Genomic DNA, 109,292 nt, shown 5'->3' with positions numbered 1-109,292 from the left:
CTCTTATGGTGTAGGACAGGGGAAATGTCTCTCTATATTAATTCCATTCAATTCATGGGGCTTTATTGGCATGGGAAACGTGTTAACATTGCCAAAGCAAGTATATATATCTCTCTCTCTCCATTTTTCTGTGGTATAACAAGAGATAGATTCTTTGGAAAAAATAAAATGTGATTTTTGAATAATTCTGCTCTACACTGGTAGTCAATGCCCCTTACTGTTAGACATGATATAGCACGCTCTTAGAAGAAAAGGTGCTATATAGAACCTAAAAGGGTTTATCAGGTGTCCCAATAGGAGAACCATTTGAAGAACCCTTTTGGGTTCCAGATATAAGCCTTTTGGGTTTCTTGTACAACCCTTTCTACAGATAGTTCTACATGGAACGCAAAATGGTTCTCCCGAGAACCAAAAAGGGTTCTACCTGGAACCAAAAATAGTTTCCCCATGGGGAGGCTGAAGAACCCTTTTGGAAACCCTTTTTCTAAGAATGTAGACCTGTGTCATTTTACAACGTCATCATTTATTTGTCATTTCTCTTCTTTTCTTTATTTACTATGACTAAAAAAACACCTATTCATTATTAAATTCATTCAATAAAATCCAAAAGATTCATCAATTCAGTAGATTCTGTTCCACTGAAAGAAGAAAGCATATTCATGTTTAAATTTTTAATCTCTGTCTACCCCCCTCATCTCTCTCTGTCTTTCTCTGCTTTTCTGCAGTAGCCTATAGCTGGGGGAATCTATTTTACATTGCCAGAAATTATCCTGTTTCATAGTGACCCAGGTGTGTTAAACCCCTAGAACTCCCTACACCATCAATGTCACAGTTTCCAGCTAAATGATACAGTCAGAGTTACGTTACATATGGATTTTGATGGAGTCATTTTGCTGACAAGATAAAACTCATCAAACCTTTTCCTGTTTAACGATACATTGTATTAATAAATGGTATCCTCAGAATCTCCCAACCAAAACCTCACACCAAACTGCACTTATTAACATGAACCTATAATGGGGCAACTCTTCCATCTGTGCAAATCTCTTTTGAGTATGTGAATGATTGGGCAAATAAATGATGCCTAGTGTGTGAGTTAGTGCACAGCAGTACGATAGAGTTATATTATCGACATGAGGAGAGTAAGGATGGGAAGATGGAGGACAGAGAGAGAGAGAGAGAGAGAGAGATAAAGAGGGGAGGGGAGAAAGAGAGAGACAGAGAGAGAGAGAAAGAGAGAGAGACCGGGGGGGCGAGAGCGAGAGTGAGAGATAGAGAGGGGAGAGAGCGAGACAGAGAGAGAGAAAGAGAAAGAGAGAGAGAGAGAGAGAAGGAGAGGGAGAGAGAAAGAGAGGGAGAGAGAGAGAGAGAGAGAGAGAGAGAGAGAGAGAGAGAGAGAGAGAGAGAGAGAGGGGAGGGGAACGTGTGTGATTTCAAAGTGTTGTTCCTTTGTACGGCTCACAGATACGGTACTGAGGGAGCCAGCCTGTACCTCTTTTACACACGTTGCCATGGAAACCAGCCCAGCAGCCAACCAGCAGCTGTAAGAATCCCAAGAAATTCCTCCACACATTCTCCCCCATACTACCCCACCCCCATGCACACATACTACACACACACAAACACACACACGCAAGCATGCACACACACATACATACCCACACACACACACATTCCTCACCACATACACACATGTAATACACACATTAACATCTCCCCCACAATTAGGGTTTCACTAATCCGATAACTTTCCCCAAACCTGGTAAATATCCCCAAATTCCCTGGTTTTTCAGAAAACATGGTTGGAAACATTCCGGAATCTGGAGGAAATAAGCCGGAAATCCGGAATCCTCCAAGTAGGTTTCTGGAAGACCTGGGAATTTTGTGAAACCCTATCCCTATCCCTATTTGTAACCCTATCCACAATGCATGAAATTACCTAATTTAATAGTAAGCCCTCTATAGCAGAACCCCTGTAAAGGCTCTAGTAACCAGGGGCACACTTCTAGTAACCAGGGGTACTCCTCTAGTAACCAGGGGTGTTCCTCTAGTAACAAGGGGTACTCTTCTAGTAACCTGGGGCTACCAGGGGTACTCCTCTAGTAACCAGGGGTACTCCTCTAGTAACCAGGGGCACTCCTCTAGTAACCAGTGGTACTCCTCTAGTAACCAGGGGTACTCCTCTAGTAACCAGGGCACTCCTCTAGTAACCTGGGGTACTCTTCTAGTAACCTGGGACGCTCCTCTAGTAACCAGGGGTACTCCTCTAGTAACCAGGGCACTCCTCTAGTAACCAGGGGTACTCCTCTAGTAACCAGGGGCTACCAGGGACACTCCTCCAGTAACCTGGGGTACTCCTCTAGTAACCTGGGGCTACCAGGGACACTCCTCTAGTAACCAGGGGTACTCCTCTAGTAACCAGGGCACTCCTCTAGTAACCAGGGGCACTCCTCTAGTAACCAGGGGTACTCTTCTAGTAACCTGGGACGCTCCTCCAGTAACCTGGGGTACTCCTCTAGTAACCTGGGGCTACCAGGGACACTCCTCTAGTAACCTGGGATGCTCCTCTAGTAACCAGGGGCACTCCTCTAGTAACCAGGGGCACTCCTCTAGTAACCAGTGGTACTCCTCTAGTAACCAGGGGCTACCAGGGACACTCCTCCAGTAACCTGGGGTACTCCTCTAGTAACCTGGGGCTACCAGGGACACTCCTCTCGTAACCTGGGATACTCCTCCTTTAACCAGGGGTACTCCTCTAGTAACCAGGGGTACTCCTCTAGTAACCTGGGGCACTCCTCTAGTAACCAGGGGCACTCCTCTAGTAACCAGTGGTACTCCTCTAGTAACCAGGGGTACTCCTCTAGTAACCAGGGCACTCCTCTAGTAACCTGGGGTACTCTTCTAGTAACCTGGGACGCTCCTCTAGTAACCAGGGGTACTCCTCTAGTAACCAGGGCACTCCTCTAGTAACCAGGGGCACTCCTCTAGTAACCAGGGGTACTCTTCTAGTAACCTGGGACGCTCCTCCAGTAACCTGCGGTACTCCTCTAGTAACCTGGGGCTACCAGGGACACTCCTCTAGTAACCTGGGATGCTCCTCTAGTAACCAGGGCACTCCTCTAGTAACCAGGGACACTCCTCCAGTAACCTGGGGTACTCCTCTAGTAACCTGGGGCTACCAGGGACACTCCTCTAGTAACCAGGGGTAATCCTCTAGTAACCAGGGCACTCCTCTAGTAACCAGGGGCACTCCTCTAGTAACCAGGGGTACTCTTCTAGTAACCTGGGACGCTCCTCCAGTAACCTGGGGTACTCCTCTAGTAACCTGGGGCTACCAGGGACACTCCTCTAGTAACCTGGGATGCTCCTCTAGTAACCAGGGGCACTCCTCTAGTAACCTGGGGCACTCCTCTAGTAACCAGGGGCACTCCTCTAGTAACCAGTGGTACTCCTCTAGTAACCAGGGGCTACCAGGGACACTCCTCCAGTAACCTGGGGTACTCCTCTAGTAACCTGGGGCTACCAGGGACACTCCTCTAGTAACCTGGGATACTCCTCCTTTAACCAGGGGTACTCCTCTAGTAACCAGGGGTACTCCTCTAGTAACCTGGGACGCTCCTCTAGTAACCAGGGGTACTCCTCTAGTAACCTGGGGCACTCCTCTAGTAACCAGGGGCACTCCTCTAGTAACCAGTGGTACTCCTCTAGTAACCAGGGGTACTCCTCTAGTAACCAGGGCACTCCTCTAGTAACCAGGGGTACTCTTCTAGTAACCTGGGACGCTCCTCTAGTAACCAGGGGCACTCTTCTAGTAACCAGTGGTACTCCTCTAGTAACCAGGGGCTACCAGGGACACTCCTCCAGTAACCTGGGGTACTCCTCTAGTAACCTGGGGCTACCAGGGACACTCCTCTAGTAACCTGGGATGCTCCTCTAGTAACCAGGGGCACTCCTCTAGTAACCTGGGGCACTCCTCTAGTAACCATGGGCACTCCTCTTGTAACCAGGGGTACTCCTCTTGTAACCAGGGGTACTCCTCTAGTAACCTGTGACGCTCCTCTAGTAACCAGGGATACTCCTCTTGTAACCAGGGGTACTCCTCTAGTAACCAGGGGCACTCCTCTAGTAACCTGGGGCACTCCTCTAGTAACATGTGACGCTCCTCTAGTAACCTGGGATGCTCCTCTTGTAACCTGGGGCGCTCCTCTAGTAACCTGGGGAACTCCTCTTGTAACCTAGGGCGCTCCTCTAGTAACCAGGGGCTACCAGGGGTACTCCTCTAGTAACCAGGGGTACTCCTCTAGTAACCAGGGGTACTCCTCTAGTAACCAGGGGTACTCCTCTAGTAACCAGGGGTACTCCTCTAGTAACCAGGGGTACTCCTTTTGTAACCTGGGGCGCTCCTCTAGTAACCAGGGGAACTCCTCTAGTAACCAGGGATACTCCTCTTGTAACCAGGGGTACTCCTCTAGTAACCAGGGGTACTCCTCTTGTAACCTGGGGCGCTCCTCTAGTAACCAGGGGTACTCCTCTAGTAACCTGGGGCGCTCTTCTAATAACCAGGGGCTACCAGGGGCACTCCTATAGTAACCAGGGGCACTCCTCTAGTAACCAGGGGTACTCCTCTTGTAACCTGGGGCACTCCTCTAGTAAACAGGGGCACTCCTCTTGTAACCTGGGGCGATCCTCTAGTAACCAGGGGCACTCCTCTTGTAACCAGGGGCACTCCTCTAGTAACCAGGGGCACTCCTCTAGTAACCAGGGGTACTCCTCTAGTAACCAGGGGTACTCCTCTAGTAACCAGGGGTACTCCTCTAGAGCCCAGGGGCACTCCTCTAGTAACCAGGGGTACTCCTCTAGAGACCAGGGGCACTCCTCTAGTAACCAGGGGCACTCCTCCAGTAACCTGGGGTACTCCTCTAGTAACCTGGGGCTACCAGGGACACTCCTCTAGTAACCTGGGATGCTCCTCTAGTAACCAGGGCACTCCTCTAGTAACCAGGGGCACTCCTCTAGTAACCAGGGGTACTCTTCTAGTAACCTGGGACGCTCCTCCAGTAACCTGGGGTACTCCTCTAGTAACCTGGGGCTACCAGGGACACTCCTCTAGTAACCTGGGATGCTCCTCTAGTAACCAGGGGCACTCCTCTAGTAACCTGGGGCACTCCTCTAGTAACCAGGGGCACTCCTCTAGTAACCAGTGGTACTCCTCTAGTAACCAGGGGCTACCAGGGACACTCCTCCAGTAACCTGGGGTACTCCTCTAGTAACCTGGGGCTACCAGGGACACTCCTCTAGTAACCTGGGATACTCCTCCTTTAACCAGGGGTACTCCTCTAGTAACCAGGGGTACTCCTCTAGTAACCTGGGACGCTCCTCTAGTAACCAGGGGTACTCCTCTAGTAACCTGGGGCACTCCTCTAGTAACCAGGGGCACTCCTCTAGTAACCAGTGGTACTCCTCTAGTAACCAGGGGTACTCCTCTAGTAACCAGGGCACTCCTCTAGTAACCAGGGGTACTCTTCTAGTAACCTGGGACGCTCCTCTAGTAACCAGGGGTACTCCTCTAGTAACCTGGGGCACTCCTCTAGTAACCAGGGGCACTCTTCTAGTAACCAGTGGTACTCCTCTAGTAACCAGGGGCTACCAGGGACACTCCTCCAGTAACCTGGGGTACTCCTCTAGTAACCTGGGGCTACCAGGGACACTCCTCTAGTAACCTGGGATGCTCCTCTAGTAACCAGGGGCACTCCTCTAGTAACCTGGGGCACTCCTCTAGTAACCATGGGCACTCCTCTTGTAACCAGGGGTACTCCTCTTGTAACCAGGGGTACTCCTCTAGTAACCTGTGACGCTCCTCTAGTAACCAGGGATACTCCTCTTGTAACCAGGGGTACTCCTCTAGTAACCAGGGGCACTCCTCTAGTAACCTGGGGCACTCCTCTAGTAACATGTGACGCTCCTCTAGTAACCTGGGATGCTCCTCTTGTAACCTGGGGCGCTCCTCTAGTAACCTGGGGAACTCCTCTTGTAACCTGGGGCGCTCCTCTAGTAACCAGGGGCTACCAGGGGTACTCCTCTAGTAACCAGGGGTACTCCTCTAGTAACCAGGGGTACTCCTCTAGTAACCAGGGGTACTCCTCTAGTAACCAGGGGTACTCCTTTTGTAACCTGGGGCGCTCCTCTAGTAACCAGGGGAACTCCTCTAGTAACCAGGGATACTCCTCTTGTAACCAGGGGTACTCCTCTAGTAACCAGGGGTACTCCTCTTGTAACCTGGGGCGCTCCTCTAGTAACCAGGGGTACTCCTCTAGTAACCTGGGGCGCTCTTCTAATAACCAGGGGCTACCAGGGGCACTCCTATAGTAACCAGGGGCACTCCTCTAGTAACCAGGGGTACTCCTCTTGTAACCTGGGGCACTCCTCTAGTAAACAGGGGCACTCCTCTTGTAACCTGGGGCGATCCTCTAGTAACCAGGGGCACTCCTCTTGTAACCAGGGGCACTCCTCTAGTAACCAGGGGCACTCCTCTAGTAACCAGGGGTACTCCTCTAGTAACCAGGGGTACTCCTCTAGTAACCAGGGGTACTCCTCTAGAGCCCAGGGGCACTCCTCTAGTAACCAGGGGTACTCCTCTAGAGACCAGGGGCACTCCTCTAGTAACCAGGGGTACTCCTCTAGTAACCAGGGGCACTCCTCTAGTAACCAGGGGGGCTCCTCTAGTAACCAGGGGCACTCCTCTTGTAACCAGGGGCACTCCTCTAGTAACCAGAGGCACTCCTATAGTAACCAGAGGTACTCCTCTAGTAACCAGGGGTACTCCTCTAGTAACCAGCGGCACTGCTCTAGTAAACAGGAGCACTCCTCTTGTAACCAGGGGCACTCCTCTTGTAACCAGGGGCACCCCTCTAGTAACCAGGGGCACTCCTCTTGTAACCAGGGGTACTCCTCTTGTAACCAGGGGCACCCCTCTAGTAACCAGGGGCACTTCTATAGTTACCAGGGGTTCTCCTCTTGTAACCTGGGGCGCTCCTCTAGTAACCAGGGGCACTCCTATAGTAACCAGGGGTACTTCTCTTGTAACCTGGGGCGCTCCTCTAGTAACCAGGGGCACTCCTCTTGTAACCAGGAGCACTCCTCTATTAACCAGGGACACTCCTATAGTAACCAGGGGTACTCGGTCACACCTCTATCTGAGTTTGTATTTCAAGGGTATGTGGTTGACCTGCTGCTGCGTGCTGTGCTCATACACACACACACACGCACGCACGCACGCACGCACGCACGCACGCACGCACGCACGCACGCACGCACGCACGCACGCACGCACGCACGCACGCACGCACGCACGCAGGCAGGCAGGCAGGCAGGCAGGCAGGCAGGCAGGCACGCACGCACGCACGCAGGCAGGCAGGCACAAACACACACACGCAGGCACACACCCTTAAGGTGCATAGGGAGCAGCAGATGCTTGCACTGTGACCATAGTTCTGTGCAAGGCCGTAGACAAGGTCATTTACTGCATTTCTATACAATTTTAGAACACTAACATGCTTTTTGGAGAAGAACAAAAACAAGCATAAATGACCCCAGCCATTATGACCTTGGCTGCTGTTGCTTCATTTTTCTTCAGTCCATCTACAGACACATAGCCTATATGCTATACAATTAGCCACTACACATTTCCTCAACACAGGGACTAAAATCTATAATTCAACACGTACAGCGCAATCTGTTAGCAGAAATTAGCAGTTTTACAGCTAATTTACAGCAATTCTACCTATTTTGCGGTGGAAAGACATTTTTGCAGTTTTAAAAGATAGTTTCCTGCAATTCTACACATTTTGCCATGACTTACGCCATGTTAATATGATATCTGAGTGAGAGTGACTAACAAAATCAGTGGGGGACCCCTGGAGGTCAAGGCCCCTTGGCACATGCGCTGTGTGCCCGGTAGGTAATTCGGCCATAATTACTATGTTTAGTTAGCTGGTTAGACTAACTACACTAATGAATCCAATTGTAACCGTTTTAACGGATGGTACTAAATGAGAGACTGTCAGTGAGTGGCGCATAACGAGGAAAACTGCCGATGCACAACCACATTTTGAAATTACACCTAGTGTATTCAACTATTCTAACTCTCAATATTAAGATGAGACCCGACTGAGGTCCCCCCCCAAAATGCAAAAAAATAAAACTGAAAGCTGCGACCCACAGGCCTACAATGAGATGCACAGCGAGAACAGAGATAGGTAGACAAGCAAGGAAGCAACTACAGAGAAAACAAACCGCAAACTTTGACTTCGGGGGAAACCACTACCATCTAACCATGTTGCCTATGAGCAAAGACAGACAAATTAAGTACTTTCATTACTGTCATTTTCCACATGGAATGAAAAGTTACACATGCACTTACAGTACCAGTCAAAAGTGTGGGACACACCTACTCATTCAAGGGTTTTTCTTTATTTGTACTATTTTCAACATTGTAGAATAATAGTGAAGACATCAAAACTCTGAAATAACACATATGGAATCATGTAGTAACCAAAATATGTTTTATATTTCAGATTCTTCAAAGTAGCCACCCTTTGCCTTGATGACAGCTTTGCACACTCTTGGCATTCTCTCAACCACCTTCATGAGGTATGCTTTTCCAACAGTCTTGAAGGAGTTCCCACATATGCTGAGCACTGCTTTTCCTTCACTCTGTGGTCCAACTCATCCCAAACCATCTCAATTGGGTTGAGGTCAGTTGATTGTGGAGGCCAGGTCACCTGATGCAGCACTCCATCACTCTCCTTGGTCAAAAAGCCCTTATACAGCCTGGAGGTGTGTTTTGGGTCATTGTCCTGTTGAAAAACAAATGATTGTCCCACTAAGCGCGAACCAGATGGGATGGCATATCGCTGCAGAATGCTGTGGTTGTCATGCTGGTTAAGTGTGCCTTGAATTCTAAATAAATCACTGACAGGGTCACCAGCAAAGCACCCCCACACCATAACACCACCTCCTCCATGCTTCACGGTGGGAACCGCACATGTGGACATCATCTGTTCACCTACTCTGCGTCTCTCAAAGACACAGCGGTTGAAACCAAAAATCTCAAATTTGGACTCATCAGACCAAAGGACAGATTTCCACCGTCTAATGTCCATTGCTCGTGTTTCTTGGCCCAAGCAAGTCTCTTCTTATTATTGGTGTCCTTTAGTAGTGGTTTCTTTGCAGCAAGTCTCCTCTGAACAGTTGATGTTGAGATGTGTCTGTTACTTGAACTCTGTGAAGCATTTACTTGGGCTGCAATCTGAGGTGCAGTTAACTCTATTGAACTTAGGGTCTTCCTTTCCTCTGGGTCTTCCTTTCCTGTGGCAGTCTTCATGAGAGCCAGTTTCATCATAGCGGTTGATGGTTTTTGCAACTGCACTTGAAGAAACTTTCAATGTTCTTGGAATTTCCCGCATTGACTGACCTTTATGTCTTAAAGTAATGATGGACTGTCATTTCTCTTTGCTTATTTGAGCTGTTCTTGCCATAATATGGACTTGGTATTTTACCAAATAGGGCTATCTTTTGTATACCACCCTTACCTTGTCACAACACAACTGATTGTCTCAAACGCATTAAGAAGGAAAGAAAGTCCACAAATGAACCTTTAACAAGGCACACCTGTTCGTTGAAATGAAGCTGGTTGAGAGAATGCCAAGCGTGTGCAAAGCTATCATCAAGGCAAAGGGTGGCTACTTTGAAGAATCTCAAATAGAAAATATATTTTGATTTGTTGAACACTTTTTTGGTTGCTACATGATTCCATGTGTGTTTTTTTCATAGTTTTGATTTCTTCACTATTATTCTACAATGAACAAAATAGTAAAAATAAAGAAGAACCCTGGAATGAGTAGGTGTGTCCAAACTTTTGACTGGTACTGTATGTCCTGTACGTACGCACCGACACACACAGAAATGGAGCATGATAATTGGAATATGTCTTGTGTTAAACATCTGGGCTGATTACTCCAATAGGGTACAATACTGAGCAGCATGAGAGGGAAATGGGTTCAAAATGGAACGTGGGAGAGGGGGATGAGATAGAGTAGAGGAAGAGAGGAGAAAAGATGAGTAGACGCTCTGTGATGTCCTGTCAGCTCTCAGTCTTGCAGGCTTTGAATTTCACTGACGCAGCGTGAAGCCTTAGTGATCACCATGAACACTATGACCTTAGAGAGATGGACAAAAAACCTTCAACAGACCCCCTCCATCTCACATTAGGCCAACTACTGACAGATAGTCCTCTTAGGGAGGTTTAAACAGACCACACAACAACATCCCTTTCTCAGAACAACAGGGAATAAATCCCACTCGTCTGTCTGAAATGGCACCCTATTCCCTATATAGTTCACTACTTGATAATGCACTACCCATGGCTCTGGTAAAAAATAAGTGCCCTATGTAGGGAATGGGGTGCCATTTCAGAGGCACGCATTGTCTTGAATTGGATCTCTGTGACGGGTAGTTAAAGAGAATCCACAATAGTTGAAGTTGACCTACTAGTGGAGCTGTAGTTTAGTTGTGTTCATTACTTGTAGCTTTAGCTAGCTGTCCTGTATGTCGTGCAGATATAAGATCTGCTTACTCTTCCTGGTTCTGCCTGTATGAAGAGTTTGCCCTCCACTGTCCTTCTCCACTGGGTTCCATTGTATTGAGTTTGAAGCCTCCTTGACCTCTCTCTGTGTATGATTTGGTTCGGACTCACATTCAATTTTATTGTTAGAGCAGAGGAAAGATGTGTTTGATATTTCTCATAATGGAGTGATGTATTTTTTGCCTCGAGAGGCTCACGACTCGTCTCTTTTCTCTGCTTGGCTGGTTGGCAGTCAGCGGCGCATTAATAAATGATAAAGGAAATCAAAGGCTTACCAACAGCATGATTGGATACAAAATCTTGAATAATCAGTATATGTAGACAGTGCATATCATTTGAGAATCATGTTATTTTTGATTCTACTATTTTAAAGCATTTCATGAAAATGTTATTTGGTATGAGCCTAAAGACAAGCAGTGAAATTGAAATCCTTCTGACACTTCCTTTTATTTTTCACCTTTCCTACACTTCCCCCTTACACACACACACACACACACACACACACACACACACACACACACACCTCCCTCCCCCTCTAACAGACTTCTGTTGTGCTTCTCTGCTAATTATTTTTCAAAGGAGCAATTTATTTCAATGTTTATCATTTCATCCATTCCCCCAAAGATAACATCAGTGAATTTATTATCTTTGAGAGAGAGAGACGAGGGGGTCCAGAAAAATATTCATATTGCATCTCTCTCTCTTTCTGTTTTTCCCATTTCAGATGCATCCTTCACTTTGTAAAGGCATATGGAAATGGGAGAGGAGCAGATGGTGATTTGGTCCCACGGGCAGTACAGATGACTTATGAATAATGAAGAATAGAGAGGAAATTGTTTGGCTGGTTACACAGAGGTGTGATGCTATAGATACACAGTCGCTCCACACAGATAAACCTTAATCAATAGTGAATCATTTCTGAATGATGATGCACCCACAGCGCCACTTCATATCTGTCTGCTTGAACTACTTGTTTATCAAATGGCTTCGTGACAATTAACGGAAGACAAGGTTAATTTGAATTGCGCTGTTTTAAAAAAAATCAACTACTGTAATGTACAACGTCTATTCCCTTTGGAAAAGTCTGTTACTTCCGCTTTATTGCGGGTGTATTTGACTAAATACTTACGTTTATTCAATCAAAACAAATCAAAATTGTATTTGGCACGTGCGCCGCATTCAACTGGTGTAGACTTTACTGTGAAATGCTTGCTTGCTTCCCAATGACGCAGAGTTTAAAAATAAAATAAAATGATAACACAAGAAGAATAAAATACATGAGTATGGAGCGATATCCAGCACCAGATCAATATGCAGAGGTACGAGGTATTTGAGGTAGATACACTATATGGCCATAAGTATGTGGACACCTGCTCGTCGAACATCTCATTCCAAAATCATAGACCCTTTGCTGCCATTCCCTCTTCTGGGAAGGCTTTCTACTAGATGTTGGAGCATTGCTTCGGGCACTTGCTTCTATTCGGCCACAACAGCATTAGTGAGGTCGGGCACTGATGTTGGGCGATAGGCCTGGCTCGCAGTCGGCGTTCCAATTCATCCCAAAGGTGTTTGATGGGGTTGAGGTCAGGGCGCTGAGCAAGCCAGTCAAGTTCTTCCACACCGATCTTGACAAACCATTTCTGTATGGACCTTGCTTTGTGCATGGGTGCATTGTCATGCTAAAACAGGAAAGGGACTTCCCCAAACCGTTGCCACAAAGTTGGAAGCACAGAATCGTCTAGAATGTCATTGTATGCTGTAGCATTAAGATTTCGCTTCACTGGAACGAAGGGGCCAGGCCGAACCATGAAAAACAGCCCCAGACCATTATTCCTCCTCCACCAAACTTTACAGCTGGGACTATGCATTTGGGCAGGTAGTGCCCTCCTGGCATCCGCCAAACAGATGGTAAAGCGTGATTCATCTTAGTGTTGAAGCTCCCAACTTAGTTCTTGTGCTGACGTTGCTTCCAGAGGCAGTGTAGAACTCATGCTGTGTTGCAACCGAGAACAGACATTTTTTTCAGCACTTGGCCGTCCAGTTCTGTGTTCTTTTCTGGCCCACCACTTCACGGCTGAGCCATTGTTGCCCCTAGACGTTTCCACTTCACAGTAATAGCACTTACAGTTGACCGGGGCATCTCTAGCAAGGGCAGAAATTCGAGAAACTCACTTGTTGGAAAGATGGCATCCTATGACAGTGCCACATTGAAAGCCACTGAGCTCTTCAGTACGGCCATTCTACTGTCAATGTTTGTCTATGGAGATTGCATGGCTATGTTCTGAATTTTATACACCTGTCAGCAACTGGTGTGGCTGAAATAGCCAAATCCACTAATTTGAAGGGGTGTCCACATACAGTACACTATATAAACATAAGTATGTACATAAAGGTAGGGTAAAGTGACTAGGCATCAGGATAGATAAGAGTAAAATAGAGTAGCAGCAGCAAATTGTGTGTAAAACTGTGTGTGTGAGCGCGAGAGTGCGTGTGAGTGTAATGTGGATGTTGTGTCGTCCTGCGTGTGTGGGGGCATATGTAGTTTACGTGAATGTGCGTGGGTTTTGTGTACAAGTGTCAATGTAGTGTGTGTGAGTGAGTGTGTATACTAACCAAGACGTTTACTGAAAACGGTATAGCCTAATAATTCTCTCATTTGATTGTCGTCTTTCTCTCTGAACGACCAGACCAGTGCTGTCGTGACCCAGATATAGGCCTGCTGCAATGGGAGTGCTGTAGTGTGAGAGCACAGAGAGGTGGTTAACCACAACACACACATGGTTAACTCTTCTTCCTCTACATGTTCTTTCCCAGGCCTGTACAGTCGATCACAGCTGAGTCCTGACACACAATACTACTGCTCTATATGAATGGAGTTATGTAGGTCAAGACATGGAAATGATCAAAGCCATTTAGAAGATGACAAAATACTGTAGTTGCCAACTCTCACTCTTAATATTGGGCTGTTGTGTCCTCAAAAGATTTACTATTGCATTCACTGTTAAAATACATTCAAATCATGGACTGACTTCAGAAGTTCGCCTGAAATTGCCACTTGTACATGAGTTTAAACAATTCTGCATTTTTTATTTATTTAAACCAGTTAAATAGTTGTTTACTCCTCTGCAATCAAAATGTATCCAGTTTGTTTTCAGATACAGCTGCGAAAAGGGAAAATCATGCAAAACAGACGTTAGAAATTGGGTTGCCAAGCAACCCTTTGAGGTAGCAGTTGATTAAACTGCTTTTCAGACTGGCTCAATGGAAAGTGTCAGAGTTGGTGTGTGTATGTGCTATTAAATGAATTCAACTGTGCAGTAACAGAACATTGGTGAAGCACGACTCTTACTGCTGTGAAATAGTCTCATCTGAATATGTACTGCCTGTATTCAATTCTATGTATATTACATTAATAACATGCTACAGTCTTGGAAATACAACAGGCAAATCCAATCAGTGATGGAATGGTTATTACTACCTATGTACAGTACTTCCTGTGAGTTTATACATGCTTTAAAACATTGTAAAAAAACACCTTTGATGAATTCTTAATCTCTATAAACACTAGGAAACAAAGCGTCATTACAAAAATTCTGTAGAAATTTATTTTCTTATCAACACTTATCAAAAATATCTGCACCGCATTTTGCATAGATGGATACAATATATTTGACACATCTGTTTACATGATTGTTAGAACAACTTATTAAAAAGTGAAAAGGAAAAAAAAAAAAAAAAACTATTTCAGGACTTTGGTCACATTGTAGATACTACCAACAAACGATCTATTTCTAAGCAACAGACTATCTGTTGATAAGCAACTGCTTGCTAAGATTAGGGTAAGGTTTAGAATAAGGGTTAGTAGTTAGTTGAAATGTTACTGATAGCCTGTAGAGCATCTACAGACGGACTATTCAAATAAAGTGTAACCAGGCTTTTCTACAACAACAGACACTGCAGCAGAAAAAGGGATGATTTAATAACAGGACTCAATTACTATTGACTGGAATAACTCATGAACATCCTTAAATACATATTTGGAACCAAAGACTTGGACATTTCAATAGCCTATCAACTCTAAATATATTTGTCTTACATCCAAATAAGATATCTATTCAATAAGGAATACAATAAATATTGCAAATATATTATTGTAGGTTACTAACCAATTTTCGTTAATCAAATATATTAACCTAATTTACTTAAATATAACAAAGAGAGAAAACATTGAACACATATTTAATAACATTTGTTCATAACTTAAAACGCTGTCAGGGCCATTAGTCTCAAACAGCATGTAAAAAAAATACGATTTCCCCCCCAAAATAATCCTTGATTTCAAAATGTTCCATGAAAATAATCCTCAATTTCGATCAGCTTCTTCACAGATCTGTATTCCATATGGATTGACTCATATGTATCGTACTCAACTATTCACAGTTGACTGATCCTTCCACACAGTACTATGGAAATCTGAACCTTCAAGCCAATCTCTGCCTGTTGTCGCAGATGATGGTGACGTCCTGAGCTCCGTATGTGGGTAGCTCCTCTTCTGCTTCCTCTGACATCACTTCCTTCTCTATGTGACATCAGTAATCCACGGAAAAGTGACCAGGTAATCCTTGTCCAGAATTTAAGAATTCCTAAGCGACAGCATTACCAGTTTTCCCACTTTCTTCCCAGCCTTCCAGACCAGGTAATCCCAGACTTGGCATTAATCGAAATCATCTCTCCTCCTCTTCCTCAGATGAAGGTGTACTGGGTCATCTCCAGACAGCCTGTGCCCTACAGGGTAAAGGTGCCAGGTGAGATACCCAGGATCAATTGGCGTACTGGGCATAGAAGGCCACCTTGACCCTCTCTATCTGGTGACACAGCTTGATGGCTGGACCCAACTTCAGCTCCATACACTCCTGGACTGTAGGCAGGGTCAGCAACAACAACGCCTGGCCATCTATGTCCTGCAGAGAGAATGTGAGAATAAGATAAGAAAGAGATAATATGGACAGAGACAGAGAATAAGGACAGACACAGAGAGAGATAATATGGACAGAGAGACAGAGAATAAGGACAGAGACAGAGAGAGATAATATGGACAGAGACAGAGAATAAGGACAGAGACAGAGAGAGATAATATGGACAGAGAGACAGAGAATAAGGACAGAGACAGAGAGAGATAATATGGACAGAGAGACAGAGAATAAGGACAGAGACAGAGAGAGATAATATGGACAGAGAGACAGAGAATAAGGACAGAGACAGAGAGAGATAATATGGACAGAGAGACAGAGAATAAGGACAGACACAGAGAGAGATAATATGGACAGAGAGACAGAGAATAAGGACAGAGAGACAGAGAATAAGGACAGACAGAGAGAGATAATATGGACAGAGAGACAGAGAATAAGGACAGACACAGAGAGAGATAATATGGACAGAGAGACAGAGAATAAGGACAGAGAGACAGAGAATAAGGACAGACACAGAGAGAGATAATATGGACAGAGAGACAGAGAATAAGGACAGAGAGACAGAGAATAAGGACAGACACAGAGAGAGATAATATGGACAGAGAGACAGAGAATAAGGACAGACACAGAGAGAGATAATATGGACAGAGAGACAGAGAATAAGGACAGACACAGAGAGAGATAATATGGACAGAGAGACAGAGAATAAGGACAGACACAGAGAGAGATAATAAGGAGAGAGACAGAGAATAAGGACAGACACAGAGAGAGATAATAAGGAGAGAGACAGAGAATAAGGACAGACACAGAGAGAGATAATATGGACAGAGAGACAGAGAATAAGGACAGAGAGACAGAGAATAAGGACAGAGACAGATAATACGGACAGAGAGACAGAGAATAAGGACAGAGAGACAGAGAATAAGGACAGACACAGAGAGAGATAATATGGACAGAGAGACAGAGAATAAGGACAGAGAGACAGAGAATAAGGACAGAGACAGAGAGAGATAATATGGACAGAGACAGAGAATAAGGACAGAGACAGAAAGAGATAATATGGAGAGAGACAGAGAATAAGGACAGACACAGAGAGAGATAATATGGACAGAGAGACAGAGAATAAGGACAGAGAGACAGAGAATAAGGACAGAGACAGAGAGAGATAATATGGACAGAGACAGAGAATAAGGACAGACACAGAGAGAGATAATATGGACAGAGAGACAGAGAATAAGGACAGAGAGACAGAGAATAAGGACAGAGAGACAGAGAATAAGGACAGACACAGAGAGAGATAATATGGACAGAGAGACAGAGAATAAGGACAGAGAGACAGAGAATAAGGACAGAGACAGAGAATAAGGACAGAGACAGAGAATAAGGACAGAGACAGATAATACGGACAGAGAGACAGAGAATAAGGACAGAGAGACAGAGAATAAGGACAGACACAGAGAGAGATAATATGGACAGAGAGACAGAGAATAAGGACAGAGAGACAGAGAGAGATAATATGGACAGAGACAGAGAATAAGGACAGACACAGAGAGATAATATGGACAGAGAGAGAGAGAATAAGGACAGAGAGACAGAGAATAAGGACAGACACAGAGAGAGATAATATGGACAGAGAGACAGAGAATAAGGACAGAGAGACAGAGAATAAGGACAGAGACAGAGAGAGATAATATGGACAGAGACAGAGAATAAGGACAGAGACAGAAAGAGATAATAAGGAGAGAGACAGAGAATAAGGACAGACACAGAGAGAGATAATATGGACAGAGAGACAGAGAATAAGGACAGAGAGACAGAGAATAAGGACAGACACAGAGAGAGATAATATGGACAGAGAGACAGAGAATAAGGACAGAGAGACAGAGAGAGATAATATGGACAGAGACAGAGAATAAGGACAGAGACAGAGAGAGATAATATGGACAGAGAGACAGAGAATAAGGACAGACACAGAGAGAGATAATATGGACAGAGAGACAGAGAATAAGGACAGAGAGACAGAGAATAAGGACAGAGAGAGATAATATGGACAGAGACAGAGAATAAGGACAGAGACAGAAAGAGATAATAAGGAGAGAGACAGAGAATAAGGACAGACACAGAGAGAGATAATATGGACAGAGAGACAGAGAATAAGGACAGAGAGACAGAGAATAAGGACAGAGAGAGATAATATGGACAGAGACAGAGAATAAGGACAGAGACAGAAAGAGATAATAAGGAGAGAGACAGAGAATAAGGACAGACACAGAGAGAGATAATATGGACAGAGAGACAGAGAATAAGGACAGAGAGACAGAGAATAAGGACAGACACAGAGAGAGATAATATGGACAGAGAGACAGAGAATAAGGACAGAGAGACAGAGAATAAGGACAGAGACAGAGAGAGATAATATGGACAGAGACAGAGAATAAGGACAGAGACAGAAAGAGATAATAAGGAGAGAGACAGAGAATAAGGACAGACACAGAGAGAGATAATATGGACAGAGAGACAGAGAATAAGGACAGAGAGACAGAGAGAGATAATATGGACAGAGACAGAGAATAAGGACAGAGACAGAGAGAGATAATATGGACAGAGACAGAGAATAAGGACAGACACAGAGAGAGATAATATGGACAGAGAGACAGAGAATAAGGACAGAGAGACAGAGAATAAGGACAGAGACAGAGAGAGATAATATGGACAGAGACAGAGAATAAGGACAGACACAGAGAGATAATATGGACAGAGAGAGAGAGAATAAGGACAGAGAGACAGAGAATAAGGACAGAGACAGATAATACAGACAGAGAGACAGAGAATAAGGACAGAGACAGAGAGATAATATGGACAGAGAGACAGAGACAGAGAATAAGGACAGAGACAGAGAATAAGGACAGAGACAGAGAATAAGGACAGAGAGACAGAGAATAAGGACAGAGACAGATAATACGGACAGAGACAGAGAATAAGGACAGAGAGACAGAGAATAAGGACAGAGACAGATAATACGACAGAGAGACAGAGAATACGGACAGAGAGACAGAGAATAAGGACAGAGAGACAGAGAATAAGGACAGAGACAGAGAATAAGGACAGAGAGACAGAGAATAAGGACAGAGAGACAGAGAATAAGGACAGAGACAGATAATACAGACAGAGAGACAGAGAATAAGGACAGAGACAGAGAGATAATATGGACAGAGAGACAGAGACAGAGAATAAGGACAGAGACAGATAATACGGACAGAAAGACAGAGAATAAGGACAGAGACAGATAATACGGACAGAGACAGATAATACGACAGAGAGACAGAGAATAAGGACAGAGAGACAGAGAATAAGGACAGAGACAGATAATACGGACAGAGAGACAGAGAATAAGGACAGAGAGACAGAGAATAAGGACAGAGACAGATAATACGGACAGAAAGACAGAGAATAAGGACAGAGAGACAGAGAATAAGGACATAGAGACAGAGAATAAGGACAGAGAGACAGAGAATAAGGACAGAGACAGATAATAAGGACAGAGAGACAGAGAATAAGGACAGAGACAGATAATACGGACAGAAAGACAGAGAATAAGGACAGAGAGACAGAGAATAAGGACAGAGACAGATAATACGGACAGAAAGACAGAGAATAAGGACAGAGAGACAGATAATACGGACAGAGAGACAGAGAATAAGGACAGAGACAGATAATACGGACAGAAAGACAGAGAATAAGGACAGAGAGACAGAGAATACGGACAGAGAGACAGAGAATAAGGACAGAGACAGAGAGAGATAATATGGACAGAGACAGAGAATAAGGACAGACACAGAGAGATAATATGGACAGAGAGAGAGAGAGAATAAGGACAGAGAGACAGAGAATAAGGACAGACACAGAGAGAGATAATATGGACAGAGAGACAGAGAATAAGAGAATAAGGACAGAGACAGAGAGAGATAATATGGACAGAGACAGAGAATAAGGACAGAGACAGAAAGAGATAATAAGGAGAGAGACAGAGAATAAGGACAGACACAGAGAGAGATAATATGGACAGAGAGACAGAGAATAAGGACAGAGAGACAGAGAATAAGGACAGACACAGAGAGATAATATGGACAGAGAGACAGAGAATAAGGACAGAGAGACAGAGAATAAGGACAGACACAGAGAGAGATAATATGGACAGAGAGACAGAGAATAAGGACAGAGAGACAGAGAATAAGGACAGAGACAGAGAGAGATAATATGGACAGAGACAGAGAATAAGGACAGAGACAGAAAGAGATAATATGGAGAGAGACAGAGAATAAGGACAGACACAGAGAGAGATAATATGGACAGAGAATAAGGACAGAGAGACAGAGAATAAGGACAGAGACAGAGAGAGATAATATGGACAGAGAGACAGAGAATAAGGACAGACACAGAGAGAGATAATATGGACAGAGAGACAGAGAATAAGGACAGAGAGACAGAGAATAAGGACAGAGAGAGATAATATGGACAGAGACAGAGAATAAGGACAGAGACAGAAAGAGATAATAAGGAGAGAGACAGAGAATAAGGACAGACACAGAGAGAGATAATATGGACAGAGAGACAGAGAATAAGGACAGAGAGACAGAGAATAAGGACAGAGAGAGATAATATGGACAGAGACAGAGAATAAGGACAGAGACAGAAAGAGATAATAAGGAGAGAGACAGAGAATAAGGACAGACACAGAGAGAGATAATATGGACAGAGAGACAGAGAATAAGGACAGAGAGACAGAGAATAAGGACAGACACAGAGAGAGATAATATGGACAGAGAGACAGAGAATAAGGACAGAGAGACAGAGAATAAGGACAGAGACAGAGAGAGATAATATGGACAGAGACAGAGAATAAGGACAGAGACAGAAAGAGATAATAAGGAGAGAGACAGAGAATAAGGACAGACACAGAGAGAGATAATATGGACAGAGAGACAGAGAATAAGGACAGAGAGACAGAGAGAGATAATATGGACAGAGACAGAGAATAAGGACAGAGACAGAGAGAGATAATATGGACAGAGACAGAGAATAAGGACAGACACAGAGAGAGATAATATGGACAGAGAGACAGAGAATAAGGACAGAGAGACAGAGAATAAGGACAGAGACAGAGATAGATAATATGGACAGAGACAGAGAATAAGGACAGACACAGAGAGATAATATGGACAGAGAGAGAGAGAATAAGGACAGAGAGACAGAGAATAAGGACAGAGACAGATAATACAGACAGAGAGACAGAGAATAAGGACAGAGACAGAGAGATAATATGGACAGAGAGACAGAGACAGAGAATAAGGACAGAGACAGAGAATAAGGACAGAGACAGAGAATAAGGACAGAGAGACAGAGAATAAGGACAGAGACAGATAATACGGACAGAGACAGAGAATAAGGACAGAGAGACAGAGAATAAGGACAGAGACAGATAATACGACAGAGAGACAGAGAATACGGACAGAGAGACAGAGAATAAGGACAGAGAGACAGAGAATAAGGACAGAGACAGAGAATAAGGACAGAGAGACAGAGAATAAGGACAGAGAGACAGAGAATAAGGACAGAGACAGATAATACAGACAGAGAGACAGAGAATAAGGACAGAGACAGAGAGATAATATGGACAGAGAGACAGAGACAGAGAATAAGGACAGAGAGACAGATAATACGGACAGAAAGACAGAGAATAAGGACAGAGACAGATAATACGGACAGAGACAGATAATACGACAGAGAGACAGAGAATAAGGACAGAGAGACAGAGAATAAGGACAGAGACAGATAATACGGACAGAGAGACAGAGAATAAGGACAGAGAGACAGAGAATAAGGACAGAGACAGATAATACGGACAGAAAGACAGAGAATAAGGACAGAGAGACAGAGAATAAGGACATAGAGACAGAGAATAAGGACAGAGAGACAGAGAATAAGGACAGAGACAGATAATAAGGACAGAGAGACAGATAATACGGACAGAGACAGATAATACGGACAGAAAGACAGAGAATAAGGACAGAGAGACAGAGAATAAGGACAGAGACAGATAATACGGACAGAAAGACAGAGAATAAGGACAGAGAGACAGATAATACGGACAGAGAGACAGAGAATAAGGACAGAGACAGATAATACGGACAGAAAGACAGAGAATAAGGACAGAGAGACAGAGAATACGGACAGAGAGACAGAGAATAAGGACAGAGACAGAGAGAGATAATATGGACAGAGACAGAGAATAAGGACAGACACAGAGAGATAATATGGACAGAGAGAGAGAGAGAATAAGGACAGAGAGACAGAGAATAAGGACAGACACAGAGAGAGATAATATGGACAGAGAGACAGAGAATAAGGACAGAGAGACAGAGAATAAGGACAGAGACAGAGAGAGATAATATGGACAGAGACAGAGAATAAGGACAGAGACAGAAAGAGATAATAAGGAGAGAGACAGAGAATAAGGACAGACACAGAGAGAGATAATATGGACAGAGAGACAGAGAATAAGGACAGAGAGACAGAGAATAAGGACAGACACAGAGAGAGATAATATGGACAGAGAGACAGAGAATAAGGACAGAGAGACAGAGAATAAGGACAGACACAGAGAGATAATATGGACAGAGAGACAGAGAATAAGGACAGAGAGACAGAGAATAAGGACAGACACAGAGAGATAATATGGACAGAGAGACAGAGAATAAGGACAGAGAGACAGAGAATAAGGACAGACACAGAGAGATAATATGGACAGAGAGACAGAGAATAAGGACAGAGAGACAGAGAATAAGGACAGACACAGAGAGATAATATGGACAGAGAGACAGAGAATAAGGACAGAGAGACAGAGAATAAGGACAGACACAGAGAGATAATATGGACAGAGAGACAGAGAATAAGGACAGAGAGACAGAGAATAAGGACAGACACAGAGAGATAATATGGACAGAGAGACAGAGAATAAGGACAGAGAGACAGAGAATAAGGACAGAGACAGAGAGAGATAATATGGACAGAGACAGAGAATAAGGACAGAGACAGAGAGAGATAATATGGACAGAGACAGAGAATAAGGACAGAGACAGAGAGAGATAATATGGACAGAGACAGAGAATAAGGACAGACACAGAGAGAGATAATATGGACAGAGAGACAGAGAATAAGGACAGAGAGACAGAGAATAAGGACAGAGACAGAGAGAGATAATATGGACAGAGACAGAGAATAAGGACAGACACAGAGAGATAATATGGACAGAGAGAGAATAAGGACAGAGAGACAGAGAATAAGGACAGAGACAGATAATACAGACAGAGAGACAGAGAATAAGGACAGAGACAGAGAGATAATATGGACAGAGAGACAGAGACAGAGAATAAGGACAGAGACAGATAATACGGACAGAAAGACAGAGAATAAGGATAGAGAGACAGAGAATAAGGACAGAGAGACAGAGAATAAGGACAGAGACAGATAATACGGACAGAGACAGAGAATAAGGACAGAGAGACAGAGAATAAGGACAGAGACAGATAATACGACAGAGACAGAGAATACGGACAGAGAGACAGAGAATAAGGACAGAGAGACAGAGAATAAGGACAGAGACAGAGAATAAGGACAGAGAGACAGAGAATAAGGACAGAGAGACAGAGAATAAGGACAGAGAGACAGAGAATAAGGACAGAGACAGATAATACAGACAGAGAGACAGAGAATAAGGACAGAGACAGAGAGATAATATGGACAGAGAGACAGAGACAGAGAATAAGGACAGAGACAGATAATACGGACAGAGAGACAGAGAATAAGGACAGAGAGACAGAGAATAAGGACAGAGACAGATAATATGAACAGAGAGACAGAGAATAAGGACAGAGACAGATAATACGGACAGAGAGACAGAGAATAAGGACAGAGAGACAGAGAATAAGGACAGAGACAGATAATACGACAGAGAGACAGAGAATAAGGACAGAGAGACAGAGAATAAGGACAGAGACAGAGAATAAGGACATAGAGACAGAGAATAAGGACAGAGACAGATAATAAGGACAGAGAGACAGAGAATAAGGACAGAGACAGATAATACGGACAGAAAGACAGAGAATAAGGACAGAGAGACAGAGAATAAGGACAGAGACAGATAATACGGACAGAAAGACAGAGAATAAGGACAGAGAGACAGATAATACGGACAGAGAGACAGAGAATAAGGACAGAGACAGATAATACGGACAGAGAGACAGAGAATAAGGACAGAGACAGATAATACGGACAGAAAGACAGAGAATAAGGACAGAGAGACAGATAATACGGACAGAGAGACAGAGAATAAGGACAGAGACAGATAATACAGACAGAGAGACAGAGAATAAGGACAGAGACAGAGAGATAATATGGACAGAGAGACAGAGACAGAGAATAAGGACAGAGACAGATAATACGGACAGAAAGACAGAGAATAAGGATAGAGAGACAGAGAATAAGGACAGAGAGACAGAGAATAAGGACAGAGACAGATAATACGGACAGAGACAGAGAATAAGGACAGAGAGACAGAGAATAAGGACAGAGACAGATAATACGACAGAGACAGAGAATACGGACAGAGAGACAGAGAATAAGGACAGAGAGACAGAGAATAAGGACAGAGACAGAGAATAAGGACAGAGAGACAGAGAGACAGAGAATAAGGACAGAGAGACAGAGAATAAGGACAGAGACAGATAATACAGACAGAGAGACAGAGAATAAGGACAGAGACAGAGAGATAATATGGACAGAGAGACAGAGACAGAGAATAAGGACAGAGACAGATAATACGGACAGAGAGACAGAGAATAAGGACAGAGAGACAGAGAATAAGGACAGAGACAGATAATATGAACAGAGAGACAGAGAATAAGGACAGAGACAGATAATACGGACAGAGAGACAGAGAATAAGGACAGAGAGACAGAGAATAAGGACAGAGACAGATAATACGACAGAGAGACAGAGAATAAGGACAGAGAGACAGAGAATAAGGACAGAGACAGAGAATAAGGACATAGAGACAGAGAATAAGGACAGAGACAGATAATAAGGACAGAGAGACAGAGAATAAGGACAGAGACAGATAATACGGACAGAAAGACAGAGAATAAGGACAGAGAGACAGAGAATAAGGACAGAGACAGATAATACGGACAGAAAGACAGAGAATAAGGACAGAGAGACAGATAATACGGACAGAGAGACAGAGAATAAGGACAGAGACAGATAATACGGACAGAGAGACAGAGAATAAGGACAGAGACAGATAATACGGACAGAAAGACAGAGAATAAGGACAGAGAGACAGATAATACGGACAGAGAGACAGAGAATAAGGACAGAGACAGATAATACGGACAGAAAGACAGAGAATAAGGACAGAGACAGAGAATAAGGACAGAGACAGAGAATATGGACAGAGACAGAGAATAAGGACAGAGACAGATAATATGGACAGAGACAGATAATATGAACAGAGAGACATAGAATAAGGACAGAGACAGAGAATATGGACAGAGACAGAGAATAAGGACAGAGACAGAGAATATGGACAGAGACAGAGAATAAGGACAGAGACAGATAATATGGACAGAGACAGATAATATGAACAGAGAGACATAGAATAAGGACAGAGACAGAGAATATGGACAGAGACAGAGAATAAGGACAGAGACAGAGAATATGGACAGAGACAGAGAATAAGGACAGAGACAGAGAATATGGACAGAGACAGAGAATATGGACAGAGAGACAGAGAATAAGGACAGAGACAGAGAATATGGACAGAGACAGAGAATATGGACAGAGACAGAGAATATGGACAGAGAGACAGAGAATAAGGACAGAGAGACAGAGAATAAGGACAGAGACAGAGAATATGGACAGAGACAGAGAATATGGACAGAGACAGAGAATAAGGACAGAGAGACAGATAATACAAACAGAGAGACAGAGAATAAGGACAGAGACAGGGGCAGATAATACAGACAGAGAGACAGAGAATAAGGACAGAGACAGATAATACGAACAGAGAGAAAGAGAATAAGGACAGAGAGACAGAGAGAGGAAAGGATGACATTGGTAATGATAACGTGAAGAGAGAGTCTGTATATCAAACAAGAAAGTGTGTTGTTTTGGGGACGTGTGTGTGTCTGCATGTATTTCAGAGTGTGTGCAAGCCTGGCCTGCTGAGGAGTGATGGACTCCATCCTAAGCTGGAGGAGTGCCCTCATCATATCTATGAACATAGACAAGACTCGAACTCCTCTAGCTCCACAATGATATAGGGTGCAGGCCAGGCAGCAGCCTGTTAGCCAGCTTAGTGGAGTCTGTGGAGTCGCCTTAGCAATCTCACTAGAATAAAGACCTCCTCCATTCCTGTCATTATTGAAAGAGATTGTGATACCTCACATCTCAAAATAGGGCTACTTAATGTTAGATCCCTCACTTCCAAGGCAGTTAGTCAATGAACTAATCACTGATCATAATCTTGATGTGATTGGACTGAAATATGGCTTAAGCCTGATGAATTTACTGTGTTAAATGAGACCTCTCCTCCTGGTTACACTAGTGACCATATGCCCCGTGCATCCCGCAAAGTGGTGTTGCTACCATTTACGATAGCAAATCTCAATTTATCCCACAACAATGACTGAGTTTTCATCTTTTGAGCTTCTAGTCATGAAATCTATGCAGTCTACTAAATCACTTTTTATAGTTACTGTTTACAGGCCTCCTGAGCCGTATACAGCATTACTCACTGAGTTCCCTGAATTCCTATCGGACCTTGTAGTCATGGCAGAAAATATTCACATTTTTTGTGACTTTGATATGGAAAAGTCCACAGACCCAATCCAAAAGGCTTTCGGAGCCATCATCGACTCAGTGGGTTTTGTCCAACATGTCTCCGGAACTACTCACTGCCACAGTCATACTCTGGAACTAGTTTTGTCCCATGGAATAAATGTTGTGGATCTTAATGTTTTTCCTCATAATCCTGGACTATTGGACCACATTTTATTACGTTTGCAATCGCAACAAATAATCTGCTTAGACCCCAACCAAGGATTATCAAAAGCCGAGCTTTAATTTTCTCGGACAACCCAAAGATTCTTAGATGACCTTCCAGACTCCCTCCACCTACACAAGGATGTCAGAGTACAAAAATCAGTTAACCACCTAACCGAGGAACTAAATTTAACTTTGCGTAATACCCTAGATGCAGTCACACCCCTAAAAACAAAAAACATTTGCCATAAGAAACTTCCTCCCTGGTATACAGAAAACACCCGAACCCTGAAGCAAGCTTCCAGAAAATTGGAACGGAAATGGCTCTACACCAAACTGGGAGCCTTCCGACTAGCTTGGAAAGACAGTACCGTGCGATATCGAAGAGCCCTCACTGCAGCTCGATCATCCTATTTTCCAGCTAAATTGAAGAGTCTAAAATGTATTTTTGATACTGTTGCAAAGCTAACTAAGAAGCAGCATTCCCCAAGAGAGGATGGCTGTCACTTCAGCAGTGATAAATTCATGAACTTCTTCGACGAAAAGATCATGATCATTAGAAAGAAAATGATGGACTCCTCTTTAAATCTGCGTATTTCTCCAAAGCTCAGTTGTCCAGTGTCTGCACAACACTGCCAGGACCTATGATCAAGGGAGACACTCAAGTTTTTTAATACTATATCTCTTGACACATTGATGAAAATAGTCATGGCCTCTAAACCATCAAGCTGCCTACTGGACCCTATTCCAACTAAACTACTGAAAGAGACGTTTCCTGTGCTTGGCCCTCCTATGTTGAACATAATAAACTGCTCCCTACCCACCGGATGTGTAGCAAACTCACTAAAAGTGGTAATAATAAAGCCTCTTGACCCAGAAAATGTTAAAAAAAAAAATAAAAAAAAAACTTCCTATATCGAATCTCCCATTCCTCTCAAAAGTGTTTGAAAAAGCTGTTGCGCAGTAACTCATTGCATTTCTGAAGACAAACAATGCATACAAAACGCTTCAGTCTGGTATTAGACTACATCATAGCACACTGAGTCTGCACTCGTGAAGGTGGTAAATTACCTTTTAAATTGCGTCAGACCAAGGCTCTGCATCTGTCCTCGTTCTCCTAGACCTTAGTGCTGCTTTTGATACCACAACATTCTTTTGGAGAGATTGGAAACCCAAATTGGTCGACACGGACAGGTTCTGGCCTGGTTTAGATATTATCTGTCAGAAAGATATCAGCTTGTGTCTCTGGATGGTTTGTCCTCGACAAAAAAATGTCGGTGTACCTCAAGGTTCTGTTTTAGGACCACTATTGTTTGTTTTCACTATATACTTTACCTCTTGGTGATGTGATTTGGAAACGCCATGTTAACTTTCACTGCTTTGCGGACGATACACAGCTGTACATTTCAATGAAACATGATGAAGCCCCAAAATTGCCCTCCCTCAGACATAAGGAAGTGAATGGCGGTAAATGTTTTACTTTTAAACTTGGACAAAACAGGGATGCTAGTTCTAGGTCCCAAGAAACAAAAATATCTTCTGTTGGATCTGACAATTCATCTTGATGGTTGTACAGTCGTCTCAAATAAAACTGAAGGACCTCGGCGTTACTCTGGACCCTGATCTCTCTTTTGATGAACATATCAAGACTGTTTCAAGGACAACTTTTTTCCATCTTCGTAACATGGCAAAAATCTGAAACTTTGTCCGAAAACGATGCAGAAAAATTCATCCGTGCTTTTGTCACTTCTACAGTAGATTAGACTACTGCAATGCTCTACTTTCTGGCTACCCAGATAAAGCACTAAATAAAATTCAGTTAGTGCTAAATACGGCTGCTAGAATCTTGACTAGAACCAAAAAATGTGATCATGTTACTCCAGTGCTAGCCTCCCTACACTCGACCTTTAAGTCTTTATTGAAGACTTATCTCTTCAGTAGGTCAGATGATTGAGTGTAGTCTTGCCCAGGGGTGTGAAGATCAACGGAAAGGCACTGTTGCGATGAACCGCCCTTGCTGTCTCTGCCTGGCCGGTTCCCCTCTCTCCACTGGGATTCTCTGCCTCTAACCCTATTACAGGGGGCTGAGTCACTGGCTTACTGGTGCTCTTCCATTCCGTCCCTAGGAGGGGTGCGTCACACGAGTGGGATGAGTCACTGACGTGATCTTCCCGTCCGGGTTGGCGCCCTCCTCGGGTTCGTGCCTTGAGGGAGATCTTCGTGGGCTATTCTCGGCCTTGTCTCAGGGTAGTACGTTGGTGGTTGAAGATATCCCTCTAGTGGTGTGGGGGCTGTTCTTTGGCAAAGTGGTGGGGTTATATCCTTCCTGTTTGGCCCTGTCCGGGGGTATCATAGGATGGGGTCACGGTGTCTCAGCCTCCAGTATTTATGCTGTAGTAGTTTATGTGTCGGGGGGCTAGGGTCAGTCTGTTATATCTGGTGTATTTCTCCTGTCTTATCCAGTGTCCTGTGTGAATTTAAGTATGCTCTCTCTAATTCTCTCTCCCCCTCTTCTCTCGGAGGACCTGAGCCCTAGGACCATGCCTCAGGACTACCTGGCCTGATGACTCCTTGCTGCTAGTTCCTGCCTTTCTAGGGAGTTTTTCCTAGCCACCGTGCTTCTACACCTGCATTGCTTGCTGTTTGGGGTTTTAGGCCAGGTTTCTGTACAGCACTTTGTGACATCGGCTGATGTAAAAAGGGCTTTATAAATACATTTGACTGGTTGTGTGTACCTGCTCCTGGAAGATGTTGGCGAGAGCAGCACAGTCGGTGGAGGTGATGAAGGTGACCACGTCTTCTACGGACCACTCCAGAGGGTTCCTCTCCAACACCAGCTGGCACTCCGCCTCACTACACTCCACCTGGAGGGCCACAGGACACAAAGATTAATCTACATACAGGACCTTTATCGACTGGATATGACAGCCGGACGCCATTCACTGACCATATCTGGGCCACCCGGCCACCAGGGAGCCAAAGAACCCATCAAATACTAAATCACATCTTCATTATTGTGGGTCTGTGTATGTGTGTGTCTCTGCGTGTAGCATTCTCTCTCTCACCTGCATCTCCTGTCTCTTGGGTGGGTGGTACTTGCTCTCCTGGTTATATGACAGGGACCGAGTGCTCCGCCTCCTGCTTTCAGGACCCTCACGGCTGCTCGAAGCTACGCCGGTATGGGTGGCCCTGCGTAGCGTCACGGCGCGCCGCGGCCGGCTGTTAGCCACCTCCACAGAGGACGTGTCTGTGTGGTCCTCGCGCGGCTCAGAGCTGGTGCCTTCTTCACTGCCCGACTGCAACATAAGATAATCTTCGTCCTCGTCTTCATCACTGTCCTGAAGGGAGTTATAGGGTCAATCTTAGTGCAGTGACAATCAAGTCCATATATATATATATATATATATATATATATATATATATATATATATATATATATATATATATATATATATATATAGAGAGAGAGAGAGAGAGAGAGAGAGAGAGAGAGAGAGAGAGAGAGAGAGAGAGAGAGAGAGGGGAGGGGAACGTGTGTGATTTCAAAGTGTTGAGAGAAAGACACACAGAGAGAGCAAGAATGAAAATGAAAAAGAGAGGGGGAGGGGAACACAGCCTTCACTCTTACACAGGAGAGAAAGAGACACGGAGAGAGCGACAGACAGACCGACATAGATGGAGAGCTCTGTCAGACCTGTGGTGACCCTGCAGGAGTGTAGTCCACTGCAGACGAGCGCCGTTTCTTCTGGACAAAGATGGCCTTCCTCTTCTTCCTGCGTCGTGTGGGTTTGGCCTCCAGACTCTCCTCTCCTCCAAACGACTTAGACAGCTTCTTCTTCTTACCGTAGTAATAAGCTGGGGACACAACACTCAACACAGTTCATATGGGCTCAATTCTGATGCAGGTTAGCTATTCATTTAAAAGGGGGTTTAATCAAACAAATGGCTGTGTGTATTTTCGTGTGTGTGTGTTTTTTTGTGACAGACACACAAACTCACACTTGTAGAAAATTACTGTATTTGTTCGCGCACGCACACACCAACCTACAAACATATATGAAGTTGATCTTAGTTCCCATTAACAGAAACCCACACATGAACACACAAGTAGAGTAACCACACCTGCACACACACTCACTATATTTGGTCTTGGTCTGCATGGAGCAGCTCTCAGGACACTGGTCTGTGACTTGGACGGGGCTGAAGAGGTTGGGACAGCACTGCAGCTTCCCACACACTTTACGACAGAAGTCTGGGATCTGCTCTGCCAGACGCACGATACGGATGGACGATCGATACGTCTTCCCTTTGTATCTAAGGAGCGGAGAGAAACCGTGTCAGCTCGGGCCAATGGTATTGTTCATACAGGACCGTAAACTCAGGACGTTCACCAGGAGCGTGTTCTGGTCTGATGTGGCTTGTCTTGTGTCTTAAGTTAAAAATGGGTCCTAAATTGTCGCGCCAATCCTGGTCGAGCTCCTCCAGGTGGGACTCACTTGGCTTTGAGGGTCTCCTCGTGGCAGTCCCAGTGCTGGTCTTCCACATCCTGTAGTTCTCTCAGGACACGCCCAGGCTTGTAGGCCGCATTGATCAACATGCTCAGCACCTGCACGGGGACACACAGGAGAACACACTTTCTTTAAAAAAAATACTTTTTTTCTCCCTAGTTTTTTTTCTCCCTAGTTGTGAAGTGAAGTTTTTTAACTAGGCAAGTCAGTTAAGAACAAAAGCCAGTAGAACACAAACACACGAACCCTCAAACACACTCAAATGAGCAAGGACACACATTCACACACTCTCACTAGGGGGTATCTAGGGAAATTAAAGGCTGTTTTTGCTGAGTTACTGTGTGTGTGTGTGTGTGTGTGTGTGTGTGTGTGTGTGTAAACAGAAATGACTGACAGCTCACATTAAACTGAAGCTGCTGCTGAGAGACCGCAGGTGGTTAACAAGACATTTCCTTCTCTCCTCCCTCCCTTCCTCCCTCTCCAGTCCTTTAATTAGGCATATGCCTCACCACCTCCTCCAGAGTCTGTTGTTAGTTTTTCTGATCCCATAGGACTCTGGTCAAAAGTAGTGGGAATAGATGCAACCAGTATGTTGATGTTCCTCTACCTACCTCTTTGAGGACCAGAGTGCATTTCCCCGGCCCTACAGCCTGTGGCAGCTCAGCGATGCGCCCCTTGTTCAGATAAGGGCCAGAGAAACAGCGGTGGTTCACGTAGATCCTGGAGCAACAGTATCTCCCATTGGCTGAGCCTGAGGAGGAGAGAGAGAAGCATCATGGGACATCTGACAATCCTCCAATGACAGACAGGTAGAAGATTGTCAGGCAGCCTATTAAGTTCAATCTCTTGATAGACTATATAGAAGTCCAATTATTTTTTTTCACTATCAGAATTGGGCTGTGTTTAGATAGGCAGTCCAATTCTGATAGATGTTCTTACTAATTGGCCTTTTGACCGATCAGATCTGAAAAAGATCTGATGTAAAAAGATCTGATGTGACTGTTCAAAAGACAAATGAGTGGAAAAAAAGATCAGAATTGGGCTGGCTGTGTAAAAGCAGCCTAACACTTACATTATGAATGAGCTGTTCTAAAAATCCAATGGCTTGTTAACGAGGCTTGTATTAGAGGTGTGCTGCACATAATGTAGTGTGATGCCACACCTCAGTTTACACTTTGTTACTCATACACATGGAATTGCACAGCTCCGGTTGAATAGTAATTAGACAAATGATAAATATGCATGAGCGGAATTTAGAAGGACATGCGTCTCTTATGGACATCATACTGATGCACCTCCCCACACACACAATAAACAGAGCATTGGCACACACACACCCTTAAAACATAACATTGGCCGTATAAAATGTTGAGAGGAGTGCTAACAGAAGTGTTATATTGATCAATATGTAGCAGTTTGTCAGAACGCAACACTTCTCTGAGAGCTGTGAGGTACCAATCAGCGATTGTGAAGAGCAACTGTTAGACGAATGTTGTTTGCTCATCAATATGAATCTGCTTTGAAACAGGTGTGGCTAGCGCGCGCACACACACACACACACACACAACAGGGCTTTTCCATGTTCATCATTAATTCTCATTTTCATTAATAGCTGTAAATAAATCATCACATACAGTTGATGTCGGAAGTTTACATACACCTTAGCCAAATACATTTAAACTCAGTTTTTCACAATTCCTGACATTTAATCCAAGTAAATATTACCTGTCTTAGGTCAGTTAGGATCACCGCTTTATTTTAAGAATGTGAAATGTCAGAATAATAATAGAGATAATTATTTATTTCAGCTTTTATTTCTTTCATCACATTCCCAGTGGGTCAGAAGTTTACATACACTCAATTAGTATTTGGTAGCATTGCCTTTAAATTGTTTAATTTGGGTCAAACGTTTCAGGTAGCCTTCAACAAGCTTCCCACAATAAATTGGGTGAATTTTGGCCCATTCCTTCTGACAGATCTGGTGTAACTGAGTCAGGTTTGTAGACCTCCTTGCTCACACACACTTTATCAGTTCTGCCCACAAACTTTCTATAGAATTGAGGTCAGGGCTTTGTGATGGCCACTCCCAATACCTTAAGTTTGTTGTCCTTAAGCCATTTTGCCACAACTTTGGAAGTATGCTTGGGGTCATTGTCCATTTGGAAGTATGCTTGGGGTCATTGTCCATTTGGAAGTATGCTTGGGGTCATTGTCCATTTGGAAGTATGCTTGGGGTCATTGTCCATTTGGAAGTATGCTTGGGGTCATTGTCCACTTGGAAGTATGCTTGGGGTCATTGTCCACTTGGAAGTATGCTTGGGGTCATTGTCCATTTGGAAGTATGCTTGGGGTCATTGTCCATTTGGAAGTATGCTTGGGGTCATTGTCCATTTGGAAGTATGCTTGGGGTCATTGTCCATTTGGAAGTATGCTTGGGGTCATTGTCCATTTGGAAGTATGCTTGGGGTCATTGTCCATTTGGAAGTATATGCTTGGGGTCATTGTCCATTTGGAAGTATGCTTGGGGTCATTGTCCATTTGGAAGTATGCTTGGGGTCATTGTCCATTTGGAAGTATGCTTGGGGTCATTGTCCACTTGGAAGTATGCTTGGGGTCATTGTCCATTTGGAAGTATGCATGGGGTCATTGTCCACTTGGAAGTATGCTTGGGGTCATTGTCCATTTGGAAGTATGCTTGGGGTCATTGTCCACTTGGAAGTATGCTTGGGGTCATTGTCCATTTGGAAGTATGCTTGGGGTCATTGTCCACTTGGAAGTATGCTTGGGGTCATTGTCCATTTGGAAGTATGCTTGGGGTCATTGTCCACTTGGAAGTATGCTTGGGGTCATTGTCCATTTGGAAGTATGCTTGGGGTCATTGTCCATTTGGAAGTATGCTTGGGGTCATTGTCCATTTGGAAGTATGCTTGGGGTCATTGTCCATTTGGAAGTATGCTTGGGGTCATTGTCCACTTGGAAGTATGCTTGGGGTCATTGTCCATTTGGAAGTATGCTTGGGGTCATTGTCCACTTGGAAGTATGCTTGGGGTCATTGTCCATTTGGAAGTATGCTTGGGGTCATTGTCCACTTGGAAGTATGCTTGGGGTCATTGTCCATTTGGAAGTATGCTTGGGGTCATTGTCCACTTGGAAGTATGCTTGGGGTCATTGTCCATTTGGAAGTATGCTTGGGGTCATTGTCCATTTGGAAGTATGCTTGGGGTCATTGTCCACTTGGAAGTATGCTTGGGGTCATTGTCCATTTGGAAGTATGCTTGGGGTCATTGTCCACTTGGAAGTATGCTTGGGGTCATTGTCCATTTGGAAGTATGCTTGGGGTCATTGTCCACTTGGAAGTATGCTTGGGGTCATTGTCCATTTGGAAGTATGCTTGGGGTCATTGTCCACTTGGAAGTATGCTTGGGGTCATTGTCCACTTGGAAGTATGCTTGGGGTCATTGTCCACTTGGAAGTATGCTTGGGGTCATTGTCCATTTGGAAGTATGCTTGGGGTCATTGTCCATTTGGAAGTATGCTTGGGGTCATTGTCCACTTGGAAGTATGCTTGGGGTCATTGTCCACTTGGAAGTATGCTTGGGGTCATTGTCCACTTGGAAGTATGCTTGGGGTCATTGTCCACTTGGAAGTATGCTTGGGTTCATTGTCCATTTGGAAGTATGCTTGGGGTCATTGTCCACTTGGAAGTATGCTTGGGGTCATTGTCCATTTGGAAGTATGCTTGGGGTCATTGTCCACTTGGAAGTATGCTTGGGGTCATTGTCCACTTGGAAGTATGCTTGGGGTCATTGTCCATTTGGAAGTATGCTTGGGGTCATTGTCCACTTGGAAGTATGCTTGGGGTCATTGTCCACTTGGAAGTATGCTTGGGGTCATTGTCCACTTGGAAGTATGCTTGGGGTCATTGTCCACTTGGAAGTATGCTTGGGGTCATTGTCCACTTGGAAGTATGCTTGGGGTCATTGTCCACTTGGAAGACCCATTTACGACCAAGCTTTAACTTCCTGACTGACGTCTTGAGATGTTGTTTCAACATGATGAATTTTTTCCTGAGGTGTTGCCTGATTTATTTTGATGTCAAGCAAAGAAGCACTGAGTTTGAAGGTAGGCCTTGAAATACATCCACAGGTACACCTCCAAATTACTCAAATTATGTCAATTAGCCTTTCAGAAGCTTCTAAAGCCATGACATCATTTTCTGGAATTTTCCAAGCTGTTTAAAGGCACAGTCAATTTAGTGTATGTAAACTTCTGACACACTGGAATTGTGATACAGTGAATTATAAGTGAAATAATCTGTCTGTAAACAAGTACTTGTGTCATGCACCAAGTAGATGTCCTAACCGACTTGCCAAAACTATAGTTTCTTAACAAGAAATTTGTGTTTCTTGTTTTAATGACTCCAACCTAAGTGTATGTAAACTTCCGACTTCAACTGTATTTGAATTATGAGTCGTGTTTACCTGTATCCATGGCAATGGGCTCACAGAGGTTGAGAGGGATTGTCTCCACTGGTTGTGGCGGAGCCAACCTACAGACGGAACCAATCAATCAATCAATCAATCAATCAATCAAGTGAACAGCCAAGCCATTCAATCAACGATACAGCTATTTAAGACCCAGTCAGATTTAGCTTAGTGTGATACATGTCCTTCCCTCAACACAACTGAACAACAGTGGAATGAGGGATTATTGATGAATGAGTCCCTTGGGTGAGAGATATGGTAAAAGAGGTTAGATGAGAGAGGTTGACAAAGTGTTACTGAAAGCCTCATATGTCGTCTCTGAACGACCACTACCCTGATCCTTCAGAGCTGCGTTTCCCAGCCGCGACTGAAACATGTCATTTGTCAATATAATAAATCTGTCCTCTGAAAAAAATAAAAGGCCATTTCCAAGTGAACAGCTAGCTACTGTTTCGGGGGGGGGGGGGGGGGGGCTATGGTCTGAGAGAGAGGGGCCTCGAGGCTTTTTAAGGGTATCTACTTGAGTGTGTTCTCCATCTAGGAAGTTGTATTGTAAAGTATAGGCCATGCATTTCTGTGGCTGCTGAAATGGCTTGGCAATGCATTGATTTGTTTTTAGAGTGGAATAGCAATCTGTGTGATGGAACTGTTAAAGTGCTGGATGGGGCTTTTCAAGAAGGGAATGGAACAGTGAGGGTTTTAAATTGGAGTGGTTCTCTGTAGTTTTGGAGCATCAGCGAACTTACTGCTTCTCTGGCTGGACGACGGCTATCTTCTTCTGCTGCTGGCCTGCAATCAACACAAAATAATAGGGTTTGCACTGTGTGCTCGTGTGTGCGTGTGTGTGTGCGTGTGTGAGAGAGAGATGCGGGGATACTTACAGACAGGCTTCAGTGGTGGAGTCAAGAGGTAAGCATTGGTCTCACACCATCCTACAGGAAAGATGTCCATGGACTCCACATCCACAATACATTCAGGGACGGACTTAGGCAGGCCTGGAGAGGGACAAAAGAGCATGGGGTAAGACAGCTGTCCCCCCCCACCCACACACACACACACACCTCACCTTCCAGTCTGAGCCACAGCAGGCGACCCCTGACCTGTGTGATCTGAGCCACACACACCTCGGTGGGCCTGACAGGGTTAACGGCCTCCAGCCACATGTCTTTAGCGAAGCCTCGGCTCTGCCACGCCTACACACACAGACAGACAGCCAATGGGATAAAGGGCAGACATAACAATGGATCCTTCTGACAAGACTTAAGCCACACACATTGTCTGTATAAGCATTCATTTAAAAAGATGCAATATGCAGAAATCGCTCAACCATTCCCTGGTTGCTAAAATTCTAATAGTTCACCTCATTTCATTTTGTGACAAAACAAGCAGTCATTGTGTACAGAATCATTGTACCATCTAAACCGTTGTGAAATATATTTTCCATAACCCAAAATATTGTCTTTTCAGCTGTTTGAATCTGGTATAAAAAAACGAAATCTGTGAACACCAGTGCACATAGAACAGACCCAGGGCTTCTTAGACTTGCTTTCAATGATAATGACAGATCTATGACTGACATTTCTATGTGAATTTGGTCGGGTCGTCCAAAAAGTGACATAATGCAGCTTTAAGGGGGGTGGGCAAAGGGACGACAAGAGGGAGGAAGAGAAAGGGGAGGAGAGGGATGGAGAGAGAAGGATGAGGACAGTGAAGAGAAGATGCATGGAGAGAGGGATGAGGACAGTGGGGAGAAGATGCATGGAGAGAGGGAAGAGGAGAGGGATGGAGAGAGAAGGATGAGGACAGTGAGGAGAAGATGCATGGAGAGAGGGAAGAGGACAGTGAGGAGAAGATGCATGGAGAGAGGGAAGAGGAGAGGGATGGAGAGAGAAGGATGAGGACAGTGAGGAGAAGATGCATGGAGAGAGGGAAGAGGACAGTGAGGAGAAGATGCATGGAGAGAGGGAAGAGGACAGTGAGGAGAATATGCATGGAGAGAGGGAAGAGGAGAGGGATGGAGAGAGAAGGATGAGGACAGTGAGGAGAAGATGCATGGCGAGAGGGAAGAGGACAGTGAGGAGAAGATGCATGGAGAGAGGGAAGAGGAGAGGGATGGAGAGAGAAGGATGAGGACAGTGAGGAGAAATGCATGGAGAGAGGGAAGAGGAAAGTGAGGAGAAGATGCATGGAGAGAGGGAAGAGGAGAGGGATGGAGAGAGAAGGATGAGGTGAGGAACTGAAGGAGGAAGGAAGCGAAAGTATCTTACGTCGGGGAAGCATGCGTCCGGGGCGGTCTCAGTCCCGCTCTGTTTCAGGTAGTCCGCCCAATCAAAGTCCTGGCTCAGGTAGCCCCTAGGCCGCTCTAGACCAATCCCGTTCTTCAGACACCACTGGACGGGGAGGATGCCCGGCGACTCAGAATGGCACACCAGGGACAGGGGTGTGGCCTCTGGAGTGAGGTCATCCACTGTGACCTGGAAGTAGTGCTCATTGTAGACCTAGAGAGAGCCATTATTACCATGGCTGCATTAACACATCGAAACACTTTTAAGGGTATGACTAGATTTGATACTGTTTGGTGGGGTGTGATACTGTTTGGTGGGGTGTGATACTGTTTGGTGGGGTTTGATACTGTTTAGTGGGGGTTGATACTGTTTAGTGGGGTTTGATACTGTTTGGTGGGGTTTGATACTTTTTGGTGGAGTGTGATACTGTTTGGTGGGGTGTGATACTGTTTGGTGGGGTGTGATACTGTTTGGTGGGGTGTGATACTGTTTGGTGGGGTGTGATACTGTTTGGTGGGGTGTGATACTGTTTGGTGGGGTGTGATACTGTTTGGTGGGGTGTGATACTGTTTGGTGGGGTGTGATACTGTTTGGTGGGGTGTGATACTGTTTGGTGGGGTGTGATACTGTTTGGTGGGGTTTGATACTGTTTGGTGGGGTGTGATACTGTTTAGTGGTGTTTGATATTGTTTGGTGGGGTGTGATACTGTTTGGTGGGGTGTGATACTGTTTGGTGGGGTGTGATACTGTTTGGTGGGGTGTGATACTGTTTGGTGGGGTTTGATACTGTTTGGTGGGGTGTGATACTGTTTGATAGAGTTGGTCAGGTAGGCCCACCTGTGTGACAGATACAGGGCAGATGTGGAACGGTTCCGACGGCGACACCATCTCCAGCTTCATCCCCGTCCGGAAGGAGTGTTTGGTCACGTCTGCATGGTCCTGAAACCACCGGGTCACCGTGGAAAACACACACCTCTTTTAACAGTCACTGCAAACAGGCTTTGTCAACAAACACTAAGCAGTGGGACTAGGCTATACAATTAAAATGTTATTACTTTGATATTACTGACTCGTCTGCTCAACCGCCCAAATATGCTCGGAGTTAGAGCAAATAATAGCTATGTGAGTCTGACTAATTGTCTGTGACAGGTGTGTTTGACCTATAGGGACAGATAGAGCTAGCCAGCGTGGCCCTTTGAAACCCCACTGACACCGAGGCCATCAGACAGGTCCCGTCAGATCACTGTCGTCTGTACGACAGGTACACACCCAGACTTAAGAGGGGCGTGGGAAAGGCAGCAGCTTATCACCACACACATACACACACCATAAAACACCCACACAATAAACACAACCACACAATAAAACACACCCACAGATAGGAGGAGAGGTGTCTGAGCCACGTAGCATAAACATTTTACAGTGACATTTGAGTAATTTAGCAGACGCTCTTATCCAGAGTGACTTACAGTTGGTGCATTCATCTTAAGATAGCTCGGTGAGACAACACAGTCGTAGCAAGTACATTTTCCCTCAACAGAGTAGTCAGTGCTTTTGTTAACCATGGGATTTATTTATGATACTCTTTAAAGTATCAGACTTTTTTTTATTTTGTGTGATTTTTTTCCGGGAGATGGGCAGTGACTCCGCTGTCCTGACATTAGGGGGAAGCTTGTTCGGCCATTGTGGAGCCAGGACAGAGAAGAGTTTTGACTGGGTTGAGTGGAATCTGATAACAACATGATATTGTCTGTTAAAATGACTGATTGGAACTCAGGGGTTTGACTACATTGATTAAGTGAGTATTTAATTAGTGTAACTGTTAAACCAGCCGCCCCACATGTCCTGATAGCACACGCAGTAAGAATGGTCATGGGAACTAACGAACCTGCACAAGAGTACACATGAAGTCGGTTGTGTGTAGAAGCACTTCCTGTGTCACAGGGCTACTTCCTGTGTGGCTGACCCTCACCTTAAACACCTCCAGGGGCAGTGGGTTCTTCTGGGCCTCGCTCCGCGCCGCCTCCAGGGCCTCCTGCCACTCGAGGGCGCTCTTCAGGCCACGCATCTCTGAGACGGGAGAGAGATGACAGTCAGAATGTGACTCTGAAACTCAGCATCAAATTAAAAGACCTTACAAATCTCTCCCAACTGTTTATTTAAAGGGATATATTCAGCAATGGCTCACAAAACTACCTTTAACTTCCTTCAAACTGCATGCAGACATACAAATGGTGTCCATGGGTTCATCTGACTCTGGGTTAGTAGAAAGGGCTTCATTGCCAACATCTCACACTATCCCTTTAAGAAAACCTCTCCCAGTGTTTCCCAAATGTCTTTTTGTTTTTTTAATCAGATGCCATTTCAAGGAATAGATCTTACAACCAGATGACCCTCCCCCTCCCACTCTTGACAAACTGGCTTAACTAGAGCTACAGCTGAGACTGGATACACTCATTTGGATTTCTATCGATCATTTGGAGAGGAGATATCTAAAGTTTGGTTCCATTTTATGTTAAAACAGTCGGAACGGTATATGTATGTCTGAAGGAACATGTTTGCGTGCCATTACAAGTGTGAGTGTGTTGCTATGATTGGGATATTGCGTGTTCTGTGGAAAGGTGTTTTTTGACAAAGTCATCAGTTCTGTAGAAGTTGAAACTGAAAGATATCGATTATGAACAGAGGCTAACATGTTGAGTCATTCAGAGACACAGAGAGAGAGAGACACGGAGAGAGAGAGACACAGAGAGAGACACAGAGAGAGAGAGACACAGAGAGAGACACAGAGAGAGAGAGACACAGAGAGAGAGAGACACAGAGACAGACCGAGAGAGAGAGACACAGAGAGAGAGACACAGAGACAGACCGAGAGACAGACCGAGAGACAGACCCGAGAGACGGTGGTTTATGATATTGAACAGAGAGAAGGGAAACTCCCAACTACTCTGAACGGTGTAAAACAGTCATAAAAACGTTGACACACGATAGATGATTATGTGTGGGTGTAACATTGATCCTCACTACATCAAGGTTACCATTTGATCCTAATCTATGGCTCTCATGGGATATGATTCTTAACCAACCCTTAATAATCCGTAAATCCAATAGAGTTGGAGAGTCCTGGAAAGTTGCAGGTTTTTGTTTCAGCCCAGCATTTAAAACTACCACTATTACAGCTGAATGTGACCCAGAGCCCATACCTCCATGCAGCTATGACCCCTAACCCTTACCTGCTGGGGGCTCCAGTGACAGACAGTTCTCCTGAGCCCAGCCTAGTGGGCGGAGCCTCACGTCGAGGTAGAACAGCCAGGTGTCGTGGGCATCGTCTTGGAGACCCACATGGTGCAGGCGGAGCCTCCCACCAACGTTCTGGGCGACGCGGGCAGCCCAGTAGAGTGAGGGGTCAGTGAGGTCCCGTACCTCAATCACCGAACCCTCCACAATCAGATCCACTGTGTTCTTCCCCCTCAGAGGCTAGAGAGAAGGATGGGAAGAGGGAGAGGAGAAGACATAATTGATGGAAAGTATTCAAATCTGTGTGTACAGTGCCTTCAGAAAGTATTCACACGCCTTGACTTTTTCCACATTTTGTTGTGTTGTAGCCTGAATTTAAAATGGATGGTGTCCCCCAGGGCTCAGTTCTTGACCCTCTCCTCTTCTCTCTATACACCAAGCCACTGGGCTCTGTCATATCCTCACATGGTCTCTCTTATCATTGCTATGCGGATGACACTCAACTACTTTTCTCCTCCCCCCCTTCTGACACCCAGGTGGCAACATGCATCTCTGCGTGCCTGGCAGATATCTTAGCTTGGATTTCGGCCCACCACCTCAAGCTCAACCTCAACAAGATGGAGCTGCTCTTCCTACCGGGGAAGGCCTGCCGGCTGAAAGACCTCTCCATCAAAATTCACAACTCCAGTGTCGCCCTCCCAGATTACAAAGAACCTTGGCGTGACCCTGGACAACACCCTGTCGTTCTCTGCAAACATTAAAGCAATGACTCCATCCTGCAGGTACATGCTCTACAATATCCGTAAAGTATGACCCTACCACACGCAGGAAGCTGCGCAGGTCCTAATCTAGGCACTTGTCATCTTCCGTCTGGACTCCTGCATCTCCCCAAACTCTCCCATCCCGCTCCTTCGCACACTCCATTGGCTTCAGGTCAAAGCTAGCATCGACTACAAGACCACGGTGCTTACCTACGGAGCAGCAAGATGAACTACCCCTCCCTACCGTCAGGCTATGCTCAAACCCTACACACCCCAACCCGAGCACTCCTTTCTGCCACCTCTGGTCTCTTGGCCCTCCCACCCCTACGGGAGGGCAGCTCCCACTCAGTCCAGTCCAAGTTCTTCCAGAGCCAGCATCCCCCTAAAGTTAGGACAGCTGAAACTGAAAGTCCCTGCCCATCTTCGGAAAGCACCTGAAACCCTACCTCTTCAAAGAATATCTTAAAAGATAAAAGGAATAGAGCTAAGCACAGGCAAAATCCTAGAGGAAAACCTGGTTCAGTCTGCTTTCCAACAGAAACTGGGAGACAAATTCACCTTTCAGCAGGACAATAACCTAAAACACAAGGCCAAATATACATTGGAGTTTCTTACCAAGACGACATTGAATGTTCCTGAGTTGCCTAGTTACAGTTTTGTCTTAAAATCGTCTTGAAAATCTAAGGCAAGACTTGAAAGTGGCTGTCTAGCAATGATCAACAACCAACTTGACAGAGCTTGAAGAATTTTTTAAAGAATAATGTGCAACATTTGTCAAATCCAGGTGTGTAAAGCGCTTAGAGACTTACCCAGAAAGGCTCGCAGCTGTAATCACTGCCAAAGGTTATTCTAACATGTATTGACTCGTGAATAATTATGCGAATGAGATATTTCTGTATTTCATTTTCAATACATTTGCTAACATTTCTGAAATCCTATTTTCCCCTAGTCATTGTGGGGGTAGTGTGTGTAGATGGTTGAGAACAAAAATAAATGTAATCCATTTTGAATTCAGGCTGTAAAGACAACACAACATGGAATAAGTCAAGGGGTATGAATTCTTAGACTGCACTTCATGTGCCTCTTTGAGAGGGAACTGGTATTATCTGGGGTGAAACTTCAATCTTGACATACAGAGCTCAACAGATCAGCTAAAGCTCGAAACGTGTTGATGGTTAATACACTGGGTGTCACCTACGCATACACAGTCTCATTATCTCTCTCCCTCAATCTCTCCGTCTCGTTCTCCCTGTCACACTCCCACCGAGACAGTACTCACCCCTTCCAGTAGGTTTGCTGGTGCGGTCCGTGAGCCAGTCAAGTCCTGGATGAGAAAATCTGTCCAGTCACTGTACTTCTCCTTGATGGCTACGAGACAGAACAGAGGGAGAGAGAGACGGTCAAACATACTGTGCTGTGCTAGCAAAATTATACATGACAATGCACTTACATATATTAGCACCAGGCTAAGCAATGAACAACAGCGGAAAACAGTTAGATACGGCACTACAGTACAGAGCAGTCCACATAAACAGGTGTTGAGAGATACAATGGGAGCATGGTAGAAAAAGGCAGGCATGAACGAACACACGCACACACACACACACACACACACACACGTATCACCCTCTCCAGAGCCATTTAAACGGTTGGCTCCCACTCATTTGCATAGGACATGTTTGTTTACTCCACTTTCTGTTTCCCACAGTGCAACAGTAGTGATGTTTAATTCATGGTGCATCGTGGGTCTTGATTTTACTTTGACTCCACGCTGACTAGTGGCTTCCCACAGGCATACACAGGTCTACTTTGGCCAGCACAGTATGAAGATGGGCAGAAACTGCTACTCCAATAGAAATCCCCGAAACACACTTGTCGGCGATGTCATGGCGACATTAGCTAGCTAAACTCGCGCGTGGAAACACTTCGTCGGTTTTAACGGTCGTCTCACACCGGACTGCGTATGTGTTGGCCGTCGATATAAAGTTGTTTTTGACTCAAATTAAAACGTTTCAGTTTGTCACTTTCACGAGGTTGGAGTAATAACATGTTAAACTACTGAAGACATTGGCTCGAATCGAGGTTTTGTGCTTTTAGATTTCAAGAAAATTAACAGGGGGTGTCAAACTCAAATCAGCACAATGGCCATATTGAAAAAAAACTCCCAATGATTTTGCAGGCCAGACACTGCCAGTTGGCATGCAGCATGTTGGCAGTGCTTGCTGCGACTTGTAGTGCAGCGCATCGCAGGCGGTATGGAAGCAGGCCAAAATGAATTGACAACCCAAGTCATTACACAGGCCTCGTGTTTGACACATCATTTTTCACTTCACTCATTGACTTCTCAAACCCCAAAAACCGGCCTGGTCTGCTTGGTCGGTTTCGCAATTGTTGTCCGGAAGTCTCGCGATGTTTAGAGGCTCTGTGGTTTGCAAACTCTGTGGTCCTACTAAATCATACACACAAATAGAGTAATGTATTTTTAAGTGATGAGTTATCCACCCCTCTCCAAAGACCTCTACATCTAATGCTCTAGGTTTACAGTCACCAATTGGACGCAAAGATTCAGAGAATATCTGACTCAATGGGGCATGGTGACATGAGTCACAGTAGAACGACTAGTGGCCAGTAGCCTAGATCATGGAGGATTACACCGCTACCTGTCATTAAGCCACGCCACACTTAGAAAACAAATCGAATCATTCATTCCTATGGGAGAGAACAGAGGTATTTTCGCCTCATTTTATATTCTCTCATTAGTATATTCTTCTGAAGCCAGATGAGTCAGATTTAGAGAAACAGTCAATTAATTTTCCTAAAAACAAAATCACTCTGTCTCGGCACATGGCCGATCCTTTTTTCCATACATGGTGCAAATACGGTTGCAAATAATGTCCCTCTGCCCCAGTGCATCTCTCCACACCACCCCAGGTTAATAATAGTGTTTTTTCCACACCCACACACACACACACACACACACACACACACACTCACAGTGCTCCTGTTGATCTTCGGTGTGCAGAAATAGATCAACTATTTTTACAGATCCTCCTAGATTAGTCATCAAGCCATTTAGAATAGGCCACAGAGCAGAATGCAGGCTGCTGCTTCGGCATCTGAACTTCTGCCCCTCCCCCTCCCTCTTTCTGTTCTACCTCCTCGGCTCCCTCCGGCCCAGGGTGTAGTTACAGTACTAGTTTGCATGTAAATGATCATTATTTACTTCCTTTTTCTTGCCCATCCTCCAGGCGATAGACACTGAGGCAAATCCTGACTTCCACAAAACAATAACTGCATAATTTACTTTGAAGAGAGAACCCCCTCTCCCCTTTTCTATCTTTCGTCTTCTCCCCTCCCCCAATCCTCTCCTCTCTTTTGCTATACTGGTAGACATCCAAACAAATATCCAACATACAAAAAAAAACCATCTGATTTGCATATCCAACAACAAGCCATTGTGTAAACAGACAGGGAAGGCCAATTCAAAAGCGTATTTAAGAGAATCAAAGCCATTATTAAAAGAACAAGTCTGGCCTGTATCATGGCAGGGAGGGATGTTTTCATCTGTGATCACAGCAGTACAGCAGATTCTAATCAGGGCTAATGGGAACAAATTAGACGATTTATTCTCAGTCTCACAAAGTGCTTATCTAGTCATTAGTATTACAGTGGCATGGTAAACCACACTGAGATACAATGTCTATCTACCAAGTCTTCTGGGGGTTCTGTAAGACTGAATTAATAGTATAACCACAGACCCTAGATCAGGATTTAATATATACCAGTAACAATCTAGTAATCTACTGCTAGTAAATACCCCATTGTTTCACCAGGTGGGTTGGCGACAACAAACTACTTTTTAGAAAAATGCCAAAATACTCAAAGTAGAAAGACAAAAATCAACAACAGAGATACAGGTGAATGTTATTTATAGTCAGAACTGTAGCTCAATAGTCACTGAATGACAGCCAACAGGATAGATAAACACCTCTCTGCTGTGGTAGGCTAAATCATGTGTAGGTGGGGGGTTTTATGACGAGGGAGACGCCCTAGCTAGTGATGTTAACCGTTAATGTAAAGCCATGTTTACTGCCCCGGGACGTAAGGGGTTAAGAGTGTGTGTAGGTGGGGCGGGGCGTTTGTAAATGGCTATAATGACATGCATGGCTAAACCTAATATCACCTGGGCTAGGTAGAGAACAAGACTGGCCCACACTAAACACATCCAGCACTAGTTATATAATCATTATGAAAATGGACAAAAGCAAATGAGATTGGGATATGGGACTACACCCATCCACACTACACTACACTACACTAAGTAAATACAAAGCGGTTGCAAATCAGGTGGTGGAGATGGGGAGGATGCGTCATTTGGGTATCAAATCAGTCCTGGCCTGCTCTTTCTGAGTGCCTTGTGTTAGTTGGCTTGTCTTTGACCAGGTTGATGCGTGTGCAGTCCTTCTTGCCAACTAAGGATTCATTCATGCACTATTAAGGACAGACGCAGGTCAAGAGTGTTCACACACACATACAGCTGTCAAGTAGGCCTGAGCCTCATTTCAGCGCCTCCTCTCTAGCAGGTCCTGGCAGGAAGTTGTGAGTCTGGTGAATGCATTATGCAAATGACCTCTGTGGGGTTCTGAGAGCAGCGCTGCTATCACATGACTAAACTTGTGATACCTTCGAAGCTCCTGACACACACCCACACAGGAACGCAAACACACACACACACACACAAATATTTTGCTACGGGAAACTTGAAATATTGTTACACTTCACATTCTTTCGCTGCAATACTAATCTCTGTTTATTATCTATGCAGTCACTTTACCTCTACCTACATGTACATATTACCTCAATTACCTGGACTAACCGGTGCCCCCGCACACTGACTCTGTACCGGTACCCCCTGTTGATGGCCTCATTACTGTTCTTTTAGTGCTGCTCTTTAATTATTTCACTTATTTCTCTGAAAACAGCATTGCTGATTAAGGGCTTGTAAGTAAGCATTTCACCGTTGTGTTCGGCGCGTGTGACAAATCAAATTAGACTTGAAACAAGACAGGCTGAAGCCCCACTCTGTCACTCAACAGGGAGGCAGCACACAGACAGGTTCTCCACGCCGTGACTGCTTCTCTCAGCATGTCACTCAACAGATTGTTCCAAAACAACAACGATGCTGCTTTCCACATTGCTTCGAAAATTGAATTCTCTCTATTATTTTCTCTATTATAATAATAGTTTGTGAATCTTGCTCCTTGCAAAACGCCAGTTAGACTGAAGGAAACTCATCACTAATGCTACCTTTACTTAAAATGCAAACATTAGCTTTAATACAGGTTGCTACCAGTGTTGGTATAGATCAGCATGTTGATCAGCATGTTCTGAATCAGATAGCCTATTCTAAAATCTGTGTCTAAATATAACTATGCATCTATTCAAATGCTATTAGGGTCCCCTGGGAAACACTGACCAGCACTTTGGTTCCTACCCTATCATAAATCCTACCTAATGTGTTGTCATGCCAAACACCAACCATACAATTACAATCATCTATTCTGTTTCTATGTTTCCAGCAGTTCCCCAAAGCGTTTTAATCTACACTGAACAAAAATAGAAACGCAAAATGCAACAATTTCAAAGATTTTACTGAGTTACAGTTCATATAAGGAAATCAGTCAATTTAAATAAATTCATGAGGCCCTAATCTATGGATTTCACATGACTGAGGAATACAGATCTGCATCTGTTGTTCACAGATACCTTTTAAAATAAAGGTAGGAGCGTGGATCAGAAAACCAGTCAGTATCTGCTGTGACCAACATTTGCCTCATGCAGCGCAAAACATCTCCTTCACATAGAGTTGAGTTGATCAGGCTGTTGAATGTTGTCCCACTCCTCTTCAAGGACAGAAGTTGCTGGATATTGTCGGGAACTGAAACACGCTGTCGTACGCGTTGATCGAGAGCATCCCAAACATGCTCAATGGGTGACATGTCTGTTGAGTATGCAGGCCATGGAAGAACTGGGACATTTTCAGCTTCCAGGAATTGTGTACAGATCCTTGCGACATGGGGCCGTGCATTATGTTGAAACATGAGGTGATGGCGGCGGATGAATGGCTAGACAATGGGCCTCAGGATCCCGTCACGGTATCGCTGTGCATTCAAATTGCCATAATGCCATCGATAAAATGTCCGTAGCTTATGCCTTCCCATACCATGACCCTACCGCCACCATGGACCACTCTGTTCACATCGTTGACGTCAGCAAACCGCTCGCCCAGCTGAAACCAGTGGCCATCGAAGGTGAGCCGACTGAAGTAGATTACGACACCAAACTGCAGTCAGGTCAAGAGGATGACGAGCATTTAGATTAGCTCCCCTGAGACAGTTTGACAGTTTGTGCAGAAATTCTTCGGTTGTGCAAACCCACAGTTTCATCAGCTGCCTGGGTGGCTGGTCTCAGACGATACCACAGGTGAAGAAGCCGGATGGGGAGGTCCGAGGCTTGCATGGTCACACGTGGTCTGCGGTTGTGAGACCGGTTGGACGTTTCTCTAAAAAGACGGAGTCAGCTTATAGTAGAGAAATTAACATTATATTCTCTGGCAACAGCTCTGGTGGGCATTCCTGCAGTCAGCAGGTCAATTGCACGCTCCCTCAAAACTTGAGACATCTGTGGCATTGTGTGCACACTTAAGAGTGGTGCTTCTAACTTTCAGTTAGGCGCACCAGTGCAACCAATTCAAAATATAAAATGTAGAGCCCCGCACGCACGCACACACACACACACACGCGCACATGCACACACACACGCACGCACGCACACAGGTAATTCTGGAGTAGGAATCCTCGTGAATTTTGAGAATGTGTCGTAGAATGTGCCGAGCAGGCAGTGTCAGCAGTGTCTAGACAAGCTAAGATTCTAGGCTGAGACACCTGCTGTCTAGTGGAAGATTGTCTGAGAGAGTTTAATTCTGGTAATACACACTTGTGGAACGGGAAGGTGATATGCACATCCTAAACTTGAGAATACCGTTGCTAGGATAAAAATAAATAAATGGGTCATTCTTGAATTGTGGTGGTAAATGCTGTCGCTTGACTTTGGCACCATTTTAAAATGATTTAACATGACAAATAATGCTTTTGATGTTTTATTTAACTGTTATTTATTAGAGAAAACACACTCAGTGGCCAGTCTTTTTAGGTACACAACCCCATTCACAAAAAGGGTTTGCTCCTACAGACAGTGAGTCAGGGTGGATGTGACTTGCTATATAAAGCAGGCAGACAGGCATCGAGGCATCCATTTACTGTTCGATTGAACGTTAGAATGGGAATAACTAGTGACCTAAGCGACTGAGCGTGGTATGATCGTCTGTGCCAAGCACACCGGTTCTAGGCTCTCAGAAACGGCCGGCCTCCTGGGCTTTTCACGCACAACTTTGTCTAAGGTTTACAGAGAATGGTGCGACAAACCAAAAACATCCAGTCAGGGGCAGTCCCTGTGGGCATCAGCTCGCTGATCAGAGAGGTCAAAGGAGAACGGCAAGAATCGCGCAAGCTAACAGTCAGACCACAAACAGGCAAATAACGGCGTAGTACAGCAGTGGTGTGCAGAATGGAATGCACAACTCGCCGGTGTCTCGTCACGGATGGGCTATTGCAGCAGACCACACCGGGTTCCACTCCTCTCAGCTAAAAACAAGAAGCAGCTTCAGTGGGCACGCAATCCAGGTCCCTGTTGCGTCATGCTGATGGCAGAGTCAGGATTTGGCGTAAGCAGCGTGAGTAAAAGTAAAGATACCTTAATAGAAAATGACTCAGGTAAAAGTCACCCAGTAAAATCCTACTTGAGTAAAAGTATAAAAGTATTTGGTTTTAAATATACTTAAGTATCAAAAGTAAATGTAATGGCTAAAATATATACTAAGTAAAAGTATAAATCATTTCATATGCCTTATATTAAGTAAACCAGAAATGACATCATTTTCTTTAGAAATGTAGTAATGTAAAAGTTGTCAAAAATATAAATAGCAAAGTAATGTACAGACACAAAAAAAAACTACTGAAGTAGTACTTTAAAGTATTTTTACTTAAAGTACTTTACACCACTGACAGATACACACGTTCTAAAGTTGTATTCTGAACTCCACCCCCTCATCTCTCTCTTCTCCTCCCCAGTTAAAACAGAGCCTATAAACAACAGCGAGATTGACTACCACAGAATGTGTGTATGTAGGTATTTTATACTGCAACATCTATTTTTATGCATTGTGGGAAACTACTGGGAGCAAGCAAATGTGTTTGTCCCACTGGTGATGTGTAGAGGTGTAGTGACATGGTTTGGCGATTTAGATAGATAAGCCTATTCATTTTGAATAATGAACAAAAGTATTTAGAATAGTGTATAGATCAACAAAAACAAGGAAGGCTATTAAAATAGATTATTTTATTTTTTTACTAGTATAATGTCCATGAGCATTCTCTCCAGTGGCAAACTGTTATCGGAGGACAGGTATATATTAAAGAAACTTAAGCATATCACACTGTTAGAATGTCATACATTTGAGGATTCCATTAATACTTTGGGGTGTCTAAATCCAAAGTGTCACTTGGTGTTAGTTCATTTAAATGAAGGGAAATAACACAAGTAAAATGATTAATCATATCACAGTAAATTATGTTTTAAGGGTTGATGACCTTAGATTTGAGAATTTGTGGCCTCCATTTAAAAAAGAAAATCCTAATTTACCTAAGGTATATTTGATGTTACCAAAATGTCATTCCCAACTGCCACTGTAATTCAAGAACCTCCCTAATACAGATAGAAGTGACATCTTTCCCTCCAAAATAATGGGTGGGGGGGAGGTGCAGAAATGGGGAAATACAGAGGGGCATGCAGAAAGACAGAGGGTGGGGGGTTTAAGAGTCAAACAAACTCTGAGGCAACTTCCTGTAAGTTGACAGGAAGGAGGAGAAGGAAGCACACATGCAATGCTGAGAAAGTTAGTGATATGCAGAATCCTTGGGACGTCCCTACCCTAAACCTAACACCTAACCTAACCATAACCAAAACCCTAGCTAACCCTAACAACCGCTTTAAATGTCAACTTCAATTGGGTGACGGAGTTGGACGCCCCAAGGATCCCATTTAGACTTTTCTTTGCTGAGAAGAGCCAGCAGGCAGGCAGGCAGGCGAGTTAGTCAGGAAGACTGATAGGGCTGCTTACCTTTTCTTAGGTAAACGTTATCTGAGAAACAAAAAGAAATAAAGGTAACTGTAACATAGAAACACACACACACACCACACCACACACACACGCAGGAATGCATATACGCATACACACACTTTGCTTGGCGTGATGCAAGATGCTTGATAAATAGAAATGAAGGGGAGAATCACTCATTTGAATCACTAAGTATCAAGGAGAAAACAAGAGGAAATGTTGCCTAAATCTAACCTAATATTACCTTCTCAGCTTAGTGAAAGACACTACAGCCTTCCACTCCCCACCTGATCCTGTTCTGCAAATACATGAGGTCTACCAGCTCTATTCACCGCACACAGTAGCTAGCAAACACACATACACTCACACCAACAGTCTGTGTCCACCTCTCATGCAAACCCTTATTATAGACAAACCCATAAACGCAAAATCTCTGGAGTCAAATCAAAACGGGAGTGTTTGTGTGCGTGCCATGGTGTGTGTCAACTACCCAGTCCCTTGGGTGTCATCTAACCCACTAAACATGCATGGTTATTACATGCATGGTCCATTTCATTGCCATTCAGTCCCCTCAACCCATCAGCTCTCTGCCAACACGGAGACCCCCTATGTGTCTCTTGTGGCCACTCACGCTCCAGTGTGTGTGTTAAAAGGTCAATTAAAGCTACAGAAAAATCACATTATATCTCCCACTGCTGCAGTTTCTATAGGTCTTTTATTATTATTATTATTATTATTATATATATATTTTTTACACAGTCTTATTTTTACCCCGGAGCACGATTTGCCACCAGGTAAAGATTGAGGTGTGAAAAAAGTCAGGTAGAAGCAAATTCAGCTATAGTCTCCTTAACAAACAAAAAACCACTCCCAAAAATCAGCATAAATACATCAAAGCTCTGTTATGGAGGGTGAGTCATGTGGATGAGAAGATCCGGTGTGAAAATGCCTCTTCTAGAACGGCCGCTTAAAGGAGGATCGGATGATAAATTACCGATGCTAAATTATAGATGGGATTTCTTTTTGACAAGCTTTGGAAGGGTTGAAACATAAGGATCAGGGGGTGGAAGGGAGAACGTCAGGTTAGCTAGAGCACTAGAGGTGGAGAAAGGGTGACTTTCAGTGTTTAGCGTGGCAAATATTGCATCAGGTTAAATTGAGTGTGTGTGTGTATGTGATCAACAAACCAATCAAGCTAAATAAACAATCACTTTATGAGCAACCTTCGTGTTCATCCGAGTCTACCTTGAATTAAAGTTGCTGAATGTATTTGGGTGTTAGTTGTGTGTTTCTGTGGGCAGGTTTGACTGGACAGTGTAGTCAGCTGTTGTGTGTTGGCTGACTAGGCAGAATGAGCTCACTCTCTTATTGACACATGGGCTGGGCCAGGGCAGGGCAGGGTGGAGTGTCATAACAGGCTGAGACTGTGTGTGTGTGTGTGTGTATCTTGGGACAGGGTGCACTGGCAGTCTGTGAGAACAGGTTTTATTGGGGTCTCTACAAGCTACAGGTGTAGTACTATACTAGGAGGTCAGGTAAAGTCCAGCTACAGGTGTTGTATTATACTAGGAGGTCAGGTAAAGTCCAGCTACAGGTGTTGTACTATACTAGGAGGTCAGGTAAAGTCCAGCTACAGGTGTTGTATTATACTAGGAGGTCAGGTAAAGTCCAGCTACAGGTGTTGTATTATATTAGGAGGTCAGGTAATGTCCAGCTACAGGTGTAGTATTATACTAGGAGGTCAGGTAAAGTCCAGCTACAGGTGTTGTATTATACTAGGAGGTCAGGTAAAGTCCAGCTACAGGTGTTGTATTATACTAGGAGGTCAGGTAAAGTCCAGCTACAGGTGTAGTATTATACTAGGAGGTCAGGTAAAGTCCAGCTACAGGTGTTGTATTATACTAGGAGGTCAGGTAAAGTCCAGCTACAGGTGTAGTATTATACTAGGAGGTCAGGTAAAGTCCAGCTACAGGTGTTGTATTATACTAGGAGGTCAGGTAAAGTCCAGCTACAGGTGTAGTATTATACTAGGAGGTCAGGTAAAGTCCAGCTACAGGTGTTGTATTATACTAGGAGGTCAGGTAAAGTCCAGCTACAGGTGTAGTATTATACTAGGAGGTCAGGTAAAGTCCAGCTACGGGTGTGAGTTCAGTATATGAGCTATAAAGCCACAGTTGAAGAGGGTGTGTTTATTCACTCTTGGCTAAGATGTGCGTATTCAAGTGTAAAACGCAAATAATCTCAGCAAAAAAAAGAATTGTCCCTTTTGCAGGACCCTGTCTTTCAAAGATAATTCTTAAAAATCCAAATAACTTCATGGATCTTCATTGTAAAGGGTTTAAACACCATTTCCTGTGCTTGTTCAATGAACCATAAACAATTAATGAACATGCACCTGTGGAACGGTCGTTAAGACTAACAGCTTACAGACGGTCGGCAATTAAGGTCAGTTATGAAAACTTAGGACACTAAAGAGGCCTTTCTACTGATTCTGAAAAACACCAAACGAAAGATGCCCAGGATCCCTGCTCAGCTGCGTGAAGATGCCCTAGGCATGCTGAAAGGAGGCATGAGAACTGCAGATGTGGCCAGGGCAATAAATTGCAATGTCTGTACTGTGAGACGCCTAAGACAGCGCTACAGGGAGACAGGACAGACAGCTGATTGTCCTCGCAGTGGCAGACCACGTGTAACAATACCTGCACAGGATCGGTACATCCAAACATCACACCTGGGGGGAGAGGTACAGGATGGCAACAACAACAGCAGCGAGAGTTTCACCAGAAACGCACAATCCCTCCATCAGTGCTTAGACTGTCTGCAATAGGCTGAGCGAGGCTGGACTGAGGGCTTGTAGGCCGGTTGTAAGGCAGGTCCTCACCAGACATCACCGGCAACAACGTCGCCTATGGGCACAAACCCACCATCGCTGGACCAGACAGGACTGGCAAAAAGTGCTCTTCACTGACGAGTTGCGGTTTTGTCTCTCCAGGGGTGATGGTCGGATTCGTGTTTATTGTCGAAGTTACACCGAGGCCTGTACTCTGGAGCGGGATCGATTTGGAGGTGGTCCGTCATGTTCTGGGGCGGTGTGTCACAGCATCATCGGACTGAGCTTGTTATTGCAGGCAATCTCAACGCTGTGTGTTACAGGCAATACATTCTCCTCCCTCATGTGGTACCCTTCCTGCAGGCTCATCCTGACATGACTCCCCAGCATGACAATGCCACCAGCCATACTGCTCGTTCTGTGCTTGATTTCCTGCAAGACAGGAATGTCAGTGTTCTGCTATGGCCAGCGAAGAGACCGGATTTCAATCCCATTGAGCACATATAGGACCTGTTGGATCGGAGGGTGAGGGCTAGGCCATTCCCCCCCAGAAATGTCCGGGAACTTCTAGGTGCCTTGGTGGAAGAGTGGGTCTGTGGAACTTGTTCAGTTTTTGTCTCAGTTGTTGAATCTTGTTATGTTCATACAAATATTTACACATGTTAAGTTTGCTGAAAATAAACGCAGTTGACAGTGAGAGGACATTTATTTTTTTGCTGAGTTTATAAAAGTGTGTGTGATCAAATATCAACTCACCGCTCTGTGTCTGTGTGTGTGTGTGTGTGTGTGTGTGTGTGTGTTTCCAGGTGGTGTCCCTACCTTCAGGGGGTTGGAGGGTCTTGTTGTTCTGGGAGCACCAGCCTACTGGGTGGAGTTCGGCGGTCATGACATCACACCAGAAGTCGGCCTTGCGGTCATCTCCGTAGCCACTGAAGCGCAGCAGCAGCAGCTGGCCACAGGTGGTGACGATGGTGGCCACCCAGTAGGTGTCTGGGCTGCTCTTATTGGCCACCTCCAGCTTCATCCCCGGCTGGAAGCTGCTCTGTAGGCTGATGTCCACCTGCGAGAACCAATCAGAGAGCACCATGTCACACAAGAGCCTGCCCTCACTGACAGGTGAGCTTGATTTAATGGGCTTGCACTTAAGTGGTAAATGACGTGCATTGGGCGAGATATAGCACATCTATACACTGACATTCTAAAGTGAATGACATCACAGGTCTACATGCAGAATGAGGGACGTCTGACTGGCTCGCTGAGCCATGATTGACAGAGTAAAACACAGGTGGGCCACAAGTACTGAACAGGTATGACACAGGTGATTCCCAAAAGCTCCCCACCCACACTATCTGTTTAGGAATCTGTTTGTTCACAAGGGTCAAGGGTCCTTTAACGTTCCACTGAACTAGCAACCACTTTGAATATCCTAAACAATCTGGCCTTGCGGACAGTGACTCACAGAGAGAACATGAGAGAGAGAGAGAGAGAGAGAGAGAGAGAGAGAGAGAGAGAGAGAGCGAGAGAGAGAGAGAGAGGGCGAGTGAGAGGGAGGGCGAAAGAGAGGGAGGGCGAGAGAGAGAGAGAGAGACAGACAGAGACAAAGAGAGAGAGAGAGAGAGAGAGAACATATATAAAGGGCTACTACCAGGAAATGGATAATGTAATGTTTCAACCATAGCCCCAGGCTGCACTCACACATATCTAAAACCCATTATATAAAACACAACACACAAATGCACGCACGTGCACACACGGCCTGTGTTACTGGAGAAAAGCCAACATCTTAGAACTAAAAACAATGCAAATGGCCTCATGACTTCCTGAGAAAAACAAATCAAATATGCTGTATCACACTGGATGGCTTATGTAAGTGAGGCAGAGGCGGAGAGAGAGACAGAGACAAAGAGAGAGCGAGAGACAAAGAAAGAAAAACAGCGAGAGAGAAAGACAGCGAGAGAGAGAGAGAGAGACCGCAAGAGAGAGACAGCGAGCCCACAAGGAATCACTGTTTCAATTGGCACTAGGTCTGTTGAGAGCATGAGAGTTATTTCACTATTTCACAGAATCACATTTTCAGGGCAAATCATGCTCTTTTTCCTGTGACTCAATCCACTTACCAACAACACTCCCATTCAAATATGATCATCTTTCATGTGTCCAACCGGGCAATCACATCAGAGCACACCTCACAGACTTCAGTTCACACACAGAGCTTGAGCCCGCTTGAACTGACATCTATGAAATCAGTCAACGCCATTAAACCCACTGAAAGTCTACTTCCATACTGTACACTCCTTTCTTTCCGCTACATTATGTAGGATTACTTATGCATTCTCTTTTCCCATCGTCCCCTGCAGCTGTGTGGCAGGCCTCCTTAAGATAGCTGTTCCATCAGGCTTCACTACTACTACTAGTGGCAGTCTGACACTACACCAGGCAAGACTGGGGAGTACTGTAACATACAAGGCAGGGTTATTCAACTCTTACCCGACGAAGTCCAGATCCTGCTGGTTTTCTGTTCGACCTGATCATTAAATTGCACCCACCTGGTGTCCCAGGTCTAAATCAGTCCCTTAGAGGGGAACAATGAACACCCGCTGTGGTACGTACTGGTTACCAGGTCCAGAGTCGAGTTTGAGGGATACGTGCCTTTTTCCGTCCTTTTACAACTTCCATGGAGCTTGAGTCAATCTCTGAGTAATTGTGTGGGTTGTGTTCAATGCTAAATGTCACATGAATTTAAGTGTGTATGACGCCAAAATACACATGCACTGTGTACAGCACATTGGGAAAGTGTTCAGACTCTGTTTCTACAACTTGGAGTCCACCTGTGGTAAATTCAATTGATTGGACATGATTTGGAAAGGCACACACCTGTCCACAGTTGACAGTGCATATCAGAGCAAAAGAAAAAAGCCATGAGGTTGAAGGAATTGTCCGTAGAGCTCCGAGACAGGATTGTGTCGAGGCACAGATCTGGGGAAGGGTACCAAAAAAGGTCTGCAGCATTGAAGTTCCCCAAGAACACAGTGTCCGCCATCATTCTTAAATGGAAGAAGTTTGGAACCACCAAGACTCTTCCTAGAGCTGGCCTCCTGGCCAAACTGAGCAATCAGTAGAGAAGGGCCTTGGTCAAGGAGGTGACCAAGAAACCGATGTTCACTCTGACAGAGCGCATAAGTTCCTCTGTGGGGATGGGAGAACCTTCCAGAAGGACAATCTTCTCTGCAGCACTCCACCAATCAGGCCTTTATGGTAGTGACCAGACGGAAGTCACTCCTCAGTAAAAGGCACATGACAGCCGGCTTTTAGTTTGCCAAAAGGCACCTAAAGGACTTTCAGACCATGAGAAACAAGATTCTCTGGTCTGATGAAACCAAGATTGAACTCTTTGGCCTGAATGCCAAGTGTCACGTCTGGAGGAAACCTGGCACCATCCCTACGGTGAAGCATGGTGGTGGCAGCATCATGCTGTGGGGATGTTAATCAGCGGTAGGGACTGGGAGACTAGTCAGGATCGAGGAAAAGATGAACGGAGCAAAGTACAGAGAGATCCTTGATAAAAACCTGCTCCAGAGCGCTCAGGACCTCAGACTGGGGCAAAGGTTAATCTTCCAACAGGACAACAACCCTAAGCACACAGTCAAGACAACGCAGGAGTGGCTTCGGGACAAGTCTCTGAATGTCCTTGAGTGCCCAGCCAGAGCTCGCACTTGAACCCGATCGAACATCTCTGGAGAGAGCAGAAAATAGCTGTGCAGCAACGCTCCCCATCCAACCTGACAGAGTTTGAGAGGATCTGCAGAGAAGACTGGGAGAAACTCCCCAAACACAAGTGTGCCAAGCTTGTAGTGTCATATCCATGACGCGAGGCTGTAACCCCTGCCAAAGGTGCTTCAACAAAGGACTGAGTAAAGGGTCTGAATACTTATGTAAATGTGATATTTCCATTTTTTCTTTGTCATTATGGGGTATTGTGAGTAGATTGATGAGGGGGAAAAAACTACTTAATCAATTTTACAATAAGGCTGTAACGTAACAAAACGTGGAAAAAGTCAAGGGGTCTGAATACTTTCTGAACGCACAGATGCAACAATGAGGATGCAGGGTATGTCATCTTTGGTATGCGAGTCTCGGTGAACAGCAGTGACTATGAATATGTAACTATTTGAGTGTGGTCTTCAAGCAGGTAAGTCATGCCTGAGCCTATGAGCCTAACTACACTGCTTAACATCATTAGCTAAAGTACATTCTCACTCAAACACAAGTTTAAAGGGATTTGGGTTATGGAAATGTAAACGTGTGTTTCTCACTCACATGTTTGAAAGCGGTGTGGGGGGCAGCGGTCTCCCCCGTCTCCTCTAGGTACTCCTCCCAATTAAAGTCGGCCTCTTCCTCCATGGAGTCTGCGTCTGATAGGAAGAAAGCCCGTCAATCATTTTGACCGCCACCAACCCAGTCACAAAACATTAAAAATCACCATAAATACCAGCATAACATCGTCACACTCTATAACGACATGTTTTATTTCATTATCTAGCAGAAACAAAATCATTCAGTCGACATTCATACCGGTTATTAGACTAGGGTGATATCGTCTATATGAATGCAGCTGCAACTGTATCGAAGCCAATTGGATGCAGTTTTCATCATTAATCGCAGGCGATAGGTGCAATACACATCCCTGCATTCTGAATTAAAGTTCGGTTCTCACTGTGAACCCGAATGAATACATCCAATAAAATAAACACTAGCCCTATAGGCTTTGAGAGGTCCCGTGTGGCTCAGTAGGTAGAGCATGGCGCTGGCAATGCCAGGGTTGTGGGTTTGAATCCCACGGGGGGACCAGTACGGGGAAAGATTTATGCACTCACTACTGTAAATTGCTCTGGATAACAGAGTCTGGTAAATGAATAAAATGTCCAATTCAAATGCCTACGCTGCGTTGTAGGCTCATGTCTCTTCAGTAAATCCGAGCTGGATTTTCTTCTCCAGTCTATCCCATTCAAACAACTCGAGCCTATGTGCACGTTGTAAATTTAAATCTTAATTGGCTCATTTCAAACTGTCGTTGATGAGGCGCCATCAACCTGAATTGGGGGATCCTCCAGCATCGTTTAAATCTCCAGTTTGCGAACAGTTTGGCTTCCCAGTAGATTACAACGCCGATGGACAGAGAGTTGTGGATAAAACCGTATGTAGCCACTGCTCAACGAGAATAGTCTCTGCAGGTGCCAACACCTCAAATACGCTGACATCACCCCAGTATACCGACGGAAACGCAAAGAAACATAACATCGTCTCACCTCTGCATTCAAGCATTCCTTGGCAGCTGATTCTGACTGGGCCAAAGAAATGACAGGAGTGATATAGGTAGACTTTGTTTATATTTTTTGAGTCTTTGGTTAACAGCCGCAGATATGCGCCCATTCTCGGTGGTTGAGAACAAGAGGGATTCAGCACCTCGTGACAATGCTCGAGCCACGTTACAAACTTCCCTCTTGCACTCATTTCAGCAAACAGGTCTCTGCTCTATGTAAGCAAGCCAAAGCTCTCAATGAATTGGCCAATGCACACTGTGAAGGCACTTAACAGTGACAGCCCATTACATTACCCCGGGAATGGTTGATGTCCCATGCTACAGACAAGCCCTCTTCATCAGAGTCACAACTGTGCATCTGGCACTTAAGGAGGCAGTGTCATGGTGCGTTCGTAACCAAGTGGGAAGTGTTAATTACTAGTGGGGAAACGCGTCTATCATCCTGAGCACCCACTTCTCCGACATGGTGACCTCTGACGTCACCTAGTAAGGAAATGGCCTTTAAAACAGTATTTTCTGCAGTTAAAATATATCCATTACGGTGGTTTTTGAACTCTATAATTTGTTTAACAAGCATGATGGTTGTACTTTCAGTTTATAGTTGACGCAGCTTGTTGGCCATTAGCCAATCTGCATTTATCAGCGAGTTGAAATAACATGAACGCATCCAACTGGTATTTACGACTTCACAACTGGTACATTTCCACCTCCCACATGGATACAAACGCAGCATCAGAGTGGAAAACCGACAGGCCCAACATAACAATCCTGTCACAACAGACAACGCCAGGAACATTGTGAATGCTGAACATTGAGAATGGCATTTCATTTTCCGCTGTACTGAAACTGAACCGTGACCCCAAATCCGCAATACGTACCCAACTGTGGGTTTGGTGAACCGTTACACCGTTACTTATAGAAGTATGAGATACCAGACCCGGTCTCAGGGATGGCGAACTCTGGAGAGCCCTTCGATCCCCACTGAGTTGGGTAGATCTGATCCCCAATGTACTTTAAAACTGGAGGAATTTTTGCCTCTAGGGCACACCAGACAGCTTTTAGGGGACCTGTTTTTCTGGATAATGTGTTTTTTTATGATTGTGTTTTGCTTTTCATGTATTGTTGTGTAATAACGTATATTTTAATGTGTATATTGATGTGTAGTTTAATGTGTATATTGTAATTTTACGTGTATTCTTGTGCTAAACAGGGCTCATCTGGAAAAGAGACCTTGGTCTTAGCATGGATTCCCTGTCAAAATAAAGGTGAAATAAAATGAGAATAAATTACAATGCAGTGGAGAAAAGACAATAGGAATAATGTTGTAAATAAAACAGTATATGTCCTCAGTCGCGAGCGAAAGAGTCGAGTGGAATACAGTATGCGTGGAGTGGGGAAAAAATGTGTACGCCTTCATTCTGCAACGATCAAAGTCACTGTGTAAACTGATACGTCGTAATAAGCATAAACAAAACATACAGATTTAACGAGACAAGCGGGGTGAGATCTGATCACACACACACCAATGTCATTTCTCTAAATCTATGGGGAAGGACATTTATAAAGAACACAGCAGGAACCAGCTGAAACTAAGTTTAGTCTCTTGTCAAGCATTCAAAATTAGGTCACTTGAAAATGTATCTGATCTTTAATGAGTTTTATGTGTGTGTGTGGGTGTATGTGTTCCAGGTCTTACGTAATGCCACTAATGTTTCTCCTCAAGGTGAGAACGGTTTAATTTGCCCGTGGGAGACTGTTACTTGGACAAGGTATAATGTGTCTTGTGTTTGTGTGTGTGTGTGTGTCTGTGTGTGTGTGTGTGCGTGTGAGAGAGAGAGAGAGAATCTGCATCTCTTGTTCCTGCTGTGTGGTTTCTCCTCTCTAGGCTGTGTCTCATGGGACTTAGTGTGTGGGACTTAACCTGCACTAATGAGAGAGAAGAAACTACCGGTTGTTGTAGTCGGGGGGCTTTCTGAAAAGAATCTGCTAGGCTTGCTCTTCTCCCTTACACATAGCAGTGTGTGTGTGTTTGTGTGTTCACACTCCCCATCCCCAGACCTTTACAAAGGCTATGACGTCATACCTTCCACTGTCCATCTCAACCTGATTCAAAGGGGTCACGTTACGAACGCTGCTTTTAACAAAAAGTAACCTTGTCATTCAAGCGTATTTGAGATTTAGAAAATCACTTTAAAAATCCTTTAAAATATGTTTTATAATTACAAAATATGTTAGATCAACCGTGGTGTTGAGAAAACGCTCCTAGGCGAGTTGTATTTCCTCTTTCCTGTCCGCCCAACAAAACTTTCCGGTTTTCTATTTCTTTTAATCCAAGTTCCACTTTTCAAGTCTGTTTATCTGATAAGAAGCACCTTGTAGGGCTGAACAGAACAAGGAAGTGAACACAGGAAAACCATGACATAGAAACTAACTATGACTCCACAGTCAGCTCATACTTCCCCACACCAATGACCAGGTAAACTGGACCAGATTCTCTCACAGCTGGACACAGTGGCTACTGCAGATTCATGCTGAATAATCCAAACCCCCCAAAATAGCCCTGCACTACACGCATTCTGAGACCTCGATGAAGGTCAATAATGGTGTGGCATGTAAAAAGGAATGGGAAAAATTGGAAATTGGCTGCTTATCACAACCCGCTGTTGTGATTGTGAAACAATGGAGATTAATGGTTGGGCCCTTCATGTGTCATCAAAACAATGGAAGACAAAAAAATGAGGAAGAGATAGAAGATTAAAAAGTGTAGGTAAAATCCCTCACCTGAGTGCACCCGTTCATCTCTCCCATTGGCCGGGCTGTGGGATTTCCCCACGGAGTGGGCCAACGGCCTGTCCTGTGGGCGGGACTGCATCCTGCTCTCTCTTCCTGGTGACCTTTACCCTTTTACCCTTTTGTCCGTCTGTCTTCAGACTCCCCAGTCTTCACTGCATCTCCCTCATTCCTCCACTGTGTCACACAAAGGAGGAGTTAAGTAGGAATGGAGCATTAAAATCCATACCATGTCCATCTAAACAATGACCACTATAACGAAAGATAATACAGGCATTTATTCCAGACCATACAGATGAGAAAAATGAAGAAACCCGCACACTGCTCTTGCTAGCATCACTGCTCGTTATTAAGCTTTACGTATCGGCCTCATGACCTTCGTCAGGGCTTGTGAGTTTAAAAAAAATAATTTATGAGCACTTGTGTAGACATAGCTCCACCCACATTCGTTCCAGGCATCGAATGGGGTTGGAGTCGAACAATGTGCATTTCATAAATAGTGTACATAAAACACATTTAACACATCTGTAAAGCCACAATGAGCACATCGACTCACCGAGCAAGTTTTCATAAATCATTGGGTACAGTGCAAGAAAAACGTCAGAGTAATCTGAAATAGGGGACATTAATTCATGTTTACATTTACAACATGTATTTCATCATTAAGACCTTTTGGGAAATGTCTGGAGGGTGAACATCCAAAGACATTCTATTTTGCTCAGAGTATTATTCACATCACCTCCCCTGTCTGATATCTTAACTTTCATTATGCCACAAAATCTAAAAAAGGGTAGAAATATATTTTTTTAGGTCATTAAAAATGTACCGTGACTGGATAGTCCCTGTCGTTTCTCCTGATTGAACTTGTTCACTAATTCTCTGTTGGAGAAAACGAGATGTTTTGCCTACAGACCAGCCCACCGTGCAGACGGAACAGCCTCTGTTCTACTCATTATACTTGTACAGCATAGAATACCTGCTCAGCACAGTGCATTTCTACTGTGTGCCTCTGCTTGGTTCAGTCTACGAGAGCAATGTGCAGTTTCTGCTGTCGTGGATTTGCATACCTCAGCACAGCTCTTCAGCCACAAGAGATAACCAATCACAGTTGAAATAAGGTTGAAGAACAGGACTGACACAGCAGAACCTCATAAAACCATGCCACAAAGCTCAGCGTTACATAAACCATTACGGAAGAAGAGGTGTTTTAAAATGGCTTAAAAATCGCTCGCATAGGAATCGTAGCGCTTAGTCATAATTTACTCATACTTTTGCTTTATCTTAAAGGTCTTAGAGGAAAACAAACTAAATAGGTTCCTATTGTTTTCCCACTCTGTCTCTTTCCCAGATCACATGGTTACATTTGGGATATTTTGGGATAACTGCCATTTCACTCAGCCTCCGCAATGACTCACTGTAACTGCACACACTTCCATCAAATGTTCAATTAACACTGATTCATAGAGCAGATTCATACCAATTCCCTTCAATCAAACTAATACACAAAAACAACTCTCTGCAGACTTCGCAAATTTGCCTAAGCATTCAAATCCCCATTCAAAAGAGCAATAGGCAATGTTATGTGCTTGTCATCATGCGTTTTTAGAACAGGAGGAACATAATTGGCAATGCATTGAAATCAACTCGTTGCTTCATTGCATAGCTGTGTCCTTTCACGACATGTAAATCCTTCTGAACGTGTCCTCCGTCACGCAGGGATCCAAACACACATCTATCCATAGCGTAAACAACAAGCTGGTCTAATTGGACTCACATGACGCTGCCCCCTGTCCCTCTCCACTCTGTCTGATAGTCCACATCCTCCGGGACGCAAACATAGGATCCATCTGACTACAGACCATAAACTATCAGAGATCACAGGCAACAAGGTCCATTAAATAACTCAAATGTAGTATAAACCACAATGTCTAGGACACAATCAGAGAAAATCACAGATTTAGAGAACCGAGCAACTTGTCTCACAGAGGGTCACTTATCCCAGAAATGATCTCACTGATTTAAATTGAAAATGTTCACTATTATAGCATTCAGTCAGGAGGATCTAAGGCTGCGTTTACACAGGCAGTACAATTCGGATTTAAAAACTAATTCTACTAATAGTTAAAAATATAAAACAATCGGCCTAACTAAACCACTAAATTAAAACATATTGGTCCATACTGGTCCCCAGCATCCCAGTGAGCAGCCCAGATTGGATCCTGTGGATTAGGCTGATCTGTGTGTTAATCTGAGACGCAGGTCTTTCCTGGTTAAAGCCTCATCAGATTGAGATGGTGGGGGGGGGTGTAATGGGTTGGCCCTGATGAGTCCAGTAGACACCACACGCCGTCCCTTAGCTGCCTTTCTCTAAAACCCCAACCAGGACAATAGAAAGACATAGTGGGGAATTAACAGATTAACTAACACTATTTGGGCTGGGTGTGTCCTTCCTCATCTCCCGTCATGTTTTTGTTTGTAGGTATCAACATTTGACCATTTATCCTGCGAAGAGTAACGATATCTCTCAATGATTTCTACACTTCTGTTTGATCACTCACTATGTAATCCACAATATCACATCCAATGAAATATTTCATGATTTTTCAGTATCTATGATGTATATGTATAATATATCAGTATAATATAGTGTCTGGTCTCTATGGCTCATCTAGCCTTGGTGTGTTCCTTATTACACAGCCTGTGATGCTGTGTGAGATCAGCTGACTGAGATATTTAAAAGACTGAAGAGCAAACAACTGCCCCAGGCAGACAGGCCACAATGCACAGTGGCAATGAGAAAACATACTAATGGGCAGCCTACTGCCTACAACAGCAGCTTCAGGCAACTTCTCCAGCATCAAGCTATTGTCTGAGTAACATCACATCAGAAGGTCTATATAATTACATTTTCCATAAACTCAAAAATAATCGAAAATAGATGGAAATGGATCTTGTTTGATCTTAATCCAAATGTCATGTTGTATAATATATCTTTATCTTCTTTGAAGAAAAAACGTCCGATGTAGGCCAATCACTGGACAGCTTTTTTGCACATTGTGTCTGTTATGCTGACTTATTTCCTCTCCTCCAGACATTGAGTTGCTCATGATCTGGTCAAAAAAAAGAAAAACATTTTTTTTGAAACTCCTGTGATTCATTCAGCCACACAACTCACTGAACTCATAGTGGAGAAAACGAAATGTGGCTTTCTTTACGTTGCAGTGAATCTAGTCAGCCATGCACAATTAGCCTGGGGATGTTGTTACATTGTCATTATTTCACCTGAAACTACAGCAGACACCTTTGAACTGACTCACAATCTTGGCCTGATGACTTAATACATCCGTTTTCCATATCACGTTGTTATGTAAATCACCTTGAAAGATGTGTTAATAATGTAAGTTGTTCTTGGCTAATCAAATTCTCTGTCTTCACTCACAAAGCAGAGCCAATCCATCAATATTTTATCTGTTCTTCCTTTAGAACCTTATCAGGGACATTTACATACAATGGCAAGTGCTTTCAAAAGATCGATTATGAACGGCGCTGAGGAGCACATGAATAAAACCATCAATAACCATGCATCCTTGATCATCTTTACCCCTATACCAGATCCCTGGACACTTCATAGGGTTTTACTGTAAAGAGGCGAGATCTTCTCCGTGATGTTGCTTACTTCCATTCCATCTAGGCTACACCAGTACCAAGGCAAAACGAGCTCACATGAGAGCCTCCGACCTGCCGTATGTTTTAGGGTTTTATAGCAATAGGCAGCCTGAATACGCATGAGAGTGCAAATGCACATCACTGTTCATTCGGTAACGTGGTTTTATTTTTATATTCATTATGGAGCCGAATGTAATCCCGAAGAGGGATCATCAGAATAATGCGCAGCTAAACTCCGGATTTGCTGACCGCCCGCAATAAAAAATAAATAATTAAATGGATATATGCGCGGTTTAACCCAATTAGCAACTTCATCATACACATTTGGCATAACGTCGGATTGGGAGAATTACCTCGTGCAAATTTTACAATCATCAAGATTGGATGTTAAAACCTTGATGGATGATTAAAAAGACAAACGGAACCGCTCATCAGACCATTATTCTATGTCTACTAAATAACGATAAAAATGTTTGATTGTAACTGCTAATGCTGATAAAGTGAAACAGGAAATGTAGCTAGGCGTACTGTGCATTTGTGGGATACGGGTGTCGCCGACGTCCTCTCAGTGCGTTACACAGTCAGTCATTTGTATATGGCACTTCGCTAATGTACTTTGTACACAAAGTATTGCAGCGGAAAAAAACTCTAACAGTATTGCTAAACGTCTACTTCCAATTTAATTCATTAGAGCTTGTTAATGCGCACCAAAAGAAACTGAAACTGGACGGTTAACTGCAGTAATTTTATTTTTTCCTCATTCAAAGATTTTACATGCAGTTTTTTACACACCAAAACCCGCCATGTTGAAAGTGGTTTGACATATTGGCAATGTCCGGTATTTTCCGATGCCTTTGCGCACCTATGTGTGGGGGAAAATGTGACACACCTACACGTTTAAACTGTAAATATGAACATTTAAAATGAAGTCAGGGGTGTGAATTTATGAGTATTTCACTATTTTATCGTTTTTAGTGGAAAGCAGACCGTTAGATGGAAATTCATTTATCAGGCTTATTGAAATGTGTTTTTCCTACGCACGGCAAGCATTAAAATAAATGTTTATGTAACCAATTTATTTTCGCATCAAGGTTTATATTAAATAAAGAAAAACAATCATACTAACTAAATTGAAAGTGCCACGAAGCGACGTTCTAACCGCATATGAAAGCTATAATTACGCACGTAAAAACACTTTGAACAACTTGGCTCCTGAATGCGCCAGTATTTATGTTTCTAGAGAAACAGCCTCGAGTAGGAATGGTTAAAGGTTTTAGCCAGGAAAAACCTTTCACGGTAGATATTTCGTCGAGAAAACGACGGCTCTGGATTAGTAACCTACATAAATATTTAAAGAAGCGTCAACCTGTCACCTGTCTTACCTTAATGATGTTTTTTTCGCGTCTAATTTGCGAGCCTTTTTCGTTCGGTGGAAGCCAGCGAGCGACGTCTTCCAACTGCACAGCACAGAGATCGTTCCAATATGGCATCCCACATCTGCGCATGTCCAAAAAATCTTCAGATTATTTTCAAGCCAACTCCTTCAATGACCTTTAGTGCAGTTACGAATTTTTTTCTGCCAATTATAAATAGAATGTCGAAGTAGACTACCCACCCCCATATTTTAACCCCTCGGTCTTTCATAGCTGAAATACACAACACATAGATAATGTTACCAGTGTGTTTACACAATGATGAAGCCACTATTTTTACACTTCTGAACCAATTTTTGTATTGTATCTTTATTTAACTAGGCAAGTCAGTTAAGAACAAAATCGTAATTACAATGACGGCCTACCACGGCCAAAACCTAACCAGGAAGACGCTGGGCCAATTGTGCGCCTCCCTATGGGAATCCCAATCACGGCCGGTTGTGATACAGCTTGGAATCGAACCAGGGTCTGTAGTGACCCTTCTAGCACTGAGATGCAGTGCCTTCATCTGCGCCACTCGGGAGCCCAATTCATGATAGATGTAATGACATTTCCGAATACGTTTTTTATTGTCGAGACTAATTGTTTCATTGTTTTAAAAATGGGAATATAGGCTATATTATATTAAGGTTGTTTTTACATGTGAAATATAAGTGTCCAATACACAAATCCCAACAGAAGTCAATAGGCATACTGTATAGTCAAAGATAAAAACCTGTTTAAGCCTGGAGACAAAAATGCTTGTCTAAACAACTATTTGACTTTCAAATAAATGAACGAACGTGTAGGTCTATGCATGTACTACCCCCTTCTTTGAGAATTCCATTGGCACTGTTTCTGACTGTTACAGTCGTGTCTTGACATACTAACCTTTCCTTTCGGTTAATTGTGTGTTTTTATTAAAAATTATACTATTCAACAGATAATGAAACGTAACTCAAAGTTTAGTGTGCACGAGAGACATAATGTCTTACTGATTACAAGGGAATTCAGTGTCACATACTGCACAGAAGTAGTATTTATTTCATGGTATTCATTTAAAAGATAAGTCAAAAAGGTATCGTTTTTTAACAGCTCGGTTTGTGTTGTTTTTGTCATGTTAGTGCATAAAGTCGAAACTTTTTCCGCTTGACTGAAAACTGAAAACGTTTATGCACTTGATTAAAACACTTAGAGTAGCCCACATGAGATAAAACCATTGATATTCATTGATAAGTATCTCATGATCATTCTGTCAGTCAACCAAACCCTTGTATTCATGTGGTCCAGAAGCAAATTGGGGTACAAGGGCTTCATATGGTCCCAGTTCGGCCCATGTGTCCAAAGTCCCGATTTGAAGGCAACTCAGCAAGGCATGAACATTTTAAGTTTCCATGAATTGAATTGTATTATCAACCATAATATGACCAGGGTTTCTTCATGACTATGTAACAAAAGCATTGCATTCAATGGATATTGCATTAGAAGCAGGCCTATTGTCCTGTTAGATTTTTTGGAATGCCTGATGTACTGAAGTGACTCGTTTTATTGCTCTCACTTATTGACACATATTTGCCATGGCTACTCTATTCGGAAGATGAACCATTTCATCAAATAATTGTTATAGCGTTCAAGCATTACTGTAGTCAATACTATCCTCTAGTGGTAGAGCGTGTGTAGGCCCACTCGCCAACTGAATGGGAATAGACAGACATGATAAGGGTATAAAATAGAACACATTTTAAACTGTCTTGAACTGGGTATCATATCTTGTGAGGATATTCTTTTGACTAAATAAATGTACATTAAAACTATGTATGATTGTTTGAAAACTATAGCTTCAACAGTGTATGGTGGAGGTTTTAGGCCAGACTGTGAGTAAATCAATTGTTTTAAATTGCGGAACAACAATGCAAAATCTAAATTGCGCAATATAGACCTACTTGTTGGATCATGATTTTGGGAAATCCTGCAACCTCCTTCGGCTGTCATCATCCCATAACAGTGCTAGAATGAATGAGCATCATCTTCCACTTGCAACTCAAACAAAAAAATAGGCCTACCGAATAGTCTGAGTTGCCTAGCCACCACCGGCCTCATCCGCACCCCTCTGGTGAAGCGAATGCCTCTCCGCGGCTTCGCGCCTCCGGGTCCATCCCCGTGGAGGGAAGTGTGCGTGTGCACGTGGTGGTGAGGTGCTGGTGACAGATGGTTGGTTTGTAGCGCGCGGTTTAATCTGCCAGAGAAGAGATTTTAACAAGTGCGCGGGGGAACGGATTATCCCCCACGTGCGACGCATGCATTGCACGGGCCACTGCCCTTTGTCTGTGTGCCAATCAGAAGAAAAGTGATGGTTTGTCTCTATATCTCAATAACTCCCAAATTCATCTAGCCTGCCTTGACAATGACCATGGAGTAGGCCTATCATAAACCATTGGATTGAATGAAATGCCATAGGCCTATTGCAAACCCACAGGCTATGGCTATTGATTGAATAAGTAATTAATCAGTAATTAATTAGATGCCAACTTCCTCATCATTCCATAACTGGACAATAATGGCTTCATGACAAGGCACTAATGCACACAGCCCCTTAATCTCCAACTAAAGGCCATTCAAAATCCGTGTTGTTTATTAACACTTGAAAGGCTTTGAGGGATTCCACTTTGAGCCAATGAGTAGTTATTCTGACTGCAAAATAACAGTCTTATAAATACATTTCATATACTATTGCACAAATAATCATTTGGTTGTGTGTTATGAAGGTTTGGGTAACATTAGAATATGTTACCCAATAAAACAAATCAAAGATCATTTTCATTGGTTTATGTTAGTGTAGGCTATCTGTGGTGCACATGGAACAGTTATTCTTGGAAAAGGTGACATTTTGAAATTGAGATAATCTCTTATATTTTTTTTATTATTTGGCAAAGGTACGTGTTTTGGAAACCTCAGAATCTGCTCTTTCTGATAGTATATAGAAGTCAAAGGGTCTTACCTGCATGTAACTCTGTATGAGCCTCAGAGGATTTTAAAAAGTCACTTTTTGGTGCTCTGATTCCCTGCCTCTGTGTCAATTCCAACTAAACTGCAATGTCTCTTCATATTCAATTTGACAATTGACAATATTGTCACCCATCAGATTATTGCCAATTTAATTTTGTATTTAGACCAACTCTATTATTTAGGTGTAGTTTAGATGGGCCATCATCAACTGTGCAGGCTGACTGCTGGTGAATGAGAAGAAGAAAGAAATACATGTCCGTTAAAAACTGGATATGACACAAATTCTGTTTCTGATCTCGAAATTCTAAAAACAAATGCATGTGATAAATATAGGTACGAAGGAAAAGTAAATGACGGAGGGTGGCATTAGTTTAAAAACCGCAGAGATATTTAAATATAATTAACTTGCACTCAAAATGACTACCTCAACGCTTAAGTGTTAAATCCACTATTGTTGTCTCTCATCGTGTGTAGGACACATCATCTGACTGCTGTATTATAGATAATTTATATTACAAAGGTTGTCCATTTAGATTAAATTATAGCCCAAAACTATATAGCCTACATGTGATTAGAACGTGGTAACTGATAAAGAGTATTTCAAATGGGGCTTGGGGCATTGGATGGCCCCCTACTGCGGAGACAGGGGCGTGTGACTGCATTAACAAAAGGAACAAAGACCGCCTGCGCTCGCAGAGAGATCCAAGGAATTCAACAGCAGGAGGTGACGTCAGAATCACTCGTTTTGCGGTGTTGTCGCTCTCAAAAACATTTGATATGGAGTAGAACAATTACCCATGTTCCGAAGTTTAGTTTTCGCATTTTCGGGGACTTTTTCAGTTCGCAAAATACTTTTGTATTAACTTCACAAGAGCGACATTGAGCAGTGATAGCATGGCAAATTCGTTGTTTTGTTTTTCTTGAGGATATACGGAATTTCTCCTCGCAAACAACAGGGGAAGTGCCCCCTGTCCTTTGTCTGACACGGGTGTTTTTAAAGTATTCGACATGGACATTTACGGATACAATGGTGTTTTTCTGGTCAAAAGACTATTTAATAATGCAGCTTTTGAGATTTCGAACATGTCAGACATTACGAAGACGAATCCTCAGGGATGCGATAACGGGGCTTTGACAAACAGATTCGGAGTCTTGATTCAAGGGTTGCTGGCCATAGTTGCCTTCAGCACATTGATGGGTGAGGTATCTTTCAGAAGAGAACGTAACAATGTTTCAATAGTTTATAATTGTATAGGCTAACTTATTGTTTCGAAATAGCAGATCATGTTTCAAATAAAATACTTTAAAAAATCACTTCTAAAGGGAACATCAAGGGTCTGCTCAGCCAAGCACCGCACTGTTATCTACTGTAGAGCTACACTCCATCTATGAAGCACGTGGCAGTTTGTTTGTTTACGCTATTTGACGTTTCTATCGGATTGGCTGCTGTTGCACTTTTTAAGGCTGATAATGCATATATAATTCTATTATAATCCATTTAAATAGTATATTATAAGAATGTTTCCCGTATCCTTTTATGTGGCAGGTTTAAAATATTCAACCCCGCTGGTAGCCATCATCAGTGGCATATGAACACAAACGTAAACGATCTCGAATGTATCCTATAACTATTAGACTATTGTTTACAAGTAGTTTATAAGTCTACAATCTATAAACCCGTTTCATTTGTATTATTGAAATGCCTCTTCAAGACAGGGGTGAACGTTTATGCTGTACGATGGGGGAAAAAAAACAGTTTTGAGAGGGTGGTCATAAAATCCTATAGAATACATACATGTCTTTTTGAATATATATAAGAGGCTCTGTCTATATCTCTGTCTACAGTGAGATGACATTTTGTAGTCATGTACTTTACAACAGAGTGATTTATGACAGAAAGGGGTCAGACTCTAAAGGTGATTGGAGGATCAATTAGCTTTGACCTCCTCACAGTTACTTATTAGTAAGAATATCCATATTTAGCCAGCATGTAAGTACTTTACCAGCCAGAGTACCCAAGTCTGAAAATCAAGGGTCTACTCAGCCAAGCGCTGCACTGGTATGCACTGCAGAGCTACACTGTCCATCTCAATGCCTCTCCTCTGCTTGGCAAGATGCGTCCATCTTTGTTTAGAGTCCTCTTCCTCTTGGCTATTTTGGTGACTTCCTCCCATTGACAGACCACTGGCCACACCTTTTGCGTGCCAGAGTTCTTGCATACAGTTGCTATCATTTTATGCCAGGCACCAATTCTGGCTTTGCATTCTAACCTTCAGATAGTTTTTGGGTGATAATGAGTCAAACTGCAGCCACAACATGATGATTGGTATGTGAACAGTCACACACTCAGACCTTGTGTTAGCTGGGGAGAGAGGAACAGTGGGTTCCTGTTAGACACGTAGCCCTAAGCTACCAGTGTCCTGATGGGGATGGGTGGACTGAGGGAGCATGTGGTTCTGACTGTGCCTTTCTTTATCCATCTCTCCTGGACCCACAGAGGACATGTACACACACACACACACACACACACACACACACACACACACACACACACACACACACACACACAAATATAGTGTTTTTCACTCTTCTATGGCTGTCTCTCTCTCACTGCGTCTCTCCGTCTCTCTCTGTCTACAGTGAAGAGGTTCCATGAGCCCGTAGGGGTCAGAAGACCATGGAGGATCTGGTGAGAGTGGTGTTTTTATTACTATTTCTTATCAGAGTCTGTATCAAATCCCCAGGAAAGAACAGGAGACCGTCGGTTGATCACATGGCTGAGGATCATAGATTCTATTAGATTCAGAGATGTCAATGTTTGTTGCTTGACTCTTATGTATCTGGCTATTACAAGTCACCATGGTGATGACCAGCTGAAATTTCACCCTATCTCTACAGGTTTTATGACACGTCCAAGCAGGCCATTGGCGCTCTCTTCATCCACTTCGCCAATGTGTTCCTCTCCAACCTCACAGAAATGGACCCCTGTTCCCTGTGAGTCCATAGCTGTGATTGGACAGGTTGGCAGAAACCACCTGCCAATCTAAAGTCTCAACCACTCATTATGATAAATAAGGTGTTCTGTTGTCACATACAACAGATGGGTGCAGTGAAATGTGTTGTTTTACACGGTCAACCATAGTAGTATGGTGCCCCTAGAGCAAATGCGGTGTTAAGTGCCTTGCTCAAGGACACATTGACAGATTTTTCACCTTGTCGACTCGGGTATTCCAACCACTGACCTTTCGGTTACTTTCCCAACGCTCTAGCCGCTAGGCTACCTTTTGCCCCATGTCAAATAATTGACCGGCTTCCTGGTGGGTTTCCACAGGTATCTGATGAACTTCCTGCTCGATGCCACGCTAGGCATGCTGGTCATCTGGGCGGGGGTCAAGGTTGTCTCCAGGATCGTGGAGTACAAGCAGTTCACACTGCTCACCTTTGGAGAATACGGTGAGTCTCCTAGACATCTGTTTAGGTCGTGTCAAATGTTTGGAGGTTGGCCAAAGCATAGACTACTACTGTTCTGTGACTGTGTCATTGGAGAGGGTTGTGCCAGTTAATTTTCGGGAAATATGTCATGAAGGTTGACTCTTCTTCCTTTCACCACTGGAGGCCGCTGTAGGCTCATGAGAATATTGCATGAAAAACATCCTCCGAAGGGCGATGGTGGCAATAGTGTGGGATTAAGTTCGAGCCAATTGCTGCACTCGTTCCGTCCATAAATTTGAATCGGAATACAGAACCAAAATAAGATTTGAAATGTTAGTCTGTTAATCTACTGTATTCCACAAGGTCATTTTTCTCCTGTATCTGCACATGGTTCTGTTTCATGCTGGTTTTTCCATTGACTATTATGATCCACCGGATTGTAAATGCAGCTGTGCCTTGACCACTGGCCAAATATTTTAGTGGGCTTTTAGTTTCCATCTGATCTGTATCACGCTCCCTCTGTGTGCTGACCTTTTCCCCCAAAAGCTTGCTAGAAATACTGTCTCTGTCATAACTATTAGTCCTGAGAACTAAACAAATAGTAAGACATTTAGCTGTTTGTGTAAACCCACTCTGTCCTCTTAAAGAGCTGAACAACATGCAATCATGGCAGGCGTTGTCTTTTGCCTTCTTTTTTTCGCGGTTTCTCTTCTACCTTTCTCTCTGCTGTCTCACTTCTCTTTCTCTCTTGTTTTGTCTCTCTCTCGTCTGTCTGTTTCTGAGGTGTTCCCAGGCTTGGAGAGGGTTTGTTAATGACAGAGACATGTCCCTGTCTGTGTACACTGAGATGAAAGAGAGACGCAAATAGTACACGTGGGGACGTGTTTAGACCAGAACACTGAGTTTGTGGGTTTTTGTGTGTCTCTGTGTGTATGAATGTCAATGTGTGGTTGTGGCAGTCTGGCGTCATCCTCTCTATGGCTGATCTTCCCCAGGTGACGATCTGAGTCCGTTGGTCAGTGTATGTAGTTGCAGTGTGGTCATTAAGTAATGGTCTGTTCTGTCTCACCAGGTGACCCTCCCCAGGCTGCAGCATGGCTCGGTCAGTGTGGTGTCTACCTTCTCATCATGGTCCTGGAGAAGAGTGTAGTCAGCTTGGTCCTGCTCATTCCTGGATGGACCAACGTGAGTAGGCCCACCATACCCACAATCACCTGCTCCAGGGACATGGGCTAACCCAGATCCTGAGAAAACTGAGAGACTACCCACTCGAGGGAGAGAGCGGAAGTGTCAGCCATGTTCTTTCTTCTCTGTTCTGTGTTTGAAATCTCTGGTGACAATTTAAAGTCAACAAAAAGTCAAGCCTGAAAAACAAAGGGAGAATGAAAGGTTTTGGAGAGAACAAAGAGAAAGAGTTGTCCCTAGAACAGAATGGGAACATTGACCTTCAGCCAAATGAATATCATCCGGCCTCTGGGACTAGGGTCTTGTTTGGTTGATTATTTGTTTGAGGCTGTGGATCACCTTTGTGTTTTAGGGTCATTGTTGCTCTGTTCACTGCTCCTCTCTTGAAGAGTCGTTTAGCTTTTTTCAGTACACTTATATCTTCTTTTTTTTACACTGGGGCTTTTTTCTCAGGGTGAAAACGGTGGGGGGAGGGCAGCGGCAGCCCAAACTGTCATTAACATAGCTTATCCCAGACAAATCGAATACTTGGAGCATTTTTTTCTGTCTTTCTCTCTCTCTCTGACATGGTGAATACCACATAATCATCACATTAGCTCCAATCTCACTCATGTTCCACGGTAGAGAGCCAAAGAGATGCTCCTTCTATTATAGTGCAAAACATTGACGATCTAAATGGCATTGGATGACAGTCGCTTGTGTAACACGCCTGTTATTTTGCCCTGCCCAAATTGAAAGTGTGTGTGTTGTGACGCTGTGTTTCTCTGCGCACTGATGTTCCAGCTGCAGTCTGTGTTGCTGGACTACATCCCTAACCCTCAGGTGGAGCTTGTGTTGGTCATGCTCATCGTGCCCTTCATTGTCAACGTGAGTCTCACCTTCAGTCTCAGCGCTCTGCATAATGTTGTGTATACGTCACAGGAGGCTGGATAATAACGGCTGGATTGGAGTGAATGTAATGGTATCAAACGCATGGAAACCATGCGTTTGAGCCTGATACCGTTCTTTTCATTTAATTCCTGCCATTACTATGAGCCGTCCTCTCCAATTAAGGCACCACAAACCTCCTGTGGTATATGTAGTGTCCCAGACAGTGCATAAAGCTTATATTTCTGGATAGAAAACCTGCATAAAGTTGACAGAATACAGTATGCAGGCTTACTAGGCTACAGTGATCATTCTGTGTCCACCACTGCACCGGTTCTACTGACGGAGTTTGTTCTCTGTGTGACCCTCTGTAGTCCATCATGTTCTGGGTGGTGGACAGTCTGATGATGAGGAAGTACAAGACTCTGAAGAGCCTGGTCGACTCCTGCGACTCCTCGACCAAGGTCGACTCCACGGCACCCTGGGTTACCGGCGACGAGTCACGGGTGAGAGTCAGTTAACTAGAGATGTCCCCGAATAAAAATAATAATCTTGGTCGACCGAAAGCCATCTGTTCTTTCGACCAATTTTAAAACGTGTATTTTTCCATGTATAGAAACACCATATGTGTTTTTAATCAAATCCGAAATATATGCATTGAACTTGTCTGATACTTTAAGATCACTGTTTGATGAAATAAGACACAAATGACTGAAGAGGGGGCCAGAGATCACGATAACAAGAAGAAAAAAACCTTAACCTGCCCCGACCATCCTCCTCCCGCTCCAAATGGCTTTCGCAGATTCTGCCGTTACTCTCCTAAAGTTGCCGGTAATGGGCTACATGAGAAGTCGGCAACATTTTTCATGTGGAATGCCAATTTATCTTACCATTTCTACCGATCTGCGTGCCAGTTATGGTTTTCATGTGCACCTTTTTGTGGAACATTTTCATTTATAAAAACGTCTTCGTACCTCAAAATCATTGTCATGTGGTTAATCAAAATTCTATCTAAATGAAAATGATGCAAACCTAAAAAGTCAATTCTATTGCCATTGCCAACTATGTAAAAATAGCCTATAAAGCCAACAAATAAAAACATTGCTGCCCGCAGGTAGAAAATGTCCTGATTTTAAAAATGAATATACTATAAATCACATTGGCTATGCATGGCCTGTCTGCAGCGAACTTTAAACATTGTATAAACTATTTAACTTGGGTCTGGCCTGAAACTCCTTGCAACATTGTATACAATATTCTGGGCCCTCAAAGTTGTCCATGCTAGTGAGCTCGGAACAGACACAGCAGTAGGCTATTTGCGTAAGGGATAAGAAGTAATCAGGTTGGCCTATTTTTATGATGTTTCCACTGGGTCAGAGCATGACATTTTTCCCTTTCACGCTGAGTGGTTATTGAAAGGGAGAGAGCTGGAAAGATTTTCTTTTAAATACATTGGGGAATTGTCATTTTCAATTCATGTAAAAACAATTTGTTTGCTTGCTGTTTGAGGTGAAAAAAATTACTTTGAGAAGCTCTGCAGGTCATTAGTGATCGTGCATTAAACCAATCAGAAATACTATCAGATCCCCAAATGGGCACATTTATATGTCTACGTTTGCACCCAGACCAGGTAGCCTATAGACCTACTTCTATGTGTAATCAGGTGCGCGTCTTTACTCAACATTGACGGGTGCGCTCCAAACAAAACACAATGAAAATGTAATGACGTAAAACCAACATTTGTTTCTCACAAGTGTAGCATATAATATATTTAATGTGTTAACAGACATTACCGTAACCAGACAAACTTTGGTAGATTACAAATGATAGGAATGAACTGTAAATGGACTACTGGTGATATACGTATGTAATCGGGAATTGATTGAAACTAACAGTCAAATGCAAGTTATGAAACAATGAATGTACACAAATTGGGAGGGAGCCCATTCTGGAGAGAGACGTGCATTGTGCAGCCACACTCCTCTTCTTAGACTGTGCCCCCCGCGGCCTCCGCAATGGATTAGTCTCGGCCTCCGTAATGGATTAGTTCACTGGGATGGGCACGAATAAGACTGGTGTCTCGTGTGCCATTCATTTTTTTTTATATATATATATGTGTGGATTCGGCTATTTCAGCCACACTTGTTCGAGCACACAGCTATGCAATCTCCATAGACCCGTAGTGAAGAGCTCAGTGACTTTCAACGTGGCACCGTCATAGGATTCCACCTTTCCAACAAGTCAGTTTGTAACATTTCTACCCTGCTAGAGCTGCCCCAGGCAACTGTAAGTGCTGTTATTGTGAAGTGGAAACTAGGAGCAACAACAGCTCAGCCGCGAGATGGTAGGCCACAAAAACTCACAGAACGGAACCGCCTGATTGCTGTAGTGTGTAAAAATCGTCTTTCCTCTGTTGCAACACTCAATTCCAAGTTCCAAACTGCCTTTGGAAGCAACGTCAGCGCATAACTGTTCGTCGGGAGCTTCATGAAATGGGTTTACATGGCGCGCATAAGCCTAAGATCACCATGCGCAATGCCCAAGCGTCTGTCGGCTGGAGTGGTGTAAAGCTCGCCGCCATTGGACTCCATCTTGCAGTCCGACAAAATAATCTGGGTTTGGCGGATGTCATGAGAACGCTACCTGCCCCAATGCATAGTGTCAACTGTAAAGTTTGGTGGAGGAGGAATAATGGTCTGGGGCTGTTTTTTATGGTTCGGGCTAGGCCCCTTAGTTCCAGTGAACGGAAATTTTAACACAACATACAATAATATTCTAGATGATTCTGTGCTTCCAACTTTGTGGCAACAGTTTGGGGAAGGCCCTTTTCTGTTTCAGCATGAAAGCGAGGTCAAAGCGAGGTCCATACAGAAATGGTGTGTCGAGATTTGTGTGGAAGAACTTGACTGGCCTGCACAGAGCCCTGGCCTCAACTACATCGAACACCTTTGGGATGATTTGGAACGCTGACTGTGAGCCAGGGCTAATTGCCCAACATCAGTGCCCGACCTCACTAATGCTCTTGAGGCTGCTGCGGGTACTTGCTTCCATTCAATGTTCCAACGTCTAGCGGAAAGCCTTCCCAGAAGAGTGAGGGCTGTTATAGCAGCAAAGGAGGGACCAACTCCATTTAATGCCCATGATTTTGGAATGAGATGTTTGACTAGCAGGTGTCCATATACTTTTGGTCATGTAGTGTATATTTGCTACTGCTCGACTAAATAATTTTGGTTGCCAGCCTATCTCCCAAACAATCAACCATTCAAATAATTGGGGCCAGCCCTACAGTTAACCATAAGAGGGGACTGCAGATCTGAGTGCTACTGCTCTGTGGGATCATGAAGGGATGCCGTTTGATGACAAAACATTAAAGCCCATGGGTGTAAGAGAGACTTTCCCACCAAAAATCACAACACTCCACATCCCCATGGGACACTGGCTCATGACGTCTGTGTTTGTTGAGAAAGAAAAGAAACGGAGTGTGTGTGTGAGTTATGATAGATGTCCGTCACAGTGATTTAGCCTGTCTGCACCTGTTTTATGGGGGCTTCCACACACACACACACACACACACACACACACACTGCTTTCTGGGTTGGTCTAAAGGGCAACTGGCCCACATAGTTACTGTCAAGGAAAGACTGAGTCAGGGAACCTCAACCTCCTCTCCCCCTTTCACTCCATTTTTGTTTGTCTCCGTTTTCTCCCGTCAATTTGTGGTGTTGTTTCTCTGTGGGTCCGTTACCCGAGATGGATCGTGTCGTGTGAAATGGAGTCCATGTCCTGCTTGTCCCTGTTGTTCTGGAAAATAAGAGTCTGATTATCACAGCAATGTTATTGACATTCCTTGTTTGGCAAGACACGAGTGATGGATGTATGGAGCTAGAGCGGCCAGACAGTTGTCACATCGTTGAGTCAAGTGTCTTCTGTGTTGTAGAGTTGCTCCTAATCTGTTGATGTAGTCTACCGTAAGTGTGTGATCACCTTGTTTCATTGGATCCATTGTGAGAATTGTATTTGGTGGGAGAACAGTTAGTAGGTGGTGAATAGTGATGTCATTATGATATTAGTTAACTGTCTCCAGTGGGTATATAGTGTTCCATTTGAGTGGCTGTGAAATCATGTACTGTATATTGGAGTAGTGAGACTGTCGACAGAAGCCTTCTGTGTTGGGTAATCAGACAGAATTGTCCTCCAACGCATTCAATGTGTTACTGTACACTCTCTCTATCTGTCCTCTCTCTCTTTCTCACCCTCCCTCTGGAGTCACAATGATGATGACAGACTGGCAGTGTTTCTCTCTCCCTCCTCGTCCCTGGTACTCTGCCAAGCAGCAACAAATCATCCCTTCATCCCGGGAATAAAAGTGACATTTGGAATTAATTTCCATTTGTTGATGTCATGAAAAGAGGAGGGGAAGATGGTTCTCTCCCTCTATGTCCATGGGAGAGAGGAGGGCATTGATTAGGGAGAACTGTTGGAGTTTGGTTGGGCTGTGTGTCTGTGTGCAATGAGTTTGATTTCAGTTCCCGACACGGTCTGTAGGATAGTGTTTGGAAAGGATTTCATCCATGGTCAGCTGTGGCCATATGGTGTTCAGAGTAGGCTGTTTTACTTTTATCACAACAAAATGTTTGAGAAACACAGACACAGCATCGGTAGTCTGGCCTCTTGGTTTGAGTGTAACCGAATGAAGATTTATTTGGGATTGGCCTCATATTGGGGAGAGAGGAAGGCTGGGCAAGCCCCCTTTCTGCCTCTGCTTCTCCCATTACTATAATCTCATCCAAGATGTCTGCATTGGGCACACACACTCGCACACATGCATGCACACACTACCATAATCTCATCCAAGATGTCTCTGTATCCAGCATACAGTGCATTCGGAAAATATTCAGACCCCTTGACTTTTTCCATATTTTGTTACGTTATAGCCTTATTCTAAAATGGATTTAATATTTTTTTTCCCTCGTCAATCTACGCTAGGGTTGCAAAGGGTCAGAAGCTTTCCGGTAAATTTCTGGAATGTTTCCAGAAATTTTCCATGGGAAGTTAAGCCTGGGAATTTTGCTCAAATTCATCAAAGAAGTTAGCTTATGAACCTTTTTTTAATGTGGAATACACAAGGAAATTCTAGGTCTTGTGGCATATTTTGGTTAAACTATTCCCAATTCAATGGAATTGCACTGTGCATGCAGAGGGTTGCAATCTTCCATCACATGTACAGCTGATTCTCAAGATCTTGCACACTAATGAGATGCTATTGAGCCCACACTACTACACCGTCTGAGCCAAGGACTACATACTTTCTGGTAAATTTTGATTATAATACTGGGTGGGGTGAATATATTTTATGACATTATTTTTTTGTTAACTAGTAAATAGTAGCCTACAGCAAAGAGTATTTAAATCATTTGTGACTTCTTAACAATTTCTGCTAGTTAGTTTTTGCTACCATGTGGGTTTCAGCTTGCTTGAGCCTGCTAACTGAGTGTTAATTCACCTGTTTCCATACATGTTACATTTGAAAACATTTATCTTACAAAGGGGTTGTTTAATCTAACTGCTTAACTATTTATCTGTACATTGAATAGCATTTTTATTTATTTTCTACACTTTTTTTACAGGAACATTTCCACAGGCACTATCTGATGTGTGGAGACATTTCACTGCAGCTAATGTAGATGGAAAAGCTGTGAACATTTGCAAATACTGTGCCAAATCATATGGGAAGAATGCAACAAAGATGGAGAATCATCTAGCCAAGTGCATAAAGTTCCCTCAGCACTCACAACAAGCAACCTCTGACAAAAATCCCTCTACTTCTATTCAAGGCAAAAATTATTAACCAGACACCTTATCGATAGCAACAGCTCATGGTCCTCCTGGAATCAGAAGGTTTTTTGTGTCTCAATGGAGGAACGTAGTCAGAGATGCTGATGAATGTCTTGCTTGAGCTGTGTATGCAACTGGTTCACCTCTGATGCTCACAGACAATGTGTATTGGAAGAGATTTCTTAATGTTCTTTGCCCAGCATGCAGCCCTCCAACCAGACATGCTTTATCTACTAATTTGCTGGATGCAGAGTTCAACAGAGTTCCAAGTGAAGGTCAAGCAAATCATAGAGAAAGCAGACTGTATTGCAATCATCTCTGATGAGTGGTCGAATGTTTGTGGGCAAGGAATAATTAACTTTATCATCTCCACCCCTCAACCAGTATTCTACAAGAGCACAGACGCAAGGAGACAACAGACACACCGGTCTCTACATTGCAGGTGAGCTGAAGGCAGTCATCAATGACCTTGGACCACAGAAGGTATTTGCACTGGTGACAGACAATGCTGCGAACATGAAGGCTGATTGGTCTAAAGTGGAGAAGTCTTACCCTCACATCACACCCATTGGCTGTGCTGCTCATGCATTGAATCTGCACCTCAAGGACATCATGGAACTGAACACAATGGATACAATCTACAAGAGATCTAAGGAAATGGTTAGGTATGTGAAGGGTCATCAAGTTTTATAGCAGCAATCTACCTCACCAAGCAAAGTGAGAAGAATAAGAGCACCACATTGAAGCTGCCCAACAACACCTGTTGGGGTGGTGTTGTCATCATGTTTGACAGTCTCGTGAAGGGGACGGAGTCTCTCCAAGAAATGGCCATATCACAATCTGCCGATATGGACATAGCCTCATCAAGAGGATCATCCTGGATGATGTATTTTGGGAGAGCGTGGTAAGCAGCCTGAAACTCCTGAAACTTATAGCAGTAGCCATTGCACGAATTGAGGGAGACAATGCCATCCTGTCTGATGTTCAGACTCAGCTTGCAGATGTAGGGGAAGAAATCCGTACTGCCCTGCCCACTTCACTGTTGCTCCAAGCAGAAGAAACTGCATCAAATGCATCAAAGCGTGAAGACTTCTGCCTGAATCCCATACACTCCGCAGCGTACATGTTGGACCCCCAAGTATGCTGGCAAGAGCATCCTGTCTGGTGCAGAGATCAACAAGGCCTATGTCATCACTACTGTGTCTCGCCACCTTGGCCTGGATGAGGGCAAGCTTCTTGGCAGTCTGGCGAAGGACACTTCCAAGCAAGGGCTTTGGGATGGAGATGCAATATGGCAGTCGTCCCAACATATCTCATCAGCCACCTGGTGGAAGGGACTTTGTGGATCTGAGGCTCTTTCCCCTGTTGCCTCCATCATCGGGCGGCAGGTGGTTCGAGCGTTGGGCCAGTAATCGAAAGGTTGCTAGGTTGAATCCACGAGCTGACAAGGTACAAATCTGTCGTTCTGCCCCTGAACAAGGCAGTTAACCCACTGTTCCTAGGCCATCATTGTAAATAAGAATTGGTTCTTAACTTACTTGCCTAGTTAAATAAAAAATCCTCCAAATCCCACCAACATCAGCCGCCTCAGAGCGCAACTTGTCCTTGTTTGGGAACACACACACCAAAGCACGTAACAGGCTGACCAATACAAGGGTTGAAAAAATGTTGGCCATCTGGGAAAATTTGAAGCTTTTTGAGCCTGACAATAAGCCATCCTCAACAAGGTTGGAAAGTGACAGTGAAGATTAGGCCTGAGTGTCTGATGTTCAAGAGGTGAACATTGAGGAGGTCCAGGGAGAAGACATGGAAGCCTGAGAGGAAGACAACCAAAGCTTTAGTTTCCAGACTACCATTTTACAGATGTATGTTGAGAATGTTTTTGGGGATGCAATAGATCATTGGGATCATTATATATTCCCTTTCTTTTGTTGTTTAGTGAAATCATTTAATCATTTGCAATTGTCTACATATGTTAAGGTAAAAGGTTTGTTTCTGTCTACAAATTATATGGTAAATACAGTAGCAAGAAAAAGTATGTGACCCTTTGGAATGACCTGGATTTCTGCATAAATTGGTCATCAAATTGGATCTGATATTCACAACAATAGACAAACATAGTGTGCTTAAACTAATAATACACAAATTCTTGTATTTTTCTTGTCTATATTGAATGCATAATTCAAACATTCGCAGTGTAGGTTGGAAAAAGTATGTGAACCCCTAGGCTAAGGACTTCTCCAAAAGCTAATTGGAGTCAGGAGTCAGCTAACCTGGAGTCCAATCATTGAGACGAGATTGGAGATGTTGGTTAGAGCTGCTTTGCCCTGTAATAAACACTCACAAAATTTGAGTTTGCTATTCACAAGAAGCATTGCCTGATGTGAACCATGCCTCGAACAAAAGAGATCTCAGAAGACCTAAGATTAAGAATTGTTGACTTGCATAAAGCTGGAAAGGGTTGCAAAAGTATCTCTAAATGCCTTCATGTTCATCAGTCCACAGTAAGACACATTTTCTATAAATGGAGAAAGTTCAGCACTGTTGCTACTCTCCCTGTAAGTGGCTGTCCTGCAAAGATGACTGCAAGAGCACAGCGCAGAATGCTCAATGAGGAAGAATCCTAGAGTGTCAGCTAAAGACTTACAGAAATCTCTGTAACATGCTAACATCTCTGTTGAAGAGTTTACGATACATAAAGCACTAAACAAGAATGGTGTTCATGGGAGGACACCACGGAAGAAGCGACTGCTGTCCAAAAAAAACATTGCTGCACGTCTGAAGTTTGCAAAGGTGCACCTGGATGTTCCATAGCGCTACTGGCAAAATATTCTGTGGACAGATTAAACTACAGTTGTTGTTTGGAAGGAACACACAACACTATGTGTGGAGAACAAAAGGCACAGCACAGCACACCAACATCAAAACCTCATCACAACTGTAAACTATGGTTGAGGGAGCATCATGGTTTGGGGCTGCTTTGCTGCCTCAGGGCCTGGACAGCTTGCTATCATCAATGGAAAAATGAATTCCCAAGTTCATCGAGACATTTTGCAGCATAATGTTATACTATCTGTCCGCCAATTGAAGCTCAACCAAAGTTGGGTGATGCAACAGAACAACGACCCCAAACACAGAAGTAAATCAACAGAGAATGGCTTGAACAGAAGAAAATACGCCTTCTGGAGTGGCCCAGTCAGAGTCCTGACCTCAACCCCATTTGAGATGCTGTGGCATGACGTCGAGAGCAATTCACACCCAGACATCTTAAGAATATTGCTGAACTGAATCAGTTTTGTAAAGAGGAATGGTCCAAAATTCCTCCTGACCGTTGTGCAGGTCTGATCCCCAACTACAGAAAATGTTTGGTTGAGGTTATTGCTGCAAAAGGAGGGTCAACCAGTTATGAAATCCAAGGGTTCACATACTTTTTTCCACTGTGAATGTTTACACGGTATGTTCAATAAAGACAAACGTATAATTGTTTGTGTGTTATTAGTTTAAGCAGACTGTGTTTTGTCTATTGTTGTGACCTAGATGAAGATCAGATACAATTTTATGACCAATTTATGCAAAAATCCAGGTATTTCCAAAGGGTTCACATACTTTTTCTTGCCACTGTATATCCAATGCAAAAAACATCTACATTTAAACGGTATTAATATTAATTTGCATATATTTCCAGTAATTCTCATATATTCCCATGGAAAGATTCCACCTCTGAATATTCCCCAAAATGTGCAAACCTAATCTACACACCATACCCCATAATGACATAAGTATTCAGAACCTTTACTCAGTACTTTGTTGAAGCACCTTTTGGCAGTGATTACAGTCTCAAGTCTTCTTGGGTATGACGCTACAAGCTTGGCCCACCTGTATTTGGGGAGTTTCTCCCATTTTTCTCTGCAGACCCTCTCAAACTATGTCAGGTTGGATGGGGAGGGTCGCTGCACAGCTATTATCAGGTCTCTCCTGAGATGTTCAATCAGGTTCAAGTCCGGTCTCTGGCTGGGCCACTCAAGGACATTCATTTGTTCCGAAGCCACTCCTGTGTTGTCTTGGCTGTGTGCTTAGGGTTGTTGTCCTGTTAGAAGATGAACCTTCGCCTCATTCCTGAGGTCCTGAGTGCTCTGGAGCAGGTTTTCACCAAGGATTTCTCTGTACTTTTCTCCATTCATCTGTCCCTCGATCCTGACTAGTCTCCCAGTCCCTGCCACTGAAAAACATCCCCACAGCAAGATGCTGCCACCACCATGCTTTGCCAGGTTTCCTCCAGATGTGACGCTTGGCATTCAAACCAAAGAGTTCAATCTTGGTTTCAGCCGACCAGAGAATCTGGTTTCTCATGGTCTGAGAGTCCTTTAGGTGCCTTTTGGAAATTCCAAGTGGGCCGTCGTGCCTTTTACTGAAGAGTGGTTTCCATCTGGCCACTACCATAAAGGCCTGATTGGTGGAGTGCTGCAGAGATGTTCCACAGAGGAACTATGGAGCTCTGTCAGAGTTACCGTCTGGTTCTTGGTGACATCCCTGACCAAGGCCCTTCTCCCCGATTGCTCAGTTTGGCCTTCAATGCTGCAGACATTTTTTGGTATCCTTCTCCAGATCTGTACCTCAACAGAATCCTGTCTCGGAGCTCTACGGACGATACCTTTGACCTCATGGCTTGGTTTTTGCTCTGACAGGCACCGTCAACTGTGGGACCTTACATAGAGAGGTGTGTGCCTTTCCAAATCACGTTCAATCAATTGAATTTACCACAAGTTGACTCTAATCAAGTTGTAGAAACATCTCAAGGATGATACATGGAAACAGGATGCACTTGAGATCAATTTAGAGTTTCATAGCAATACTTATGAATACGTATGTAAATAAGATATTTGTTTAAATATTTGTAATAAATGTGCAAAAATGTCTCAACCTGTTTTCGCTTTGTCATTAAGGGGTATTGTGTGTAGATTGATTTGTAAAAAAAAATTATTGAATCCATTTTAGAATATGGCTGTAATGTAACAAAATGTGGAAAAAGTCAAGGGGTCTGAATACTTTCTGTTTGTGGAATTATTATGCCATAAAGGCCTTTCCAGAAACTGTATGAAATTGGAATTCCTCTTAGTTGGAATTATATGTGGTGGAGCACTGGTTTGGACAATATTCCAGACAGGGAATAAAGTGGGATTTTATAGTCTTGGAGTGGGAATAACAGCACACCAGACCTGGACACATCACCTCATCTTGGCCGACAGCTGCTCACATGTTTGTGTGACGGTGTCTCTATGTTTGTGTATCTATTCTCTTACGTGTTTCTCCCTCATCCAGGTCCTGTTGACAGTCGAAACAGACACTGAGGAGGAGGATAGTTCAACAATGGTCCGAGGAGGGTCCCGCTCTAGCCTCCCAGTAGTGGGCATAATACCTAGCTGGGTGGAGGTGTAGCTCTGGTATCCTTCTCTACAAGACCCTGACCCGAGCCACACATACGCTGACCCGTACGCTCCTTCCAGAACACACAGATTTGCTTTTTTTCATTGTACACATCCCAATGATGTCTTTGATGACTTGGCTGTTATGAGGATGTTGAATGTTATATGAACTATGCTTGATGAAGAAGAGAGAAAAAAAGTCCTTCGCCCTTGCAGTCCCTGTTTACGGAAACAACAAGCTCGGTGTGGCTATAAAGTGTCTCTTAATGGAGATAATTAGAGAGCACAGTGTGAGCTTGAGGGAACACGACAGTGGTGATGAAAGAGTAAATCTGTCCTCTCTCTCAGGGGGATTTTGTGAAAAGGGTGTTTGTTGATCTCCAAAGAGCTCTTTGACATCATACAAATTACTGCTTGGTTCAAACCTTGACATACAGCGTCTAATAGTCTGTAATTAAATGCGTTAAAAGTCTGTTTTGGACCTGTAGTATTTAGTAGAATCCACTACTAGTGTCCTTGTCTCCTTTCCTCCTTCGCCACTAACAGGTGGAAGGGCTGGATAGTTTCAATCATTGATTTCACCTATCACGTCCACTCAGATCAGTTGTCAGACTATTGTAACTCAGCTGGAGGAGTTGGACCTTAAAGTTGGAAATGTTTTATCTGAGTTGGACTGTAGTGGTCTGGTCTGGAACAGTTCTTCACACTGTCTCCAGAAGATGTTTAACAAGGCGGAAAATGGTATTCTATGTGGAAAATGGACCAGATCATTTTATATTCCTCATGGATGTCCATTTGGGATTGATTTGGATTTATACAAATATTTGCAATGTTTCTACTATGAACTAAAGAGCTTAGTGATATGGAGTGATTTTGAACATTCTAATGTATTTTCTTATTTCTTTTGTCTATTTGACATATTTTACTGTATTCATCTTACTTGTGGTTAAACCTGTGGTAATGACATGTAATGGGAGATTTCGAAGTGGTGTGACTGAAATGATCACAGTCAATTCAGAGATTACCTGAGATACCAAAATAGTGTTCAGGTTACCATTTTAATGTTAATTCTTATAGATCACATTTCTCAATCATTGAGCTGTTAACTCTAACATGAAAATACAGTACTGCCATTTTTGTAATGATTTAATGATGTTCCTGGAACCATTTAATGTCTTAGTGATGTGAAAGATTCTGATTGTGAGACTGTCATTTCACGTGACCTCAAATGTGTAGAACAGCTACTGTGAGGACCTGCGACACTACATTTATGCTAATTATTCACTGTAAAAAATAAAATGACTCATGCTCTGTCTATAACATATATTTTATTTAGCGTTATTTCAATCCATCATGTATCTGTTTTGTGGAAACAGAATTTTGAATTGTGACTGAATGTTTAATGGGTATCCACTTGAAAGTGCCATGTTTGCTATAATATATTCATGATTCATTTATGATACAACAAGAAACATGTATTTGTCTTTTGTCTTAACTGTTGTCACTATTGTTTGTGTTATAATTTAAATTCAAGTAAAATTGTATAATAATAAAAACCACGAGTGTTGAATACCTTTGGTGGCTCGGGTCAGCCCGGTGGCTGCTGAGCTCGATGACAGACACCTGAGCGGGACGCAGAGTAGTACACCTGTGTGGGGGAGGGGGGGGGGGGGGGCAACGGGCCTTTGACCCCAAACTGATGACAGGAGGGGTGAGGGGGGTGGTTAGAGGGGGAGATAGTCATTGGCACAGGGACTGGTAGAGGAGAGAGTTAGTTAGGGGGGTGTCTGGTGTGATCCTAAGCAGAGTGTCGCCACTTGAGCTTGACCAGGTTTACATATTTGCTCTCCCTGTGAGCACCTAAACCTAGCATGCAAAGAGCCTGCCTTCCTGCAATGACTAAGGCCTGGGTTCAGTCCCGATACGATTTGTAGACAATGCGGCTGTTAAACGCAATTCCGATTGAGCAGCGTTTACCGTGAATATGAGCTCTAAGAACATGAGGACATTGCCTTTAAAGCCCTGATGGGATTAACTCAGTAGGATGGAGCACAGTACTAGTTTTGGGTGTGATTCCTGCTTGGGCCACATACAGCACATACTTATACTAAATGTTTGTGTTAATTGTTAGTTACTTTCATAGAACTGTTTACTTGGTAATGTTAGTATTATGTTTCAAGTGTTCTCACAATCTAGAGCTGTTCAGAAAAAAGTTGATCTTTACCAATAAATATTGTTTTTATGTTTTACTTCCTTTACACACAAAAAGTTCATCCGGTTCAATAAAGGTTATATTTACATGTATAAAATGACAGTATAAAACGATACACGTCAAACAATGTCCTTATTACATTTATATTAAAAATAGTAAAAAAATATATTCAAGAATATTGATGGTTGGTTATTCAGTGCAGATACCCCTGAGGAAAAAACAACAGGAAGTAGGCAACAGGAATTGGATTGAAAGACATGGTTGGAGGGGGATGGGTGGATGCGGTAGTAGCATAGAAAATGATAGAGGCCTCTAGTAGCCAAAAGGCTGTGTTAGAATGGGCTGTGCTATTGAGGGCATCCACCATTTTAATGAAGTCAACTGGGTGGGACTTCCAACTTCGTTAACTGATCCCTCCTGGTGACCCAGTTGGAGTCATGTCCTACTGGGTCATTAGGAGGGATCAGCCAATTGTGAAGAAGAAAATTGACTACTTTAAAATGGAGATAGCCTCAATGGCACTGCCCATGATATCACAGACGCTACAGTTGAAGTCGGAAGTTTACATACACCTTAGCCAAATACATTTAAACTCAGTTTTTCACAATTCCTGACATTTAATCCTAGTAAAAAATTCCCTGTCTTAGGTCAGTTAGGATCACCACTTTATTTGAAGAATGTGAAATGACATAATAATAGTAGAGAGAATGATTTATTTCAGCTTTCATTTCTTTCATCACATTCCCAGTAGGTCAGAAGTTTACATACACTTAATTAGTATTTGGTAGCATTGCCTTTAAATTGTTGAACTTGATTAAAAATTTCAGGTAGCCTTCCACAAGCTTCCCACAATAAGTTGGGTGAATTTTGGCCCATTCCTCCTGACAGAGCTGGTGTAACTGAGTCAGTTTTATAGGCCTCATTGTTTGCGCACGCTTTTTCAGTTCTGCCCACAAATTTTCTATAGTATTGAGGTCAGGGCTTTGTGATGGACACTCCAATACCTTGACTTTTTTGTTGTTGTTTTTTTGCCACAACTTTGTAAGTATGCTTGGGGTCATTGTCCATTTGCAACCAAGCTTTAACTTTGGCTTGCAAGCCTCCCCCTTTCTCCTCCAAACATAACGATGGTCATTATGACCAAACAGTTCTATTTTTGTTTCATCAGACCAGAGGACATTTCTCCAAAAAGTACGACCTTTGTCCCCATGTGCAGTTGCAAACCGTAGTCTGGCTTTTTTATGGCGGTTTTGGAGCAGTGGCTTCTTCCTTGCTGAGCGGCCTTTCAGGTTATGTCGATATAGGACTCGTTTTACTGTGGATATAGATACTTTTGTACCTGTTTCCTCTAGCATCTTCACAAGGTCCTTTGCTGTTGTTCTGGGATTGATTTGCATTTTTCGCACCAAAGTACGTTCATCTTTAGGAGACAGAATGCATCACCTTCCTGAGATGTATGACAGCTGCGTGGTTCCATGGTGTTTATACTTGCATACTATTGTTTGTACAGATGAACATTGTACCTTCAGGCGTTGGGAAATTGCTCCCAAGGATGAACCAGACTTTTTTATCTGAAGTCTTGGCTGATTTCTTTTGATTTTGCCTGATGTCAAGCAAAGAGGAACTGAGTTTGAAGGTAGGCCTTGAAATACATCCACAGGTACACCTCCAATTGACTCAAATTATGTCAATTAGCCTATCAGAAGCTTCTAAAGCCATGACATCATTTTCTGGAATTTTCCAAGCTGTTTAAAGGCACAGTCAACTTAGTGTATGTAAACTTCTGACCCACTGGAATTGATATACAGTGAATTTTAAGTGAAATAATCTGTCTGTAAAGAATTGTTGGGAAAATGACTTGTGTCATGCACAAAGTAGATGTCCCAACCAACTTGCCAAAACTATAGTTTGTTAACAAGAAATTTGTGGAGTGGTTGAAAAACAAGTTTTAATGACTCCAACATAAGTGTATGTAAACTTCCGACTTCAACTGTATTTGGCACAGATCGAAAGATGAGTCCTCTATGTGACTATGGGTAGTTGAGTAGTGTTTGGAGTGTGAGTATGTGGGTCAAAAAGAAAGCTGATTTAGAGGTTTTAGCATCAGAGGGTATGAAATGAGCATGTTGGCTACTATAGCTGTACCTGGGGTTATAGTTTCTGTGTGCGCGGGACAAGTTCATTGCTGGCTCCTTATTGGCCCCTGTCTCAGGCTCCGTTACTTCCGTGGGGCCAATCGCCTGTGTCGAATAGGTGTGACACCACATAATCTTCATACTGTCCGTCGATCAGCTTGGCTGCGTTGTTCCTGGCGAACCAGCAGTCCACGCTCTGACGTCCGCTGTAGATACGCCGGGTCTTCTGGACCACCGGCACTGAACGCCCTTTGACCTTCAGGATGGGTGACCGTGCAGACGTGCTGTTGTCTCCTGTTGCCATGGCATTGCCAGGAAGCTCTGCGAGTCCCACTTCCTCATACAGAAACTGACCTGGAAGTAGAATCACAGAGGGTCAGAATGGAAAGGAACCACAGAGCTATAGGCAAACCAATGGTAATCCTCACTAGGGCCTAATTCCATGTTGGCTCAAGACCCCTTCTCCCACCGACCACTAGTAGTTTCTGATACCTACCCAGTAGTCCATGACAGTCATGTGACAGCCCTTTGCTGTTGGAGATGTAAAATCCCAGGTGGTTTCTCTGATAAGGAGCAGGGTTCTTGTACTGATGCACCAGTATGACGAAACTAATGGTTCCTCCTATGGTTACGGTCACGGTGGACTTTCCCACTATCGTCACCGCAAGCCCGCCACTCTCCACGGAGACTGTGGTGTCGCAGGGCAGGACCAGGCGGTCACGTCCATCCAGAATGACCTTCTTGGGGGTGACCTCGATGTAGGAACGTTTGGGTCGGTTCACCACGATGGTAATGGTGCTGAAGTATGTCCTGTGCTGTTTGTGGCTGCCCGCTGGTGCCGGGGCGCCTATCAGCTTACCGTTTACTGTCACACCTAGACTCACATACACACACGCACGATCGCATACACAAATAGACCACACAAATCATATGAAAACACATAACCAAACATCAAACATAAAGTTAGAATCTCTTGAGAGGACAGTCTTACCAGAGTGCTTGTGGTCAGATACCATTCTGAGAATGTGTCCTGGCTCTCCGTTGATGTTGAAACACACAGTCAGTTTACTGAGGGGGAACTCAACCACAAAGTGGGGATCGCCGTCCGCTGTGGCAAGGGGGTTGGTGTGAGAGAGACGGGATAGGGAGACACTGGTATTGAATATGAGGGAATATGAGGAGATAGTACATCTATGCATATGGATTCAAATATATGTGTATTGCGGTATTTGAAATGTATAACATTTTCAAATACACAGCCAAAACAAGTACTTTTATTTGAGTATCTGAATGATTTTTTGTAAAAATCAAATAGTCGACCAAATTGTATTTGAAAGTTTTTTTCAAATACCTGGGTTAAATGCATGGGAGTATTTGAGGATATGAATACTTGTTTGGAAATAGTAGTTGAAATACATTAAATAGTATTTGAACCCAGGTCTGATAAATACACTTTTCTGTATTCTGTATCTGTGGGTCTGAAGCACAAATGACTATACCGTATGTATAATCAGATATCACCAGATACCAGTGTAGGCTGTAAATTGTAAGCAGTTAGTTGTAGGCAGTTAGTTGTAGGCAGTTAGTTGTAGGCAGTTAGTTGTAGGCAGTTAGCTGTTGGCTGTAAATTGTAAGCAGTTAGTTGTAGGCAGTTAGTTGTAGGCAGTTAGTTGTAGGCAGTTAGTTGTAGGCAGTTAGCTGTTGGCTGTAAATTGTAAGCAGTTAGTTGTAGGCAGTTAGTTGTAGGCAGTTAGCTGTTGGCTGTAAATTGTAGGCAGTTAGTTGTAGGCAGTTAGTTGTAAGCAGTTAGTTGTAGGCAGTTAGTTGTAGGCAGTTAGCTGTTGGCTGTAAATTGTAAGCAGTTAGTTGTAGGCAGTTAGCTGTTGGCTGTAAATTGTAGGCAGTTAGTTGTAGGCAGTTAGTTGTAGGCAATTAACTGTAGGCAGTTAGCTGTTGGCTGTTAGTTGTAGGCAGTTAGTTGTAGGCAGTTAGTTGTAGGCAGTTAACTGTAGGCAGTTAGCTGTTGGCTGTAAATTGTAGGCAGTTAGTTGTAGGCAGTTAGTTGTAGGCAATTAACTGTAGGCAGTTAGCTGTTGGCTGTTAGTTGTAGGCAGTTAGCTGTTGGCTGTTAGTTGTGGGCAGTTAGTTGTAGGCAGTTAGTTGTAGGCAATTAGCTGTTGGCTGTTAATTGTAGGCAATTAGTTGTAGGCAGTTAGCTGTTGGCTGTTAGTTGTAGGCAGTTAGTTGTAGGCAGTTAGCTGTAGGCAGTTAGCTGTTGGCTGTTAGTTGCAGGCAGTTAGTTGTAGGCAATTAGCTGTTGGCTGTTAGTTGTAGGCAGTTAGTTGTAGGCAATTAGCTGTTGGCTGTTAGTTGTAGGCAATTAGCTGTTGGCTGTTAGTTGTAGGCAATTAGCTGTTGGCTGTTAGTTGTAGGCAGTTAGTTGTAGGCAATTAGCTGTAGGTAGTTAGCTGTTGGTAGTTAGTTGTAGGCAATTAGCTGTTGGATGTTAGTTGTAGGCAGTTAGTTGTAGGCTGTTAGTTGTAGGCAATTAGCTGTAGGCAGTTAGCTGTTGGCTGTTGGCTGTTAGTTGTGGGCAGTTAGTTGTAGGCAGTTAGTTGTAGGCAATTAGCTGTTGGCTGTTAATTGTAGGCAGTTAGTTGTAGGCAGTTAGTTGTAGGTAGTTAGCTGTTGGCTGTTAGTTGTAGGCAGTTAGTTGTAGGTAGTTAGCTGTTGGCTGTTAGTTGTAGGCAGTTAGCTGTTGGCTGTTAGTTGTAGGCAGTTAGCTGTTGGCTGTTAGTTGTAGGCAGTTAGTTGTAGGTAGTTAGCTGTTAGTTGTAGGCAGTTAGCTGTTGGCTGTTAGTTGTAGGCAGTTAGCTGTTGGCTGTTAGTTGTAGGCAGTTAGCTGTTGGCTGTTAGTTGTAGGCAGTTAGCTGTTGGCTGTTAGTTGTAGGCAATTAGCTGTTGGCTGTTAGTTGTAGGCAGTTAGCTGTTGGCTGTTAGTTGTAGGCAGTTAGCTGTTGGCTGTTAGTTGTAGGCAGTTAGCTGTTGGCTGTTAGTTGTAGGCAGTTAGCTGTTGGCTGTTAGTTGTAGGCAATTAGCTGTTGGCTGTTAGTTGTAGGCAGTTAGCTGTTGGCTGTTAGTTGTAGGCAGTTAGCTGTAGGTTGTTAGTTGTTTCCTGCTTTGAATGGGCCTGTGAGACCTGAGCTAAGTGCAAATTCATGAGATGAGAGAGCAGCAGTAATGACAGGGTCATTGATGTCATCTCACGTGTCTTCTTTAGTCTACTGACCTCTCTCTCAGTCTCAGTGTGTGTGAGGTTTGGTGTGTGTGTGTGTGCACACACATGTGTGTGTATTCCCGTGACTGTGTGTGTGTGTGTTTGTGAGTACTTCCCAGTACCAATCCCAGGCCCAGTGCAGATACTTCAATTAGCCCCTGTAAACATTCTGTAGTTCAGTTTCAGAGTAAATAGACATCTCCGACCCCTTGACTGTCTGTAATGATTGCTGTGTGTCTGACTGGGTTCCTAACTTAAAGTCGGCCCACACAGAGAGTAGAGAGAGTCTACTGTACCTTTCTCCAGTCCCCCTCCCTTTAACAGAGCCTCAGAACCACTAACCTGATGTTTTGGAGATGGTTACGGATTTTTGGGCTGGCCTCTTCAAAACTTTAGCTATAGACAAAACAGACTTTGATTTGTACAGGTCATATGTTTTCAATAGTCCAATACTTCCTCTCAGTTTCTATTTGTTGGCATTGGCATCCATAACAGGAAGCATTTGATCAAACGGATTAAGTCAGAAACAAAAGCCTCAAGCCTGCTAACCCGTTGTCTTGGTAACTGTGGAACTCTGTCCACCCGGCTGGTCTTTCTTCAAGTGCAGGCTCTGGGCTGTGTCTTCCTCCCCTTCCATCTTATCCGACAGCTCATTGGCTGAAACAGCCTTCTTATTTGTCTCTGTGGTTACAGCGGTGGGGGTGGGTGTATCCTCGGCCATGGTTCCGTCGGCCAGCACCTGAGGTTTTTCCACCACCAGGGAGGTGAGGGGCGTGAGGAAGTGGTATGTCAGGGAGAGGTTAGTCACCTGCTGGGTATGTCCCTCTCTCTCCCTGCTGGTCTGGCTCTTCAGCCTGGACCTCAGCCCCTCCTTCACACTCAGGAAACCCCATACACGCTCCACGAAATCATCCGCCACTGACCCTGTCGTGCCCGCACCTGTAACCCCTGACCCCACCCCGGCCGCCGCCTCCTTCACGTGCCTCTCCGTCTCCACCTCCCTTTGCCGTAACGCCACGTCTGTCTCCAGGACGATGCTCTTGTCGCTGTTGCTGGCGGTGACCTGGACGTGCAGGGAGTCTGCACTTTGATTGGTCAATTTGCCGGCGATGACGATCTCTGAGCCGTTGAAATAGTTGGTGAAGAGGTGCTGGGTGACGTACTGGACCGAGTCCTCTGTGTAATTCACCCTGATGTCAGAGAGCAGTGGAGTGCCTATCTCATCATAAAACCTAGAGGAAGAGAGAGGGAGGGACATGGAGGGAGGGAGGGGGAGAGAGAGAGATATATATGGAAAAGTGAAAGAGGGAATAGAAGTAACATCCAATGTTATAATATGTGTTACCATGTTATAACATGTTGAGAATCTAGCGCCCAGTAGAGGTCTAGACCTCAGCTACTCCACTGTATCATGGACACAAGAATCAAGACATTGTGTGTGCTACTCTCTTATATGCTCTAGGGGCCTCAAATGTCTGTGTGACTGTGTACACACACTCACCCCCCCAGAGATCCGGTTAGGGACAGTGATGTATTGAGGAGAGCATGCCTGCGTCCCAAATGTCACCCTGTGGTTCCTGGTCATAAGGAGTGCACTCTGTAGGGATTAGGGAATGGGGTGCCATTTTGGACACAACCAGTGTCATTGTAATATGTTGGTTTTCCAGCCAGGCCTTGGACCGTAGCACAGTAAACCTCCTCACCTCTTTAACTGTGTGTTGACTCAGCTAGGTCTCTCCTCTGTTATTATCTCAGGATGCTATCAATTAACCCCTCAGACATACCCAGACTGCCCTTTCACAACACACAGTCACACACATTCCTCGCCTCACTCCTAAACTAACACTTCAGAAAAGTGTCCAGTAAGACTGTCGCCGAGTGTGTGTGTGTGTTTGGTTTGGTTTGAAAGATTGCAGTTCAAGAAGAGCCTTCTCTCAGTATGTGTATCATTGGTTATTCTTTCACTCATTCCTATTCCTTTATCTCACCCCCTGACCTTCTCGAAACCATTTGACTATAATGGATTATAATGAATCAATTCTAACCACCCCTGCCTTCTCCTCTGTACTAGCTGTCTACTGAACATCTCTCTTTCTTTCTCTCTCTCTCTCTCTCTCTCTCTCTCTCTCTCTCTCTCTCTCTCTCTCTTTCTCTCTCTCTCTCTCTCTCTCTCTCTCTCTCTCTCTCTCTCTCTCTCTCTCTCTCTCACCCCCGTACCCTTTGAGCATGGTGCTGGCATCTGAATCCTCATGTATCCTCCTCATCATCCCACAGTTTTCCAGGGCCATGCGTTCCAGAAGCCTGTAGTCCACATCGTTCCCCATCCCAATGGTGAACACGCAGAACTGCTCCTTCACCGCCGCCCGCGCGTTGCTGAGGATGCTGGGAGACTGCAGCTCGCCCACCGTGGGCCGCCCGTCTGTCAGGAAGATGATGAGAGACACACTGTTGTGGTTGGCGTCTGGGTCGGCGTTCAGATAGCCGCTTAGCAATGAGGAGCCGGTCTGTATGCCACCGTTGATGTCAGTGCCTGGTAGAGGAGAGATGGAGAGAGAGATTGATCTTGGGAAATAGTGGTTAGTAGTGATTCAGAAATGGGGGTTGAGTAAGAGAAAGAACTCCATAGGGGCGGCAGGAAATCTTGAGGTTAGAGCGGACAAATATAATCACCCCTAAATGATTCTGATTTGTCCTATCAGTGAAAGAACTAATCTTCCTCTATCCCAGAATGCACTGCTGTGTCTATATCTCTCTCACCTCCAGTGGGTTGGAGCATATAGATGAACTTCTTGGCGTCTCGGACGTTGAGAGGCGTGACGGGGACCAAGCGGTTGGGCTGCCACACCTTGATACGGTTGGAGAAGCTGACAAAGTTAAACCGGTCGCCTGGACGCAGGTCCCTCAGGATCGTGAACAGGGCATCCTTAGTCTGAGAGAGAGGGAGGGAGAGGGGCGAGAGAGAGAGAGAGAACATTTTTGTTTTGCTTTCATCAATAAATGAAATGACATCATTGTAATACCTTTGCCTTTGTGCAAAATCATTCTATTCAGTTGTGTTCACGCGAGAGAACCAAACAGGCCGGGAAAACTTTTCCACAACAGGAAGAGACACCTTGTCACACAAAAGGCTATTATAACACACATGGTCATGGTTTGTGTTAGAACCAATACCGTGGTAATGACCTAGATGTAATGTTTTAGTCATGTTTTTTGTGAGCAGTATTGTTGTCATGCCAACTCTGTAATGGTTGGGTTTAACCTGACACTGCCATTGAAAGACCCAGCCCTTTGAAACAGCTGTGAGATTCCGTTCCTTAGTTCAGAAACGGTTTCTCTCACACACACACACACACACACACACACACACACACACACACACACACATGCACGGAAACACACACACCACAACTATTTACCGTATCCATGCAACAGCTTGTTTCTCAACTGTACTGGGGTTTAGAAGTTGCGCAGAATGAAAAGCCTACCAAATGAATAGTGAATATGAAATCAGTAGTTGAGTGGGTGTGATAGAGTTAGATGGGTTACCAGATGCCTATAGACTGTAGGGGGCAAGAGTCAGAGCCATAGACAGACTGAGTGCTCTATTGTAGGGAGAGATCAAAGCCCACTTGTTCACTACAGAGTGGTCCACTGGGGGTGGAGGGAAAAGGGGAAGGGATCACTCCAGACGATGCTGTCATCTAGAGGGTTTAAATTATGCCAAAGACAATGACGCCTCTCCTCCATAGCATACAACTACAATAGTGAACTTTGAGCATGTTTCCAGTTTTTCAGAGTGTGCATGAATCAGTTTCTCTTTTCTGTTTTTGCCACTCTTAAGTCTTTGGGTTTCTGGATCTGCAGTGGAGCAGCTGCTCAGATGATGTATCAGATGATACCAGAGGGATTATAACACAATCTCCCAGAAGGAAGGATCTGATTTTGATATTACCAGACCAGTGTGGGAGTATTGCGCCAGAGACCGGAGAGGGGGCGGACTGGGGGTCGTATTCATCATCCGCTGCTACACTAACTCGGGATCTCTCAGGATCGTTAAGGCTTGATCACAGAGATGTGAAGGACCAAAGTAGAACTAAATGTTGACTCCACCTGGAATTTATTAAAACCCACAGATTCCCCAAAAGCTATACAGTATATATGTGTGATCATTGTAAACAGAAGGAAACCATGTTTAACAACAACAACAAAAAGGAGAAGGAGAGAAGAAGATATCTTGACCCTATCTAGTAAGCAGTGGACAATGGTGTGATGAGAAGGGTTTGACCGTAACCGGCTACCTGTCTGATCTTGGTGCCCAGCATAGAGGCACTGGTGTCAATCACAAACACCACGTTCTTGGGCACCACCGGCAGATCCTTTGGGGCGAAGTAGTGCACAAAATGGCCGTTCAGAACCTGAGAGAGAACAAGAGAAAGGTTAGACAGTTCTCAGTAGCCATGAGCAGTAAAACAGAGCCCACCAACACAGTGTCCACAGGGCTGCTGGACTGACGGTGTGGTTGTAGAGTGACCCGGGAGGGGTTGGATATGGTGCTGGAAAATGAATGTGTTGACGGTGGATGAAGGCTATGGGACCAGGATGTGTGAGAGTGTGTGTGAGAACCAGAGAGATGTGCATTTGTCCTGTTTGATCCCTGATTAATGCATGCAGTTTTCATGTATACTGTGAAGCGGAGCTAAATGGTTTAACATGTTTCTATCTACCATGTCTGGACAGGTCTGGTCATGGCATGACACATTTGCACTAATCGCGGGAGTGTTGGATGTGTGTGTGTGGGTGTGTGTGTGTGTGTTTTTGGTGTGTGAAATCTGACCTGTATGTCTCCTATCCCCAGCTCTCTCTCCACGTCATAGTGCACCACAAACTCTCCCAGCATGCCGCTGGTGGTGATCTTAGCCTGCTGAACGATGTTGGGGCTGAAGGTGATCCTACAGAACGTCTTATTTTGTTTGATCACCGTGGAAACAGGAAGAGCAGGCTTGGCTGGTGGGAGGGAAACATTAAGTGTGTGTGAGATAAAGCTGGGAAGTGTGTGTGTGTGTGTGTGTGTGTGTGTGTGTGTGTGTGTGTGTGTGTGTGTGTGTGTGTGTGTGTGTGTGTGTGTGTTGTGTGTGTGTGTGTGTGTGTGTGTGTGTTTGTGTGTGTGTGTGTGTGTGTGTGTGTGCGCACGTGTGTGTGTGTGTGTGTGTGTGTGTGTGTGTGTGGGCAAGGGTGTGCTAAACTAGAGATGCTCAACATTGCCCATAGGAAGGTTAAATAAATGAAGTTGGAATCTGAACATTTGAGCATTGGCCAAGCATTTTCAGAGGTGCCAATATCGCTGCAGAACTATTTATAATGTTAGATACAGTGCTTTCGCTTAATATTCAGACCACTTGACATTTTCCACATTTTGTTACGCTACAGCATTATTCTAGCATTTATTTAAAACAATCCCCCCCCTCATCAATCTACACACAATACCTCATAATGACAAAGCAAAAACAGTTTTTTTTTAAAAAATTTGTAAAAAGCTGAAACATCACATTTACATAAGTATTCATACCCTTGACACAGTACTTTGTTGAAGCACCTTTGGAAGCAATTGTATTCTCGAGTCTTCTTGGCTATGACGCTACAAGCTTGGCACACCTGTATTTGGGGGGTTTCTCCCTTTCTTCTCTGCAGAGCCTTTCAAGCTCTGTCAGGTTGGATGGGGATTGTCGCTGCACAGCTATTTTCAGGTCTCTCCAGAGATGTTTGATCGGGTTCAAGTCCGGGCTCTGGCTGGGCCACTCAAGGACATTCAGAGACTTGTCCCGAAGCCACTCCTGCGTTGTCTTGGCTGTGTGGTTAGGGTTGTTGTCCTGTTGGAAGGTGAACCTTTGCCCCAGTCTGAGGTCCTGAGCAGGTTTTCATCAAGGATCTCTCTGTACTTTGCTCCGTTCATCTTCCCTCGATCTTGACTAGTCACCCAATCCCGCCGCTGAAAAACCTCTCACAACATGATGCCTCCACCACCATGCTTCACCGTAGGGATGGTGCCAGGTTTCATTTAGACACTTTGCTTTCAGGCCTTTTGGCAAAGTCCAAGCGGGTTGTTATGTGCCTTTTACTGAGGAGTGGCTTCCTTCTGTTCACTCTACCATAAAGGCCTGATTGGTGGAGTGCTGCAGAGATGGTTGTCCTTCTGGAAGATTCTCCCATCCCCACAGAGGAACTCCTGAGCTCTTCTTGGTTTTTGCTCTGACATGCACTGTCAACTCTGGGACCTTATATAGACAGGTGTGTGCCTTTCCAAATCATGTCCAATCAATTGAATTGACCATAGGTGGACTCCAATCAAGTTGTAGAAACATCTCAAGGATGATCAATGGAAACAGGATGTACCTGAGCTCAATTTCGAGTCTCATAGCAAAGGGTCTGAATACGTATGTAAATAAGGTATTTCTGTTTTTTATTTTCAATGCATTTGCAAACATTTCTAAAAACCTGTTTTTGCTTTGTCATTATGGGTTATTGTGTGTAGCTTGAGGAGGAAAAATATTTGTTTAATCCATTTAAGAATGCTGTAATGTAACAACATGTGGAGAATGTAAAAGGGTCTGAATACTTTCAGAATGCACACCTAGTATGGACAAAGCACAGACTCAACACATCCCACACTCAAACTGTACCAGGTGTCTTCGCTGAACTGGCACCACTGGCTACGGCCGTGTTGCTCTTGCCGTTGCGCAGTGGCAGCACCTCCAGGTGGGTGATGGTGGAGTGATCCACAATGGTGACGTCCACACTGAGACGGCTGACCAGCTGCAGGGGTCTCAGGCTGGTCACATGCTCATACCTCCCCAGCCTCCGCTGGAGCAGCTCCTCATAGGTCAGCATGAACATGGCCCGGTTACGACCTGGGATACTGGCCCCCATCCTGAACACCTCCACCTCTGGTTCGCTACTGAGGGAGAAGAGAGGAGGAGAGAGGGGAGGAGGAGAGAGAGAGACGGGGGAGAGGAGAGGGGAGGAATGGAGGAAAAAATAAGAAGAATATAGAGGAAAGAAAAAGGGAGAGAAATAGTTGGGGAAGAGGAGGAGTAGGGAATGAGTCATTCCAAGTAGTGACATCGTCAGTGTGGAAGGGCAGTGACTGCCAGGAGCTCTCCTCACGGGACTCAGCCTCTGAACTAACCAAAAAACCTTTCCATTCCTCTACCTATCTATATCTCTCCCTCCTTCTTTATTTTCTCCCTCCTGTTCTCATTTACTCTTTCTATCACTCTCCTTCTCCCCTTCCCTCTCTGTGAAATGTGAATACCCTCTTTGTAAATCTGATTTCATTTTAAAAGTGTCATTTTATGGCCTGGCAAGTAGAAGCATGATGTAATTTATTTCTGTCAGAGACTGGTCACAGATTTATGTGACAATAATTTTTCATTTTCAGTCTCTTCATTTCAAGTCTCCAATCCGTCAAGATAGAACTGCCAAAGGGGGAGGAGTTGCAATCTACTGCAGAGATAACCTGCAAAGTTATGTCATACTTTCCAGGTCTATACCCAAACAGTTTGAACTTCTAATTTTAAACATGAACCTCTCCAGAAATAAGTCTCTCACTGTTGCCGCCTGCTATCGACCCCCCTCCGCTCCCAGCTGTGCCCTGGACACCATTTGTAAATTGATCGCCAGCCCATCTAGCTTCAGTGTTCGTTCTGTTAGGTGACCTAAACTGGGATATGCTTAACACCCCGGCAGTCCTACAATCTATGCTAGATGCCCTCAATCTCACACAAATCATCAAGGAACCCACCAGGTAAAACCCTAAATCTGTAAACATGGGCACCCTCATAGACATTATCCTGACCAACTTGCCTTCCAAATACACCTCCGCTGTTTTCAATCAAGATCTCAGCGATCACTGCCTCATTGCCTGTATCCGCTATGGGTCCGCGGTCAAACGACCACCCCTCATCACTGTCAAACGCTCCCTAAAACACTTCTGCGAGCAGGCCTTTCTAATCAACCTGGCCCGGGTATCCTGGAAGGATATTGACCTCATCCTGTCAGTCGAGGATGCCTGGTCATTCTTTAAAAGTAATTTCCTCACCATTCCTCACTTAGATAAGCATGCCCCGTTCAAAAAATGCAGAACTAAGAACAGATATAGCCCTTGGTTCACTCCAGTCCTGACGGACTGCAATAGTGGCGGACTGCAATAGCATCGAATAGTCCCCGCAATATGCAACTGTTCAGGGAAGTCAGGAACCAATACACACAGTCAGTCAGGAAAGCAAAGGCTAGCTTTTTCAAGCAGAAATTCGCATCCTGTAGCTCTAACTCCAAAATGTTTTGGGACACTGTAAAGTCCATGAAGAACAAGAGTACCTCATCCCAGCTGCCCACTGCACTGAGGCTAGGTAACACGGTCACCACTGATAAATCCATGACAATCAAAAGTTTCAATATGCATTTCTCAACGGCTGGCCATGCCTTCCTCCTGGCTACTCCAACCCCGGGCCTACAGCTGTGTTAATCTGCTAAATTGTAATTATTCGCTCCTATGGCCTATTTATTGCCTACCTCCTCATGCCTTTTGCACACACTGTATATAGACTTTCTTTTTTCTACTGTGTCATTGATTTGTTTATTGTGTTATTGGCTTGTTTATTGTTTACTCCATGTGTAACTCTGTGTTGTTGTCTGTGTCACACTGCTTTGCTTTATCTTGGCCAGGTCACAGTTGCAAATGAGAACTTGTTCTCAACTAGCTTACCTGGTTAAATAAAGGTGAAATAAATCAAAATAAATGATCCAGCCCTGCTACTCAACTTCAGGCAGGTCAGAAACACATATTTTGTGGTCAGGCTGGTGTTTGAAGTCGCACTCCAGTCTCCTTTTCACCTCATTTAACACCTGGTTTACTTAAGAAAAGGCACATAAGCCTTTCCTCTTTGGTTCTTTATTGCTCCTCTATTGTTCCCAAAAACAAGGTGGAGGCCGATGACATCAGACGGCACCATCAGACCAACTCATTTAATGGCCTTATTCCATTAAGTTTAAACTTGTGTCTAAAAACTTTTTTTAATCCTAAGTGTGTGTAGATTACTGTATTTATATGTGGGATATTGTTTTTTAACAGGAACAGTTCAATAAAATCGTTTTTTTAGATGGGATATAAACCTGTTTCTACTGGCAGAGTAGTAGCAAGTGACTCTAGAGGACTCTAGAGGTTGTACTGGCAGACAAGGTTAGACACTGGTGACTGGCCATACACACACACAAGAACACATTCTCACACACACACACACACACACACACACACACACTTTACCTCTGTTCACCTGCCTCCTTGTTCTTGGGTTTGGCCTCACCGCCCTTCCCCTGTTTGACCTTCTTCTCCTTGGGCCTGACCTCACTGGGGTAGACACGCCCCCCAATGATCCTGTGTTCAGGGTAGAGGTCAGAGGTCAGGGGTTAAGAGTGGAGGTGATGATAAGCACCACCAGAGTAAGTAAACCATCCATGGCAAAACTCTGTCAAAGAATCACTGGAAAAACCCTCAGTTCATTGTGGTAGGCATATATTACTGTGATACATAAAAGTATACAGGCAAACATATCAAAGACATATGTTGCAATTCACAGGCTTCTTCAGAGGCTTCTGGACTTGTCTCTCATAGTCCAGTGAACAATCTAGTAAATGTAGATGAATGAAGGCTTGTGACCACAACACAGTAAATGACCTCTGAACTATTGAACAGTCACAGGCCCCACACTAACCTCTCCCATAGCAACAGAGCCCTCATAAACCCACACAATGATTGACTGGCCACAATGACATGCCATGGGAAGAGGGAGAAAATGGCAAAGAGGAGTAATAATCACACAACAATAAACTGAGAAAATAAACAAGACATCAAAATAAATTTAGAGGCAAAAGATCCATTGTAGTTCACTTCCAACCAGTGTACACAGTCTGAACAACATTAGACTCAGAATGACATGATCTATTACCCAGAAGCATCTATCTAGGCTACAATAAAACTACCAATGCGCAATTACGCATCTGTTGCGTTTTGGCGCTTACATGGTAAAGTTCGAGACATAGGCGTTCTTGGGAATCAGGAACTGGAAGACGCCCTCGGCGGCGGCGGAGTGCCGGTTGAGCATGGTGCACGACACCGCCGTGAAGGCGTATCGGGAGATAATGGTGGTCTTCACCGACAGCTCCTGGATATGCGGTTTGGTCTCCTACACGGTTGGACATCAACATGTTAGGTTCACGTGTATTGCTTATACTTTAGGTTTGATTGGTTTGTAATACATTTGGTTCATTTAAATCTGTCAGTGATGGATGTTTTTCAAGTCTCATCGATGGGACAGCACAGCACTGCTTTCACGCACACACACATGCTGCGTTTTGGCCACTGTTCTATTCCGTTCATTTCCAGTGGAAATCGTTCCAAATTCCTTATCACCACGTTGGCGGGATATTTAAAAATATTTTGGAATGTATTTCTGGATAGATGTCCAGCGATTTCCACGTATCTGGCGTACAGCCCAGTGCGCTTGGCAGGTATTTGCGTGTCACACCCGAGGAGAGTTTTCGAAGATGATTAACTGCAGAGCTGAACTACCCATCCCTCTACTCTGCTTTCACGAAATACTTTTTCTGACATATTCTTCAATTGTTATCAATGAACAACAGTATGCAGATCTCTTTGAGAATGAATGTGGTTGATATTTAGTCTACAGTAGCCTAGGCTACACCAAATGACGCACAAGAGCGCAAAAGATGCATACGGGAAGACATGTCAAGACATTCAACTTTGTAATCTTTACCTTAATAAGCATGGATTTCACCTGGCGAGGCACTCTACGGGGAGACTGAGATGGGAAACCAAATCGATTTTTTAAATAGTGCTCTAATGAAGCGCTCAAAATATATATCAATGTTGCTAAATGAAATAGTTCAGAGTTGAAATGACACTCACAATATCCAAATCAAAGTCGGTCAAGTCAGGAGAAAGATCCTCCTCAATGTTAATATCCTCAAACTGTCCAAAAACATACGGATTGTAACACATCAGCAAAGTCAAAAACAGCATGTTGACGTCCATATCCATTTACAGTAATAACGAATATGATCGCATTTTTCCAGGGTGCAGCGCACTGAGTCTGCGGGTCGTTCGGATCAGAGTGACCCAATTTGTGAGACGATGGATGACTGAGGACACTTGACTCGCAGCGGCACGCCCACCAGCAGGGAGATGCAGTCTTCCCCCTCGACTGGATTAGTCGCGTCGGGGGCTAGGGAAAAAGCGCCTGACCCGGGTCACACACACACACAGGCACACAGCTATTACAATGTGCACGCCACTCCAAAGGCCATCAATTGCCTCTATAGTCTTCGTTCACTACTCGCCTTGAAGTTGACCCCACTTCCACCCCAACAAATCACTTCAAGTTCAGTGTGATTCATTTAGCCAAGTGTCACTGTCACGTTTGAACTCTCAAAACTGCATTTATAAATACAAATTGTGTACACTTATGCAGTATGACACAAAGTCAGAATTATTTAAAGGCAAAATTATTTAACATTAAAAGGGCAAACTGTGGTAAATTTAGCAAAACCATAATTTCAAAACAGGTTTTTTATCCTTCTGAAATTTTAGGACTTTGTCACGCAACTATTTATAGACAAAAACACTATTTAGTATGATTTCGGTGTTAATATGGAGGAATGGAGAAATGTATACTAGTGGTGGGGCTAAACTGAACATGTAGACTCAATTGGGCACTTTGTGATAGAAGCACCACATTTGGCACAGAGGAAAAACGTTTTTTATTTTTTAAATTGAACCTTTATTTAACTAGGCATGTCAGTTGAGAACAAATTCTTATTTTCAATGACGGCCTACCGGGGAACCAAATTCTTATTTTCAATGACGGCCTACCGGGGAACAGTGGCTTAACTGCCTTGTTCAGGGGCAGAAAGACATATTTTTACCTTGTCAGCTCAGGGATTCGGTCGAGCAACCTTTCGGTTACTGGCCCAAGGCTCTAACCACTAGTGTACCCTGGGAAGATATAGATATGGAGGCGCCCCAGATTTTGCCCCTGGGGACGTGGCAGACACTAAAATAAAAAGATAACTCCAAAATCTGGTGCCAGAACGACTCAGAGATGGCCTATAGGCCAATGCAGCAGTAGGCCTATAACTTCCATCCTCAAATAAGTGAAATACATAGGTCTAAAGCTGACAAATAAAAACATAGCAGATATCCTGATTAAAATTCAGGTTGCAATCACATTAATTAATCTCTCTACTCCTTTTCTATATGTCTTGACTTGAGCTATTGCTAGTGAAGTGCAACGTTGTATCAACTCAGAAGGTTGGCGTGCTTAGGCGCTCAAACTCCCTCAATGTTATTAGGACAGAGGGAAAAAAATGGACAAAACTCCTAAATGACTCAGATTCAGATCACCTTTATTATCCCACCAGGGGGGAATTATTTTGGTCATGTGCTTAAAAAGACGGTACATAAAACATGAAAACACAGAAACTACACAATAGAATTCATCCAAAGTGCTATAGCCACACATTTAAAGTGAAAGTGCAATATGCTATATACTCGAGGGACTATCAGACGATCTATTATACGACCTAATGGCTGTTGGAATAAAGAGTCCCCATATCTATCTGTTTTCATTCTCTTTCCCCTTGTCCGGCTGCTGCTGTGACTGAATTTTGAGTGAAGGGGATGAAGGGGATGAGTACTGTCCTGTAAAAAAAAAATCAAGTTTTAGGAGGATGAGTTTTTGTTTCACACACGCATATCAAACCAAAGGACAGCACACTCTGCAGGACAGGTTTATAGAACATTTAAATAATTCAGTTATTTATTTAACTAGGCATGTCAGTTAAGAACACATTTCTATTTACAAGGACAGCCTAACCCGGACGATACTGGGCCAATTGTGCCACTCCTATGGAACTCCCAATCACAGCTGGTTGTGATACAGCTTGGAATCAAACCAGGGTCTGTAGTGACACCTCTAGCACTGAGATGCAGTGCCTTAGACCGCTGCGCCACTCGGGAGCCCTAAGCTATGAAATAAACCAGCCTGTTTCGCACAAGTGTAGCAGGTTGTGAATTTTGCAGACAACATTCCACTCCGAGAATGAGAACCGTAAATGACTGTAATGCATGCATTAAGAGTAATTAATGCAACCAAATGACGGGGATTAATCGTACATTTACTAGCCTACTGGTTACATATGTAATGGGGAATTGATCAAAATAACCAATCAAAGGGAAAACGATTCACATAATGAAACAATGAATGAGCCTTCTCACTGCGCCTCCTCCTCTCTGCTGAAACTAGCGCGCAGAACAGCGCCCCTCTGTCTTACCATATATAGCCCATGTATCTGATGCTGTCTGGTCATAAAAAGTATGACACGCCATTCTTCTTTTGTCCAGATAGCTTCAGATACATGGTCTCCACTTATGGAGACAGAGGGGCGCTGTTTCGCTAGTTTAGATGCTTTATGTGAGATTGATGCGTCTTTCTATTGGTGCGCGGTCATTATCATTACTCAGACTGGAAATGCTGCCATCCTGTCATTTCAGAGATGTTACAGGATGTTTTAGGGGCTGTTTATTTTCTGAGCAATACTTATTTTGAGTTGGCACTGTAGTAGGCTTTGCTGTGTGTGTGTGTGTGTGTGTGTGTGTGTGTGTGTGTGTGTGTGCGTGCGTGCGTGCGTGCGTGCGTGCGTGCGTTCAATCAATTTCAAGTGGTTTTCTATGTCTCTTTTTCAAGTGCTTTTTTCCCTCCAGAAACATGCATTTACATTTCTTAATGAGTGGAAAACATTTCCGAATGCATTTCAGCAAACATTGAAGTTGAACTTTAAAGAACAAAAACAGTGAAGAACTGTGCCTACCAGGGTTGGGGACAATTCCATTTTAAATCAGTCGATTCAGGAAGTACACTGATATTCCAATTCCAACTCCAACTCCAATTTATTTTACAGAAGGCAATGAGGAAAGTTTAAATTGAATAGGAATTTCAGTTTACTTTCTAAATTGACTGAGAAAAAAAGGAATTGACCACAACCCTGGTGCCTATACTGCTCATAATTAAATCAAAACGATAAGATCAGATTACTATTTTTAATACCCATTTAAATATAATTCAAAAATTGTGGTGTGTGTTTTTGTATTGAGATTTCTTTATGGGAAATATTGTATATATTGTATATTATTGTATATGTACATTTTCAAAGATTTGTGTACTATATAATACTGGGAAAATAAAAAATATATAACATACTAGCATTTGATATTGCTATGCGACAATGGTGCATGTCAGAGACAGAGGTCTGGATAGTAAGGTGTGTCCTTTCAGATGTAGTAGTCTCAGCACCACACTCCCTCAAAAACTAAACCCAGTTGCGTATTTCCCCCAGAGAGCTTGCGAGAGACTCCCTATGATTGGTCAATTAATCATTCAGGAAAAGTGTTTCCACCTTAAAGGAATAATCCACTCAAAAACTATTTTTTAAAATGCATTAGTCCCAAAGTGTTTTGCGTGTCAGCAGTCAGGGAATCAAGCGGTTTGCATTATCATGATGATGTGGCAAGTTACAATGTGCTTTTTGAAAGTCCCATATCTTGAAAATT

At 43.8% G+C, this 109,292-nt stretch overlaps 3 protein-coding genes across 11 annotated transcripts; 1 reads left to right on the top strand and 2 right to left on the bottom strand.

The window, feature by feature from the left end:
* Nucleotides 1-14,224: 14,224 nt before the first annotated feature.
* LOC115133816 (scm-like with four MBT domains protein 2) lies at nucleotides 14,225-67,310 on the bottom strand. 6 transcript variants are annotated; one of them, XM_065021650.1, is made up of 23 exons: nucleotides 67,211-67,310; nucleotides 65,068-65,272; nucleotides 62,154-62,339; nucleotides 58,370-58,464; nucleotides 54,872-55,112; nucleotides 51,226-51,246; nucleotides 43,267-43,355; nucleotides 41,223-41,466; nucleotides 39,962-40,059; nucleotides 38,827-38,928; nucleotides 37,972-38,202; nucleotides 36,771-36,897; nucleotides 36,586-36,699; nucleotides 36,451-36,493; nucleotides 35,702-35,769; nucleotides 31,832-31,971; nucleotides 31,209-31,318; nucleotides 30,851-31,026; nucleotides 30,712-30,756; nucleotides 30,407-30,567; nucleotides 29,778-30,050; nucleotides 29,448-29,576; nucleotides 14,225-15,603 (listed from the first exon to the last, which is right to left on the bottom strand). In XM_065021650.1, the coding sequence occupies exons 3-23, from the start codon at nucleotides 62,242-62,244 to the stop codon at nucleotides 15,463-15,465; spliced, it is 2,739 nt and encodes a 912-aa protein (XP_064877722.1). In that variant the 5' UTR covers nucleotides 62,245-62,339; nucleotides 65,068-65,272; nucleotides 67,211-67,310; the 3' UTR covers nucleotides 14,225-15,462. The 6 variants fall into 6 exon arrangements, with proteins under 6 accessions (XP_064877722.1, XP_064877721.1, XP_064877725.1 ...); XM_065021649.1 differs by lacking the exon at nucleotides 65,068-65,272; XM_065021653.1 differs by lacking the exons at nucleotides 30,712-30,756; nucleotides 65,068-65,272.
* Nucleotides 67,311-70,938: 3,628 nt separating this feature from the next.
* LOC115133086 (store-operated calcium entry regulator STIMATE-like) lies at nucleotides 70,939-88,314 on the top strand. Of its 3 annotated transcripts, none has more exons than XM_065021648.1 (8): nucleotides 70,939-71,444; nucleotides 72,887-72,935; nucleotides 73,145-73,240; nucleotides 73,578-73,699; nucleotides 74,751-74,863; nucleotides 75,647-75,730; nucleotides 76,105-76,236; nucleotides 76,432-86,878. In XM_065021648.1, the coding sequence occupies exons 1-8, from the start codon at nucleotides 71,255-71,257 to the stop codon at nucleotides 76,747-76,749; spliced, it is 1,104 nt and encodes a 367-aa protein (XP_064877720.1). In that variant the 5' UTR covers nucleotides 70,939-71,254; the 3' UTR covers nucleotides 76,750-86,878. The 3 variants fall into 3 exon arrangements, with proteins under 3 accessions (XP_064877720.1, XP_029521813.1, XP_029521812.1); XM_029665953.2 differs by having other exon boundaries at nucleotides 70,941-71,444; nucleotides 76,411-76,524; XM_029665952.2 differs by lacking the exon at nucleotides 76,432-86,878 and adding an exon at nucleotides 86,885-88,314 and having other exon boundaries at nucleotides 70,942-71,444.
* Nucleotides 88,315-89,219: 905 nt separating this feature from the next.
* On the bottom strand, nucleotides 89,220-105,827 carry LOC115133084 (inter-alpha-trypsin inhibitor heavy chain H5-like). 2 transcript variants are annotated; one of them, XM_065021646.1, is made up of 14 exons: nucleotides 105,594-105,827; nucleotides 105,442-105,486; nucleotides 104,687-104,850; nucleotides 103,932-104,042; nucleotides 101,290-101,564; nucleotides 99,447-99,616; nucleotides 98,911-99,027; nucleotides 97,370-97,541; nucleotides 96,830-97,142; nucleotides 95,162-95,844; nucleotides 94,955-95,008; nucleotides 92,327-92,443; nucleotides 91,832-92,209; nucleotides 89,220-91,689 (listed from the first exon to the last, which is right to left on the bottom strand). In XM_065021646.1, exons 1-14 carry the CDS (start codon nucleotides 105,723-105,725, stop codon nucleotides 91,409-91,411), a joined length of 3,012 nt encoding a protein of 1,003 aa, XP_064877718.1. In that variant the 5' UTR covers nucleotides 105,726-105,827; the 3' UTR covers nucleotides 89,220-91,408. The 2 variants fall into 2 exon arrangements, with proteins under 2 accessions (XP_064877718.1, XP_064877719.1); XM_065021647.1 differs by having other exon boundaries at nucleotides 101,290-101,561.
* Between the last annotated feature and the right edge of the window lie 3,465 nt (nucleotides 105,828-109,292).

Source organism: Oncorhynchus nerka, linkage group LG8 (assembly GCF_034236695.1).
Source record: "Oncorhynchus nerka isolate Pitt River linkage group LG8, Oner_Uvic_2.0, whole genome shotgun sequence".
Classification (NCBI taxonomy): Eukaryota; Metazoa; Chordata; class Actinopteri; order Salmoniformes; family Salmonidae; genus Oncorhynchus; species Oncorhynchus nerka.
Note: the sequence above shows the minus strand (reverse complement) of the source record. Positions and strands in the feature narration are given on the sequence as shown.

Coding starts and splice junctions, on each gene's coding strand:
- LOC115133816 (XM_065021650.1), bottom strand. CDS start 62,244: ATGCAGTCCCGCCCACAGGACAGGCCGTTGGCCCACTCCGTGGGGAAA. Junction 30,757..30,850: donor GCAGACCAAGACCAAATATA/GTGAGTGTGTGT, acceptor ATATGTTTGTAG/GTTGGTGTGTGCGTGCGCGA. Junction 29,577..29,777: donor CCAAGAGACAGGAGATGCAG/GTGAGAGAGAGA, acceptor GTGGCCCTCCAG/GTGGAGTGTAGTGAGGCGGA.
- LOC115133086 (XM_065021648.1), top strand. CDS start 71,255: ATGGACATTTACGGATACAATGGTGTTTTTCTGGTCAAAAGACTATTT. Junction 73,700..74,750: donor GCTCACCTTTGGAGAATACG/GTGAGTCTCCTA, acceptor CTGTCTCACCAG/GTGACCCTCCCCAGGCTGCA. Junction 74,864..75,646: donor TCATTCCTGGATGGACCAAC/GTGAGTAGGCCC, acceptor CTGATGTTCCAG/CTGCAGTCTGTGTTGCTGGA.
- LOC115133084 (XM_065021646.1), bottom strand. CDS start 105,725: ATGGATATGGACGTCAACATGCTGTTTTTGACTTTGCTGATGTGTTAC. Junction 99,028..99,446: donor TGGGGATAGGAGACATACAG/GTCAGATTTCAC, acceptor GTTCTCTCTCAG/GTTCTGAACGGCCATTTTGT. Junction 95,845..96,829: donor GCCAGCACCATGCTCAAAGG/GTACGGGGGTGA, acceptor CTCTTCCTCTAG/GTTTTATGATGAGATAGGCA.